The sequence below is a fragment of the Myodes glareolus genome, chromosome 13 (genome assembly GCF_982192425.1).
Source record: "Myodes glareolus chromosome 13, mMyoGla1.1, whole genome shotgun sequence".
Taxonomy (NCBI): Eukaryota; Metazoa; Chordata; class Mammalia; order Rodentia; family Cricetidae; genus Myodes; species Myodes glareolus.
The window spans coordinates 49,748,178-49,892,356 of NC_142038.1; the positions used below are offsets into that span (position 1 = coordinate 49,748,178).

The 144,179-nt window shown below is 39.5% G+C and overlaps 9 protein-coding genes across 9 annotated transcripts; all 9 read right to left on the reverse strand.

Annotated features, from left to right (window-relative positions):
- Positions 1 to 2,470: 2,470 nt before the first annotated feature.
- LOC148120009 (protocadherin beta-4-like) lies at positions 2,471 to 7,278 on the reverse strand. Its single transcript, XM_087896119.1, has one exon. The coding sequence runs from the start codon at positions 5,416 to 5,418 to the stop codon at positions 3,034 to 3,036; it is 2,385 nt and encodes a 794-aa protein (XP_087752245.1). The 5' UTR covers positions 5,419 to 7,278; the 3' UTR covers positions 2,471 to 3,033.
- A 3,501-nt stretch (positions 7,279 to 10,779) lies between these two features.
- On the reverse strand, positions 10,780 to 14,710 carry LOC146891779 (protocadherin beta-6-like). Its single transcript, XM_087896120.1, has one exon. It carries the CDS (start codon positions 14,107 to 14,109, stop codon positions 11,767 to 11,769), a length of 2,343 nt encoding a protein of 780 aa, XP_087752246.1. The 5' UTR covers positions 14,110 to 14,710; the 3' UTR covers positions 10,780 to 11,766.
- Positions 14,711 to 18,999: 4,289 nt separating this feature from the next.
- On the reverse strand, positions 19,000 to 25,627 carry LOC148120010 (protocadherin beta-4-like). The gene has a single exon (XM_087896118.1). The coding sequence runs from the start codon at positions 25,366 to 25,368 to the stop codon at positions 22,984 to 22,986; it is 2,385 nt and encodes a 794-aa protein (XP_087752244.1). The 5' UTR covers positions 25,369 to 25,627; the 3' UTR covers positions 19,000 to 22,983.
- A 5,796-nt stretch (positions 25,628 to 31,423) lies between these two features.
- On the reverse strand, positions 31,424 to 34,971 carry LOC146891780 (protocadherin beta-8). Its single transcript, XM_087896121.1, has one exon. It carries the CDS (start codon positions 34,800 to 34,802, stop codon positions 32,463 to 32,465), a length of 2,340 nt encoding a protein of 779 aa, XP_087752247.1. The 5' UTR covers positions 34,803 to 34,971; the 3' UTR covers positions 31,424 to 32,462.
- Positions 34,972 to 38,759: 3,788 nt separating this feature from the next.
- Positions 38,760 to 44,314, reverse strand: LOC146891781 (protocadherin beta-4-like). The gene has a single exon (XM_087896123.1). It carries the CDS (start codon positions 43,919 to 43,921, stop codon positions 41,528 to 41,530), a length of 2,394 nt encoding a protein of 797 aa, XP_087752249.1. The 5' UTR covers positions 43,922 to 44,314; the 3' UTR covers positions 38,760 to 41,527.
- Positions 44,315 to 50,429: 6,115 nt separating this feature from the next.
- On the reverse strand, positions 50,430 to 54,529 carry LOC146891782 (protocadherin beta-6-like). Its single transcript, XM_085699964.2, has one exon. The coding sequence runs from the start codon at positions 54,182 to 54,184 to the stop codon at positions 51,830 to 51,832; it is 2,355 nt and encodes a 784-aa protein (XP_085556090.2). The 5' UTR covers positions 54,185 to 54,529; the 3' UTR covers positions 50,430 to 51,829.
- A 5,097-nt stretch (positions 54,530 to 59,626) lies between these two features.
- On the reverse strand, positions 59,627 to 65,304 carry LOC125390507 (protocadherin beta-3-like). Its single transcript, XM_087896125.1, has one exon. The coding sequence runs from the start codon at positions 62,627 to 62,629 to the stop codon at positions 60,236 to 60,238; it is 2,394 nt and encodes a 797-aa protein (XP_087752251.1). The 5' UTR covers positions 62,630 to 65,304; the 3' UTR covers positions 59,627 to 60,235.
- Positions 65,305 to 65,455: 151 nt separating this feature from the next.
- On the reverse strand, positions 65,456 to 68,711 carry LOC148120011 (protocadherin beta-2-like). The gene has a single exon (XM_087896124.1). The coding sequence runs from the start codon at positions 68,552 to 68,554 to the stop codon at positions 66,128 to 66,130; it is 2,427 nt and encodes an 808-aa protein (XP_087752250.1). The 5' UTR covers positions 68,555 to 68,711; the 3' UTR covers positions 65,456 to 66,127.
- Positions 68,712 to 113,697: 44,986 nt separating this feature from the next.
- On the reverse strand, positions 113,698 to 116,170 carry Pcdhb1 (protocadherin beta 1). Its single transcript, XM_048419555.2, has one exon. It carries the CDS (start codon positions 116,152 to 116,154, stop codon positions 113,698 to 113,700), a length of 2,457 nt encoding a protein of 818 aa, XP_048275512.2. The 5' UTR covers positions 116,155 to 116,170.
- Positions 116,171 to 144,179: the final 28,009 nt, after the last annotated feature.

Sequence of the window (144,179 nt, forward strand, 5' to 3'; positions counted from 1 at the left end):
TTCCTCTAACATATTCCTTCAGTATTTATGTAGACTTTTATAATTTTCTTTGTCTGAAAACCTTTTGGAAGGTTCTGTTTGCTGGTAATAGAATTCTAGCATCCTAGTAATTTTCCTTGGAGATGTTGAAAATATGATTTGTTGGAATCACATTCAGAAGTCTTCACTCCATTTAACTGATGTTTCTTTAAAATTATGCATCTTTTTGTATAGTTGCTAAAAGATTTTTTGGCTTTCTCTTTGACTTTGATGCTGCACAACTTTCCTATGACCCCCTAAGGTGTGCTTCAACTTTCATTTGTCTAGACTGGATTTTGTAAAACATCTCGAATGGTTGTTTATCAATTTTCAAACTGGGAGCCTTCACACGCACATGGCAAGGTCTGTGTGTTTAAGTCAGAGGATAACTTTCACAAGGCAGTTCTCTCCTTCCTCCTTGTGGGTTCCAGAAACCAAACTCAGATCGTCAGACTTGGTGACAACAAGCACCTTTCCCCCACTGTACTAACTCTATGTCACTGCTCATTGATTTAACTTGATTAAAGTTGACTTGTTTTAATATTATCCTTTCAGTCTAAGATCTTCACCTTCTAAGTCATATGTGCTATGTCTTTCCTCTTGGTGAATTCTCATCAGCCCATAGTGGGGGCTTGCATTGAATCTTTCTCCCTAAGACTGGATGGCTATGTGAAAACTTAACCTAGGATTAAGGTGTTACTACTTTCCCCCTGGAGAAATTCTTCTGAGATTTGCTTGGTAGAGCCTTGGCTCATCAATTTACTCTAATCCAAACAGTCACTGTGCTAGATTAAGGTTGTTCTCAGGCCTGATAAGCAACAAACACTACCTGATTTCCAGGTGAGAAATTGTATTCTCCACATTTTCTTAATGAGGCAGGCCCCAAACTTGCATTATTACATAGCAAGAAAAACATCATTCTGCCATCTTTAACTCTCAGAGATCCTCCTGCCTCTGCATCTAGGTTTTAACTATGCATTTCTTCCCCAACTAAGTGTCCCAGGAGATGGAACTGGCCTTCAGCTGGAATCTTTATTCTACCGACATGTACTGATTTACTCTATCTCTGTGACAACCAAACTATTGTTTCCCAGACTCAGCCAATGTCTTTGGGAGCAAAACAGACTATAGGACTCACCGTCTCATCCCAAGGGATTTATTCTCAGAAACCTAAGTCCACTCTGTTTGTATCATACAATGCATTTTCTGTGGCTGAATGGTAATAGTTTGTGACCTTTAATCTGGTTTTGTGATTGTTTGATCTTACCGCATCACACATGTAGCCTCCAAGTGACAGGGAACAGAGAAGACAAATAGAAGCACTTCCATGTTCAGTCTGTTTAGAGACATCATTTGTACCCCATGTTGTGAAAAGGGGTCTGTTCTCGGGTATTATGAATAGCTCAGTCCAGATGCATGGTCAACTGTTCACTCTGAGTTACTGTGCCATCCCTGTCTAGATGCCCCTGGAGGAATATAATTCCAGCAAATCAAAATAGACTCAGCAGAAGAAGCATGTGACCCTGCTATCCTCAAGATAAAAAAAAAAAGTTCATGTGGCAATAGTAAGAAAAACAAAGACATTACAACCCTAAAAAATGTGACTGACCACCTGCCCAGAGGGATAAGACTAAATTCAGAATCTCTGGCTGCCTCACCCTGACCTTCCGCTCCTGTACAATCTGCTGCATAGCAGAGAGACATAGGCAGTTGTTAGGGCGTTGACTTGCTGCCTTCTCAGATTGCCAGCTCTCCTGAAAAGCACAATTCCAATCCTGGCTTCTGTGGAGTAAGGCAGCACAGGTTCCAGTACTCCGGCTACATTTTGAGACCAGGTCTCACAACATAGCACTGGCTGGCCTGGAACTCACTTTTAAAGACTAGACTGGCCTTCAACTTAAAAATATCTTGCCAAGTTCTATCTCCTGAGTGGTGGAATTAATATAGATAGGCAGAATCACACAATGTGCTTACTATTGAACATAACATAAATAATCGTAATTCAGTAAATACACTGCTGTTCAATCAAGAGCAAAACAATACTTACTTTCTAGGAACTCAACTTGATTTGATTGAAAAGTTAAGTTAAAAACAGCTAAAATCATATTGCATATCAAAGAAAGGTAAATCCCAAAATTCTACTCTTGATCTAAAATCTATAACTACCAAATGACATAAAGCAAGAAATAGACAAGACTGTCAGAGTCCAGAAGAAATTTCTTCTATTGGAAGGTAGGGCAAGCTGCATGAAAAGCCAAGACCATCGTGCCACAGCCAAACCATCATGTCACAGCTTCTCCCAAAGGGTGGGTAGGAAAGCAGAAATTTGGTCCCTCATCACTCTGAACACTTTGGAGGAGGTCAGAAAATAGGTCAGATTTGGATATTGCTTTTTAAAAGCGTTATGCTTAGCAATGGATTAGCAATCTTATTTCAAAAATGGAATAACAAATCACAACACATTTCCTCTTTAATTTTCACTAAATTGCAATTAATGTAAAATTTTAATCTTGGGATATTTGAAACACTTGCAGGCACATAAATCAAACAAGCACTAACGTTTATGTTGCTCACAAGTGTCACAACTGAACGTACTAAAGTTCTAATGAAGGGCATCTTGACATGAATTTGTCAGACAAAAGTAGGCTAAGGCCAAATAAAAACTAAACATTCGAACCCTAAAGAGATAAAGTTACATGGGGAAAAGTGACACAATTATACAGATGTCCAAATTTTCTTATTAGTATTAAAGCGGAAAGTAATTCGATTTTATGCTACTAGAGTTATTTATAGTTATGAGAATATCAGTCACCAAAGGCATATAAAAATGAGGAAAATACATACTACACATATGTTATAAAGACAGTCTAACTATGTACAATAATACCTACAGGAAAAGTTGGAGCAGTTGGGCGTATGCACACATGCAGTAGTTTGAAAAAAGGTACACTTTACACTTATCTATATGAAAGTCTGCATGTTAATTCTGAAGATACAGGGGACCACTTTGAATACTTAACTGAAAAGAAAGCTATCCCTGCAGTGGGGACTTTCCTTAATTTCTCTCCCAGGATCCTGAAGCAACAAATTAGGGATCATGGGTTTGAGGAACTTGAACTCACCAGTCCCAGAGTCTCCCCTCAGACACACTTCATACTGATAGCTCTGGGACAGGGTCCCATCACCACTGACATCCACCAGGTGACCAGGAAAGTGTCCTTCAGACAACGAGCAGCCACCCACGGAGGCCGACCTGGCCCTCCTGCACAGCCTCACCCCCACGAACAGCAGCACAGACAAGAGGAAGAGCGAAGACACAGATGCCAAGGCAATGACCAGGTACAGCGTGAGTGCATCTTCTTCCTGTGTGGGGTCTTGCGCCACCTCTGGCAGAGGCAGGTAGGGCTGAGAGAAGCCATCCACCAGCAGCACATGCAGAGTGACACTGGCAGAGCGCTGAGGATCGCCATTGTCCTTGACCAGCAGCAGCAGCCTGTGCTTGGGCGCATCGCGCTCGCTCAGCAGCCTGGAGGTGCGCACCTCACCATTGTGAGCCCAAACGTTGAACAGACCAGGCTCTGTAGCCTTGAGCAGCTGAAACGACAGCCAGGCGTTCTGGCCAGAGTCGCGATCCACTGCCACCACCTTGGTGACCAAGTAGCCAGGTTCTGCCGCCCTGGGTAACAGTTCTGTGAAGGGCGCAGAGATGTTCTGCAATGGGTAGAGCACGAAGGGCGCATTGTCGTTGGCGTCCAGTACCTGCACGCGCACCAGCACCTGACTGCTGAGCGCAGGCGAGCCTTGGTCTGTGGCGCCCACCTGGAACTCGAAGGCCTCCAAAGCCTCGTAGTCCAGTGCCCTGAGTGCAAACAGCTGCCCATTGTTGGCATTGATGGAGATGAGCGAGGAGAGAGGAAGCTGCGAGTCTTGGGTTGGCAGCAGCGAGTAGGTGATGTGGGCATTGGAGCCTGAGTCTGAGTCTGTGGCGCTGATGGTGCCTATGTGCAGGGCGGGGCTGTTGTTCTCTTGAACAAACAGGGTGTAGGAGCTTTGTGTGAAGGCGGGGGCGTTGTCGTTGACGTCAGAGACCTCCACTGTTATGGTGTGCTGGGTTGTGAGCCTGGGTGTGCCCATGTCGGTGACTGTGATGGTGATGTTGTACTCAGCTCTGCTCTCTCTGTCCAGAGGACTCTCTGTCACCAGCGTGTAGAAATTCTTGAAAGTGGATTTGAGGATGAACGGCAGGTTTTCTGGAATAGAACAAACCACCTTTCCATTCTCTCCGGAATCCCTGTCTCCAACTCTGAAGATGCTGATTACGGTCTCAGGAGCATTTTCTGGGACTGAGCTGGTCAGTGAAGATATGGTCAGCTCTGGTGCGTTGTCGTTCACATCCACCACCTCTATCAGCACAGCGCCCTTCCCAGAAAGGCCTCCTCCGTCTGTGGCCTCGATTTCTACATGATAAGATTTAATTTTTTCAAAATCCAATCGCTTTTTCAGTCGTATTTCTCCCGTGATTTCGTTTATTGAGAAAGTCTGTTGAATTTCATCTGATGCTTGGAACAAGCCATAGGTAACTCTCCCAAAGTTGCCAGCATCTGCATCCTGTGCTAGGACAGTCAGGACCAAGGAGTCTGGGGGGCTGCTCTCCAGGACCTGCACCTCATAGGGGGTCTTCACAAATTCAGGGGCATTGTCATTGATGTCCAGGACCAGGATTCGAACCATGGCTGTTCCTGACCTAGGTGGAGAGCCCCCATCCAGAGCGGTGAGGGTCAAGCTCAGCTCTGCCTGCGCCTCTCTGTCCAGGGCTCTGTCCTGCACCAATTCTGGGTATTTCTTGCCTTCGCTATTATTTCGAGTGAGGACATGAAAATGAGAGTTGGGGTTGACTGTGTATTGTTGCAGCCCATTGCTGCCCACATCTAAATCTTGGGCTAATTTTAACGAAAACCGTGAGCCTGGCTGGCTGTTTTCTCTTATTTTCAAAAGCATTTCCCTATCTGGGAATTCTGGTGAGTGGTCATTTATGTCCTGAATAAATAATGCTCCTTGAAAATACTGCATTGGCTTTTCAAGAGACACCTGGAAATGCAGCACACAGGGGTTCACGGAGGCACACAGCTCTTCCCGGTCTAGTTTCTCCCTCAGAAGCAGATCTCCAGTCTCGGGATCCAGCAGCAATCGCTGCTTGTAATCATCAGACACCACCCGTGCAGACCGGGCTGTCAGGTCCCCAGATCTCAGACCCAGGTCCTTGGCCAGATGGGCTACAAAGGAGCCGCTTTCTGTTTCCTCCATGATAGAGTATTGAATTGTTGGCTCACTCCAAACCTGAACCAAAGCCAGTATAAAAATAAAAGCCATGACTTGCCTGTTTGGGTGAATTCTCTCCATCTTCTCCGTGTTGGGAAAGCGATTGTTTACATCCAATCCTTTAGCAGTCTCCCAGTGCTTTAAAACGCTGGCTTTTTGATTCTTTTTAGAAGGGATCTTCACAGCGTTGTTCTTAATGTTACATTAATCCGGTATATCCTTGTCCAAACCCCTTCATAGCTCCGCAGTCCTTTCAAAGCTCTTGCCTGCGTCTTTTGTTCTGTTTTTCCACAAGCGATTCCTGGTAGTTTAGTGATTTTTAATCACAATCTTAGCCTGCAGCGCCACCCTGTGTCTTCTTGAGGAAACTGAAACCGTTCTAGTTGTAAGTCACAACACTTGTTTTACTCTCCAAATCAATGCCACGTTGAAAGTGTATATGTTTTCTTTTCTTTGCCAACATTGTTTTTTTCCTTAAACTGCACAATTTGTAAGGTTGTCCTCCACTGTTCGTGAGAGGACTAATGAACACAAACCAGAAGACAGCTAGTCCTCGAACTCATATGTTTAAGTTTTGAATGATCAGGTAAGCAAAACACAAGTTCGTATTTCTAAAGTACTTTCTTACAGTTATAAAAAAGAAGAGTTACATGGTTAATAACAGCAGTCTGTGTGATTAGTATAAATTATTATAGAGGGAATTCACTTTTGAAGTGCTCCAATGCACAGATACAGGCGCATAGATCTAACTCATCAGTTGACCACATGAGAGTAATAACGCTGAGCGCACACCAGAATTTGACATTGACTAACCTTCCAGTTCTAAAATATTTGAAGTAGTTTGGTGCTATAAGTTTTAATGTACTCTAAAACTAAAAAAAAATATTTTCTGTGTTCAAATAGAAAATAGTATTTATGCATTTAATAAAATCATCCAAAGGTTTGATTTTTAATTTATAATATTTTCTTAAATTTGTTCGTTCTTCAATATTTTTTGACTGTACTGGACTCCTTGCATTTTCTCGTGAAAAATTTAGAGACACTTAGCAACTTCTGAGAAAAAAAGAAACTGGCATTTGGATAAGAATTCCATGAAGTCATACACTTTGAGGGTAATCTTTACAACATGGCGTCTTCAATCCACGTACCCCTTCCTCCTTACAGGTGCTTTACTGCAGTGTGGTCTGCCGTTCTGTGTGAAGCTCATCTACACCCTGGTCTGCTTCCTCTCTAAGCATCTTGTTCCTTTTGAGTCCAAGGAACTTTTCTTCATTCCTGGTTTGTCTGATGCTAATATGCAGAAATGGTTTATTAGAAGGCAATAATCTTGCGCTCTGCACACTTGCTGAATTTGTTTATCAGTGTTTGTATTTTTTGTAGATTATTAGGATGTGAGGTTACTCCATCTATAGCTATATAGATGTTTTCTTTTCCAATTATTAATAATCTAAATTGTTTTGTGAGTTGAGAAAATTGTGTCCTTTTGCCCACAAGGCCTATTTCAATGTCATTGTTGTGTCAGGCCAGTATGTTCCTGGGTCAATCCTTTGCAACTGCGGGGTATAATCCCATTTGGTGTTGGTGTTGGTTTGCCAGAATTTTGTTGAGGATTTTCAAATCAATGCTGGAAAGATGCGTTAGTACATAACTCTCTCTCCTGTTGTTACATTTGCCTGGTTTTGTCACAGTTTACTCCCATAAATGAGGTTTTTAGTAGTTGCTGATCTGATCTTCATTTTTTCCAACAGTAATATTTGATATATGGTTTTATGAGAAGGGACCCATATTTGAAGTATCAAGTTAATGACATGTTTTTACGAGAACATAAATATAGCAACCGCTCATTCAGAACAGGAATTTTGGGTGGTAGCTTACTGCTGCAGAGCATTATCAAATTTGCACATTTATTGCCTCGATTGCTGCTGTGAGTTTTCCATGTGTGTGTGTGTGTGTGTGTGTGTGTGTGTGTGTGTGTTGTTATTGTTGTTGTTGTTTTATTTTCTTTTGTTTTGCATTGCTTTGCTTAGTTTCGTTCTGAGACAGGATTTCTCTGTGTAGTCCTGGTTTCCTGGAACTCATTACATAGACTAGGAAAGCATCTAACTCACAAATATCCACATGCATCTGCGTCCTCAGTATTGAGATTAAAGGTCATTCCACATGGCTCTTCATGCGACTTTCACTCATCGATTAAGTTAAAAAAATATTTTCACAGGATCTCATTCTAGCACCTTAAAGGACACAATAACATCTAGGAGGAGGGTGACATTTTCTGAAGCCATTGCTTCTTAGAGAAAATGCAGAATTATAAGCCCCGAGGCAGATTGGGTCTAGCTCACACACAACTATAAGAATGAAACAGAACTTCTACCCATGTGTGACAAAGTTGAGCCAACCCCCTTATTTAAAACTTGGATCCCCTGAAATCTGAGTGCAAATGACTCTGAGACTCTAGTCTCTATTCTAAAGACCATTAGTGTGGTCAGTGTGAAGCCAGGACAGCGTGAAGGAGCTTCCAAAAGAAGGCAAGAAGCTGATAAAACATCATCACCAAGGATGACTAAGGCTATGGAAAGATGACTAGACAGGTTGAGTGTCTGTTCTCTCCCCTTGGACATAGAGATCCATAACCACATACAAAGACTGCAGATGAAAGAAATTTGATTTGTCCAAATCAAAAGCAGGAAATGACCATTGGGAGGTAAGTACCGGTTGATATAAAAATATGCCAAGTGGAATTGTTGTAAAGGGAGATGAGAGCTATGGAAACTGCCATGTATTACATGACTCTTGAGTTCTGGAATAGCAAATGTCAGAACATGATGAATAAATGAAATAATCTAAAATAAAATGAGACTTATCACTTTTCTAATAAAACTGGGGAAAGTCAAGTGTGTAAGGAAAAGGGATTTACATATAATAACTGAGAAGCTGGTGACACCACACATATAATCAACAGTGTTGAGTGACGGAAGAGCAGTAGAAAAATGTTTTCATTGTTAAGTATATCATTAACCAAACTATTATTGTTTGGCGTTAAAATTGGACAGTGTGTTTTCAAGAAAGTGTCTAATTCCTGATTTTTTTGTCTTTAAATAAAAAGTGACAGATAGTATTTACCCACGAAATTATGTTTTGAAAATGAGTAACTGAATCTCAATCTTGAAATTTTCATTTAATTTTGATGCTGTCAATAGTAACCAGAGGGCAATAGAAGCACGGATTAGAGGTCCAAGAATCTGAAAAGAGTTTTCTGAGAGTTAATTGGATAGACAGAAAAATCTTGTATTGAATCTCCCCCATCGCTAAAATTAAAGACATCAATAAGCTCAATTTGAAATTAAATTAGAGATTGATGCATTATTTTACAGTTCTCTGAGTTTTTAGAGAAACCGGCTCCATAGAGATTGGTGTTATTCTGACAAAATTAAATTGTTGTCCCCTTTACTGAATATGAATTGTTCTTTTGGTGTTGTTGTTTTTTGAGACAGGGTTTCTCTGTGTAACAGTCCTAGCTGTCCTGGAACTAGTTCTTGTGGACCAGGCCTGCCTTGAACTCACAGAGATTCTCCTGCCTCTGCCTCCCAAGTGCTGGGATTAAAGGCATCTGCCACCACTGCCCAGTGAATTGTTCTTTTGATTTGATGTGTAGATAAGTTTAAGATAAATCTTTAGGTCCTCAGAAAATTCATTGATTTCCTAATTGTTGCAAGTTTATTATCCAGTGACAGCAAGTTGAGTGCCAGTTTTGAATGAGACGTTGTGTGATGTTCTACAAGCTCAACTATAAGTGAACCCAAAAGAGCTCTTTGTCTACTGAAGTTATTTAGCAGTAAGAGAACTCAATTTTTGTTTAATTTTGTTTGCTCTTCAAACACTGAAGTATCAGTAATACCAACTTGTACATAAATGATAGTAACCTTAATACTAGAGAATTGATAGACAAAGTAATCTCTTTCGCTGATATCATATTTGCAGTTTGAAAAATGCCCCCAAAGTGCAACAGCAGTTAGCAGAGTTGGAAGCCAGCCTAGGCTACACAGAGAAAGGAGTAAGAACCTATCTCAAAATATAAGTGATAGCTGTAGTTCTGGAAAGCAATTCAAATAAACGGCTAAATGATTTTTAAGTGCCCAGAAATAAAAATAACTTTGAATCAAGACTGATTGTTTTATATCTTCAAATTCAGCCCAAGTTATCTTATCAGCTTGGATTTTTTTCTGTGTATAAATATAGTCCATCCACAGATTAAATTATTAATAGGATCTGGGGCTGAGGTGCAGATCAGTGATTGAAGGCACACCTTGTACACCATGGACCCCAGGCATTGAACATACACAAACACAGGCACACTCAGATAGACAGACACACACTCACACACATGTGCATCCCTACTGATAGTATCTTATTCTTTGTCTCCAGGTTGTAGATAGATTATCAACATATAGTCCTTCCACATTAGTGTGATATTATACACTCTATATAATAATAATACCTCTCAAAAATAATTGTCATATAAATTGCATAATTTTCAAGAAATTGAAGATATGTATGAAAGAATAAAAATTCGACAAAAATTTTCATACAAAATATTTAGGCATAACAGAAAGATGTTTTCCCAGTTATTCAGAATTCATACTACAATGCTTGTTGGCATAAATTTTTTATGCTAAAGAGCTTCCTTCTTGAAAAGTGATTCCCCAACTCTTGCAATCATTGAAGTGTGGTTATAATTATACATGACACTTATTAGTAACTAAGAATATGTCAATATTTTCCCCTTCACACTCTTAAATCCCCCTTTTTGCTTTCATGTACTTCTTGTCTTTTAGAGAGTGACCATTTAGCTTAAATGATCTAGAGCTCCAGGTCTCCCAAAATTATATTTTCATTCTTGATTTCTGAATAAAGTAACTCCATTGTGCATGTATGTGTCCATTCTTGACTCTCCAGAGTTACCAAAACAATTTTCAAGTTTTTATAAGTTCTATTATTTTTCTTGTAGACAAAATACTTGAATGTTAGATAGACATATCCAGATGGCAATACAGTAAAAGTAAGTTTTAAATAAATTTAACCAAGAAAATGGTTGGTTATGTGAAACTTTATAAATTTTTTTCACTCAAAATAGCCATATTCTGGGTTTTGGTTGCTTTCACGTGTTTTTTTTAGTTTTAGAAAAAAATAAACTTCCCAGTGGTATGTTTTTTTCCTATTATAAATTCCTATATTTGTACACTTTTCAGTTAAAATGTTGTAGGAAGGATACTGGTGTGGATTGGTAGATTTCATTCCCAATAATCCTATGTCATGACAGATAAAAATAGAAAGGAAGAACCCATGGATAGGACGCAATGGAAATAGTTCCCCTGGGTCACCCTGTTTATGGCAAGTAAGTATTAATGATAAAAAGACTAAAAACACTTAAAAGCCATTCATCTCTGTGGTTTGTGGAAAGTTTAATGGGCCCTCATGTTTATACAGCATTTATAAATCAGATTATAATCCAAACACATGGCTCACTAAATGTCTTCTCATACAAGGTGAAAAGCACACTCAGCCACTGGCAATGGCTTAGGTCAAGCAATGTTATTTCTGGTACATTTTAGAAGTCATTTTGGCTTGTATTTAAGCAAATAAAGTCTTAAAATAGTAATTATGATTGTCAGTAAAGATGACAAATTGAACAATATACTCCTTTCATTTATGTACAAAACATGGAAAACTATGACATATGACATTATCTCATGCTCACCTTTCATTAGCTGTGGGGAATTGTGGGTGAGGGAAACACATACATGCACGATGGAGTTACTTTATTCAGGCATCAAGAACAAAAAATGTCATTTTGGGGGACATGGAGCTACAGATCTTTTAAGCTAAGTAGTCACCTTCTAAAAGACAAGAAGTACGTGAAAGCAAAATGGAGCACTTAAGATTGTCATAGGGAGGAAAACGGAGGATTAAAGAATGTGATAAGTGAATGGTATCAATGTGTGGTGTGTGCACCTCTGAAAATGTCACAATGGGTGCTGAACATTGGAAACTTACCAAGCTGGATGGAAGTGAAAATCAAAATGAATGATATACAGCAAGTTATATACATAGCCTCAACAAGACACCATTTAAAGTGGGTGTTGCAGAAATCCATGCTGGTTATAATGAAGAGGAAGAAATGGGTTCCTAAGAAAACTATTGAAATAACCAGAGAAACACAACAGAGTTATATGTCCCTCCTCCCAAATTAGTGAAGAAAAAAATGCATTAAGGCTCACAAAAGAAAAAACTATTCCGTTTAAAAAAGGAATAAAATCAACATAGAAACACATTGTCTCAAAGATTATTGAATGCAAAGGAAAATATCAACGGCCAAGCAACAAATTCTGATTCGGTTATAGAACCCTAGGTCTCCCGGATACTGAACGTGAGCTAGGAGTTCTGAAACAGACCATTGGGAATAAAGGGGTTGAGGAATTTGAAATCTGTGGTCCCAGAGTCTCCAGCCAGACATACCTCATATTGATAATCCTGGGACAGGGTCCCCATGCCGCTGACATCAACCAGGTGTCCAGGAAAGTGTCCTTCAGACACAGAGCAGCCACTCAGCGAGGATTGTCTGGCCCTCCTGCACAGCCTCACGCCCACAAACAGCAGCACAGACAAGAGAAAGAGCGAAGACACAGACGCCAAGGCAATGACCAAATAGAGTGTGAGCAAGTCGTTATTATCCTGCGCGGGGTCGCGCACCACCTCAGGCAGAGGCAGGTAGGGCTGAGAGAAGCCATCAACCACCAACACTTGCAAAGTGACACTGGCAGACTGCGGAGGATCGCCATTGTCCTTGACCAGCAGGAGCAGCCTGTGCTTGGGCACATCGCGCTCACTCAGCAGCCTGGAGGTGCGCACCTCACCATTGTGAGCCCACACGCTGAACAGTCCGGGCTCCGTGGCCTTCAGCAGCTGGAACGACAGCCAGGCATTCTGGCCAGAGTCGCGATCCACCGCCACTACTTTGGTGACCAGGTAGCCTGCCTCTGCTGCTCTGGGCAGCAGCTCTGTGTAGGGCGAAGAGGCGTTCTGCAGCGGGTAGAGCACGAAGGGGGCATTGTCGTTGGCGTCCAGCACGTGGACGCGCACCAGCGCCTGGCTGCTGAGCGCAGGCGAGCCTTGGTCTGTGGCGCCAACGTGGAAATCGAAGGTCTGCAGGGTCTCATAGTCCAGCGCCCTGAGCGCGAAGAGCTGTCCAGTGTTGGCATTGATGGAAATGAGCGAGGAGAGGGGCAGCTGCGGGTCGTGGGTTGGCAGCAGCGAGTAGGTGATGTGGGCATTGGAGCCTGAGTCTGAATCTGTGGCGCTGATGGTGCCTATGTGCAGGGCGGGGCTGTTGTTTTCTTGAACAAACAGCGTGTAGGAGCTTTGTGTGAAGGCGGGGGCATTGTCATTGACATCGGAGACCTCCACTGTTATAGTGTGCTGGGTCGTGAGCCTGGGTGTGCCCAGGTCGGTGACTGTGATGGTGATGTTGTACTCAGCTCTGCTCTCTCTGTCCAGTGGTCCCTCTGTCACTAAAGTGTAATAGTTCTTGAAAGTGGGTTTTAAGAGAAATGGGAGATCATTCGGAATAGAACACACCATCCTTCCATTGTCCCCAGAATCTGGGTCAGAAACAAGGAAAACAGCAAGTACAACTTCAGGAGCATTTTCTGGGATGAAACTAGTGAGCGACGATATGGTGAGTTTAGGGGCGTTGTCATTCACATCCATCACCTGTACAGCTACACTGCATTTTCCTGAAAGACCTCCACTGTCTGCTGCTACAATTTCCATGTTATAATACTGAGTTTCCTCAAAATCCAATACCCTTTTGAGACGAATTTCTCCTGTGACTTGGTCTATTACAAATGGTTGAGAAACTTCACCACCTTGAAACAGAGAGTAGGCTACATTCCCATGTATCCCAGCATCTAAATCCCTGGCAGAGACCGTCAATACTAAGGCATCAAGGGGGCTGTTCTCAGGCACCTGCACCTCATAGAGCGACTGTACAAACTGGGGAGCGTTATCATTAATGTCCAAGACCTCAATGCGAACTGTGGTAGTCCCAGACCTGGGCGGAGACCCGCCATCCACAGCAGTGAGAGTTAAACTGAGTTCAGGCTGCTCCTCCCTGTCCAGAGCTCTGTCCAGCACCAGCTCTGGGTATTTCCTGCCATCAGCTCGACTGTGAGTAATGACATGGAAGTGGAGGTTGGTGCTGACTGTGTAGTTCTGAACAGCATTGCTGCCTATGTCAGGGTCCTGAGCTGCCTTCAGAAGAAACACAGACCCTGGCTGGGCACTTTCTTGAATTTTTAGGAGCATTTCCCTGTGAGGGAACTCTGGAGAATGGTCGTTTATGTCTGTGAGCTGCAGGTCAGTTTGGAAGAACTGCACAGGGTTTTCCAGTATGAGCTGGAAGTGCAGCACACAGGGTTCTGTCGCCCCGCACAGCTCCTCGCGGTCTGGTTTTTCCTTCAGAAACAAATTCCCGGTCTCTGCATCCAGCTGCAAGAGCTCTTTGTACCCACTGTGATGGATCTTCACCCCTCTAGTGGCCAGTTCCCCCACCTTGAGCCCCAGATCTTTTGCCAGATTAGCCACCAAGTATCCAGTCTCTGTTTCTTCTGGCATGGAATATCTTATTGTCTTACAGTCAGCCTCCCACAAAAGCAGCAATATAGTAAGAAAAACAACTTGCCTTTTCTCTGGTGTTTTTGCTAGAGCTTTCTCCATTGTTCAGATGTAGTCCAGATGGAGCTCCTGCTTCTTAATCTTGTCTCAATCCACACAGTTAACGTTTGGTGAAATAGCCTCCAATTAAATCTTACTGAATTGCTTCCAGGAGTCTTTCCCCCAAGACCTTAAGTAAATGTCCCCTTCTTTTCTGGAACACTCCCCATTCTGATTCCGGGGAATGGCGTCCTAGGCATTCTCGGAGCCCTTGTTATACAAATTGTTAGTCTGCAGCGCCACCGTGCGTGCTATTCTAGTATTGCAAATAGTGTGGTTCACTTGTTCTCAGTTTCAGCACTGCTATGTTTAAACACCCTTTCAGATACAGAATTATCCTCCATTGCATGCTCTAATCTTAGCAACGAGAAATTTTAACACATGTATTGTGTTAATTTTCAGTGAACATAACTTTTTAAACGAACAAAATGGCATATTGATCAAAAGGTGTTTTTAATACAGAGGTTCAATATAATGGATATCTACAAAATTTTTGAGTATTCCCAAATTGCTCTTCATTGAAATGTTACACACACATAAAAACTGGCACTAATCTTAAGTCTACAGAACAGCAAAGAGTCACGAAGTTAATATAGATGAATAAATCTAGAGGAATAAATAGCTTCTATCTAAACAAATATTGTCCCCGCTGCTATTCATTAGTTTCTACTCTCGTCCTCGGCACCACCCTGACTTGGATATTTTGCCTTTCTTAGAACTTCTATAAAGCAGTGCCAGTAGAGTACCTCTCTGTCGTGGGATTGCTCTCCGCTGTCATTCTCCGTGGTTAGCGGATATGTGGTATGCTCTTCTCATTGTTTATGGCGTTCCTCCAGGTTTGAGCTATTAGTTGCATATACTCCAGTTAAGGATCATTGTGGGTTTCAGGTTTGAGTTTTATTTGTCGTTTGTTTTGGTTTCAGACAAGATCTCTCTCCATAGCCCCTATATGATCTATAATCATATAGATTAGGCCGAACTTGAACTCACAGAACTGCCTGCCTTTACCTTCCAAGTTCTGTGATTAAACGCATGTGCCACCACTTTGAATTTTGAATGTTACTCCAATGAACAATCTTTCATACATTCTAGGTATAAAATATGCATATCATATGTATCAGAGCTGTTTATTGTGCATCAAAGTGTGGAAATACATTTGTCCTTGGCAAACACTGTGAAGTAGTTTTCAGAATTAGTTGTGCTGAGCTGCCCCTGGTGACTCGCCCCTGTAGTCCTATCTCTGGGAAGACACACATGGGATATCTCTCAAGTTCAAAGCCAGTGTGGGATATATAGTGTGTCACTTTCTCAACAGTCTTTCTTTAAAAGCTAGGAATAAAGATGCAGCTCAATAATAGAATGCTTGCTTAGCGCACTCAGTGAATTGGGTTCCATTCCCAGCAATGTGAAAAAGTAATTCCAGCAACACATGAAAATTCCAGTTGCTCCATAATCTTATCAACACTTGATGCTGTCTTTCCAGTTTTAACCACTCTAGTAGGGATGTCATAGTGTACATTTAACTAGTATTTCACTGGAGGTTAATGAAGTGATGCAAACTTTCACATGTTTATTGACCATTCAGGTGCATTCTCATGACAAGGTCTTTTATACATTTTTCTATCTGAGGCATTGGTCTGATGGCTTCTTGGTCTGCAGGAGAATCTTTATTCTTAGTGTAATACCATTTTTGCATATGTATATTGTAAATAATTTTTCAATTCTATGCTTTCTTTTTTAACCTTCTTATGGTGTCTTTGAGAAACAAAAGTTAGTTATCTTTAACTTAGTCTGATCTGCCCAACATTTTCCATTTCTGAGTAACACTTTTCTCCTATTTAAATCCTTTCATCCTCAAGGTCATAGCAAATCTTGTGTATTTTGGATGATTGTTTCATTTTTCACATTTAAAAGTATTGCTTCTGAGTTGTCCCAATGTCCTAAGTTAGGTGGTCTTGAATCAGCTCAAAGATTCCATTTGCCTCGAATATCAAACAGTAATGCTGTGTTCTCTTATTTCTCATAGCTCTATAATAGGTTTATTATCTTCAGGGTAAGTTTTCCTCTGAAAAGATGAGTTTTAAGGAATTTTAAATTCACAGAAAAAATAATTCAAGACACAGAGAATCTGCACAGCTGGGTACACCCTTCCTCCCTGTCATTCCCTCCAGAGTGGTCCATTTCTTATAACTGATCGAGCTTCAGTATTAGCACATATTTTTTTCCTGAGTCCTTCACTTTAATCGGGATTCCCTCTATGTACTCTACACTATATAGATTTGGATTAGTTCAACATGCATCCATTTTAGAGTACCACAAAGTAGTTCCCCTGACCCCAAATCTTCAAAATCTGTTTGTTTAATCTTCCTCTCCCTTTTCTGAATCTCTGGAAATCATTTATCTTTTTTTTGAGACAGAGTTTCTTTGCATAGCCATGGCTGTCCCGGAACTCACTCTGTAGATCAGGCTGTCCTCAAACTCCGAGATCTACCTGCCTTTGCCTCCTGAGGGCTGGGATTAAGGCTTTGTGAAACCACTGCCCAGCTCACTTATCTTTTTCAATGTCTGCAAGCTTTTGCCTTTTTAAAATGTTATGTATTAAAAGTTTTCCAGTTTTGCTTCTGTGATGAATATGTGTTTTAAGTTTACTTAATGCCTTTTCATGGATTGAGAGCTCATTGCATTTTGGTATTGAATAATAATTTGTGACTGAATCAGACTTTCTCAGTTTCACTTACTGAAGGATCTTGGTCACTGAAAGGTTTTGGCAAGTGATTTTAAAGGTTGCAATAAATACCACACCCCAGTTTTCATGTAGTCTTAAACTTAAGGCTAATTTCATAAATACAAAAAAATGATTAAAAATGTGCTTGGCAATCCTAGAGAACCTAGACAACAAAGAAGACCCTAAAAGAGATATGCATGGATCTAATTTACATGGGAAGTAGAAATAGGCAAGATCTTAGTAAATTGGGAACAGGGGGATCATGGGAGAGGTTGAAGGGGAGAAGAGAGGAAGGGAGGAAAACAGGAAAAAATAACATTACTCAAAAAAAACAATTTAAAAATTAAAATAAAAATGTTCGTGGTTTTGCAAGAAGCTGCAAAACCAACTTCTAAAATAGCTGTACTATTTTCATTCCCACAGTCCATGCATAAGGGTCCTTTGTGCTTCAAGTCATCTTCAGCTGGTAGTGGGTGTCAGTATCTTGGAGTCTGGCTGTTCTGCATTATGGTTGTGCAGTGATATCCCTTTGTTACTTGAACTTACTTGCATTTGCCTAATGTCATTGATATGGAGTCTCTTCCCATGTGCTTATTTGGCAACTCTGAGTCTTGTTTAGTAAGTATTGGGATCTTTGGCACATTTTTACATGATATTGTTTTCCCAATGTTGAGTCTCGAATGTTTTTATATGTTCTGGATAGCTCTCTTTAATGAAACACATCCACTGACAGCATTTTTCCTGGTCTGTGAATTCTTTTCGTTTGTTTGTTTGTTTGTTTTGTTTCATTTTAAAATTTTCTTTGTAGAATCTTTTGAAGAGCAGAAATTTTAATTTGAATTAAATCTGTATCAGCAGTTCTTTCTTCCATGTATTACACTATTGTTAGAGTATACTCAGTGTTATTTTGGATTAAGATTGCTTTATTATTTTCTCTTTGTATATAAATACAAAATATATATTCACCCCATCAAATTCACAAAGAAGAATGTTGAAGGTTTTGCCTAAGATTTTATGTTAGAGAAGTTGTTAGTTTGTTCCTGGCTGCCTAGACCACAAAATAATCACTCAGAAACTATAAAATTTGCAATACTGCTTGGCCAATAGCTTACACATATTGCTAGCTAATTCTTATATACCAAACTAACCCATTTCCATTAATCTGTGCATCACCATGGGGTCATACCCTACCGGCAAAGATTCAGTAGGCTCCAGCAGAGGCATCTATCTCCTCCAGAAACTACATGGCTTCTCATAAATCCCGCCTACTCTGTCTCTGCATTTCTGTTTGGATTTTCCGCCTGGTTTTACTCTGTTAAGCCATTGACCAAAAGCAACTTCTTTATTAACCAATGGCAATAAAACGTAATCACAGCATACAGAGGGGAATCCCACAACAATTTTACAATTTCTATTGATTGCTTTAAAGGTAAACAAAATTTTATCCACAGTCTTTCCAATAGACTGTTATGCATTCCTCAATTGACTTAGATCTTTATATTTTTCTCAGGAATGCTTGATCTTTCTGCTTTACAACTCCCGATTAGATTTGTTTCTAAAGACTTATATATTTGGAAGTCACTTTAAATGCTTTTAGTTTTTTCACTTTTTCTTCATTTAAACAGAACTCACGCATGCTGTCGACTTTGCATCTACTGCCCTTCCTGACTCCACTGATGACTTCTGATTGCAGTGTCTCCATAGCTTCTGTGTGTATAATTGCGTCATTTAAAAATATAATTTTATTCCTTCTGGTGTGGCTTTTATGTCTTCTTTGCCTTATTCCTCTGGATGAGACTGGTTGTGTAACCTTGGTACTAGACAGGGTGGGCATCCTCGTCTTCTTGTTGATTGTCCTCAGAAAATATCCAATTATTTGCCTCCAGTGATATTTAATACATTTGTATTTGTTTAATTTTTTGAACTAGGTTCCTGCTGTGCAGCCTGCACTGTCCTGAACTCCCCACATAGGCCAGGTTGACCTCAAACTCACAGACATCCACCTGCTTCTGCCTACTGAGATTAAAGGCATGTGCCACCACATCTGACTACTGTATACTTTTGAGCATACTTAAAATTCCTTTCCACGTTCGTTTGTTAACATTGTATCCACTTGATTGTGATGGATTTTGTTCAGAAAGTATTTCTGTACCCATTCAGATTAATCATTCTGTTTTTCTCCTTTATTTGTTGCAGTGGTACATTACAGTGATCAAATTTCAAATAAAAAAACTTGCATTAGAAATAGTAATTCATTATTTTTTTCCTCTTACATATATCTGGTTTTGATTGCATTTAAAAAAAGAAAAATGGTTTGTTTTGCCATTTCTTTCTTGCAGCTTCCTTTTGAACCCTTGATGTCTAACCCATTCAGAGATGCTGGTACCCAGCTGAGTTGTGCTATGTTGACTACTTTTACAAGTTTATATGTTTGTGCTAGTTCTCATATGCATGCTTGTAATAATTCAGTACATGTAATAGATTTATATAATACCTTTATCTAAGATATGATTGATCAGATTTTATATTTTCTTCAGTTTTGAATTTCAAATAGCATTCTACATTAATTATCAAGTACAACAATATTTTCCTTATAACTTTTGACATCCAAAGATTAATTAAAACAAAAATAAATGCATTGTATATGAAAAAGCATAACTGATCAAAGAGACCATGGCCCACTAGTTCAAATGATTTCATCACCTGAATACATTCAAATTTTATTTTTTTAACCAAACATCTTGCACACAATAACCATGCACACAATTCTTATATACTGTGTTTCTTGACTCTAAACTTTCAGCACAAGTGAGACAAAAATAGAGGAGTGAGAAAATAAGAGATAACAAGAGGGATAACAAAGATGGCAGGGAGGAAAAGGAAGGTGCAGCAGCCATGGTTTGAGAAAAAGGTCATTGGAAAGAAGTGCTTTCTCGTGTGTCTGATCTTGTTGCACTAAGACTTCTTAGCAAAGTAGAGGAGAGAGCAGCCACGGTTAATGATAGTAATTCCACATAGTAAATCTATAATAACCAGAAAGTAGATACAATACATGATGGTGTAATTTATCTGATAGAAGTTGTACATGTAGATTATGTAGGTGTGCATGTATATATGACTTCTCCATCACGAAGATGTGGTCATCTCAATGCTTTATAGCTAAAGGAACCAAGGGAGAATTGAGAGATGAAGACTCAATCCCAAGGTAAATATAAAGATCACATGCAGTCTTTAGTTGTTACAAATAATGAAGCTAGAAATAAATTATCATTGGAAAAAATTTATAAACATAACTTTTAAATAATTCTACATATTTACTGGCTGACAGTCTCGGAGTGAGCTGGGATGACATAGAGACAATGGGCTGGCATAGCAGGGAGAAATAAAGATGTAAAGTCAAGGGACATGGAGAATAGAATGAGAATCTCAAAAAATAAAGTTTACAAAAAGAAATAATAAAGAGAAGGAAGAAAAACACAAACTTCAAATAGAAAAACTGTTTTTTTTTCTAAAAACAGACTTAAAATATCCTTAAGGAAGGCCTACTAAAACAGCAAAAATATAGAAATGTGTATACTAGTTGTATGAGCAGAAAGGTATTTCAAAGAAAATCTTTTAAAAAAACTCCCCCAAACCTAAATCATCATATAAAATATGCCCATGAATGAATGATCAGAAGAAAAAGGAGTGAGACTATTAGATGAATAGTTTAGAAAACCAATTTTTTGAGACAGAGTCTCACTACAGAGCCCTAACTGGCCTGGTACTCACTCTGTAGAACACACTGGCCTCTAACTCAGTGATCCACCTGCCTCTGCTTCCTTACTATTGAGACTGAAGGAGTGTGCCACCATTTTTAAAGCTTTTCCTGCTTTCTCATGTTTTTCTGTACACCTATTCCTCTGCCTCTGTGTTATCTTAAGACACCACTGTTCTTGCTTTATAGAGCCAACACCTGGTCAATATTCACTTGTAACCTTTCCTGCTACTTTTTACCTCTTGACACAAGTCTGCAATTCTTTGGGATTGTTTCCTTCTGCCTACTTAATTCATTAAAAGTGTTTCTCTCAGTGCCCATGTGAGGCAATGATTTCTCTTGATCTTTGCTGAGAAGTTTCAACTCTGAAGGCTGTGTGTGTTAGAGTTATACTCGGGAATATTTTTGCCCAGGAATTTAAAGGCTGTCTTTGATTTCATGACTAATGCTCACAAGACAGTTCTTGGCTTTACAGATGCTCCTTTAAGAGAAATACATGTCTTCATAAGGTTGCTTTAGTATATTTCCCCTCCTGGACCTTGCATTGAGCACCTCTCCTGTGAGATGCTCAAGTAGGCTTTGCTTCTTACAGACCCTGATGAGGTTGCGCTTGATACCCTGGGTAGTCAAAGACTCACCAGTGGTAGAAACTCTCAGTCTTTGTCTCTTCAGACATTGGTTAGCCCTTTCCCACACCTCAAATCTCCTCTCTTACCCCCTCCTCCCGACAAAACCCTTCTTCCTAACAGATCTCCTCCCCACTTTCAGGTCTTCTGGGTGGGGCTTACTGACTTTCAAGGTTATTTATTTCCTTTTAGTTGAATGACAACTAAAAATCTACATTTCAATAAGAACTTAAACTGCTGTAATTTGCCTTTTTCATTGCTGTGTAGCTTTGGTGGCAAAGGAATTTGGGTAAAACTACAACTGCTTCACTTCACATAGACTGAGAGTTAAAATTTAGAAATAGATGGTGAGATATAAAGAAAGTTTCTATTTTCTGCCAAAAGTTCAAAGAGTTTTGACATAGTCTTCCTTATCTACAGACATGCAAAGTGAGTTAGAAGCCCAGAAATCATTTCACCAGGCTTATTGGGCACAACGAAAGCTGTGACTGCAAATCAATAAGCATGCTACTGCTCCACTTTACTAACAAGCAAAATACTATTCATTATTATTCATCAGTTTAACTCGAGGTAACTGAAGGGTATGCTAAACAATAAAACAAAATGACTTAACATCAAAAATAATATTTGCTGATTGATAAACTCTACCCAAGGCACCAGATAACACAAAGAAATAAAGCTGAAAACTTCTAATAAACAGAATGAAGCAGAATAGTCAAATTTCAAAAGAAATTTTCTCATTTGAAAGGCGAGAGAAGTGTTCAGAAAAGACACACAAATTAAACCATGGACTTATTTGGATGAGGAAAAACAAGATGAATGTGGTGCCCTCAACAATCCTACATTTTCCTTTTTCAGAAAGATAGAATTCTGAGATTAATTATCAAAATTATCAAAAGATAAATTTATTAATATATAAAAGCAACGATTTAACAGTTTTATTTTTTAATGGGATGAGAAAATACATTTTCTCTTTAATTTTTGTCAAATAAGAATTCAGACTTTAAGGGTATCATTTCCAGAACACTTGCAACCGAATAAAGAGGACCACTAGCAAGCATGGTGCTCATACACTTGACATTTTTACGACTTGGTTATTTAGGGCATGTAGCCTGATAGTGAACACGACATGATGTGGCTTTCCATTCAGGCAGAAAGATCCAGACAATATAAGTAATTTTAAGCAATCTACCTTTGTAAAGACAAAAATACATGGAAAGGGCAGGTGCCACAAAAAAAAATCCAAGTTTTTTTGAGAGCAGTAAAATGTCTCAGAAGATCATTAAGAGTATCACTCAAAGAAAATTTTATACCATTTGGGTTCTTTAGAGCTATGGGAGTATTAATCGCCAAGAGATATTCATATGCAGAGAAAAAATATGCTTGGTACAACTAAAAGCCTAGTACTTTCACACCAACAAAAAAGAAACTATCAGAGCAATTAAGGATATATGTACTTTAGACTAGTAGAGAACTTCGTAGAAACAAGATCATTTCTTAAAAGAAAACAATGGTACAAAACTTAGGAATTTACATCACTTAGATCGGTGGTTCTCAACCTTCCTATGACCCTTTAATACATTTCTTCATGATGTGGGAACCTGGGAGCATAAAATTATTTTGTTGCTACTTCATAACTGCAATATGTCTCTGTTATGGCTCATAATGTAAATATCTGATATGCAGAATATCTGATGTGTAACCCCTGTGAAAGGGTCGTTCGATCCCTCAAAGAGGTCCCCCAAATACACAGGTTGAGAACCAATGACTTAGTGAAAAACAAAACTCTCCCTGCCATGGAGATTTTCCTTAAGTTCTCTCCCAGAATCCTGAACCAACAGCTCAGGGATCATGGGATTGAGAAATTTGAACTCACCAGTCCCAGAATCCCCAGATAGACACACCTCGTACTGGTAGCTCTGGGACAAGGTTCCTGTTCCGCTGACATCCACCAGGTGTCCAGGAAAGTGTCCCCCAGGAGCAGAGCAGCTACCCAGAGAGGCTGCCCTGGCCCTCCTGCACAGCCTTACCCCCACAAACAGCAGTACAGACAAGAGAAAGAGCGAAGACACAGACGCCAAGGCTATGACTAGGTATAGCGTGAGCAAGTCGTCATCGTCCTGCGCGGGGTCGCGTGCCACCTCCGGTAGAGGCAAATAGGGCTGAGAGAAGCCATCCACTAGCAGCACCTGCAGACTGACACTGGCAGAGCGCTGAGGATCGCCATTGTCCTTGACCAGCAGTAGCAGCCTGTGCTTGGGCGTATCGCGCTCACTCAGCAGCCTGGAGGTGCGCACCTCGCCATTGTGAGCCCACACGCTGAACAGTCCGGGCTCCGTGGCCTTCAGCAGCTGGAACGACAGCCAGGCGTTCTGGCCAGAGTCGCGATCCACTGCCACCACCTTGGTGACCAGGTAGCCTGGCTCTGCCGCCCTGGGCAGCAGCTCTGTGAAGGGTGCAGAGGCGTTCTGCAGCGGGTAGAGCACGAAGGGGGCATTGTCGTTGTCGTCCAGCACGTGGACGCGCACCAGCGCCTGGCTGCTGAGCGCGGGCGAGCCTTGGTCTGTGGCGCCCACCTGGAACTCGAAGGTTTGCAGGGTCTCATAGTCCAGCGCCCTGAGCGCGAACAGCTGACCATTTTCGGCATTTATGGAAACCAGCGATGTGATGGGCAGCGAGTCGTGGATGGGCAGCAGCGAGTAGGTGATGTGGGCATTGGAGCCTGAGTCTGAGTCTGTGGCGCTGATGGTGCCTATGTGCAGGGCGGGGCTGTTGTTCTCTTGAACAAACAGGGTGTAGGAGCTTTGTGTGAAGGCGGGGGCGTTGTCGTTGACGTCAGAGACCTCCACTGTTATGGTGTGCTGGGTTGTGAGCCTGGGTGTGCCCATGTCGGTGACTGTGATGGTGATGTTGTACTCAGCTCTGCTCTCTCTGTCCAGAGGACTCTCTGTCACCAGCGTGTAGAAATTCTTGAAAGTGGATTTGAGGATGAACGGCAGGTTTTCTGGAATAGAACAAACCACCTTTCCATTCTCTCCGGAATCCCTGTCTCCAACTCTGAAAATGCTGATTATGGTCTCAGGAGCATTTTCTGAGACTGAGCTTGTCAGTGAAGATATGGTCAGCTCTGGGGCATTGTCGTTCACATCCACCACTTCTATCAACACAGCGCCCTTCCCAGAAAGGCCTCCTCCATCCGTGGCCTCGATTTTCACATGGTAAGATTTAATTTTTTCAAAATCCAATCGCTTTTTCAGTCGTATTTCTCCCGTGATTTTGTTTATTGAGAAAGTCTGTTGAACTTCATCTGATGCTTGGAACAAGCCATAGGAAACTCTCCCAAAGTTGCCAGCATCTGCATCCTGTGCTAGGACAGTCAGGACCAGGGAGTCTGGGGGGCTGCTCTCCAGGACCTGCACCTCATAGGGGGTCTTCACAAATTCAGGGGCATTGTCATTTATGTCCAGGACCAGGATTCGAACCATGGCTGTTCCTGACCTAGGTGGAGAGCCCCCATCCAGAGCCGTGAGGGTCAAGCTCAGCTCTGCCTGCTCCTCTCTGTCCAGGGCTCTGTCCTGCACCAATTCTGGGTATTTCTTGCCTTCGCTATTATTTCGAGTGAGGACATGAAAATGAGAGTTGGGGTTGACTGTGTATTGTTGCAGTCCATTGCTGCCCACATCCAAGTCCTGGGCTAAATTCAGTGGTAACAGAGAGCCTGGCTGACTGTTTTCTGGTATTTTCAAAAGCATTTCCCTATCTGGGAATTCTGGTGAGTGGTCATTTATGTCCTGGATCAGTAATTCTCCTTGAAAAAATTGCACAGGCTTTTCAAGAGATACCTGGAAATGCAGCACACAGGGATCCACAGAGGCACACAGCTCTTCCCGGTCTAGTTTCTCCCTCAGAAGCAGATCTCCAGTCTCGGGATCCAGCAGCAATCGCTGCTTGTAATCATCAGACACCACCCGTGCAGACCGGGCTGTCAGGTCCCCAGATCTCAGACCCAGGTCCTTGGCCAGATGGGCTACAAAGGAGCCGCTTTCTGTTTCCTCCATGATAGAGTATTGGATTGTTGGCTCACTCCAAACCTGAACCAAAGCCAGTATAAAAATAAAAGCCATGACTTGCCTGTTTGGGTGAATTCTCTCCATCTTCTCCGTGTTGGGAAAGCGATTGTTTGCATCCAATCCTTTAGCAGTCTCCCAGTGCTTTAAAACGCTGGCTTTTTGATTCTTTTTAGGAGGGATCTTCACAGCGTTGTTCTTAATGTTACATTAATCCGGTATATCCTTGTCCAAACCCCTTCATAGCTCCGCAGTCCTGGCAAAGCTCTTTCCTGCGTCTTTTGTTCTGTTTTCTCACAAGCAATTCCTGGTATTTTAGTGATTTTTAATCACAATCTTAGCCTGCAGCGCCACCCCGTGGCATTTTTGTGAAACTCTTACAACTCTATTTTCAAATTAACTACTATTTAAGGTTTCCAAATTAAAGTCGTTTTAAAGTGTATGCAGATTTTTCTTTACCAGTGCTGTTACTGTTTGAAGCTGCATAATTGGTACAAGTATCCGATATTTTTCATGAGTGGGATCATGGAAACAAAACTCGAAGACAGCTGGTCTTATCACACGTTGACGATTTGAATAATCAGGTAAGCAAAAGAAGAACTCATTTTTGTCAAATATCAAAGTATTGAGGTTAATGCTAAGAGTTTGTGTAATTCACTTTAAATTATTATGGAAGAAATTATCTTTTGGAATACTCCACTGCACAGATACAGTTGAATCGTTCGAATTCATCAGCTAACCATTTGAGTGAAATAGTTACAAACCAATTGGTGTATGTTGGTGAAAGCAAACTAAAATTTTATATTGACTAACCTTCCAACTCTAAAATATTCAAATTAAATTATATCAAAAAGAAACGTTTTTTATACACTCTAAGGCAATATCTAACAAATTAATGTATCCCTATTTAAATAGAAAATGTATGTACACATTTAGTGTATAAATCATTCAAATATTTTATTTCAAACTTAAAATACCACATTAAAACCAGAAAGTTTGATTTCTTCAAATTTCTCCTTTTTTTCCAATAGTGTTTTGGCTATTCAGGAGTTCTTGCATTTTTACATGAAAAGTTTAGGGACATTTTGGTAACTTCTAGGATAATGGCAAACTGGTATTTTGGTAAGAATTCCTTTAAGCCGTAAACTAGTTTGAGGATAATCTTTACAATATAGGGTCTTCAGTTCATGTACACTTCTTACATAGATCTTCAAGAATTTTCTTTATGTTGTCTAGGGTTCTGAATGAAGTCCATTGACATACCTGCCTGCTTCTTTTCTAAGCATCTTGTTCCTTTTGATTCCAAGGGACTTTTTCTTCATTTTCATCTTGTTCAGTGGTAGCATGCAGAGATAGCTACTTTTAGGATAATGATCTTTTAGCCTACAAACTTTCAGAACTTGTTCATTAATGTCCATATGCTTGCAGATTGCTTAAGATTCCTTAAAAGTCACACCAAAGATAGTTCTGTATTTTCTCTTTCTAATTCAAAGATTTTCTGCATTTATTAAAATGATTGTGTGGCTTTGGCATTCATTTGGTCCGTAAGTGATCTTTCAGTATTGATTTTTATATGTTGAACCATTTTTCCCACATAAATTCTTGTTATCTATGATGTACAATCTCATCTGTTATTAGTGCTGGTTTGCCAACATTTTGTTTTCTTTTTCTCTTTTTACTTTTATGTTTGTTTGTTTTGGAGACAAAGTTTCTCTGTGTATCTTTGGAGACTGCATGTTGCTCACTCTGTACACCAGACTGGCCTCAAACTCACAGAGATCCGCCTGCCTCTGCCTCACAAATGCTGGGATAAAAGGCATGTGCTGCCGCTACCCGGCTCTGCCAGTATTTTCTTGAGAATTTTCACATCGACATCGACAAAGCAAATGGATATATAGCTTTCTTTACTTTCATTATATTTACCTGGTTTGTCACAATTTACAGTCACAGAATGAGTTAAGGAATTGCTGCTCTGATCTTTGTTATTAGAGCAATAATGTTAGATATATGAGTTTGTCAGGAGGGAATTGTTGGGGTACCAAGTTAATTTCACTTTATCACTAGAGGCTAAATATGGCAACTGCCACATGTTCATTCAGAACAGGACTTTTGGATTGTTTCTTAATGTTTCTGCTCATCATCAAATTTCTACATCAAATTTCCCGACATCAATGCTGTAAGCATTTCCGTGTGTGTAGTTTTGTTTTTGTTGTTTTGAGACAGGGACTCTCTATGCAGTCTTGGTTGTTCTGGAACTCATTGTGTAAATCAGGCTGGCCTCAAACTCACAAAGGTCCCCCTGATTCTGTCTACAAAGTGCTGGGGATTAAAGGCATGCGCTTTCATGCCAGGCTCTCCACTTGGTCTTCACTCATCAATTACTGTATGAAAGTATTCTCATAGAGTCTCAGGTCTAGTGTCTTAACAGACACCATAACAGCAATGAAGAAGGAGATATTCTCTAAGATATTGGCTTAATAAGTTGAACGGAGAACTGTAAGCCCCAAGGCTGTTTGGGCCTAGCTCACACACAACTTTAGGAGAGGGACAGAACTTCAACCCTGTGTGATAAAGGTGAGTCAACCCTTAAGACTTAGATGTCCTGAAACCTGTGTGCAAACTATCATGAGACCTCCTCTCCCTCCCCCTCTCATTTTTGAGATAGGGTTTCTCTGTGTCACAGTACAATTGTCCCAGAACTCACTTTATAGACCAGGATGACCTTGAACTCATAGAGATCCACCTACCTTTGTGTTCTGACTACAGGAATTAAAGGCCTGTGCTGCCCTGCCCAGCCTCGAATCTCTCTTTTAAAGACCATTAAAGGCAGGACAGCGTGAAGGAACTTTCAAAAGAAGGCAAGAAGCTGATAAAACTTCATCAATGAGGATGACTAAGGCCATGGAAAGGCAACTAGACAGGTTCAGTGTCTGTTCTCTCCCCTAGGACTTAAAGATCCATAACCACATGGAAAGACTGCAGATGAAAGAGATTTGATTTGTCCAAATCGTAAGTACTAGTTGCTGTGAAAATATGCCAAGTGGAATTTTTGAAAAAGAAAAAAAAAGCAATGTAGTGTATTACATGACTCTTGAGCTCTGGAATAGCAAATGTCAGAATTTGATGAATAAATGAAGTAATCTAAAATAAAATGAGATTTATCACTTCTCTGCTTCTTGGAAAATTAAGTGTGAAAGGAAAAGGGATTCACATTTAATGACCGAGAAGCTGGCTGACACCAAACTTGTCATCAACAATATTCTGTGACGGAAGAGCAGTAGAAAGATGGTTTCACTCTGAATAATACTATTAACCAAACTATTGTTAAACAGGGGGTGTTCAAGAAAGTAATTAAATTTCTGAATTGATATCTTTAGAGAAAAATGAAGGATAGTATATACTGTATAGAATTATGTTTTAAAAATAAATGACTCAATCTCTATCTTGAAATTTTTATTTAGTTTTGATGTTGTCAAAAGTAACCAGAGATCAAAAGAAACACCAATTAGAGACCAAAGAATTTAAACAGAGATTTTTGGGAGTTAGTTGGATGAACAAAAGAAATCTTGTGTTTTTCTCATCCCTAAAAGTAAAAAACACCAATGGGCTCAATTTGGAATCAAATTAGAGATTAATCTTCTATTTTGCTCTTCTCTGAGTTTCCAGATTTAAATTAAAAACTGGTTCAATGGGGATTGGTGTTACTCTGACAATGAAATTGTTATTTCCTTTTCTGAATATGGGTTGTTCTTTTGAAATTCAGTGTGTGTTCAAGTTTGATATAAAAGTCCTCAGAAAATTCAATGATTTCCTAAAAGTTTCAAATTAGTTCTTCAAAGAGCACATCGAGCCTCTGTATTGAAAGAGACACTGTGTTCTGTACTACAAGATCAACTCTAATAAAACCAAAAGAGCTTTTTAACTTTTTTAGTATCCACTGAAGTTATTTAACAGCAAGAGGACTCAATTTTTGCTTAATTTTGTTTCCTCTTCAAACATTAAAATATCAGTAATACCAACTTTACATAACTAATAGTAACCTTTAAGAATTGACAAAGTCATCTCTTTCACTGATATCAGACTTGCAGTTTGAAAATGCCCCAAAGTGCAACAATAGTTTGTACTATACATGTAGTGTCTCCCCTGTCTTAGTTAGGATTTTTATTGCTGTGAAGACACATAATGACTGTGAAAAATCTTAAAAAGAGAACATTTAGTTGAAGTGGTGGCTTACATTATCATCATGGCAGGGAACACAGCAGTATGTAGGCAGATGTGGTGCTGGCTACGTCTTGATAAGAAGGCAACAGGAAGTGGACTGAGTGTTATATTGAGTGAAGCTTGAGCAAAAGAGTCCTCAAAGCTCACACTCACAGTAACACACTTTCTTTAACAAGGCCGTATCTCCCAATAGTGCCACTTCCTATGAGATTATGGGGACCAATTATATTCACATCATGTGAGTCCTCCACTTAGTAAAATATCCATATAAAGAGGCCTTGGGAACCAGGAATGGAGGTACACCTGTAATTTAGACCTCAGGAGCAGAGTCGGAAGCCAGCCTAGGCTACACAGAGAGAGCTGGATAGGAACCTATCTCAAAATTAACTAATAGAGGTAGTTTTGAAAAGTAATTTAAATAGATAGGTAGAAAGGTTTCTAACTGCCCAAAAATAGAAATAAATATGAACCAAGACTGATGGTTTTTTATCTTCAAAATCAGTCCAGGTTATTTTACTGGCTTGGAAATTTTCTGCCCATTTTGTCAACAATGTATAAATATAGGCTGACCATAAGTTAAATTGCTAGTAGAATCTGGGACTGGGGGTGCACCTTCGTAATAAAAGATATATCTTGTATACCATGGGCCCTAGGCTTTGGAAACACACACACATGCATCCCTACAGATAGTAACTCATCCTGTGTCTTCAAGTTGTAAATGGGCCATCAGCATATAACCCTTCCACTTTAGTGTGATATCATATGCTATAGTGCCTCTCAAAAATAATTGTCTTACATGAATTACAGAAGTTCTGAGAAATTACAGATATGTATGAAAAGATAAAATATCGAAAATTTTCATATGAATATTTAGGCTGAACAGAAAGATACTTTGATTATTAATAACTCATATTTTCAATGCTCATTAACATAAAAAAATTATGCTGCAGAAATTCCTGCTTGGAAAGTGGTTGACCCACTTCTGCAAGCACTTAAATTTGATTTTAACAACACAACTACAGGTCCTGATGATTGAAATTATGTCAATATTAATTCTTGTCTTTCCATAATTTCCAAAACTATTTTCAGTTATTTTTGGGTTTTCAAGACAAGGTTTCTCTGTGTAACAGCCTTGACTGTCATGAAACTCACTTTGTAGACCAGGCCTCATACTCATAGGGATTCATCTGCCTCTGCCTCTGCCTCTGCCTCTGCCTCTGCCTCTGCCTCTGCCTCTGCCTCTGCCTCTCTGCCTCTCTGCCTCTCTGCCTCTCTGCCTCTCTGCCTCTCTGCCTCTGCCTCTGCCTCTGCCTCTGCCTCTGCCTCTGCCTCTGCCTCTGCCTCTGCCTCTGCCTCTGCCTCTGCCTCTGCCTCTGCCTCTGCCTCTGCCTCTGCCTATGCCTCTGCCTCTGCCTCCTTGGATTAAAAGTAAGCACCACCGTTGCCTAACTCATTTTTCATTTTTGATAAGTTCAACTATTTTTCTTGTAGAACATTCAAACACTAGATAGATATATCTGGATGATAAAATATGGAAAATGATTTTTAAATAGATTTAACCAAAGAAATAATGACTTATGTGAAACATTTTTTAGAGAAATTCACTCAAAATATGCATATATTGTGGTTTTCATTGATTCCATGTGTTATTTTTAGTTGTATAAAATTCCAGTTTCCCTAATGATACTGTTTTTCCACATTATAAATTTCTATATTTGTACACTCTTCAGTTAAAATGTTGTAGGAAGGATACTGGTGTGGATTGGTAGGTTTCATTCCCCATAATCCTACATCATGACAGACGGAAATAGAAAGGAAGAACCCATTGATAAGACGCAATGGAAATAGTTCCCCCGAGTCACCTTAATTATGGCAAGTAAGTATTAATGATAAAAAGATTAAAACTTAAAAGCCACTCATCTGCATAGTTTGCAGAAAGTTTAATGGGCCCTCATGTTTTACAGCATTTATAAATCAGCTTATCATCCAAGCACATGGCTCACTAAATGTCTTCTCATACAAGGTGAAAGCACACTCAGCCACTGGCAATGGCTTAGGTCAAGCAACGTTATTTCTGGTACATTTTAGAAGCCATTTTGGCTTGTATTTAAGCAAATAAAGACTTGAAGTAGTAACTGTGATTGTCAGTAAAGATGACAAATTGAACAATATACTCCTTTCTTTTATGTACGAACATGGAGAGCTATGACAGATGACTGTATCTCATGTTCACCCTTTATTAGCTGTACACAACGCTGTGTTACCATTATAACAGGTGTGTGGGTGGGGGAAGCACATACATGCACGGCGGAGTTACTTTATTCAGGCATCAAAAATGAAAATGTCATTTTAAGAGACATGGAGCTGCAGATAATTTAAGCTAAATAATCACACTCTAAAAGTCATTTAGTACATGAAAGCAAAATAAGGGGTTTACGACTGTGATGGGGAGAAAAACAGAGGATTAAAGAATGTGATAAGGGAATGGTATCAAGGTGTGGTGTGTGCACCTCTGAAAATGTCACAATGGGTACTGAACACTGAAAACTTACCAAGCTGAAAATCAAAATTAATTCTATACAGCAAGCTATAGGCATAGCCTCAACAAGACACTACTTGAAGTGGGTGTTGCAGAAATCCATGCTGGTTATAATGGAGAGGAAGAAATGAGTTCCTGAGAACAGCATTTTAAATAACCAGAGAAACACAACAGAGTTATAGGTCCCCCTCCTAAATTACTGAAGAAAAAAGATGCATTAAGGTTACACTGACAAAATAGGAAGCACAGTTCTCGCCCCCCCAATACACTAAAAACAAAAACAAAAACAAAAAACAGAGAATAAAATCGATGTAGAAATATATTGCCTCAAGGAAAGATTATGGAAAGCAAAAGGAAAATATAAAGCAACTACTTCTGCTGTGGTTATTGAAACCTACGTCTCCCGGTAACTGAAATTTAGCTAGGGGTCCTGAAACAGATCACTGGGGATAATAGGATTAAAGAACTTAAAATCTGTGGTGCCAGAGTCTCCAGTCAGACACACCTCATACTGGTAGCCCTGGGACAGGGTTCCTGCGCCACTGACATCCACCAGGTGACCAGGAAAGTGACCCTCAGTCACAGAGCAGCCACCCAACGAGGTCGCCCTGGCCCTCCTGCACAGCCTCACCCCCACGAACAGCAGAACAGACAAGAGGAAGAGTGAAGACACAGACGCCAAGGCGATGACCAGGTACAGAGTGAGCGCATCCTCATCCTGGGCAGGGTCGAGCACCACCTCGGGCAGAGGCAGGTAGGGCTGAGAGAAGCCATCCACCAGCAGCACGTGCAGAGTGACACTGGCAGAGCGCTGAGGATCGCCATTGTCCTTGACCAGCAGGAGCAGCCTGTGCTTGGGCGCATCGCGCTCACTCAGTAGCCTGGAGGTGCGCACCTCGCCATTGTGAGCCCACACGCTGAACAGTCCTGGCTCCGTGGCCTTCAGCAGCTGGAACGACAGCCAGGCATTCTGGCCAGAGTCGCGATCCACCGCCACCACTTTGGTGACCAGGTAGCCTGGCTCTGCCGCCCTGGGCAGCAGTTCTGTGTAGGGCGCAGAGGCATTCTGCAGTGGGTAGAGCACGAAGGGCGCATTGTCGTTGGCGTCCAGCACCTGTACGTGCACCAGCGCCTGGGTACTGAGCGCGGGCGAACCTTGGTCTGTGGCTCCCACTCGGAACTCGAAGCTCTGCAGAGCCTCGTAGTCCAGCGCCCTGAGCGTAAACAGTTGCCCATTGTGAGCGTTGATGGAGATGAGCAAGGAGAGGTCCAGCTGTGAGTCGTGGGTGGGCAGCAGAGAGTAGGTGATGTGGGCATTGGAACCTGAGTCTGAGTCTGTGGCGCTGATGGTGCCTATGTGCAGGGCGGGGCTGTTGTTCTCATGGACAAATAGGGTGTAGGAGGTTCGTGTGAAGGTGGGGGCATTGTCATTGACGTCGGAGACCTGCACTGTTATGGTGTGCTGGGTTGTGAGCCTGGGTGTGCCCAGGTCAGTGACTGTGATGGTGATGTTGTACTCGGCTTTGCGCTCTCTGTCCAGTGGCCCCTCTGTCACTAAAGTATAATAGTTCTCAAATGTGGACTTCAAAAGAAATGGAAGATCATTCTGAATAGAACACACCATCCTTCCATTGTCCCCAGAATCTGGGTCAGAAACACTGAAAACAGCAACTACAGCTTCAGGAGCATTTTCTGGGATTGAACTAGAGAGCGAAGATGTGGTGAGTTTAGGGGCGTTGTCATTCACATCCAGCACCTGTATAGCTACACTACATTTTCCTGAAAGACCTCCACTATCTGTGGCTATAATTTCCATGTTATAATACGTAGTTGCCTCAAAATCCAATGCCTCTTTAAGGCGAATTTCTCCCGTGATTTGGTCTATTACAAATGGTTGAGAAACTTCACCACCTTGAAACAGAGAGTAGGCTACATTCCCATGTATCCCAGCATCCAAATCCCTGGCAGAGACCGTGACAATTAAGGCATCAAGGGGGCTGTTCTCAGGGACCTGAACCTCATAGAGCGACTGTACAAACTGGGGAGCGTTATCATTGATGTCTAAGACCTCAATGCGAACTGTGGTGGTCCCAGATCTGGGCGGAGACCCACCATCCACAGCAGTGAGGGTTAAACTGAGTTCAGGCTGCTCCTCCCTGTCCAGGGCTCTGTCCAGCACCAGCTCTGGGTATTTCCTGCCATCAGCTCGACTGTGAGTAACGACATGGAAGTGGAGGTTGGGGCTGACTGTGTAGTTCTGAATAGCATTGCTGCCTATGTCAGGATCCTGAGCCGCCTTCAGAGGAAACACAGTCCCTGGCTGGGCACTTTCTTGAATTTTTAGGAGCATTTCCCTGTGAGTGAACTCTGGAGAATGGTCGTTTATGTCTGTGAGCTGCAGGTCAGTTTGGAAGAACTGTACAGGGTTTTCCAGTATGAGCTGGAAGTGCAGCACACAGGGTTCTGTCGCCCCACACAGCTCCTCACGATCTGGTTTTTCCTTCATGAGTAAATTCCCTGTCTCTGCATCCAGCTGCAAAAGCTCTTTGTTTCCTCTATGATGGATTCGCGCCCCTCTAGTGGCCAGTTCACCCACCTTAAGCCCCAGATCTTTTTCCAGGTTAGCCACCAAGTAGCCAGTCTCCGTTTCTTCTGGCATGGAGTATCTAATTGCCTCAGAGCCAGCGTCCCATAAAAGCAGCAATATAGTAAGAAAAACGACTTGCCTTTTCTCTGGCGGTTTTGCTAGAGCTGTCTCCATCGTTCAGATGCAGTTCCTAAGACGCTGCTACTTCTAAATCTTGGCGGTTTCAATCCACACAGTAATGTTTGGTGAAATAACCTCGACTTAAATCTTACCAAATTGCTTACAGGATTCTATTATCCTATATCTTATGTAAATGCCCCCTTCTTTCAGGGAACAGTCTGCATTCTGATTACTGGGAAGGACTTCCTGCTCATCCTTAGAGCGCCTCCTTATACAAATTGTTAGTATGCAGCGCCACCGTGCGTACTTTTCTAGTGTTGCAATTGTGTACACTCGTTTTGTTCTTGGTCTAACCCTGTTGTGTTTAAACACCCTTTAAGACGCAGAACTATCCTTACATTGAATGCTCAAATCTTAGCAACCTTAAGTTCCAACACATTTGATGAGTCAATTTTCAATGCATGTAACTTTTTAAATGAACAAAATGGCAATAGATATTTATGTAAGACGCTTTGAATACATAAATTCAATGTAATGGATACCTACAAAATATTGGAATATTCCCCAATTACGTTCCACGGAAATATACATAAAAAGGGCACCAGTCTTGAGCAGATATCACAACAAAGGGTCACCAAGATAATACGGTCTAATAAGCAGAATCTAAATAAGTAGCTCGCACCTAAAGAGAAAAAAAGCTCCCCCTGCCGTTTTATTACCTTAGGATATTTTGCTTTTCTTAGGACTTTTAAAGTAGTGCCGGTAGAGTATTCCTCTGTTGTAAGATTGCTCTTCACTTACATCTTCTTTGGCATGTTCATCCATGGTATACTGCTGTCATTGTTTGTACCATTCCTCCATATGTCTGCATCGTTTGCACGCACACACACCACAGAAGAAACATTGCCGATTTCCAGGTTTCCGTTTTTATTTGTTTGGTTTTTTGTTTAGTTTTGTTTGTTTTGGTTTGTTTTGGCTTGCTTTTTGAAGGCAGGGTTTCTCTGTATCACAGCTCTGGCTGTCCTGACTCACTTTTCAGTCCATGTTGACCTCAAACTCAGGGAGATCTGCCTGCCTCTGCTTTCCGAGTCCTGAGAGTATAGGCGTGCACCGCAGCAAGCCCAGATTTGCATCTTGGATATTACTCCTGTGAGCAATCCTTCACATGTCCTATGCATAAAATATGCATAAGTTGTATGTATCAGAATGATTTGCTGTACATCCAAGTGTGAAAATACATTTAACCTTGACAAATGCTGTGAAATGATTTTCAAAAGTACTTGTGCTGAGCTGGTGGCTCACCCCTTTAGTCCCATCTCTGAGAAGACACAAAGGTATCACAAATTCAAGGCGAGAGTAGGATACATAGTGAGTCACTGTCTCAAAGACATTTCTTTAAATGCTCGAAATAGCTCAATAGTAGAATGCTTGCCTAGTGCACTCAGTGGATTGGGTTCCATTCCCAGCAATGTGAAAAAGTAATTTCAGCAACGCATGGGAATTCCAGTTGCTCCATAATCTTGTCAACATTTGATGCTGTCTTTCCAGTTTTAACCACTCTAGTAGGGATGTCATAGTGTACATTTAATTAGCATTTCCCTGGAGATTAATGAAATGATGCAAACTTTCACATGTTTATTGACCATTCAGATGCATTCTCATGATGAGGTCTTTTATACATTTTCCATCTGAGGCATTGGTCTGATAGCTTTTTGGTCTGCAGAAGAATCTATATTCTTAGTATAATCCTGTTTTGTATATGTTTATTGCAAATGATTTTTTCTATGCCTTCTTTGAGAAACAAAAATTACTAATTTTAACTTAACCTTATCTGTCAATATTTTCATATCTATTCTACTGTTTAAATCTTTCCATCTCCAAGGTCATAAGAATTCTTATGTAATTTGGATGATTACTTTTTATTTTCATATTTAAAGCTATAATCACATAAACTCTTTCAAGTGCATAAGATTAGGGTCCATATTTTCCTAAATACTTTGCGTTCTGTACTGAAAAGATGACCCATTCCCATTGTTTCTGAGTTGTCACAATCTCCCTAAGTCAGGTGATCATGAAGCAGCTCAAAGATTCCATTTGCCTCTGATATCAAAGAGTAATGCTGCGCTCTCTTACTTCTTATAACTCCACAATAGGTCTTATTATCTTAAGGGTAAGTTTTCTTCTGAAATAAATGACTTTTAATGAATGTTAAATCAACAGAAAAAAACATTAAAAGGCACAGAGAGAACCTCCACAACTGGGCACAACCTTCCTCATAGTTCAATCTAGAGTGGTACATTTCTTATAACTGATTGAGCTTCAATATTAACATATATTTTCCCTGAGTCCATCACTTTAACTAGGAATCCCTCTATATTCTCCTCTCTCTCTCTCTCTCTCTCTCTCTCTCTCTCTCTCTCTCTCTCTCTTCCTCTCCCTCCCTCTCTCTCTCTATATATATATGGATTAATTTATCATGACATGTATCCATTTTTGAGTAACACGAAGCCATTTCTCTGACACCAAATCTTCAAAATCTATTTATTTATCAACATCTCCATTTTCTGAATCTCTGGAAATCATTGGTCTTTTATACTGTCTGTATCCTTTGAACTTTTCGACATTTCATATAGTTAGAGGGTTTTTTTTAGCTTACTTCAGTGATAAAGATGTGTTTAAGTTTTCTCAATGCCTCGTGATGACTTGACAGCTCATTTCACTTGATACTGAATAACATTCCATTTTGTGATCACGTCAGGCTATCTCAGTTTCACTCACTGAAGGATCTTGGTCACTGTTAGAGTTTGACAAGTGATATAAAAGGTTCCAATAAATGACCCTGTTTCATTTTTTGTGTGAACATAGTTTCAACTAAAATAAATACTAAGAAATATGATTTGCATTATACAGATTAATTCATGATGTCATCATTTGATTTCTTCTTACACATCTCTGAATTTGATTGCCTTTTTGTTAAAAAAAATTTAGCATGCCCCTGTATATATATATATAGAAGAGGTTGTTGTGTAAGTTCTTTCTCACAGTGTCCTTTTGAAATTTGGATATCATAATCTATTCAGAGTTGCTAGTACCCAGTTGATTTGTGACATGCTGACTACTTTAACAAGTTTAAACATTTGTGTTAGTCCTCTTTTATTCATTTGTAATAATTCAACATTTGAAGCGGAGTTTTATAATATCTTATCTAATAGATGTGACAGATCAGATTTTATGTTTTCTTCAGTTTTTGAATTCAAAATGTTTTATAAATTGTCAAATGCAACAACTTTGTTCCTTATAAATTTGATGGCTTGATTTATTAAAGATTAACAAAAACAAAAACATACACTGTGTATGACAGATATGACAATGTAATCTAGGAAATCCATGATCCACTAGTTCACATGATTTCATCGACTGAGTACATTCAAATTTTAAGTTTTACCAAATATCCTGCACACATTCAACATACTTACATTCTTATGTAATGTGCTTCTTGACTCTAAATCTTTAGTGCAAGTGAAATAGAAAGAGAGGAATGAGGAAACATGAAAAGAAAAGAGGGAGGGCAAAAATGGCAGGTAGGAAAAGAAAGAATGTCACAGCAGCCATTGTATGAGAAAACATTCATTGGAAAAAGGTGACTTTCTCGTGAGTCTGTTCTTATTGTCCTAAGACTTCTCAGCAAAGTAGAGAAGAGAGCAGCCAAGAGTAGCAATAGTAATTCCACACATTAAACCTATGATGACCAGAAAGTAGAAGCAATATATGATGGTGTAATTTATCTGATAGAAGTTGTACATGTAGAGTATGTAGGTGTACATGTATATATGACTTCTCCATCATGAAGATGTGGTCATCTCAATGCTTTATAGCTAAAGGAACCAAGGGAGAATTGAGAGATGGAGATTCAATCCCAAGGTAAGTATAAAAATCATGTGAGGTCTTTAATTGTTAAAAATAATGAAACTAGAAACAGATTATCTTTAAAACAAAATTTATAAAATTAACTCTTAGACACTTGTACATCTTTGTTGAGTGACAGGCTTGGCATGAGCTGAGCTGACACTGAAATAACCTGCTAGCACAGCAAGGAGAAATAAAAATATGAGGTCAAGGGACATAGAGAATGAGAATCTCAAAAAATAAAGTTTCCAGAAAGAAATTATAAAGATATGGGAGAAAATGAAAAATTAAAATAGAGAAATGTTTATTTTTTTCTAAAAGTAGACTTAATTTCCAAATAAAATACCCTTAAGGCCTACTGAAACAGTAAAAATAAAGACATATGTAACATAGTTGTGTGAACAGAAGGATATTTCAAAGAAAGAGAAAAATCTTAAAAGGCTCCCCAAAACCTAAATTACTATACAAAATATGCTCATGAATTAATGATAAGAAAAATGAGTAAGACTATTATATAATTGGTTTAGAAAACTAATTTTTTTGAGTCAGGTCCCACTATATAGTCCTAGCTGGCTTGGTACTCAGTGTGAATAACAGGCTAGCCTCCAACTCAGTGATTCACCTGCTCTGCTTCCTTAGTGTTGAGATTGAAGGAGGGTGCGACCAAGACCAGCTCTCTTTTCATTTTTAAAGCTTTTTCTGCATTCTCTCATTTTTCTGTACACCTATTCCTCTGCCTCTGTGTTAAGACACCACTGTTATTGCTTTATAGAGTCAACACCTGGTCAATATTCACTTGTAACCTTTCCTGTTACTCTTTACCTCTTGACACAAGTCTGCAATTCTTTGGGATTGTTTCCTTCTGCCTACTTAATTCACTAAAAGTGTTTCTCTCAGTGCCCATGTGAGGCAATGATTTCTCTCGGTCTTTCCTGAGAAGTTTCAACTCTGAAGGCTGTGTGTGCTAGAGTTATACTCGGGAATACTTTTCCCCATGAATTTAAAGGCTGTCTTTGATTTCATGACTAATGCTCACAAGTCAGTTCTTGGCTTTACAGATGCGCCTTTAAGAGAAATACATCGTCGTCATATGGTTTCTTTATCATTTTCCCCATCCTGGACCTTGTGCTGAACACCTTTCCCACACCTCAAATCTCCTCTCTTACCCCCTCCTCCCAACAAAGCCCTTCTTCCCAACAGATCTCCTCCCCACTTTCAGGTCTTCGGTGTGTGTGGCTCACTGACTTTCATGGTTATTTATTGCTTTTAAAAAAACTGAATGATGACTAAAATCCACATTTCACCAAGAACCTAAACTACCATAATTTGCCTTTTTCATTGCTGTGTAGCTTTCATGAGGAGATGAATGTGGGTAAAAATCTGTCCGTCTTCTCCTCAAATAGACTGACAGATTGGAAATAAATAGAGGAATATAAAGAAAGCTTTTCAATTGCTCATTTTCTGCCAAAACTTTAAGAAGTTTCGATATAGTCTTACTTATCTACATACATGTAATGAGTTAGAAACCAAGCAATCAGTTCTACGGGCTTATTGAGCACAAAGAAATCTGTAATTACAAATCAAAGAGTATGCTACTGCTCCACTTTATTAACAAGCAAAATACTATTCATAATTATTCATCAGTTTAACTCGAGGTAACTGAAGGGTATGCTAAGCAATAAAACAAAATGTTTTAAAACCAAAAGTAATCTTTGCTGCTTGATAAACTCTACCCAAATCCACCAAGTAACAAAAAGCGAAAAATTTCAAATCTGTTAATAAACAGAATCAAACAGATACCCAAACTTCAAAAAAATCATTTTAAAGGTGTCAAGAAGCTTACACACACACACACACACACACACACACACACACACACACACACATTACCCCATGCTGGGATTTCTTTGTATGAAGAAAGAAAAAGATAAATGTGAGGCCCTCAATAGCCCTGCATTTTCCTTTTAAGAAAGAAAGGACAAAATTCTGATTCTGAGATTAATGATTAAAAGAGATTATGGCAAAGCAGTGACGCAACAATCTTATTTAATAAGTGAAATGAGAAATTAATTTATATTTTCTCTTTAATTTTTATCACGTAAGAATTCAAAACTTTAACATTAGTATTTCCAGGACATCTGCAACCAAATAAACAAGACCACTAGCGTGCATGATGCTCACAAGCAGAGAATATCACAACCCCTGTGTACATTCACATACAGTTGAAATTTTATACCTTGACTATTCAGGGCACTTTGTCTGAAAGCAAACACGATATAATGTTACTTTCTATTCATGCAGAAGGATCCAGGCAACTTAAGTAATCTTTAACAATGAGCCTTTGAAAACATCAAATCACATGGAAAGCACAGGTGCCACAAATTTATGCACAAATCCAAGTTTTCTTGAGGGCACTAAAATGCCTCAGAAGATCATTAAGAGTATAATTCAGAGAACTGGAGAGATGGATGGTTCAGAGGTTAAGAGCACTGGCTGCTCTTTCGGAGGTTCAGAGTTCAATTCCCAGCACCCACAGGGTGGCTCACAACCACCTTCCATAATGAGATCTGGCGCCCTCTTCTGGCATGCAGGCAGAAAACTGTATTCATTTTAAAAGAATAAGCCTTTTAAAAAGAACTATCATTCAAAGAAAATTTACACTATTTGGGTTATTTAGGTTTATAATAACCCTAGTAATCAAGAGATATGCATATGTAGATAAAAAGATGAAATATGATTAGTACAACTAAAAGCCTAGTAGCTTCATACAATAAGAACAGCGCAATTAAGAATATATGTAGGTTAGATTAGTAGAAAACCTCTTAGAAACAAGATCATTTCTTAAAATGACAACGTCTAGGAATTGACAACACTTAGCTGAATACAAAGCTATCCCTGCAGTGGGGACTTTCCTTAACTTCTCTCCCAGCATCCTGAAGCAACAGGTTGGAGACCATGGGTTTGAGGAATTTGAACTCACCAGTTCCAGAGTCCCCGGTCAGACACACCTCATACTGGTAGCTCTGGGACAGGGTTCCAGAGCCACTGATGTCCACCAGGTGCCCAGGAAAGTGGCCCTCAGGAGCAGAGCAGCCACCAAGAGAGGCCGCCCTGGCCCTCCTACACAGCCTCACTCCCACGAACAGCAGAACAGACAAGAGGAAGAGAGAAGACACAGACGCCAAGGCAATGACCAAATAGAGTGTGAGTAAGTCCTCATTGTCCTGCGCAGGGTCGCGCGCCATCTCTGGCAGAGGCAGGTAGGGCTGAGAGAAGCCATCCACCAGCAACACATGCAGAGTGACACTGGCAGACCGCGGAGGATCGCCATTGTCCTTGACCAGCAGCAGCAGCCTGTGCTTGGGCGCATCGCGCTCATTCAGCAGCCTGGAGGTTCGCACCTCGCCATTGTGAGCCCACACGCTGAACAACCCTGGCTCCGTGGCCTTCAGCAGCTGGAATGACAGCCAGGCGTTCTGGCCAGAGTCGCGATCCACTGCCACCACCTTGGTGACCAGGTAGCCTGGCTCTGCCGCCCTGGGCAGCAGCTCTGTGTAGGGTGCAGAGGCGTTCTGCAGCGGGTAGAGCACGAAGGGCGCATTGTCGTTGGCGTCCAGCACCAGCACGCGCACCAGCGCCTGGCTGCTGAGCGCGGGTGAACCTTGGTCTATGGCGCCCACGAGGAACTCGAAGGTCTTCAGGGTCTCATAATCCAGCGCCCTGAGGGCGAACAGCTGCCCATTGTCGGCATTGATGGAGATGAGCGAGGAGAGAGCCAGCTGCGGGTCGTGGATGGGCAGCAGTGAGTAGGTGATGTGGGCATTGGAGCCTGAGTCTGAGTCTGTGGCGCTGATGGTGCCTATGTGCAGGGCGGGACTGTTGTTCTCTTGGACAAGCAGGGTGTAGGAGCTTTGTGTGAAGGCGGGGGCATTGTCGTTGACGTCAAAAACCTCCACTGTTATGGTGTGCTGGGTTGTGAGCCTGGGTGTGCCCAGGTCGCTGACTGTAATGGTGATGTTGTACTCAGATCTGTTCTCTCTGTCCAGTGGCTCCTCTGTCACCAGGGTGTAGAAATTCTTATTAGAGGGTTTTAAAATGAATGGCAGAGTATCTGGAATAGAACAAATGATTTTCCCGTTCTCTCCAGAGTCTCTGTCTCGTATTCGGAAGATAGCAACCACAGTTACGGGAGCATTTTCTGGGACTGAGCCGGTCAGTGAAGATATGGTCAGCTCTGGGGCATTGTCGTTCACATCCACCACCTCTATCAGCACAACGCCCTTCCCAGAAAGGCCTCCTCCATCCGTGGCCTCGATTTTCACATGGTAAGATTTAATTTTTTCAAAATCCAATCGCTTTTTCAGTCGTATTTCTCCCGTGATTTCGTTTATTGAGAAAGTCTGTTGAACTTCATCTGATGCTTGGAACAAGCCATAGGAAACTCTCCCAAAGTTGCCAGCATCTGCATCCTGTGCTAGGACAGTCAGGACCGGGAAGTCTGGGGGGCTGCTCTCCAGGACCTGCACCTCATAGGGGGTCTTCACAAATTCAGGGGCATTGTCATTGATGTCCAGGACCAGGATTCGAACCATGGCTGTTCCTGACCTAGGTGGAGAGCCCCCATCCAGAGCCGTGAGGGTCAAGTTCAGCTCTGCCTGCTCCTCTCTGTCCAGGGCTCTGTCCTGCACCAATTCTGGGTATTTCTTGCCTTCGCTATTATTTCGGGTGAGGACATGAAAATGAGAGTTGGGGTTGACTGTGTATTGTTGCAGCCCATTGCTGCCCACATCCAAGTCCTGGGCTAAATTCAGTGGTAACAGAGAGCCTGGCTGGCTGTTTTCTGGTATTTTCAAAAGCATTTCCCTATCTGGGAATTCTGGTGAGTGGTCATTTATGTCCTGGATCAGTAATTCTCCTTGAAAAAATTGCACTGGCTTTTCTAGGAACACTTGGAAATGCAGCACACAGGGGTCCACAGAGGCACATAGCTCTTCCCGGTCTAGTTTCTCCCTCAGAAGTAGATCTCCAGTCTCGGGATCCAGAATCAACTGCTGTTTGTCATAGTCAGACACCACCCGTGCAGACCGGGCTGTCAGGTCCCCAGATCTCAGACCCAGGTCCTTGGCCAGATGGGCTACGAAGGAGCCGCTTTCTGTTTCTTCCAGGACAGAGTACCGAGGGGGCGTCATTAGAACCTGATCCCACAGCAGCATAAAAAGGAAAGGAATCACTTGCCTGTTTTGGTGATTTCTCCCCAGCTTCTCCATGATGAAAACGCGAGTGCTTGCATCCGATTGTTCAGCTCACTCTGAATGACTTGAAAGCTGACTTCTGATTTCTCCGTTAGAGGATTCTTTACCCAGTTGCTCTTAATCTTTGTTAATTTAGAATACCGCGGCTCAAACCCATTCAGAACCCGGTATTCCTTGAGATGCTTCCTGTCCGTGTTTTTGATTCTGTCTTGCAACACAAAGGGCCAGGAAGCTTTTAAAGCGGTTATTCATAACCTTAGCCTGCAGCGCCACCCTGCGTCCATATTGAGAAAATGACAGCGTTTTCAAGTCGGAAATCTTTTGAAAATTTCCAAATGTCCACGTAGAAATGTTCATACTTTTATGTTTATAAGTATTTTTCTCATTTTAGGTTACATAAATAATAAAGATTTTTCAATTTGGGGTATGGTCCAGAAGAATTTTTTTACATAAAACAGGAAGTTAACTCAGTTTTCTCAATGGCCAAGCGGTGGAATTTGACAGTTTTTCGTATTTTGCATATCTTACCAAGTAAACTAAATTCTTGATTTTGAATCCACTTCATGATAGTTACATCAGTTTGTTTTTCATAAATAAGCACTTTTTAGAGATGTGAAAATTTCAAATAACCTATACCACATCATCCTAAAGAAAAGATTTTTTTCCCTAAGGATGGCTTCTATTTCTCTACACTGGTGTGCCAATAGCAGAACCGTTCAATAAAGAAGGTTGATATTTACTGTGTGAAATAAAATAGATCTAGAGAGAGATTAGGTAAACCATGATTTGGCCACAGAATGTTAGGCCTGGAGAGGGGATTAAAGAATTTTAACAAATAAGGTAATTGAGGCTTGAAATGATAATAGAGTTGATATATATTATATATAATCTATAATAGAATGATATAGGTTATATATAATCTATAATCAAGATCTAAGCAGGACAAAATCAAGAGAGTGAAACTCATACAATTTTTCCAAGGTTCTTAGCTTCCTGTGTGTAAGGAATTAATTCTTAAATGAGGCTTTATTTTGGTTTCTGATTTGATATGATATAATCTATCATGAGTGAAGTTTATTTTATGATGAGCTTCATGTAACCTTTTAAATCATGGGCATCATAAACCCCAGGAGAAAGCAAGTAATAATTTGTGCATGAAACAATAAGATTCCCATCTCCTCACAATCTTATGGGCAGAGACTGAAAGGTGTGCCAGGGATTGCCCATGAAAACTAGAGAATGTGTCTGAAAATATTTCCAGCGTGAGTGTAGCTATGATTACCCTGAAAGATAACTGGAGGATCATGGGGGAACATTTAACTAGGCCATTGGTTACAGGTTGTCTACCAGATGGTGCATCATTTGTCTTTCTTGTGCAGGATTTCTTGTGCATGTTCACCTGATTTTATTTAGTTATTGCATTGATTTATGGTTTATGTTAAATAAGACGTTGCTGAAATATGTCAGTTCTCTCATACTCTGGAATTGGAAAATGTGGGTTATTGTAAGTATTGATTAAGTGTCAGTTGAATAAATAAATGCACTCACATAGTTACATTTCTATCTGCATAAGTACTGACATAAAATAAAGTAAAAATATAAAATAAATACTGAAGAGACTAAAAACAAAGAATGTATCTTTTTAAAAAATGAATGAAAAACAGGTCTCCTGAGGAGAACAAATAGAAAAGTCCCTAGCATAGTAGGCAGGTTCTAGTTAGACACAAGATAACGGGTTCAGAACAAAATTTGACTACATTTTATTTTCCCATTTCCACATGTTGACAAAATTTTGAGATTACCTATTTCAATTCCTTTTATAATTGAAATAAGATTTCAGTAGTACTAACATTATAAGTCACCAAATGGAAAAAATTATCAACATTTTACATATTAATTCATTTCCTCTCTCATCAACTCTGTAAATTTAGTCCTTGAATTGTCCATGTTTTATAGATGAAGAAAATGAGATTTAGCAGAAATAATTTCCTCAATATCACATGCCATGTAATGTCCTCCGGGGTTTGCTATACATCTTTAGCTAAGTCAGTTCTGATGTGTTATGTTTCTTTCCTACTTATGGATTTTTTTAACTCCATTTTTGGATAATGATCTTTGTCCTACAAACTTACTAAATTTTTAAAATTTAATAGTCTTTTGTAAATTCCATGGCATTTTGCTTATATTTGTATATCATATGCAGATGATAAGCGGTATCATATGCAAGTATGTTTCTATTTTTCAGCTCTCAACCTGAATGATTTTATTCCTGTACTTTTCTAATTGCAATGGCTAGAACTTCTAGTACAATGCTAAATAGAAGCAGTGAGGTCAAATGTTCTTTATTTGTACTTTTTCACTGTTAAATATGATGTTAACCGTGTGGCTTTATAGCTTTTTTTTAAATCAGGTGGAAGACTTTTCATTTTACTCCTTCTGTTTTATATGTTTTATCATCATGGAAGTGTTGTGTCTTCTAAAATGTTTTTCTCCATTTATTGAAATAGTTGTGTGATTTTATCCATTATTTTGCTTACACAGTGTATTGCATTGATTTGAGTATTGAACAGATGTTTTATTCCTAGGATAATCTTTCTTGGCCATAGCATATAATCTCAATGTATGTTAATGGAGTTAATATCCTAGTATTTAGTTGAGAAATTTTGAAGACATACTCTTAAAGAAAATTAGTATTTAGTTTTCTTGTATTTGTCTGATTTCATCGTGGGGCAATTACCACCTCCATGAGTTCATACGTAGTTTCTGCTCCTCTATTTTCTAAACAAATTCTTAGTATTGATGTTATTCTTTAATATTTGGTAGAATTTGTATGTGGAGTAAAATGGTTCTAGGACTTTATGGGAATTTTTGATTACTAACAATAATTCATTGTGGGTCTAGTCTGACTTTCTATTTCTTCTTTAGTCAATTTTATCAATGTATGTTTCCAGAAATTTTTTAAGTTAATCTTAGTTTTATAACTGGTTTACCTGAAACTGATCATAGGATTATAAGAGAACTCTATTTTAGTCTCTTCTGTGTGAAATAGGTTAAATTTCCCCTTTATTCCATATTTTGGTAATTTGAATCTTCTTTTTCTCTGTGTTAATCAGAATAAAAGTCTGACAGTTTTCTTGATTGTTATAATAGTCTAACCTTTGTTTTGATTGGTTTGCACTTATGCTGTTTTCCGTTTTGTGATTCATTGGTTCCATCTACTCGAACTTTCTTTGTTCGTTGGTGCTGAGAATGATCTTATTATTCAATTTTTTCTTTTCTTCACTTTTTCAAGACAAGACCATTACAACCCATCTAGCTTTATACTCACCAAGAACACAGGTCTTGTCTTAAAGTAGAAGTCTGAGATTTTTGATTTGAGATCTTTTTAATATGGGCTATTTTTCACCAAACTTTTCTCTTAGTATAACTTTAATTGAATATCTACATGTTGCTATGTTGTATTTTCATGTTTTGGTCATTTCAGAAAATTTTATTATGTTCCTTGTAATTTCTTTTCTATCTCATTGAGTGCTAAGAAATATGTTGATTTCCATATGTTTGTGAATTTCCTGAATTTCCAAGTTAATTTCTTTATAGTTGTAGATCAAGCTTTGCTTGTGTTTAATATTTAAAATTTGTGAACTCATATTTTGTGATGGTCTATCATGAAGAATGTGCTATTAGAAATTGAAAAACTGTATCTCCTGCTGTTTTTGAGTAGAATGCTCTGTTAGGCGTAGTTTTTGCTTAGTTAAAAATTATATTGATTTGGAGGGCATATGGCATGGCTCATGTGTGGTGGTCAGAGGAAAACTTTTGAGAGTCTGTTCTTTCCTACCATGTAGGTCCTAAGGATTGAACTCAGGTCATTAGATTAATTGAAAGGTATTACCCACCAAACCATCTCCCTGGACCTGTAGTTGGTTTTTAGGTCTTGGTGGTATATTAGGCATTTTTTCCATTGTTGTAATGAATACTCAATGACAAAAGAGTTTTGTTTTGACTTGGCATTTGAGAGAATACAATCCATCAGGATGGAGAGGACATGACAGTGGGCACATGAAGTGGCTAGTCACAACACATCTAAAGTCAGGGAGCAGAGAAAAAAGTCTCCTGGGGCTCAACTCATTTTCTCTTTTTTGTATTATCTGAGTCTCCACCCCATGGAATGTGCCAACATGTTTAGGGTGTGTCTCTGGACACGCCTGCATAGACACACCCAAAGGTGTACCTCATTAATGATGCAGGTGTTCTCTTTAACCCTGGTCAAACTAATTCATCAAAATTAAATTGATGTAGGAGGGTCTTCTGTCTATTTGTTACTTTCATTGGTTAATTAATAAAGAAACTGCTTGGCCTGATAGGTCAGAACATAGGTGGGTGGAGTAGACAGAACAGAATGCTGGTAAGAAGGCAATGAAGCAGATGCCAGGATTTCCCTTCCCGAGATGGACGCTGGCTAGACTCATGCCAGTAAGCCACGACCTCAGGGTGACATACAGATTATTAGAAATGGGTTAGTCAAGATGTGAGAGTTAGCCAATAAGAGGCTAGAACTAATGGGCCAGGCAGTGTTTAAATGAATACAGTTTCTGTGTAATTATTTCAGGTAAAGCTAGCCATGAGCTGGGATCCTGGTGGGAACGTAGTCCGCTGCTCCTTTTGCAACATTAAATATTATTTGTGTCAAATTTTGTTTCATTTGTTGAGACAGGTGATCTCAGCTGTTAGCTTGATAAGATCTAGAATTACCTGGGAAGTGTGCCTTGGGCATGTCCTTAGGGAACTATCTTGAATCATTTGAGGTAGGAAGACCTGCCCACTGTAGGCAGCACTAGTCCTTTGGCTAGGATCCTGGACTGTAAAAATGGAAAAGTGGAGTGAACACAAACATTCATTGTTCTCTGCTTCCTAGATGTAAATGCCATGTGACCAGCTACTTCAAGCTCCAGGACCTCCTGCTGGGACTGACTATACCCTTGAACTGTGCAACAGAATAAATACTTTATCCCTAAGTTGCTTTGGCCATAATGTTTTATCACAGTCACAACAAAGTAACTAAGACATTTATTTTGAGGTACTATATTTCGGTACATATATGTTTAAATTGTTGTGTTTTCCCAATAGATTTTCTCTTTTATCATCTATGATGGCCTCTTTAATGGTGTTTTAATGATCTTTAAAATTAATTTGTGGTTGACTTTGCTATTCCCCAAACTCTCTTTTGATTACTGTCTATATGGTACACCTTTTTTCATTCACCAACTTTCAACAATATGTCTTTGAGTAATTAGAAATCCATGTTCATGCATATATAAATTTTAAAAGTAGAATTTGAGTTATTATGTAACACAAATGAGAAGGAAGGGCTATAATAACGTATACTGTATAAGATTCATAAAGATTGATGGTTAATCTTGATAACTATAGAAAATAACCACCCAGTGGAAAGTTCTTTTGTGGTACTGGAGATAGAACCTAAGGCCTTGAGCTGCTAAAACTGTGCTCTACAGCAGTCACGCTCAGTCTATGGGGGTCTGAATGAGAATGCTCCCATAGGCTCACATATTGAATACTTGGTCCCCACTTTGTGGGACTGTTTGAGAAGGATTAGGTGTGGCCTTGCTGGAGCTGGTATGTCACTGGGTATGCTTAGGGGTTTAAAAAGCCCATTGCTTTCCAAGTTAGCCCCTTGCTCCTGGATCAAGGCATAAGCTCCCAGGTAGCTCTCCAGCACCATTCCTGCCTTCTGCCACACTTCCTGCCATGATGCTCATGCACTCTCATCCTCTGAAACTGCAAGTCCCCAGGGAATCCTGTTCTTCTTCATAGAATCATTCTGGATAGAACTCTTTCTTCTTGCCTTGGTCATCATGTCTTACTGCAGCAGTAAAAACCTAAGACTTTTTTCCTTCAAAAGATCCATATTACTTGAAGGTTTGGTTCCTTCTAAATTTAATTCTAAATTAAAGTTGACCTTTGTCAATGATATTGTTCTCTGATTCCCATTTTCATACATCTTTGAATTACAATGGTGGAGGCAGAACATGGATCAAAAGTTATTACCTGAGCAAGATTCTGAGCAATTCTAAATCATATCAGGTTACAATTCAAAAGAACCTTGACAGTAAGTTAAAAAAATATTTTTAGGAGCTGGGGAGATGGCTCAGAGGTTAAGAGCACTGGCTGCTCTTCCAAAGGTCCTGAGTTCAATTCTCAGCAACCATATGGTGGCTCACAACCATCTGTAAATTGATCTGGCTCCCTCTTCTGGCCTGCAGACCGAACATTGTATAATAATAAATAAATAATTTTTTTAAAAAAAATATTTTTATCCTAAGTCACAATATACATGAAAATGACTATCAGTAACCAATATGGCTGAATGAAACTCTATCCTTACTGTAGTACCTCTAAAAGTTAACCCATGGTTTTTACTAAAACAATTCAGAATTTACAACCTAAAGTGACATCTAAGTATATACCTCATCTAATAATATGAAAAGGAAAGAATGTTCAATAGTTTATTGAATGACTTATTTTTAGTTTATTCCTGTACACTGTGATTATACTTTTAACAGTCATGCAGAGTGAAAGCATAAAACGAATCCAGTGGATTTATCTATGGTTTTGCCTTTTGATCAATATAAAAATTAAAGCTTGAATAATAATTACTTCTGGGTATGGTCATGCATGTCTTCAATTCCCTTACTCAGGAGAGAGAGATAGCAGGTGCTCCATGAGATTGAGGTCAACTAGGTCTACATAGTGAGTTCCCTGACAATCAGGGCTATGTAGAGAGACCCTGTCCCAAAAAGCAGTGATTACTAGTGCCAATAAAGAAGTGTATTAAACCTCTTGCTCCTAAAATGATTGCAAATGATTATATTTCTTTTTTTAAAGATTTATTTTTTTATTATGTATACAGCATTCTGCCAGCATGTATGCCTCTGCACACCAGAAGAGGGCACCAGATTTCATCATAGATGGTTGTGAGCCACCATATGGTTGCTGGGAATTGAACTCAGGATCTCTGGAAGAGCAGCCAGTGCTCTTAACCTCTGAGCCATCTCTCCAGCCCCTACTATATTTCTTAAAGAAAACATATTTCATTTGTACTTAACACTGTATTTAACTATAAAGAAAACACTTTAAAATTACTGTAACATATAAAACATATAGTGTTTATGCAAAATGTTTTGTTTTGTCTTTTGAGAGACAGAATCTCACATAACCCAGATGGAGCTTATGCTTGCCATGTGATGTTGGCACTCAAAGTCAGGGCATTGTGCATGCTAAACAAATGCTCTACCAACTGATCTACACCTCCAACCCACACGTTGTGATTTTACTCATCCATAAAAAAGAATGAAGCTACATCACTTGCAGGAAAATAGGTGGAACAATAGCCACACACACAAGGACAAGAGTAGAACATTTTCATTCCTCAGTGGTATTCAGGGGTTATATGAAATTAAGGGGGAGGGCTGAGGATTAGGGATGAGATTGAATGAACAAGGTACATTGTCTGCATGTGTGCAAACATCACAATAAGCCCAGCACATTGCATAATTAGAATCACTAACTAAAAATCAAGATGGAAATTATTTAGATACATTGTGAAAATGTTATGGATTCTGCATTATTTTCCAAAGTAACTATAATAAATGAGATTTAAAACTATTTCAGTCATTACTAACAGAGTGAAGATTTTACTTCCCTCTAAGTCAGAAAAAAAATACACTAAGATTGCATTGGTAAGACAGGAGACAGCTTAAGAATTAACTGATGATGGAAAAGGAAAACCACATAGAAATAAACTATAATTTCAGGGAAATATTACCTTTTACCAGAAAAATAATGACATCGCAACAGCAATTATTTTATCCTTCTCTTAATGACACCTAGGTCATTTCTGTAATTTTAACTATTCAACATATAAGTGTCTGGAATCAGACTATTGGGAATAACAGGCTTGAAGAAATTGAAATCTGTCGTCCCAGAGTCTCCAGTCAGACACACCTCATACTGGTAGCCCTGGGACAGGGTCCCTGCACCGCTAACGTCCACAAGGTGTCCAGAAAAGTGGCCTTCAGGCACAGAGCAGCCACCCAGAGAAGCGGCCCTGGCCCTCCTGCACAGCCTTACCCCAACAAAGAGCAGCACAGACAAGAGAAAGAGCGAAGACACAGACGCCAAGGCAATGACCAAATAGAGTGTGAGCACGTCATCGTCATTCACAGCGTCGCGCACCACTTCGGGTAGAGGCAAGTAGGGCTGGGAGAAGCCATCAACCACCAGCACATGCAGAGTGACACTGGCAGAGCGCGGAGGATCGCCATTGTCCTTGACCAGCAGCAGCAGCCTGTGCTTGGGCACATCGCGCTCACTCAGCAGCCTGGAGGTGCGCACCTCGCCATTGTGAGCCCACACGCTGAACAGTCCGGGCTCCGTGGCCTTCAGCAGCTGGAACGACAACCAGGCATTCTGGCCAGAGTCACGGTCCACGGCCACCACCTTGGTGACCAGGTATCCTGGCTCCGCCGCCCTAGGCAGCAGCTCTGTGTAGGGCGCAGAGGCGTTCTGCAGCGGGTAGAGCACGAAGGGCGCATTGTCGTTGGCGTCCAGCACCTGCACGCGCACCAGCGCCTGGCTACTGAGCGCAGGCGAACCTTGGTCTGTGGCGCCCACCTGGAACTCAAAGGTCTTCAGGGTCTCATAGTCCAGCGCCCTGAGCGCGAACAGCTGTCCATTGTCCGCATTGATGGAGATGAGCGAGGAGAGGTCCAGCTCTGGGTCGTGGGTGGGCAGCAGCGAGTAGGTGATGTGGGCATTGGAGCCTGAGTCTGAGTCTGTGGCGCTGATGGTGCCTATGTGCAGGGCGGGGCTGTTGTTCTCTTGGACAAGCAGGGTGTAGGAGCTTTGTGTGAAGGTGGGGGCATTGTCATTGACATCAGACACCTGCACTGTTATGGTGTGCTGGGTTGTGAGCCTGGGTGTGCCCAGGTCGGTGACTGTGATGGTGATGTTGTACTCAGCTCTGCTCTCTCTGTCCAGTGGCCCCTCTGTCACTAAAGTGTAATAGTTTTCGAATGTGGACTTCAAAAGAAATGGAAATTCGTTCGGAATAGAACACACCATCCTTCCATTGTCCCCAGAATCTAAATCAAAAATACTGAACACAGCAACCACAGTCTCCGGCAAGTTTTCTGGGATAGGGTTTGTGAGTGTGGAGATGGTCAACTCTGGCGCATTGTCATTTACATCCAAGACCTGCACAGCTACAGTGCACTTGCTGGAAAGGCCTCCTCCATCAGTGGCTGCAATTTCTATGTTATACTGGTTAGTTACCTCGAAATCCAACTCTCTACTCAGACGAATTTCTCCTGTGACTGCGTCTATTACAAATGGTTGAGAAACTTCACCACCTTGAAACAGAGAGTAGGCTACATTCCCATGTATTCCAGCATCTAAATCTCTGGCAGAGACCATGACAACTAAGGCACCAAGAGGGCTGTTCTCAGGGACTTGAACCTCATAGAGCGACTGTACAAACTGGGGAGCGTTATCATTGATGTCCAAGACCTCAACGCGAACTGTGGTGGTCCCAGACCTGGGCGGAGACCCACCATCCACAGCAATGAGGGTTAAAGTGAGCTCAGGCTGCTCCTCCCTGTCCAGGGCTCTGTCCAGCACCAGCTCTGGGTATTTCCTGCCATCAGCGCGACTGTGAGTAACGACATGGAAGTGGAGGTTGGGGCTGACTGTGTAGTTCTGAACAGCATTGCTGCCTATGTCAGGGTCCTGAGCCGCCTTCAGAGGAAACACAGTCCCTGACTGGATGTTCTCTGGGATCTTTAGGAGCATTTCCCTGTGCGGGAACTCTGGAGAATGGTCATTTATGTCTGTGAGCTGCAGGTCAGTTTGGAAGAACTGCACAGGGTTCTTCAGTATGAGCTGGAAGTGCAGCACACAGGGTTCTGTCGCCCCACACAGCTCCTCACGATCTGGTTTTTCCTTCATGAGTAAATTCCCTGTCTCTGCATCCAGCTGCAAGAGCTCTTTGTTTCCTCTATGATGGATTCGCGCCCCTCTAGTGGCCAGGTCCCTCACCTTCAGACCCAGATCTTTAGCTAGGTTAGCCAGCAAATAGCCACTCTCCGTTTCTTCTGGCATGGAGTATCTAATTGCCTCAGAGCCAGCCTCCCCCAAAAGCAACAATATAGTAAGAAAAACGACTTGCCTTTGCCGTGGCGTTTTTGCTCGCGCTGTCTCCATTGTTCACACTGGATCCAGAAGGGGCAGAGCTTTTTAATTTGTTTGAATCCACTCTCGCGTTTTGAGGGAATAATAGAACTAAATTTTACTCAGACTTGCTATTGGAGCTATGCCTTCTCTGAAGATTTCGCTCCCAGATACAGCCTGAATGCCACCTTCTTTTAGGAAGCAATCTTAGTTCTGATGCCCAGTAATGGCTTCCAGGGCATCTGCAGAGCCCTTTATTCACACACTTAGCCTGCAGCGCCACCAAGCGTTCATATTCACAATTGCATGTGCCTTTTTCGTTGTCTTCCATTCCTTCCTTGCTTGTTAAAAATCTACTTATTTCGCTTTTTATTTTGATTTAAGAGCTTCAAAGTGTAGAGACCTGCCTGATCCCGGTGGAAAAAAAATACTAACAGTAATCTTTTGGGAGATCCACTTCCGAAAAATATACAAGTGTTTCTAAGTTATTGAGAGCGTTACCTTAAATTCAACTAACTCTTGATATTTCAAAAATTATAATACTAATTTTGTGACTTTAAATCATAAACATGCTCTGTACTAAAACATGAATGTATCTAACAAACAAATACATTCAACTTGCTCAACTGTCAGTAACTGATGGATGCTGTTGGCCTGGCATGAACGCTTAAAACAAGTTTGTGAATTAAGACAAAAGCATGAATGCTTTTCTCTGCTTGTTACAGTAAAGAGGGTGGAAGGAAGCTGTTTTTGAAGTTGGGTTTCCAGTGTAAACAACATGAAAAATGACTTTAAAGAACTCTGAAGTAGCAGAGTTCGTGGTAAGTTCTGTGTGCATTGTACAAAGCTGGTGGTCGGACCATCATGGGCTTATCTCTCTCTGTTGATCATTTTTGGTTCCCAGCCCCATTCTTCTTTCAGAAGACTTATTTGCTAGTTTGTTCTTGTTTGTTTGAGACAGGCTTTTTCTCTGTAGCCCCAGCTGTCCGGGAAGTCACTATGTAGACCAGGCCATTCTCAAACTCAGAAAGATCCTCCAGTCTTTGATGCCGAGTGCTGGTAGTAAAGACATGAATCCTGCACCCAGCCAGAAGATCTCTTACGGTGCCAGAACTAGAACTAGTCATGAGCCTGATTGCTGAGAGAATAACAGTACAACTAGGAGAACCATCTGGGCTCTAGGACCCTGACTTCTGTAGGATGGGAGAGTACAACTTTAACTGAGGGCAGTGGTTTGTTGCCAGGATCGCATCTGGGAAGTCCACGTCCCCATCTTCTTGTCCCATGTGCACTGGTACACGTACAATAGCAGCTTCTCCGAGGGCTGGTCTATTTCAATACTTTGACTTTAGACATTCTGCCAGTTTTCTTGTATTATTTTTGGCCTGATCTGACCCACCAGAAACTGGAATTCATTCTGATGCCTTTTACAACATGTACTGTGAATTTTACATATTTCTGTTTCTGCTTGTTCCTTTGTAAAGTCATGACACTAACATTGTGTCTCCTTGATTTAAGGCACACTCTGGCCTTCTCTGTGTTCTTAATTTCTTGCATGTTTTCAGCTGCTGATTTGGGGTGCAAAGCATCATATTGGGCATTGTACATGTGTGCAAATTCTTGGTGCTTTTGAACAAGCTGCTGTTCATTTCTTTGAAAAGATAATCCTTACCGGTTTAGCTTTTTCTTTAACTCACAGTCAGAGAGCAGGTTTTGCACAGTGTGGGTCAGCAGCTTCCTTTTATGTGCAGAACTTCTAAGATTCTTTTCTTGACTTGATAAGCTGTTGTCTAAATGCTTATGAATGAGACTTTCAGAAATGTTGACCCGCACAAACGGGACCAGCCACTGTCGTGTCCAGATCCAGAGTAGATAGAAGGGAGACACAGGACAGTTAGCATCTAAGGAACCAGGAGTCATCTTTCCTACAAAACGAGTTTCTTTAGTCTCTGCAGTGATGCTTGGCCTTGTTTAAGAGTTGAATGCCTTGTCACTTTATTTTCCCAGCAACTCTGATGAAGACTTCTGGTAAAAGAACTCGTCCACTACCCTGCTCCCTTGTTTGATAGGAAGGATGTGTGAGGACTTCAGCAGCTCTGATTTGCATTATTGTTTTTATGAATTTCGAAAAAACTATTATTCTTACCTTGTATAACCAAAGCCAAACGATGTGTGTCCATATTTATCTTTCCTGTTACTGTTCGCTTCTCAACAGAATTCTGTAGTCTCTTAGGCTTGTTTCTTTCTGTCTAATGAATTACACAAAAAGTATTTTTTTTTTGGCAATGATTGGAATGTGATGAATTCTCTGTCAGAAAACGTTGTTTTTGAAAGGTATGATGGTAATACAATTCTACTTTTTAAATAACTTGCAAGACTTCGGAGATACTGTCTTTAGTTTTATGATTTACTTTTTAAAATCAGCTGTCCCTCTAGTAGAGTCTCTTTTAAAATAATTTTATCATATTCGTGTGGGTGCTTTAAGAATTTATTTTTTCCTGTTCAATTTGGTATTGATTACTTTCTTGTGCTACACCTGGCTGTTCTTTGTCTTTTAATTTTGACTGAGTTTCACTAAGTGGAAGACTTTTACCAGTTTAGTAATTGTTGCCTTTATTTCTTTCTTAGTCTCTCACCCCTCCTAGGATTACAGTTGGATGCACAGAAAAGAACTTCATTATATCCCAAATGTTACTAATACTCTTTTCTATATTTAAATTATATTTTCTTTGTGTTTACTTTTTGATACAGGGTTTCTCTGTGTATCTTTAAGTATCCTGGTATTTGCTCTGTAGACCAGGCTGGCATCAAACACGCAGAGATCTGCCTGCCTCTGCCTCCCTGAGTGCTGGGATTGTGTTTCTATTTGGATGTTTCAACTGGAGTCATCTTGCATCCACTTTTTCTGCATTTCTTTATAACTATGGCATTAAACAATTTAGTTCTATGTCATGCTTTTTCTCAGTTTTAAAATTTACAGTTTAAGATTTTCATTTGATAGTAAAATTTCCTATTATCTGTTTCATACACTGTTTCTTACTTTAACACATTAGCTATATGTTAAAAATACTGTGCATTCATTTCTAATATCTGGATTTTTTAGACCATATATTTTATTGCTGTTTTTGTTTATAGAATTTAGTTATGTTGGGGCTGGAGAGATGGCTCAGAGGTGAAGAGCATTGCCTGCTCTTCCAAAGGTCCTCAGTTCAATTCCCAGCAACCACATAGTGGCTCACAACCATCTGTAATGAGGACACACAGACAGAATATTGTATACATAATAAATAAATAAATATCTTTTAAAAAGAATTTAGTTATGTTTATGTGTGCCTTGAAATTCCTATGGGACTTTAGGTAACTAGGTAAAAGCCATCTTGTATCGTGGTTCTATTACCTTCCTCTAGGAGGAGGTCACCTTTTGCTATCAGTTTGATAGAGTGCTATCTATCCACTCTAATGCAAACAGGCACTGTCCTTGTTTGAGGTTCTTTGCAGGCCTAATAAGCACCCAACTCTACAACATTTACAGTTGAGAATTTCTTACAGTCTTCATATCCCCTTCTTATGGAAGGCTAAAAGCTGTTTAGCAAATAAAACTTCACTTGTTTTTGACTGATTTTCTACTTGGGTTCTTTTACTCTGGGTTTAAGTGTCATGAATGGGGAAACTAAATCAAAGCTTGTATCTTCCAGGCTGTAAAAGTTTGTTGATTTGCTTTGTCCCTATCAAGAGCTTGTTGCCTGTTTTCAGACTTAGAAAATTTCTCTGGAGCAAAACAGACTGGTCAACTTAGCTGTCCAAAGACCTTTCTTCTCAGAAATCTTAGCCCATCCAATTCTTGCAATATCTCTGTCTTTCTGTTATTTTAAATGGATAATTTCTGACTTTTAATCTGTAAGTATAATTGCTTTATGTTGTCAGATAATCTAACATAGAAGGTTAATTCTACAGATATAAACACAATTTTAGCCTGACACTAATAATGTAATATATTATATTTATAATGTTATTATATTAATTAACTATAATATATAATTTTGATTGTGCAAAGAACAAATCTTAAAGTGATATAAGCTTTGATGCCTTCAGTAAAATTTCTGCTCTAGAACAACACATGTTAAACTCATTCCATATCTAAAACAGCAGCAATAAATAGCAAGGGATGCACACGTAACAGAAGCCCCCGAGAAAAGGACATGTTAACATATGTACCATTAGCAAGACACCTGGCCTCTGTTCTCCACTTTTGTTCAGTAACAGCAAAATGACCTTGTTCCTTACATTGTGTGTAAGCTGTTTGGGTCATGTTTACTACTACATGGCAGCAAGTGAAATTCAAATTTCTGATTCATTTTATACATTGGTGGTGATCCACAGTTGGTCCAGAATGTTCCACACTTTTTGAATACACAGAGGGATTGGAGAGGCATGTTCCTTGGTGTTTATTTGCCCATCTTCATCTACATGATTATGCAAAATGGACGTGGGTAGCTAAGTTAAAGTGGGCTTGAATTGTCATGATGTTCAAGCATGACTATGGAAGTTTTGTTTAGACTTGTTAATGGTCATCCCAAATCCATTTGATTTCTGTAGCTGATACCAATGGCAAAGTCATTAATGCTGTCTACTATACTTATGCCATATATTTGTGTTTGATTCTGTTCTGAGTTTTATCTCTTTCATAATTCACTTTTAAAGTTTGATAAAGACTAAAAACTTAACTTCCTTTTCTGATACATTCTTAGAGGTAAAAGTAATTCCCAGAATTGTACAGGTCCTAAAACTCCAGAAGTATAATATACTGGCTTTTAAGAATAAATCCAGGAGTATAATATACTGGATTTTAAAATAAATGTTAAGTTATAAGGAAAGTTTTTAAACAACTCATTTTTTTCTGAGAAGGTTCAATGACATTTCCTATTGAGTACAGCATAAATTTACTTACAAATGGCACCATAACTTCACTAGGCTTACTGAACATTACAGCAAACCATTACCATTCAGACAAATGCAATATTTTTCCAGTGTATTATATATATTTTATACAAATAAAACTTTCCTTACTCTAAAATCAAAGCTAATCTATAATAACTGAAGGCTACATTAGGCAACGAAAGTAAAGTTAAACACACAAAAAAATTTAAAACTTACCATTCCTATCAAACATTATAAAATCAAATATCTGTAGTCAGCATTAAACTTGAGAGTCAAAATTCAGAGGAAAGGTCCTCTTTTTAAAGGTAGGGAAAACTAGAGACCCCAAGAAAATACAATCTGTTCATTATACTGGGACTTCTATCTATGGTGGTAAGGGAAGGAAGGGGACAGAGAATGTCAATGCCTTCAAGAACCCTCAGTTACCTTAGAGGAAGTTGGTTCATAATTTAGATTCTGAGATTAAATTTTTAGGGGATTGCATCAAACCAGTGATTAGCAGACTGGCTTCATAAAGAAAGAGTAGCAAGCATATGATATTTTCTCCTTAATTTTTATTGTATAGTAATTATTTGAGACGTTTAATTCTAGTGCTCAGGGCATGCTTGTGAATAAGCACACATAACAATCTCTAGGATACACGGTGCTCACAACAGGACACGGCACAACTTCCATGCACTGATGTTGTAATGAAATGTGTGTTTACATATTATTCAGGAGAAAGAGTTGTTCTAAATTTTACAGCTATGCAGATTGCTTAACCCCAAAAGGTCAAGACCTCATAAAGAATTACAATGTAGCCTAAAAGAACATAAAGTTATATGGTGAAAATAGGGGCCACAAACACACACAACTTTAATTTTTCTTCAGTGAATTGAAAAGTTCCAGAAAGTCATAAAGACTTTAGTTTCATTAGCTGTTATGACAATAAGCACCGAGATATTATGGAAAAAACGAATACAAAACGCACAGCTACAAAATCCCAAGTAGAACTAGTATTAATAAAAGAGTAACAAGTTTAGAGCTATTTTTTTGGGATACCATAGGTTGAATTACTGGTTTAAAGCTATTGAATAATATAACTTCTTAAAAGAACAGTTACAACAAGTTTAACGCAACTGAGCGATGATGAACTATTTACAACACTTAGCTGACTACAAAGCTACTTCTGCAGTGGGGATTTTCCTTAACTTCTCTCTCACAATCTTCCATAAACAGGTTTGGTATCACCGGATTCAGGAATTTGAACTCACCAGTCCCAGAGTCTCCGGTCAGATGCACCTCATACTGGTAGCTCTGGGACAGGGTTCCCGCGCCGCTGAGATCCACCAAGTGAGAAGGAAAGTGTCCTTCAGGCACAGAGCAGCCACCCAGAGAGGCTGCCCTGGCTCTCCTGCAGAGCCTCAACCCCACAAACAGAAGCACAGACAAGAGGAAGAGCAAAGACACAGACGCCAAGGCAATGACCAAATAGAGTGTGAGCACGTCATCGTCACGCGCAGCGTCGCGCACCACTTCGGGTAGAGGCAGGTAGGGCTGAGAGAAGCCATCAACCACCAACACTTGCAGAGTGACACTTGCTGAGCGCTGAGGATCGCCATTGTCCTTGACCAGCAGCAGCAGCCTGTGCTTGGGCGCATCGCGCTCACTCAGCAGCCTGGAGGTGCGCACTTCGCCATTGTGAGCCCACAGGCTGAACAACCCTGGCTCCGTGGCCTTCAGCAGCTGGAATGACAGCCAGGAGTTCTGGCCAGAATCGCGATCCACTGCCACCACCTTGGTGACCAGGTAGCCAGGCTCCGCCGCCCTGGGCAGCAGCTCTGTGCAGGGCGCAGAGGCGTTCTGCAGCGGGTAGAGCACGAAGGGGGCATTGTCGTTGGCGTCCAGCACCAGCACGCGCACCAGCGCCTGGCTACTGAGGGCAGGCGAGCCTTGGTCTGTGGCGCCCACGAGGAACTCGAAGGTCTGCAGGGTCTCATAGTCCAGCGCCCTGAGCGCGAACAGCTGCCCATTGTCGGCATTGATGGAGATGAGCGAGGAGAGGGCCAGCTGCGGGTCGAGGGTTGGCAGCATTGAGTAGGTGATGTGGGCATTGGAGCCTGAGTCTGAGTCTGTGGCACTGATGGTGCCTATGTGCAGGGCGGGACTGTTGTTCTCTTGGACAAACAGGGTGTAGGAGCTTTGTGTGAAGGCAGGGGCGTTGTCGTTGACGTCAGAGACCTGCACTGTTATGGTGTGCTGGGTTGTGAGCCTGGGTGTGCCCAGGTCGCTGACTGTGATGGTGATGTTGTATTCGGCTCTGCTCTCTCTGTCCAGTGCTCCTTCAGACACTATAGTGTAGAAGTTCTCTACAGATGGTTTCAGGATGAAGGGGAGATCGTTCTGGATGGAACAGGTTACTTTTCCATTATCTCCAGAGTCTAAATCAGCCACACTGAAAACAGCCACCACAGTCTCTGCTGAATTCTCAGGGATAGGACTGGTAACTGATGACAAAATCAGTTCTGGTGGGTTATCGTTCACATCAACTACCTGGACTATGACTGTACATTTTCCCGAAAGGCCTCCACCGTCCTTGGCTTCTATGTCAACTTCGTAAGTATTAATTGTTTCGTAATCCAAACGTTTAACTAGCTTTATCTCACCAGTAATGGGATTTAGTTGAAAAGTTTTGAGAATTTCTTCAGAAGCATGGAAAAACACATACGATATTTCACCAAAATTCCCCGTATCTAAGTCAGAAGCTGAGACCGAGATAATGACAGAGCCAACAGGGCTCTTCTCTAGAATTTGAACCTCATAGAGTGACTGTGTAAATTCTGGTGCGTTATCGTTTATGTCTAAGACCAGGATGTGGACCTGGGCAGTGCCAGACCGAGGTGGGGATCCTCCATCCAGGGCTGTGAGAGTTAAACTGAGCTCTGCCTGCTCCTCCCGATCCAGAACTCTGTCCAGCACAAGTTCTGGATACTTCCTTCCATCCCTCCGAAGACGGGTGCGAACGTGGAAATGGGACCTGGGAGAGACCGTGTAGTTCTGGAGTCCGTTTCTTCCCACGTCCGGGTCCACAGCATTTCCCAAAGGAATTACTGTCCCGGGTGGGGAACTTTCCAGGACTTTGAGCTGCATTGCATTTTCAAAAAACTCTGGGGCGTTGTCATTTACATCTATGACCTCGAGCTCATTCGTAATAAACTGCAAAGGATTGTGCAGCAGTATCTGAAAGTGCAGCACACAAGGCTCTGCGGAACCGCACAGCTCCTCCCGGTCCAATTTCTCAACCAAGAGCAAATCTCCGGTCTGATGGTTGAGCTGAAAATACTGTATGTTCCCTTTGAAAACAGCCTGAGCTCTCCTTTCATCCAGTTCTTCTACCCTGAGCCCCAGATCCTTCGCTAAATTGGCTATTAAGAAGCCTTTCTCGTTTTCCTCAGCCACAGAATAGCGCCTAGACCCGGACCCAGCCAGAGACCCACCTAGAAAAACAAAGAGAAGCAAGACTTGCCTTTGCTTAAGAAAGCTCTCCTCCCTGGCGTCCATTGTATTTCTTCAGTGTTTTTCCAAGGGCTCGTCACCAAAAGGAGCTTTCTGTTTCTCTGTGAAAAGCAAAGCCTTTTGGAGATAGCCTAACAGTTAATGTTTTCCAGAGATTTATATTTTACTGCTTAAAAGTCTGTCCAGGTCCACAAGCCCTTGTTTTATCGCACCGGATCGATCGGTTTGTCTGTGAGTATGGAGTGTACAAGGTCTTAATTCTCCTTTTTAGTCAACAGCGCCACCATGCGTTCATTTTCAGTTTTAAATTTTTAGAAAAGGTGCCGGTTTTGTTACTGGTTTATTTTAGATTTTTCAACCCCTTATCAAAATCCCCTAATCAAACCTATTTGATCCTACTGAGGGAGTTTCTTGTGACCCACAAGTTAAACAAAAACTAGGCAAGTATAATACACTAACTGGAATTAGCTATCTCTAATAAGAGTCCTCATTTACATGATTTACAAGTGTGCACATGCTTGCGTACCTACCTACAAATTTTTAAAGATTTTGTTTTAAGTGATTAAAATGCTTATCTCCCCTTTCTGTGTTTTTTTTTCAGTTTTTGGTAAGTGTGTGGGTTTCAATAATAATAGAAGAAACACTATGAAAAGTCAAGGTGATAAAATATGATAACTTACATCAGATGGCTGAAAATGTATAATTGCTTCCATATTTTCATGCTCCTGTAGTACTTAAAAATATTTACTCTTCTTTCACAGTAATTTAATAACTATTAGCTTAGCATTTATTAACTCATTACCTTGGGTGATTATTTAATTTCTAGAAGTTATACATATAATGGTAGCAAGGTACGATCTATGAATTTTGTAGTTTCACATCTAACAGAGAGCACAGATCTTAAACATGTTCAAACAATGTGAAGCATGTGACACAGGAAACACACTGACTGCACAGAACATGATGGAGAGTAATTATGAAAATTCTCCCCAAAGTCTTGGCATTTAATATGGACTGTTAAGGATGAAAAGTGTAACAGGTGATGCAGAAGAAAAGAGCCTCCAAGAGTAAAGTATTGAGAATTTAGATTAAGGACAGTGTGCCGGAGCTTAGTGTCTCAAGAGCTACAGAAATGAAGGAAGTGAAACCAAGGAGAAATTTAAGTACTTGTATTTTATCTCTGAGCAAAAGAGGAGCTATTGTAAGGTTGTAGGCAGACAAAAAAACGAAGCAATGATGATAATGTATAATCAATGTGCTCTCTGTACAAGTAGCAGGAGTGTTACACACTTGCTCATTATTGAGTTTATTCCTAATATTAGTGACACTGAACCTAATAGCAACTGTATGTCTAATGTTATGTTACTGTGCTTGATAATAACTGCAAGATAGCTTGTTGACAATAACTGAAACAGTTGCGGCCCTGGGAGGTCACTTAACCAAGATCCCACATGGATAAGGTCGCTAGCTAGAGACTTCTGATACCAAGACCGTCCTTTCTGTCCCTGATAATCTCAAATGAAATATTAACATTTCACACACTTCATAGCATGTCTAATTCAAATACACATAAACTCGTGTAAAAATTAGTAGAAGGTTGAGAAACAATAAGAATTAAATAGCGATAGCAGGTGTGTCACAAATTCAACTTCAAGAAGTGAGGAAAGTCGGGTGAGTGACTTGAGAAACGTAGGAGCATATTTAAATTATAAATGAAATACCAGAAATTCTGTATTCACTGAGGCAGTGGATAGGAGAGGAGACTTGAATTAAACATTAAGAGAGAAGCAAAGATACATTGAAAAAAAGAGTGATAACTGCACAGCACCCAAATGACGGCAGCAAAGTCAGCTTATTATTTGTATGTCAGAGGATGTAGTTCCAGCAAAGTAACTACAGCAAAATCAGGTCCTTATATTGTATGTCAGAGGATGTAGTTCCAGCAAAGTAACTACAGCAAAATCAGGTCCTTATATTGTGTGTCAGAGGATTTAGTTCCAGCAAAGTAACTACAGCAAAGTCAGATCTTTATACTGTATGTCAGAGGATTTAGTTCCAGCAAAAAAGTTTTGTTCATTAGATATCTTACCATATTTTTTAAATTATCAGTATGTCACAATTAAAGCAATTCTTTCAATCAATTAGTTAAAAATATTAAGAACCTAAAGCATCTTAGTGACTGTGCTAATCGGAAAATAGATGGAAGTTATCCATAAACACAACTCAAAATTAAATTTTTTAAAAAATTACTTTTGTGTGTGTGCTTAAGTTAGAGGAGTTTGTTTTTCTACTTCCATCATGTGGCTCAGGGGAATAAACTCAGGTTGTCAGGGCTATTGGCCATTTCATTGGCCCATCACAAGCTTTGTTTTAAAAAAAAAGCTTGAAAGGTCTATGGTACTAAAGAGAGAAAAATAACCAAAAAGAACAAGTCCATCCAGAAAATAAATAAAAATTATAATAAATTCACATTACGTTTCAATGAGTTATGCTCAATTAAATATTTAATGCCCCAGAAAATTTTTAAAAATGGAGTGTCAAGCTACATACACATTTTCTAAGTTGGTAAAAGATGAAAGCATACTCTCTTGTATATAGTTCAATTATCATAAAGTCCTCGAGTTTAAATAACTAGAAATATTAATGCAATGCCTATTTTCCCAACACTCTGGATGCGGGATGACCTGTCACAAGATCAAGACCACAATGAAATCTTGTCTCTAAAGAATCTTTAAAAAGTATTGAGTTCAGAATAAGAGTTTTGAAAGACTATTTGAATTGAAATAAAACACGAAAAATTATCATGTCTTTGAAAACTACTAGGCATGTATTTTGTAACTATGCTTTAGAATCACTATGATTTTGGTTGACTTTGTTTTGTATTTGTAATTTGAACACTTTGTGAGACCCAACAATTAGGATTTCCACAATCTTAAAGAATCATAAGTTTTCTATGCTGATACTTTCAAATATGTGCGTAAATCAACATGGAAAGAGTGCTATATTGCTCACACTCATGTAAAGAGTTTAAAGTCAGAGCACAATATAAAAGTTACATTAACGAGAGACTAAATGAACACAAATGATCTGGACTGCAAAATATTACAACCTGGGTAATGAGTGAAAATATTTTTAGACAGTACTTAAGAATAATTCAGAACTGGAGACGATAAATGTGGGCAATGATGCTCTAACTCAAAATTTAAAGATTTCTGCAGGGTTCAGGGTCATGTGCCTTTAGTCCATCACTCAAGAGGCTGAGGCAGGTGGATCTCTGTGAATTAGAGACCAGCCCAGCCTACATAGTGAGTTCCAGGACAGTCACAGCTTAAAAAAAAAAAAACAACTCTGAACACAAATTTTACTTGCACATTATAAGCCAAATAAAATTTCAAGACTAATCACAATTGAAATACAAGCAAAATTTAAACTCCTTATTCCACAAACCATACGTATTTAGAAATAGCAGTAACATGCAAAGAATCAGAGAGGGGGAAGATATTCCTTCAACTGGTAAAGCAGTAAGATCAGGCCTTTAACGTTTTAGCTAAGACTCGATTCTGTATTTTCCTCATTAATATTTAGCTGATTTCTGTAATTGGTGTTTGCGTCATTCTCTCTCTCAGAACTTTGAAGAAGAAAGTTGGGAAAAATAGGCTTCAGAAACTTGAAATCTGTGGTCCCAGAGTCCCCAGTCAAGCACACCTCATACTGGTATCTCTGGGACAGGGTCCCTGTACTGCTGACATCCACCAGGTGACCAGGAAAGTGTCCCTCAGGAACAGAGAAGCCACCCAGAGAGGTCGCCTTGGCCCTCCTGCACAACCTCACCCCCACGAACATAAGCACTGACAAAAGAAAGAGTGAAGACACAGATGCCAAGGCGATGACCAGGTACAATGTGAGTGAGTCCTCATCCTGCGTGGAGTCGCGCGCCACCTCAGGCAGAGGCAGGTAGGGCTGAGAGAAGCCATCCACCAGCAGCACATGCAGAGTGACACTCGCAGACCTTGGAGGATCGCCATTGTCCTTGACCAGCAGCAGCAGCCTGTGCTTGGGCGCATCGCGCTCACTCAGCAACCTGGAGGTGCGCACCTCGCCATTGTGAGCCCATACGCTGAACAACCCTGGCTCTGTAGCCTTGAGCAGTTGGAATGACAGCCAGGCGTTCTGGCCAGAGTCGCGATCCACTGCCACCACCTTGGTGACCAGATAACCGGGCTCTGCCGCCCTGGGCAGCAACTCGGTGCAGAGCGCAGAGACGTTCTGCAGCGGGTAGAGCACGAAGGGCGCATTGTCGTTGGCGTCCAGCACCAGCACGCGCACCAGCGCCTGGCTGCTGAGCGCGGGCGAGCCTTGGTCTGTTGCACCCACGAAGAACTCGAAGGTCTGCAGGGCCTCGTAATCCAGCGCCCTGAGCGCGAACAGCTGCCCGTTGTCGGCATTGATGGAGATCAACGATGAGAGGGCCAGCTGCGGGTCGTGGGTGGGCAGCAGCGAGTAGGTGATGTGGGCATTGGAGCCTGAGTCTGAGTCTGTGGCGCTGATGGTGCCTATGTGCAGGGCGGGGCTGTTGTTCTCTTGGACAAACAGGGTGTAGGAGCTTTGTGTGAAGGCTGGGGCGTTGTCGTTGACGTCAGAGACCTGTACTGTTATGGTGTGCTGGGCTGTGAGCCTGGGTGTGCCCAGATCAGTGATGGTGATGGTGATGTTGTACTGCGATTTGGTCTCCCGGTCCAGGGCTGTATTTGTCATAAGAGTGTAAAAGTTCTCAACTGAGGGTTTTAGAATAAAAGGAAGATCCTCTGGGATGGAGCACACCATTTTTCCATTGTCTCCAGAGTCAGGATCTGCTACACTGAACACAGCAATTACGGTTTCCGGCGAGTTTTCTGGGATGTGATTGGTAACTGTGGACATAGTCAGTTCTGGTGGGTTGTCATTCAAATCCATCACTTGGACAATCACCACACTGCTTCCAGAAAGGCCCCCACCATCTGTAGCCTGAACATACACTGTGTATGTCTGGATGGATTCGAAATCCAGAGCCTTTGCTAAAAGGATTTCTCCGGTTGTTGCATTCATACGAAATGTTTTCCGAATGTCTTCAGAAGCTTGGGAAAGAGCATAAGCTATTTGTCCGTTGTCCCCAGTGTCTAAATCCCTAGCAAAGACAGTGGCAACCTGGAATCCAACGGGACTGTTCTCTGGGACCTGAACCTCATAGCGAAACTTTGAAAATGTGGGGGCGTTGTCATTGATGTCCAAGACTTCAACAAGGACCAGGGCAGTGCCAGACCTGGGTGGACTCCCGCCATCTATCGCTGTGAGGATTAATCTGATTTCAGATTGTTCCTCCCGATCCAGCACTTTGTCCAGAACCAGCTGTGGCAATACCGTGCCATCAGGACTGTGTTGTAATTTAAGATGAAAATAGAAATTGGGGCTGATTGTGTAAGTTTGGAGACTGTTGCTTCCTACATCTAAGTCTTGAGCCCGTTCTATTAGGAAAGTGGTTCCAGAAGCAGTCATTTCTGAAATTTTCAGAATTATTTCTTTGTCCAGAAAAATGGGAGAATGATCATTTATGTCCCTAATCTGTAGCTCGGCCTGAAAAATCTGCAAAGGATTTCCCAGTAATACCTGGAAAGGAACCACACAGGGTTCGGCGGGGCCACACAGCTCCTCCCGGTCCAGTTTCTCCCTTAAGAACAAATCCCCCGTCTGCCTATTGAACTCTAAGTTCAATTTTTTCCCTTTGGAAATGACTCGTGGTCCCCGCGCAGCCAGTTTCTCTACCTCTAGTCCCAGGTCCTTTAACAAATTGGCCACCAAAAAGCCATTCTCGGCTTCCTCCTCCACTGAGTAGCGCCTAAGGGTGGACCCAGCCTGAGCTATGCCCAGCAAAACAAAGAACAGCAAGACTTGCCTTTTTTTCAGGACTCGCTCCATTTCCTCTCCAGCCTCCATCTCCTTCTGCAGCTTTCCAGCAAACTCGCTCCAGTCGTGGTTCACGTTGTCACCGACTCGCTCTGCAAATATGTAGCAAACAATGGGACAAGCCCACAATCCCTAGGCCTAAGACTTTCCGGAACCGCTGCCTTAGAAGGCTTCTCCTCCCTCCTCTTCCCATTAGCGTCTGACTACAGAATGGCAGGACCGGATTCCTTCAACTTCTGAGGCTGCAGCGCCACCCTGCGTTCTCTTAAAGCATTTATTTTCTCCAACGCATTAAGGCAATTTCATGTTGATGGCTCTCGAAATAGCCTCTTTTCAATATGTCCCACAACATACTAACATCTTCTCTGTGTTTCAAAGGCTTTCATTGTTCCTATAACTGTGTGTAAGGCGTGCGAAAAATTCAGTGGTTTTTTTTTTTTTTTTTTTGCAGATTCAAGTTCATCCTCAGCTACATACCAAGTTCTAGCCTTCCAACCTAAGATATAAGAAACTTTATCTCAAAACAAGAACAAGCAGGGCGAGAATGAGCATTTATAGTAGACAAGGAGCTAAGATACTTAGATTTTGATTATTTAATCAGATAGTACTCTAATTAAATCAATTTCAGGACCGAAAAGGTGACTGGGTGCCATAGAGAGAAGTTTTTAACTAGGAAATTCAGTTTTTGTTCACAACTTGGGCATGTTCACATTTGGATTGTGGTTACTACTCTCACATTAAATTAAACTGAAAGACTCAATAAAAGACCAAGAAAAACACAGACTTTAATGGGAATAACTTAGCGGGCACAGAACTGTCCTCACTTGCACTTCCTCTTCACATTGTTTCAGACCCACATTTCCCTGAACTGTGATATGACCAAGGCTCACAAAAATCTCCATGGTCAGTTCATTTCTTCTTGTCTGTGTTTTTATTTCCCTCTCTAACAGGTAAAACCATTTTGATATAACTGCAATTTAATCATTTCATCTTTCAGAGTTAATAAGCTCATAATATCAAATGCGGAGTAAATATTCAAAACTGCTTATCTTTTTAAAGTCTTTCAGAGCTGGTTTATTCAATCAGAAGCCAAAGTATGTAAGTTGACACTTACCACTAAGTTTTAAAAGTTATCTTTATTCAAATGTTCAGTAAAAGGAAGTGAATTATCACGCCACAAAAATGGCATATTGCTTACTCTACTGCCGTCCAGCGTGGACTGGAAAGGGGTTAATGAGCCTCCACCCCTGAGGAAGCAGTTGGTAGCTTCCTGGGGTGGTAAAGTCGGTTGTATTTAGCTGTGGCTCCAGACCATGCTCTGGTGGATGGCTCACACACAGGTGTGCATGTACAGCTCAAATTGGAGTGGATAGGTTACTGAATAGGAAAAAAATCAGCATACAAATCTGGGGAATGAGGAGTGGGAGTGGGTCTGGGAGGAGCTCAGAAGTAAGGGTGAATTGATAAACATACACTGCATGAAATTCTCAAAGAACTAATGAAAATGTTTTTGAAAAGAAAGACAATATTGTTTCAACTATATAACATTCTGACACAAGCAAAATTATAAAGACATTAAAAAGGATGGTTATCAGGGTAAGCAGAGGATGAGGACAATGAGCTACAACAGACAATTTTTAGAACAATGAAATTTTCCTTTATTATACAATAATGGTAGATATGTGTAACATTGTGCATTTGTAAAGAAAATAGACTCATACAACAAAAGTCAATTCTAGTGTGAACTTTGCATGTTAGTGAACAGTAATTTGTATAACAGTGTTACCAAATGTGTCATGTTGAGACAAGATATAATAATGGGGGTGGGGTGGAAGAAAGAGGGTAGATAGGAACTCTGGGTACTATCTCATTTTCTGTAAGACCTAACGTTGCTCAAAAAAAACAAAGTTTATTACAATAATTTAAAATCTTTGCTTTAGGCATATAAGTATATACGACAGGAAACTAGAAGTTTGTGGTGAATAAAGGAGCAGAAGGAAAATAATAAGAATTATTGGAAAAGATTTGAATGAGGATATGGGAGAATATGCTCAAAATGCATTATATGCATGAATTAAAATTGTCCTTTGAAAATCCACTACCATGTACAGTGACTACACGACAACTGCAACATTATAGAAAACAAGAAAACTACTTATATAGAGAAAATATTCAAATTTGTAAAGAAGTTAAAAGGGATATGCAGTAAGTACAACCTTATCATCTACCCAAACAAATTAGCTTAGCTGTTTTTACGTGAAAGTTGCATAGCCATGGCCGTGATTAGTTTTCTGTCAATGTGGCACAAACCGGAGTCAGGCTATTTCCTTTTCCTACTGTTCTGGCATGTGGAAGAGTAGACATAAAATTAGGACTCGATGTGTACTTATGAACAGTGCTCTGCATATGTCTAAATCTGTATGAATTTTAGTCCTTACAAGAATGTTCCGTTGGATTTTTTTTACAGTGCTCTTGGATCCAGAAATGTACAGGTGGGTAATTATTTGTTTGTGCATTTCACCTCAGCTTAGAAAAGTGCAATATATTTTCCCTTAGCAACTGAAAAAGCTGCACCAATGTCTCACCAGATCTGTCTCTGGATCTGGTTTTTATATAGCATGAAACCTTGAGTCTGGGGATCTTTATAAATATTGATTGCCTGTCATCTTTAGGCCCTAAACAGCTGCTAAAAATTATCAAGGAAGATACCAAAGTCTTAGCTCTCCTGAAACAAAATTCAACACCTCAGTACCACCTCAGTACCCTGGGTGGTATAAACTTAGCAAAACAGAATACCACGCTGCACCTTACACTGAGATTTAAGCATCCCATTATTACTTCTGACACCTTCCAGCAAACACATCTCTGCACAAATTCTGGTCACACTAATCCTTCTATTATCTAAGCCTCCAGAATCTTAGACTTTCAGTGAAACGTTCACTTATAGAGTGACATAATACATAACTTAAATTTTACCGTCTTCTTTAACTAGTCCTTGCCTAAGATTTTTCTTCCAGTGTATTGAAGATGCTGGGGTGATAGTTGGTGAAGAATTATTTTTTTCTGTTCAATAAATAATGAAACAAGTTAGAAAATGCAAATTTGATATTCAAACATTTTATCTATGTAGCAATAATCATTGTGTTTATCACTCAAATAATGAAAGAGACATGAATTTGTATGCTTTTCTTTTCAGAAGTGGGGTGGGTCTAGGGATAATGTCCAGGATGGCTATGAATACTATCTATGTTTTTCTTGGCTTCTGGAGTGCTGTGACTATAGGCATGTCCCACCATGTCTAGCTTTAAAATTACGTTTTCCTTATAATTTTTATAGGCATTTGAGTTTGTGTTGTCAAAACCATCAAATGACTTTATTTTTAATAAAAGTCAAAATTATATAGTATCAATCAAGTAATATACACTTGAACTGAGAAAATGTGCATGTTAAAGGGATATTTAGTAGAGACCCAAGATAATTGCTTATAAAATGCATAATTCAAGGCACAGATACCATCTTCACCAATCGGAGGAAGAGGTGAGGGACTGGTCTCCCAGTTGGACTGCCCTGGCAATCTTGGCCATAGGCCTGAAGCACATCCCGTGCTCCTCCCCAGCCCCCCATCAGCACAAGCAGTCAGTCAGCAGGTGGGAGACCTGCAGACAGGTTGCTTCAGCACTGCAGTCACCCATTGGACTCTGTAACCTACAAGACTCACTTGGTTTCCCATACCCACCGAACACATCATCCTCTCCCTAGCATCCCCTAGAGGCAAAAGCACCATCTGCACCAAATGGAAGAAGAGCCTTCCTTGTAAACAGCCCTCTCCAGCAATAGCAGCAGTACAAGCACTAGCCATACCAGTTGGGAGAACAGGCACAGGCAAAACCTACACCAGTTGGAATAACAGACACTATAGGCACAGACACAACCCACATCAGCTGGAAGAACAGACCCTATAGGCAGAAGTAAAGCCCACACCAGCCAGAAGAACTGGATGATATGCTGGATCTAAAGACGTCACAAGAATCAACACCTATAGCTATAATTACCCTAAACTCAGATGGATAGACAGCAGTGTAATAACACATTCAACAACATAAAGAACAATATGGCATCAGCAGAACCTGGTGGTTCCACAACAGCAAGACTCGAACATACCCACACAGATGAAGCAGAAAAAAACGACTGTAAAATAACTCTATGAAGATGATAAAGACCCTTAAGGAAGAAATGAAAATTCCCTTAAAGAAATCGAGGAAAAGATAAACAAAAATTGGAAGAAATCAATAAATTCCTTAAAGAAAGCCAAGAAGAAACAAACAGGTAAAGAAAACAGTTTAGGACTTGAAAATTGAAATAGAGAAAATAAAGAAAACACAAACAGAGGGAAATGTCAAAATGGAAACTCTGGGTACATGAATAGGAACTACAGATGCAAGCAAAACCAACAAAATGGAAGAAATAAAAGAAAGAATCTCAGGCATTGAAGATATGATAGAGGAAATAGATTTATAAGTCAAAGAAAACATTAAATCCAACAAACTGTTAACACAAACATCTAGGAAATCTGGGATACCATGTAAAGGCCTAACCTAAGAATAATATTGATAGAAGACAAACTCCAGCTCAAATGCACAGAAAATATATTCATCAAAATTATAGAAGAAAACTTTCCAAATCTAAAGAAGGATATCCACATGAAGGTAGAAGAAGCTTATAGAACACCAAATAGACTGGACCGGGAAAAAAAGAGTACCCTTGCCAAATTATAATCAAAACACAAAACATACAGAATAAACAAAGAATATTAAGAGCTGCAAAGGAATAAAGTCAAGTAACATGTAAAGTCAGAACTATAAAAGTAAGACCTGATATCTCAGTGGAGACTATGAAAGCCAGAAGTTCCTAGACAGATGTTCTGCAGACACTAAGAGACCATGAATACCAGGCTAGACTACTATATTCAGCAAAACTTTCAATCACTACAGACAGAGAAAACAAGATATTCATGACAAAACCAGATTTAAACAATACCTATCCAGAAACCAAGGCCTACATAAAGTACTAGAAGGAAAACTCCAACCCAAGTAAGTTAGCTACACCCACAAAAATGACAATAGATAATCTTACACCAGCAAATTCCAAAGAAGGGAAACACACACACACACACACACACACACACACACACACACTACAAACAACAACAATAAAACCAAAATAACAAGTATTAACAATTACTGGTCATTAATATCGCTTAATATCAATGGACTTGAATCATCAGTAAAAAGACACAGGCTAACAGAATGGATACAAAAACAGGAGCTGACCTGCTGCTGCATATGAGAAACACACCTTAACCTCAAAGACAGACATTACCTCAGAATAAAGGGTTGGGAAAAGATTTTTCAATCAAATAAACCTAAGAAACAAAGTGGTGTAGCTATCCTAATATCTAACAAAATAGGCTTCAACTAAAATTAATCAAACGACAAGGAGAAGGACATTTCATATTCATCACAGGAAAAATACATCTAGATGAAGTCTCAATTCTGAACATTTATGCCCAATACAAGGGCATCCCCATTTGTAAAAGAAACATTACTAAAGCTTAAATCACACATCAAACCCAATACATAATAGTAGGAGACTTCAACACCCCACTCTCACCAATTATCAGGTCTCCCAGACAAAAACTTAAAAGTGAAATAAGAAAACTAACAGATGGTATGACTCAAAAGGCTTAACAGAGATGTATGCAACGTTCTACCAAAACACAAAATAATATACCTTCTTCTCAGCACTTCATGAAGCCTTCCCTAAAACTGACCACATACTTGGTCACAAAGCAAATCTCAATAGAAACAAAAAAATGGAATAAACCCCTGATCTTAGCAGATCACCATGCTTAAAATTAGAAATCAACAATACAAGTTACAGAAAGCGTACAAAATCAGGGAAACTGAATAACGCTCAACTGAATCACCACTGGGTCAAGAAAGAAATTAAAGACTTCCCAGAATTCAGTGAAAATAAATACACAACATATCCAAACCTATGGGACACTATGAAAGCAGTGCTAAGAGGAAAGGTCATACCACTAAGTGCCTACATAAAGCATTTGAAGGAATTTAACACTAGCGACTTAACAGCACACCTAAAAGCTCTAGAACAAAAAGAGGCAAACTTACCCAGGAGGAGTAGATGACAGAAATAGTTAAACTGAGGGCTGAAATCAATAAAATAGAAACAAAGAGATTAATACAAAGAATCAATGAAGCAAAGAGTTGGTTCTTTGAGAAAATCAACAAGATAGAAAAATCCTTATCCAAACTAATCAAAGGGCAGAAAGAGAATATCCAAATTAACAAAATCAGAAATGAAAAGGAGGACATAACAGGCTCTAAGGAAATCTAGAGAATCATTAGGTCCTACTTCAAAAACCTGTACTACACAAAACTGCAAAATCTAAAAGAAATGGACAATTTTCTGAATAGATACCACAAAGCAAAATTAAATCAAGACCAGATAAACAATTTAAATAGACCTACAACCCCTAAGGAAATAGAAGCAGTCATTAAAAGTCTCCCAACCAAAAAATTTTCAGGGCCAGATGGTTTCAGCACAGACTTCTACAAGAATTTCAAAGAATAACTAATATCAATACTCCTCAAATTGTTCCACACAATAGAAGCAAAAGGAACATTGCTAAACTTTTTATATGAGGCAACAGTTACCCTGATGCCCAAACCACACAACGACTCACCAAAGAAAGAGAATTACAGACCAATCTCCCTCATGAACATTGTTGCAAAAATACTCAATAAAATGTTGACAAACTGAATCCAAGAACACATCAAAAAACCATTCACCATGATCAAGTAGGCTTCATCCCAGAGATGCAGGGATGGCTCAACATATGAAAATCCATTAATATAATCCATCATATAAACAAATTGAAAGAAAAAGTCACATAATCAACTCATTAAATGTTGAAAAAGCCTTTAACAATATCCAACACCCCTTCATGATAAAGGTCTTGGAGAGACCAGGGATACAAGAAACATTCCTAAACAATAAAATATACAGCAAGCCAACAGCCAACTTCAAGTTAGGTATAGAGAAATTCAAATCAATTCCACTAAAATCCAGAACAAGACAAGACTGCCCTCTCTCTCTCTCTCTCCATATCTATTCAATATACTACTTAAAATTCTAGGTAGAGCAATAAGACAACAAAAGGAGATCAAGGGCCCTATGAATCTCTGACAATATGAAATTTATCTTGACTGTTACAATAATGTTGTGTATAATCTGTCAAATATAAAGATTTCCTACTTTTTGCTGAAACTAGAATGATTTGGGGGAATGTTATGATTCAAATTTCTTAACCCATTAATAGTAGAATCTTTCAAAAGCTAATATTGACTATCTATACTGTACTATCACTTAAAAAATCATCTACCTCATCAGTTAGAGAGAGGAGAAGAAAGATTTTCATCTCCAACATCTAAAAGGAAGGTATTTAAATTTTTGAAGAACAGAAATAAAGTACTTTGAATATTTCCACACCCCACTCCTGCACGTGCATCCAATTCAGCATTGAGTTCTGTGTATTCTTTCTCTAAATTGTTATGATAAATTACTCCAGTTATATTTATATCTCTAGTCACAACACCCTCACCAAGGGGATCTTTGTCAAAAATTGTTTGTGCATATATTTGTGTGTAAGAGAGTGAACAAGTGTTTGTGTGTGCACGCGTGCGCACATGTGCGTGTGTGTGTGTGTAAAGGTGCCCTCTGAGGCCAAAAGAAGACATCAGATTCCCTAGAGGTAGAGTTAAAATCGGTTGTAAGCTGTCTAATATAGATGCTGGAAACCTAAGTCTGCAAAAGCAGGAAGAGCTCATAACCACTAAGTTATCTCTCCTTCTCCCACCCAGAATATTTTCGTTTGTTCGCACATCAGTAGGAATCACCATCTAAAAAATCAAAGCAATATAGTGTCACTCAAGCTGCTGAAATCACTGCACTAGCTCCTTTGCTTTTTCTATTTTTGTTTGAGATGGGATCTCACCATGTTGTTCAAAATTGCCTCAAACACAAAGATTGTCTTGCTTTGCCTATGGAACGTGGGAATGCAGGAATGTATCACACTTCATATGCCATTGCCCATCTACTTCTCCAGATTCAGTATTTAGGCATTTATCCATAATAAATGACTTCTAGCCACACTATCCTTTCTTTAGTCTCCAGGGCTTTCTAATTTCCTTCTTGTTCGGGTGTTTTGTTAGTTTTGATTTGTTTTATTTGTTTTTTACATGACTGGTTCATTCATGTTGTCAGCTCTTTCTCTCCCTTGAATTTCAGTTTGACTAGTGACTTTTAATGTGTCAGCTGTTCTGTGTTACATGAGTTGGTTGAAGAAAGAGACCACTCCAAGATGAATTTTAGGCTTGTGTTGCAACAGGAAAATCCAGTCTCTAGAGGACTGGACTTTGAGTTGCCATTTAAAGGCATATTTATTGATTGTTACATAAAGTTGGTTTTTTTGGGTAAACAAGTTCCTCATACCAAAGTTCTTGATCTAATTGATATGTCTTCTGAGGGAAAGCATCATATCCCTTCTCCTTCAGTCCTTATTGTAGACTGTTCTCATTACCAAATAATCCAAGAGCTTCAGGAGTACCAGAAGCACCGTGTGACCAAAGTCATGCAAAGGTTGTAAAGCTCCCTCAAAAAGATAATTCCTTAAATCACAGAAAGCAAGCTTTGTTTTCCTATGATGATTTCTTCAAGGTCAAAGTACTTCTAGAAAACAACCATTCTACTGCTTACCCAAGACACAGTGACTCTATTAGATCCCTACAACCATAGGAGGCCCTCTTAAAATGATATATTATGTAGACACTGTCTTAGTTTCTATTGCTGTGAAGAGACACCATGACCACAGCAAGTCTTACAAAGGAAAAAATTTCATTGGGGTGGCTCACATACAGTTCAGTGGTTAAATTGATTATCATCATGGTAGGACATGGTTTTGTGCAGGCAGATATGGTGCTGGAGAAGTAGCTGTCCTACATCTTGCCAGCAACAGGAGGTAGTCTGTCTGATTGTGTGGTATCTTGAGCATATATGAGACCTCAAAGTCGGCCTCCACAATGACACACTTCCTCTAACAAGACCACACCTACTCCACAAGGACACATCTCCTAATAGTTCCACTCCCTTAGGGGGCCATTTTCTTTCAAACCACCACAAACACACATGTAGATATGATTGATATATTGCCTTTTCCAGGACAATGTAAATAAGTGTTATGATATTCTCCTAATTCTTATCCCCATAATTCAGTCTCAGAAAGTTTTAGAAGAAAAGATAATATTTTATTTACAGAAATCTGGGTCGCAGAGGTCATATTGCTATCTCCCTCCATACACTGTATTTCCAACTTTTTAGTCTGCAAATTTTTCCGTAATCTGTAGCCCTTGCCTTTTGGTCTCCCTATAGAATTGTTAGCATTTGCCAACATTCATTTATTTAACAAACTTACTGAGAGTTTACTTCACAGAGAAACCAAATAGTATACTATTCTTGAGTAGCTTGAATGGAGAAGAAAAAAATTAATCAAACACTTCCTCAAATTGAGGAAGTATCATAGTAACTTATCTAAATACTACAAGTAAATAATTCAATAGCTCTTTGACTATAAAATGGATTTTGCAAACTGGGGAAATAATTTAGTGACTGTGATCTGCAGGACCCTGTTTGGGTTCCCAGAACCCACATGGCAGTTCCCAAGTGTCAGTAAGTATAGTTCCATGAGATCCAACACTTTCTTTGGCCTCTGCAAGGTTCACCTAAACCCATGTACTGTACATAAACTCATACAGGAAAACACATACACATAAATAAAATAAATCTTTTAAAAATGGGTTTTAATTTAGTCATAGTGGTCTAGTAAAGACTTCTCTGAATAAATTATGAATACAACAGAAAAGAAAAAACAAAGAACAATTCCTGAAGTTGCTATCATGCACTGTATAAGTTTCTTTTTAATATAGAATTCTTTATATAATATATACATCATTCTCTCTCCCCTCGCTCTTGCTCTCAAGAGCTTCACTTATTCTCAAGCTTACTCATTTTCTCTCTCCCTTCCCCTCTCCTCTCCTTCTTTGGTTTTTCATGAGAATCGTATTTGCTCATAACTCTCCTAGACAAGGAAATGGTACTTAGGACTCTACAGCCATAATATAAATTTTAGATAGTTTATTTTATTATGTATATATAATTACTTATATAATTTTATTATATTTTTGTTTTAGTATTTTATTATGTACACAATTATTTATTTATATTGTTATGTGTATAATTATAAATAATTGATATCATTTATTTCTTTTGGTCTAACAGTGTCTAGAGCTATAGAACCAGAAAATGGAAATAACTCCCTGCAGTATTATTATTATTATTATTTTTACTTTGGAGACTGTCTCACTTTGTAATTAACAGCAACACTGGCCTTGCACGGTTCGAATGTGCCTCTAAAGCTAAATTCCTTCCTCCAAAATCATGTGACTTGAAGCGAGACGTCACTTCCTTAAACAAGAACGCCCGAATCCTCCGCGGTCTTCTCACTTCCGCTTTCTCCGGGTAGGACAGATTTTACTGACGGCCCCGGAAGTGTTCACCGCAGCTACTTCCTGTCCTCACGGCGATTATATCCATTTGGCGAATCGCTCCTATTTTTACAAGGCATAGGAATTAAGCAATCGGTTTACATTTAAATTAAGATGCTCTTTTGATTGAACTGAAATTGTTTTGAGCAATTGCGGCTACAGAAGCTGTTTTGAAATGCACCGCGGCTTTTACTTTCCGACTTTCGCAAGAGGTCGGAGTTTTTAAATCAGCAAACCGGAACCTTAAGGGAATGGTACCGGGAAGAGGAGTTTGTGAAGACTGAGGTTTACCGACTTTAGAATGGAACTTTGCTTTGCGATTTCTGGCAAGTTCTCGGGATGGGATTGCTAATAGCTCTTTTCATGAAGTGCAGTCTCGCTTTGATTTTTTTTGTTTGTTTGTTTTGTTTTGTTTTTAATTTAAAAAGCATTGAGCCGGGCATTGGTGGCTCACGCTTTTAATCCCAGTCTTGGGAAGAAGAGTCTCAGTGAGTTTGAGGTCGGCCTGGTCTACAAATCCAGTTCCAGGACAGCCAGGACTGTTACACACAGAGAAACCCCATCTCGAATAACTAGATAGATAGATAGATAGATAGATAGATAGATAGATAGATAGATAGATAGATAGATAGATAGATAGATAGATAGGATAGATAAAAATAAATAAATAAATTGAACAAAAATAAATTAAAAATAAACATGCACAGAAATTATCCAGTTCAAGACTATAGTACTCAAAGAACTAGAGTATTCACTCAAACCGAAAGCTGTGGAGTACATTGGATCACATACTTTCTCTGTGAAATCTATTTTTATTCACTTAAGCTAAACCCAAAAAATCCACGAGAGAGATAGAACTGGAAAAAACACTTTTGTTTCCACTTTCATAACTCGAGAAACCTGTTTGTTTTTTTTTTTAAAGACAGTTGGGTGGTAGACTAGCATGCTTAAAGTCTGTGATTCAATCCCCCAAATCTTAAATTTGATATTATTTAAAATCATATTTTAATGTTTTTTTTGATCAATTGTCTCAGGCTATTTTTGAATTCATTTTATAGACCAAAATGACCTTGAATTTGTGATACTCCGACCTCCGCTTCCAAATTGTTGGGGTTATAAGTGTGTTATAACACTGTGTTACTGTGTGGGTGAACTCCCAGCTAATCCCATATAGATACCAGGAAAATACTACCAACTGACCTACATTCCCAGCCCTACAAAACTGCATTTTAAAATTGATCCCATCTTGCTTATTAAGTGTAAATTGAAGCAGTTTGTGGATGAGAATGAAATACTGGGACTACGAGCAGTCCAGGTCACTAGTTTTATACCTCACTTTGCAAAGATAGGCTTGCTAGCATATCCGTGGTTTGATTTTGCTGGTTGTATATAAAAGTATAACACTGCCCCCAACCTCGCAGGCCTTACTTGCTTTTGAACTTGCCTCCCACATGCTAGGCAAGTGACCTACTGCTGAACTACAATTCCCCAGCCCTGAAGTGGAAGTACTAAGTGTGTTTCCTATAATACTGAGCCCCCAAAGTAAGAACATCAGATGTTAGGAACCACTGCTTTCACCTTTGCACACACAAAGTTCACAGGAAAAAGAACAACTATGCACAGGCTGGCCAAGCAAAACATTAAGGAAGCATTTAACTAGAGGCTGCTTCTGGTTTTTTAACAGAAACCTTCAAAAAAATCTATATACTTGCTGGACTACTGGTACAGAAAATGATTTTATTGACTTTAGCCATCCATTAAAGTATTTTGCACAATTTACACTTCTTTCCCCTTACCTCAGCTTTTCTTTCTATTCAGGATCCTGTCTTTTGCATTATCTTCTCGATAATATGAGGATTTTTTTTTCTGTTTCCAGCATAAAATAGGATCAGGTAAAGTACACAAATAGTACAAAATAGGATCACAGAAAAGTACTTGACTGGCAACTCATCATGAATGTAACCACATCAGCTAATATATTAAATTAACAACACAACAGTTTACTCCCAGACTATGAGATTTCACTATCATAATTCAGAAAGCAGTATAGTTTTTATATAGGAAAATGTGCATTTACTGCTATGGGTGGCTTTTAATTAACAGCACAAATATACACTGAACATACCTCGTCTAAAACTCTGAAGCCTAAAATACTCTGGAAAAAAAAATAGTGCCACAGAGTTTTGGATTAGGGGTGTCCAATTTGTGGTGTCTGTGCAGGTACTCCCAAATCTGAAAATCTATATTCAAAGGCTTCTCCTTTTTTGCTTGGTTTTGCTTTTGTTTATTGAGACAGAGTCTTAGACCTGCAGCACCATGCTTGGCTAATTCTAAATCAGAAATGTGTCTGGTCCCAAGCCTTTCAGATAAAAGATATTCAATCAGTAGCTACAGTTGAACTATACAAATGAACACAAGTGAACATTCCAGCTTACTTAGTAAGTGCTAAGTACCAAATACTACCGTCTAAATAATACTCCTTTAACATTTATTTTAAAAGTAAATTCATTCCTATATTGATAGACACCTGAGTTGGTCCAATGATTTGACTATTGTGAATAGTTCTTCATTAAACATATTTATTCATGTTCACATATTTCTGTGATATATTGTCTTTGGGGGTAAATACCCAGGAGTGATATACCTGGGTCATATGAAAGATCTATTTTTAGTTTTTAAAAAATACTCTCTATAGTGACTTGCCTAGTGACTGGACTATTTGCATTCCAACCTGCAGCACATAATTCCTTTTTGTCTATATCCTTGCCAACATCTGTTATCATTCATTTTCTTGATGTTTTTGCTTTATGGATGCTGTTAGAAAGAATCTCAGTGTCATTTCTATTTGCATTTCTCTGCTATCTAGTGCACTAGCTGGTTTTTTGTCAACTTGACATAAACTAGAGTTATCTGAAAGGAAGAAACCTCAATTGAGAATATGCTTCTGTAAGATCCAGGTGTAGGGCACTTTCTTAATTAATGATGGATAGAGAGGGACCATCCTATTGGACAGGGCCATCCTTGACTTGTAGTCCAGGGTAATATAATAAAATAGACTGAACAAGTCATGACAAACAAGCCAATAAGAATCACCCTTCCATGGCCTCTGCATCAACTCCTGCCAACAGTTTCCTGCACTGTTTGAGTTCCTGTTCTGACTTCCTTGGATGATGAACAGTGATTATGGAAGTGTATGCCGAATAAATCCTTTCCTCTCCATGTTTCTTTGGTCATGGTGTTTCATCACAATAATAGTAACCCTTACTATGACATCTAGTGATGTTGAACATTTTTAATATGTTAATTGACCATTTTTACATCATCTTTGTATTTATTATTGTTGTAGGGAGTGACATATTCCACAATGTATGTGTGAAGGTCAGAGGAGAACCTTGTGGACCTGGTTATCTCCTTCCACCTTTACATGTTTTCTGGAGATGAAACTGAATGTCAAGCTTTGACCCACTAAGTCATCTTTCTGGCCCCCAATGTACTTCATTCTGGAGAACAATCCACTCATTTAATTAATTTATTATTGGTTGGTTTGTTTGGTTCCAGAAGCTTTAATTTGCATTTTTCCTGTAGCTAAAGGTATTTGATACTTCTCATGTATTTGCTGGGCATTTATGTTTCTTATGATAACAGTTTATTTCTGTTATTAGCCTACATATTAACAAGATAGTTTGAGTTTGACATGTTTAATTTTTTTCAGTTCTTTATATACCTTTAATATTAAACCTCTGTTTGGTGTGTGGTTGGTGAAGACTTTTTTCCCATTCTGTGGGCTGTTTCTTCATTCTGGTAATTATTTCCTTTACTGTGCAGAAGCTTCTTAGTTTCATATTGTGTGACTTATCAATTCTTGAATTATTTCCTATGTTGTTGAACTCTTGTTCAGAAAATTATTACCTATACCTACTGAAAGGAAAAGTATCAGTTCAGGCCCTCAAGACCAAGTTCTCAACACAAAGGAGATTTTATTTGCCCTAGAGGACAATAAGTATAAGAGGATGAGAATAAGAGACAAACACGGGAGATAGAGGATGAGGGAGAAAGGGAAGGAAACAAGAGAAAGGGATATGCCTCTGGATACAGAGGACACAGATGTGACACAGAAAAAAATGACTGTTTATAAAGGTACAACAGATGATAAAGCTATCTCTCCCTGTGTTAGGATGGGATATTTAATTTTAACCGGGCATGTTAATTAGTTGAGTTGAAGGGGATTTTGATGGCTGAACATTAGTACTCAGCCTCAGGAGGACGAAATGGCCAAATAAGGGAATAGACCTTGGTGACTAGATTTAGGAATGAAATATAATGGTTTTAGCAAGGCAGAGGGAATGGAAAAGAACGTCAAGGCTAATAGAACCTTGCTCACTATGCTCAAGTTGGCCAGAGTCCCTACACCTATATCTTGAAATGTTTTGCTCAAGTAGTTTCAAAGTCTTTGGGTCTTACACTTTGATATGTTTTGAATTGATTTTTTTTAGTGTGGAAGTCTCTTTATAGTCATGCACTAATAATGTTCCAACCACTAAGTAAATATTAATAATGAACCTACTTCTTGCCTACCTGAGTCAGCAGCTATCAAAGATACACAAATAATGGGTAAAATATTTATACTAAGAATTTTTGCAGCCTTAGATGAGAAACAAAGGCTAAAGTCCTTATCAATGTAATACGAAAGAAAATATAGTGAATACAATTTGGGCTATTTGACTTACCGAATGAGAACAGAACCTCTCCTCTATTCGAAAAAACACACAAACACGTAACAATGACCTCTAAAATTCTTACTTAATTTTATCTCATGCTTTCATTTGATCTTTACAGATGTTCTCCAAGTTAAGAAGGTACAATCTTGAGATGTTTTCTTCAATTTACATCAGTTTTCTCATAGTTTTCTTTTAGAATTATTTACTGTTGGCTCTTGATATCATTGTTCACTTCGAAGACAAAATCAAAATTGAACTGATTTTTATTCTATGGGAGAGACATTGGGTCAGTTTTCATTCTCCATATGGAAATCCAGTTTTCCTATGCATGAAAAAGTCTGTCTCTTCTCCTGTGTGTGTTTCTGATAGCTTTGTCAAAAACTGGGTCTTCTGTAACTGTAGGCTTATCATTGGCTCGTCTGTTTTATTCCATATGTGTACATGTCTTTTTCTGCCAGTACTATCCTATTTTTGTTACTATGTCTTTATATTTAAGATTATTGCTCTTTCTACTTTAGTTATTTGGAGCTTCATATGCTTCAAAATGAATTTTAGGCTTTTCTTTTCTCATTTTGTGAAGAATGTTCTTATAATTTAAGTGGGTATTAGGTTGAATCTGTAGGTTACTTTTGGTAATATTACTATTTTCATGCTATTAATTTTCCAACTCATGATAATAGGAGCCTTTCCATTCACTGGGGGTCCTAAATTTCTTTCAATGGTGTCATAAATTTTTTTTACTGTAGAGGTCTTTTGCTTCCTTGGTTACATTTATTCCTAGGTGTTTTTTAAATTTACCTTTAATTTTTGAAATAATATCTCATGTAGCCTAGGGTAGAGTCCTGGAATTACAGGTATACACCGCAATATCTAGATTTTTATGAGATGCTGTGTTTTGAACCCAGGAATTAGTACATTCTAGACAAACACTATACCAACTGGATTACATTTGCTGCCCAGCCTTTTAGTTTAGTTTTTATGTAACTTATTTTATGTGTATGAGTGCTGTGATCACATGTATGTCTATGTACCATGTGTATGCCTGGTGTCTGAGGAGGTCAGAAGCAAATGCTGGATGCCCTGGAAGTGGAGTTATATATAGTATGAGACACCATGGGTGTTGGAAATCAAACCGAGGCCTTCTGCAAGAAAAAGTGTTCTTATCTGCTTAACCATCTCTCCAGCTCCAGCCTTTTAGTTTTAGTTGTTTTTGTTTTTGTTTTTTATTCTGCCACCACCTGATTTCTTTCTCAGTGAGTTTGGTTTTGGCATATATAAAAATCACTATTTTGTACATTGGTTTTTCTATTTGTTACTTTGCTAAAAGCATTTGTCAGGCCTGAATTTTTGAATGAAGTCTTTAGGGTATTATTTATTTTGATTTTCTGAGAGACTGAGTCTTTCTACTTAGCTCTGACTGTCCTAGAAGGCATTAAGTCACCTAGAATGGCCGTGAACCCACAGAATCTACCTGCTTTTGCTTTCCACACACTGGGATTTAAAGTGTGCACAACCACACTTGACCTGTCTTTAGATCTTTAAAGTATGGGACCATGTCATCTGCATGTTGGGACAATTTGACTTCTTTCCTATTTACTTCTGTTTCCTATTTTCTTCTGTTACTCTAGATAAGACTTCAAACACTGCACCAAATAAATGCAAGGAGTGGGGTAATAATTTGAATGTAATTGGCCACCATAAATTCACAGGGAGTTGCACTATTAGGAGGTGTGCACTTGTTGGAATAGGTATGACTTTGTTAGAGGAAGTATGTCACTGTGGTGTGGGTTTTGAGGTCTCAAGGGTGCCATAGTACACTTCCTGTTGCTTTCTGATCTAGATGTAGCCAGTACCATGTCTGCCTGCAGGCTGCCATGCTCCCTGTCATGATGACAAAGGACTAAATCCCTGAACTGTAAGTCACCACCTCAATTAAATGTTTTCCTTTATAATTTCTGTGATCATGGTGTCTCTTCACAGCAATAGAAACCCTAACTAAGATAGAAGTTGGTACCAGAAGTAGAGTATTGCTGTAATAAGCCTGACCGTGTGTTGTTCAGAGGAATTTGAACTTTGGTATTTGGGGTTTGGAAAGCAGTGCAATGATTTATGCACTGATTAATAGGCTATTCTAGTAGGATCATGGAAGACAATGGTGCTGATAATGATTTGAACTGTCAGCTGCTAGCTCAAGAGGTTTCAGAGAAGAAGAATTTTAGTATGTTGCCTAGAGATCATTCTTGTGATATTTTGGTGAAGAAAGCGGATGCCTTTTGCCCTTGCCCGAAAAGTTTGCCTGAGGTTGAATGAAGAGTTTAGGATGAATTGCATTGGCAGAGGAAATTTCAAAATAGCCTAGAATAGGCTGTGTCTTGGATTTATTAATGATAACTCTAGTGAAGATTTATAATGAAAAGGAGAAAGAATTTGAGGAGAAAGGGAATAGAGCTAAGTGGAATGGAGTTAAGTACTGTGTTTAAGGAGATAAACAGATTAAGAAATGCAATAAATGGAGTGGTAGCCTTAGGGCAAGTTCCCAACCAGTAAGTTTCCAATTTGTGAAAAGGAATTTTTAAAAAGTTTAGAGATGGGAGTGGTGGTGCATGCCTCCTAGAGGCAAAGGCTGCTGGATCTCAGAGTTTGAGTTGGTCTACTGAACGAGTTCAAGGATGGCCAAGTTTAGGCAGTAAAGGCAACATTCAAAAACAGAAAGCTGGTGAAAATGTAATTGAACAAGGGGGAAGCATGTTCCAGTCCCAGAAAGCAGCAAAACTTGGTATCCTTGGCCACATGGTTCTAGTTTTAAAGTTAAGGATAGAAGAAATGAGTTAGGGAATTTGCCTCTGCACCTAAGGAAATCCACTGAAGCCAGACATGTGCAGGGGTGTCCCTGAATGTAGGCCTAGAGAGGTCATTTTGTGAAGTTGTAAAATTAAAGCCTGGATTGCCTTGGAGACCCCAAGATGTTAGAAATACCAGAGTTGTAGGATACCTGACAAAGAGAGCTGCTGACATGGAGTGAAACTAGAACAAAAAAAGCAAGAAAAAGAAGTGTGTTTCAGTCAACAAGCTAAACAGAGTTGGAGATCTGAAGAGTGGTTCAACATCAGACATGGAGATGCAGAGTTTGGAGTTTGCCCAACTTGTTTCAGTTTTGCTTTGGTTCAGTATTTTCTTCCTATGCTCCTTTCCCTATGTTTTAAAACTGCAATGTATATTCTGTGCCATTATTGAAAAGTTTTTGCAACTTTAGGGGTAGACTTACAGATCACTGTCCTCTGCTCGAACAGGAAACAGCAACCGAATACCGCAGCCTGAAGAAAGCCCAGATGTGTGTGTTTTACATTGGCATATATAGTATAAGAGGCCACGCCCAAGTGGGCAGGTAACTTAAAGGCTACTGACTGTAGGAATTCTTACAGCACTTCCCCCTCCCTTTGTTTAAATAAAAGAGTTCTAAGCCTAATACAAAATTATAGACAGTAAGAACAAATATCAGGTATAAAATTAGAATTACAACCAGCATAAACAATATCAAGCAAGAAACATTTAATAAATGTTTCAATAATTAATCTATCCTGAGAAGTTTGTCTTGTATTATAAATAATTTGGCCAAGTCATGAGAGGAAAGTAACTGCAACTATCTAGTCTTCGACCCCATTGAAGACCCAAGAAGGGAAATATTACTTGAGTAAGCAGGAAGTACAATCAAGCAACTTCCAAAATGTGCAACAAATGACAGAGACAACTGGCTACCTGAGCAATCACCCAAAGTCTCATTTGCAGCATTAGAGCAACCAACTTTGGCTAAGGCCTAGAGTAACTGACAGACCATTTTCAGAGGCAGTAAATTTTTCAAAACTGTCTTACCCTGTCTTGGCAAGATTTGACAGGTTTTTTATTTGATTTTGTTAGTTCAAGTTTCTGGTTTTGGCCAATACCAAGTTGTTTTTATTATTATAGATCAATAGTAGAGCTTGAAGTCAGGGATAGTGATGTCTCCAGAAGCTCCTTTATTTTGCAGGATTATTTTAGCTATCCTAGATTTTTTTCTTTTTCCATTTGAAGTTGAATATTGTTCTTTCAATGTCTGTGAAGAATTATCTTGGCATTTTGATGGGGATTGCTTTGAATCTGTAACCTTCTTTTGGTAAGATTGCCATTTTTACTATGTTCATCTTACTTATCCAAGAGCTTGAGAGATCTTTTCATTTGCTGATATCTTCTTCAATTTCTTTCTTCAAAGACTTAAAGTTCTTAACATACAGGTCTTTTACTAGTTTGGTTAGAGTTACCACCAAGATATTTTGCATTATTTGTGGCTGTGGTAAAGTGTGATACTTCTCTGATTTCTTTCTCAGCCCATTTATCTTTTGTATATAGGGGCGCTACTAAATATTTTTAGTTAATCTTGTATTCTACCACATTATTGAAAGTATTTATCAACTGAAGGAGTTCCCTGGTAGAATTTTTGGGGTCACTTATTATACTATCATTTTATCTGCAAATAGTGAAAGTTTGACTTCTTTCTAATTTGTATCACTTTGATCTCCTTTTGTTGTCTTATTGTTTTAGCTAGACCTTCTAATACTATATTGAATAGATAAGGAAACCTTGTCTTGATCCTGATTTTAGTGAAATTATTTTGACTTTCTCTCCTGTTAATTTGATGTTGGCTGTCAGCTTGCTGTATATTGCCTTTATTATGTTTAGGCATATTCCTTGATCTATCCAAGACCTTTGTCATGAAGGGGTGTTGGGTTTTGTTGAAGATTTTTTTTCAGCATCTAATGAGATGATCATATGGGTTTTTCTTTTGATTTGTTTATATGGTGGATTACATATACAGATTTTCATATGTTGAACCACCCTGCATTTCTGGGATGAAGCCTACTTGATCATGAATTATTATTTTTGATGTGTTCTTATTTGGTTTACCAGTATTTTATTGAGTATTTTTGTATAAATATTTATAAAGAAGATTGGTCTGTAATTCTCTTTCCTTGTTACATCTTTGTGTGGTTTAGGTTTCAGGATAACTATAGTCTCATAAAAGGAGTTGGCAATGTTTCTTCTGTTTCTATTATGAAAAAATTTCAGGAATGTTGCTATTAGCTCTTCTTCTCTTTGAATTTCTGGCAGAATTCTGTGCTGAATCTGACCCTGGGCTTTTTTTTGTGGGGGGGAGACTTTTAATGTCTGCTTCTATTTCTGTAGAGACTATAGGTCTATTTAAATTATTTTTCTGGCCTTGATTTAATTTTGATTTGTGGTACCTTTCAGAAAATTGTCCATTTCTTTCAGATTTTGCAATTTTGTATAGTACAGGCTTTTGAAGTATGGCCTCATGATTCTCTGGATTTCCAGTGTCTATTGTTATTTCCACTTTTCACTTCTGGTTTTGTTAATTTGGATATTCTCACTCTGCCTTTGTTTAGTTTGGATAAGAGTTTGTCTATCTTATTATCTTGTAGAACCAACTCTGTTTCACTGATTCTTTGTATTATTGTTTTTGTTCCTATTTTATTGATTTCATCCCTCAGTTTGATTTCCTGGAACTCCTCCTGGGTGAGTTTGCCTCTTTTTTTCTGGAGCTTTCAGGTATACTGTTAAGTCACTAGTGTGAGATTTCTCCAAATGTTTTATGTAGGCACTTAGTGCAATGAACTTTCCTCTTAGCACTGCTTTCATGGTGTCCCATAAGTTTGGGTATGTTGTGTATTCATTTTCATTTAATTCTGGGAACTCTTTTATTCTGTCTTTATTTCTTCCTTGACCCAGTGGTGACTGATTTGAGCGTTATTCCATTTCCCTTAGTTTGTAGGCTTTCTGTAATTTGTGGTGTTGTTGTATTCTAACTTTAAGCCATGGTGGTCTGATAGGATACAGGAATTTATTCCAATTTTTGTTTATCTATTGAAATTTGCTTTGTGACCAAGTATGTGGCCAGTTTTAGAGAAAGTTTCATGAGGTTATGAGAAGAATGTATAATCTTTTGTGTTTTGGTTGAATGTTCTATAGATGTATGCTAAGCCCATTTGAGTAGTGACAGCTGTTAATTTCCTTCTCTGTTAATTTTCCATCTGTCAGATGTTTCCATTGGTGAGAGTGGGGTGTTGAAGTCTCCCACTATTACTGTGTGGGGTTTGATGTGTGGTTTAAGCTTTAGTAGTGTTTCTTTTACATATGAGGGTGCCCTTGTATTAGTGGCATAAATATTCAGAATTGAGACTTCATCTGGATGAATTTTTCCTGAAATGCCCTTCTCCATCTTTTTTGATTGATTCTAGTTTGAAGTCTGTTTTGTTACATATTAGGATAGTTACTCCAGCTTGTTTTTTATATTCATTTGATTGGAAAGTCTTTTCCCAACCCTTTACTCTGAGGTAATGTCTTTGAGGTTGAGGTGTATTTCTTGTATTCAGCAGGATGGCTCCTGTTTTCATATCCATTCTGTTAGCCTGTGTCTTTTTATTGGTGAATTGAGTCCATTGATATTAAGGGATATTAATGACCAGTGATTGTTAGTTCTTGTTATTATTTGGTTTTCCTGTTGTTGTTCTGGTAGTGTGTGTGTGTGTGTGTGTGTGTGTGTGTGTGTGTGTGTGTGTTTCCCTTTCTTGGGATTTTCTGGCATGGAATTATCTATTGCCTGTGTTTTTGTGTGTGCAGCTAACTTCCAAAGGTTGTAATTTTCCTTCTAGTACTGTTTGTAGGGTTGAATGTGTGGATATGTATTATTTAAATCTGCAATATCTTGTTTTCTCCATCTAAGGCGATTAAAGTTTTCCTGCGTGGTCTCTTAGTGTCTGCAAAATGTATGTGCAGGACTTTCTGACTTTCAGAGTCTACATTGAGAAGTTGGATGTTATTCTGATGAGTCTGCATTTTTGTGTTGCTTGACCTTTTTCCTTTGCAGCTCTTAATAATCTTCCTTTATTCTGTATGCTTAGTGTTTTTGGTTATTATGTGGCAAGGTGATTTTTTATCTGATCTATTTGGTGTTCTGTAAGCTTGTATATCTTTGTAGGCATATCCTTATTTATATTGGGGAAGTTTTGTTCTATGATTTTTTTAAAAAAATGTATTTTCTGTGCCTTCGAGCTGGAATTCTCCTTCTTTTAACACTATTATTCATAGGCTTGGTCTTTTCATGGTGTCCCAGATTTCTTGGACATTTTGTGTTATGACTTTGTTGACTTTGATGTTTTATTTGAGTGATGAATATATTTCCTCTATTGTATGTTCAATGCCTGAGATTCTCTGTTTCATCTCTTGCATTCTGATGTTTATGCTTGCATCTGTAGTTTCTGTTCATTTACCCAGATTTTCCATTTCCAGAATTCCCTTGGTTTGTGTTTTCCTTATTGCCTCTATTTCAATTTTCAAGCCTTGAACTTTTTTCTTCACCTGTTTTTTTCCTTGGCTTTCTTTAAGGGATATATTGATTGCTTCCAATTTTTGTCTTTTTCTTGATTTCTTTAAAGAAATATTTCATTTCCTGTTTAAGAGACTATCATCTTCATAAATTTATTTTTAAGGTCGTTTTCTCTTCTTCATCTGCTTTGGGATGCTCAGGTCTTGCTGTTGTAGAGCCTTTAGGTTCTGGTGATGCCATATTGCTCTTTATGTTGTTGAATGTATCCTTCTACTGCCACCATCTCTTCTGCCAACAGGGGGAGCTAGTGCCTGTGCCTCAGGAGCCACTCGTCCTCCAATTGATAAAGGCAGTGTCTATGATGCTCTAGGGGATGGTTGGGTTTGTGGGGTGGAGTGGGAGTTGTAGATTGCAGGGTCTAATGGGAGACATGGGTGATGGATTGGCCTACCCATGGGAGTCTTACATGCTGACTGGCTAGTGGGGCTGTGATGAGTGGGTAAGGGACACAGGATTTTCCCTGGGCCTAGGGCCTAGAGAACGGACTGTTCGACCAGGAGACCCATCACTCTCACCTCTTCCTCCAACCATTGGTAGGTGGTATCTGTGTCTCCTGGAGCTGTTGATGCCATGGGGGATGTGTGGGCTTGGGCATCAGACTGAGGCTTGTAGATTGCAGGGTCCTTTGGGAGGTAGTGGCTGTAGATAGCCCTACCCACAAGAGTCTTACCTGCTGACTGTCTACTGGGACTGCAATTGGTCAGAGAGAGGCACGGAATGTGCCCTGGGGCTAGGGCCTAAAGATGGGAGACCAGTCTCTGAACTCCTTCTCCAATTGGTGCAGGTGGTGTCTGTGTGTCTGGGAGCCTAGACTTTTTCATCAAAGACCTTCTTTCAAATTCCCTAGTACCTTATACATCTGTTTCCACTATTTATTCAAAAATAATTCTCAAGAGAGAGTTCTTTAAACATACAGGTGTAAATGGGATATCTCCATCAAATCCTTCTCCTCAGAGTTCAGCAAACCCCATGGAAGAGAAAGCAGAAGGAGTGTAAGAGCCATAGGAGATGGAAGATACCAGAAGAACAAGGTCCTCTGAATTAGTTGGGCAAAGTTCATATGAACTCACAGAGACTGAAGTAGCAAGCACAGGCTTACACAGGTCTGCACCAGGCCCTCTATGTATATGTTATAGCTTTCAGCTTAGTTTTTATAGGACTCCTGAGTATGTGAATGAGTAGGTCTCTGATTTTTGTGCCTGCCCAAGAGGGTTTCTCTTCCTTCTGTTGGGTTGCCTTCTCTAGTCTTGGTGTGATGGGTTTGTATTATCTTATTTTATTTTCTCATATTTTCTTGTTAACACTTAGAAGTCTGTTCTTTTCTATTGAGAGACAAAAGGGGGAATAATGAACACAATTGGATGGGTATGGAAAGAGGACAGATCTGTGAGGGATAGGGAGGGAAGAATATTATTAAAATGTGTTCTATAAATTATTGAAGAAAAGAATAAAACTACAATATAACAGAAAAAATCTCACTTTTTGTATTTTTCTTCTCCTGGGATATGAATTTTTGATACAGTATCATTCTTTTATTCTCTAAATATATTATGTTTTATTATATATCTGTAGACATAAGTCACAAAACAATCCCACACCAGTTTGGAATTATGATTAATAAAAGGGTTATTTATTTAAGGGGGAAACTTACAGATCACTGTCCTAGACAACAGCCCTCTGCACAACCAGAAACAGAGTCTAGTAGCTGGAAGCGAAGCTGGAAGAAAGAGAGAAAGAGCAGGGCTACCACTGCTTTTTAAAGCAAAAGAGACCACACTCAAGTAGGCTGGTATCTTAAAGGCTATTGGCTGAAGGAGCAGAAGGAGCTCCCACAGCACTTTCCCCTTTTTGTTTAAGTAAGAGACTTCCAAACCCGTTACAAAACAATATACACTAGGAACAGATATCAAGTATAAGATTAGAATTACAATCAGCATAAACAATATTAAGCAAGGAACATGTTAAAATATGTTAAATGTTTTAATAAACATTCTTTCCTAAGAAATCTAAGTCTTGTATTGGAAATGGCTTGACTAGATCATAAGAGGACAGTAACTACAACTATCTAATCTTCAACCTCATTGAAGGCCTGAGAAGGGAGATAATATTACTTGAGCAAGCAGTAAGTACAAACAAGTAGCAACCAAAGCAAACAATATATGACAGAGACAATTAGCTACTTCAGCAATCACCCAAAGTCTCATTTTGCAATGTTGAAGCAACCAACTTTTTGTCTGTAGCCTAGCGTAATTGACAGACCATTTTCAGAGGCAGGAACTTTTTCAAGACTGACTTATCCTGTCTCAGCAAGATTTGACAGTCCTGCTTATCCATTTCCAGATATCATGTAACTTGTCAGTGGTTGAGGCATTGTCAGTTCCTTGCCCAAAGGCCAGTTTTGCCAAGAAGAAAACAAGCTCCAAGTAGAGTGTCTTTGGTATTCAACATTTTCTCGGGAATAGATTGGTGCTGTCAGAAGCAGTCATGTCTCATTTCAACAGAACCCTAAGTTATTTAAATGTCATGTTCCACAGATCATTGAAGTGGTTGAAGATTACCTATCTAGACAGAATACAATCTCTATGTATCTAAAGGACTGAATTGATCTGACTGTATGTACAGCAAGCATGAACAACTATTGACCTATATAATTAATACCTGTATAACTTAAAGACTAAAACTTCATGTCAGAATATTAAATAACCTATAAACAAATGTGCAACAAATGAGGACAATGACCTCAAAATGTAAACAATATATAAGTATCTTGATCAGAGGTAGGAGTAATATATAACGCAATGTGAAAATAAATCCTAGAAGTTGTATCAATATACAAAATGCCCTAAACAGAGATAATAACATACATATATACAATCTGACAAAATAATTTTGTATAGGTGTACAAATAATGTAAACAAAAGTAACAAATATAATTTGAACTTGTATCAATATACAAGAACTATACCAATATCAATTATCCATGAATAATAGCTCAAAAGTATTCACTCTATTACCCACTATTACTATCCCCTCCTTTTTTAACAAACATAGTTTTCATCCCAACCCTCTATCTAATACAAGTAATAATCAACAACCCCTAAACAATGTTCCCAACCCTATGGACAAACTTTTTGGGGGATGGGGCATCATCTTCTAGAATTGCTTCCCACTATAATGGGGGTGATGTTCTCTTAATGGGATCCTGGAAAATTAAAGTGATGGTTAAGTTTCAAAATTACTGTCTAGTATAGTTGCAAACAATTTCCGAGCAGTCGATAGATAGGGTTTTTTTCAAAGTTCTTATTTGGAGTTCTGGACAGAATGTCATGAGAAGGTGTACTGTTTCAGCAGCTGGTACCCCCTCAAAAGAAGCAGTATTATAGTAGCTCTGTCTGCATCACAATGTCATCTCAACTAGGTAGAGTTGTTGCTATGGGGCCCATCTTCTTCCTGGAAACTTCAAAAAAAATTACTGCAGGAAAAGGATCTGTAGGAAAATCTATTGTTTATCATAAAAAACTTAAGCATCATTTATTCATATATATATATATACATTCAATGAAGAATATGATATAGACAAAAAAGGCATGGAGAAAGTAAAAATTTTTTCTAAAGTCTTTCTTCTATCCCATACCAGATGGCTCCCAATATGAGACAGAAACTCTGAATGTTCCTTTTAACAACACGCCTGGATTTAGATAAGTACAGAGCCATTGTCCAACTCCAAAACCACCGAAATATATATATGTGTGTATATATATGTATATATACATATATATTCATGCGTACATGTATGTGTGTGTGTGTGTGTGTGTGTGTGTGTGTGTGTGTGTGTAAATGTAAGTGTAACCCATACCTGGATTCATAAACCATAGCTAGATGTTCCTTAATGGATAGTTATTTTTTCTTCTGTCAACATTCAAACATCCAGGGTCTCTTGAGTTTTTGATGATGTGTATTTTCCTGCAAAGATAAGATCAGAACCCTGCCCCAACCCTATATGGCTTTCCTTACCACCTGTATGGTTGTTACCATTGTGGATAAACTGTCAATTCTCTGTTTCAATAGGTTTCTCCTTTTCAAAGCGAATCTTTATTAATTTTGATGGTATCCATATTTTTTCTCTTTCTGTGGAAACGAGCAAAACCCCTTCCCCAACATAGTATATCTCCTGGTTTCCATTATAAGGTCAACACGTCCTTGAAATATACTGGTAGATTCAATTCGGAAGTTTTTTCCATTATCCAATGCCTCTCTGCTGCTGTTGTTCTGTTCTCATTAGTGTTAAGAAAATTCAAGGTTAATAAAGCATTATGCAATATATTTCTGGGGGTATTTTCTATCCCTTTCTGCTTGTTCAGTATATCCTTTATAGTACAATTTGCCCTTTCTATAATGCATGACCTGTAGGATTATTTGGTATACCTGTAATGTGCATTACATTATAATAAGCAAAAAAATATTTCATTTTTTTAGATACATATGCCGGACCATTGTCTGTCTTTATTTGTGCAGGTATACCCATGATGGCCATATAAATGTGTGATTACTGAATCAGCCCTGTCTGAGCTCAAGGAAGTTGCCCATTGAAAATCTGAATATGTGTCTATGGTGTGGTGTACATATTTTAATTTACCAAATTCCATAAAGTGGAACACATCCATCTGGCAGATTTCATTCCTTTGAGTACCCTTTGGGTTACTTCCTGCAGGAAACGATGTTTGATTATAGAAAGAGCAAGAGGGACATCTTTTTATAATCTCCTTAGCTTGTTGCCATGCTTTCTTTAAACCTTTGCTATTGATGTGATTTTTTATGAAATTCTGAGGCCTACAACACCCTTCCAATCAATAATTGATCAATTTCTGCATTACCTTGTGCTAGAGGACCTGGCAGACCCATATGAGATCAGATTGTGTTATGTACATAGGACAAAGCCAGTTTCTAATTATGTCTTACACCTGGATAAACAATGAAGTCAATTCTGTATCATCTGGTATAAATTCAGTGGTATCAATATGCAAGATAACTCTTTCTACATATTGTGAATCAGTAACTATGTAAAGAGGTTCTTTAAAATCCCTTAGCACCATAAGAATGGCATATAATTCTGCCTTCTGGACAGAATTATAAGGGCTTTGTTCCACCTTACTCAATTCTCTTGATTTGTAACCTGCCTTCTCTGATTTATTTGCATCGGTATAAAATGTTCGGGCTCCAGTTTTTGGAGCATCACATACAATTCAAGGAAGACTCCAAGAAATTCTCTTTATAAGGTTAAGTCTATCACTTTTGGGATAGTTACTATTAATTTCTCAAAAAAAAAAGCACAATCTCTTTGCCATGGTTCATTGTCTTCCCATAACTTTTTTATTTCATCAGTAGTGAAAGGCACTATAATTTCTGCTGGATCTATACCTGCTAGTTGATGAAATCTCAGTTTACCTTTTATAATTAATTCAGAGACTTTTTCCACATAAGTTTTAAATTTTTACCTGGTTTATGTGGTATAAAGATCCATTCTAAAATAATATCTTCCCTCTGCATTAAAATTTCCTTAGGAGAAATTCTGGAAGGCAATATGACTAGAATACAACTAAGATTTGGATTTACCCTATCCACATGTGCCTCCTGAAATTTTTCCTCAACCATTGTCAGTTCCTTTTCTGCCTCAGCTGTTAATTCTCTGGGACTACTCAAATCTTTATCACCATCTAAGGTTTTGCTTAAATGAATTATTAGATCAGGTGTTATCTCAACATCTGGTCATAGACTGGAAATGTCTCCTAACAATCTTTGAAAGTCATTAAGAGTCCATAACTGGTCTCTCCTAATTTGTACCTTTTGTGTTCTAATTTTCTGTAAACCTATTCTATAACCTAGATAATTAACAGAATCTCCTCTTTGAATCTTTTCAGGAACAATTTATAATCCCCATTTAGGCAAGACTTTCTTTACTTCTTCAAACATCCCTTCCACAGTATCTATATTTGAATCAGATAACAAAATGTCATCCATGTAATGGTAGATTATTGACTTAGGAAATTGCTTATGAATTATTTCCAATGGCTGACTTACAAAATATTGGCACAATGTGGAACTACTATTGAGCATCCCCTGTGGGAGGATAGTCCATTGATATCTCCTAGTAGGCTGAGAATTATTATAAGTAGGCCCTGTGAAGGCAAATTTTTCCTCTATCCTTTTCTTGTAAAGGTATAGTGAAAAACAATCCTTTAAATCAATAACTATGAGAGGCCATCCCTTTGGTAACAGAGAAGGCAGAGGAATTCCAGATTGTAGAGGGTCCGTAGGTTGAATAACCTTGTTGATAGTGAAAGACCTCCCGGTGTGGGGAGACTCTCACTCAAGTCTCGGGATAACATGACCCGCCCCAGTAACTCACGAGAGACCACCCTTGCTGAAATCACACGAAGTTTTTTGACAGGAGCCAGTGCACTGGGGATGAAACTCATAACCTATGCAGGGGTGGAGTTTGACCCTGAGTAACTGGGAGAAAGGGTTTTTAAGGGAAAAAACCATAGCCAGTAATCCGAAAGTGGTAGGGAGGGCATCACAGAAAATTCCAAAATATCAATGATAATCACAAGGGGGATACTTTCTGTTTCTCAAGATTATTCTCAAGATTACAGTCTAACTTTATCTTCAGCTAAATCCTGAAATAGAGTCTCTGAACCGGCTAATCCTAGATTTCTGATTCTTCTCTCCCTGCTTAGATTTTTGGCTCTATTTTTTCCTGCTATGGGGGTCTGGATTTATCCAGGTCTTTCATCTCCCCACTTCTTCTAGTACCTAGTTCTAATCATAGAACTAGATTTCAGTATCTTCTTGACCTTGTAAAGCACGATATTGGTGGCATAACATCAGAATCTGAACAGCACTTATTCTTTCTCTAATGAAGGTAATTAGTTTAAATTCATTAAAGTACTGAATTAGGGCCTGTATTAGGGCAGCTACCCTGAGACCCAGGATTACTGCTAATGTCAGAGAAATAGGTTCTCGTCAAAAATGAGTTGGGTGCTTGTCATACTCATCTTCAAACATGTTAGCTGGATGATAAAAGACCCTAGGTACCAGTTGTACAAGCACACAGTAATCGTTAGTGTCATTAAAATCCAATGTTGACACGGAAGGTGTCAGACCTGTACTACAAGCCCACCATTTATCTAAATTGGGAACCAAGTACCTGCTGTCAGGAGTCTTAGGGCTCTTAAGAGTCTCATTACATAACCTCAGTAAGAGTCAGCCTGTGATTAGTCCCCCAAACACAAACCTCTTGACTGGTAGTGTTGTCAAAAGCCCCAGATACTGCAATTTGGGTAGTTCAGGAGCTCACTTCATGTGGGAGGTGTGGATTCAGACAGAGATGCATACTTCTTTCAGTTGTTCCCAGATCTGGCGTCTCACTACTTCAAGGGCCTTTAGGCAGGAAAATAAAGGTATAGAAAGAATAGCATCAGGATTATACACTCCACCCAACTCAGTGAGCGGTGGCGGTTCTCCACATAGGATCTCATAAGGGGTGCGTTTAAATCACCCTGGGGTGTTCCGAACCCAGAACAGGGCAAAGGGAAGGAGGGCTGTCCAGTCATTCCCGCAGGTCTCTAGTGCCAATTTTGTAAAGGTCTCTTTTAGAATTCTATTCATCCTTTCTACCTGACCTGACTCTGGTGTCGGTAAACACAATGTAATTTTCAATTGATCCCCAGTCAGGGTGGTCAGTCCCTGACTTACCTGAGCAACAAAGGCAGGTCCATTATCAGACCCGATTACCTTGGGTATCCCAAACCTTGGGAAGATTGCTTATATGATCTTCTTAGCCACCACATTGGCTGTCTCGGTCCTGATAGGAAAAGATTCTACCCAGCCTGAAAAAGTATCTATAAAAACTAATAAGTACTTGTTACCATATCTGGCTGACTTAATTTCTGTAAAATCTATTCCCTAGTAGGCCCCAGGCCAGTCACCTCTGAGCCTCTTCCCAGGAGCATATATGGAGTGTCCTGCATTAGTTATAGCACAGGCCTTGCAGCTTTTGACTACTTCTTCTGCCAAGTCAGAGAGTCTTATGACATAATAGTCGGAGGACCTAACCACATCTTTTAGTTTCTTGGCCCCCAAGTGGATCAGGTAATGTAAGTTGTAACATACTTGTACCCTTCTTTTTGTGGGAGGACTAGTTTTCCTCCTTCTGTATCTATTGCCCCATATGGGGTTTTCTTTACCAGTCCTAATTTGCCCATAATTTGATAGTCCTCAGGGGTGTATTTAAAGTTGGTTTCACTGATATCATAATAATCTTTAGGCTCTTTGACTGACAGGATCATTGCTCCCTGGGCCTCCTGTTTAGCAGTTAGGTCTGCTATCTGATTTCCTTTAGCCACAGCATCTCGAGCTTTTTGACATCCTGGACAATATATGATGACTACCTTCTTTGGCAAATGTATGGCCTTGAAGAGGCTCAAAATTTCTTCTTTATTTTTTATATGGGCAGCGGCAAAAGCATCAGTGTAGATGTTGATAGACTTCCCCTCTGCCATCGGTAGAGCTTGTATCAAAGCCATGAGTTCGGCTTTCTGGGCCGACGTCCTTCAAGAAGGCTATGCCCAGATTACTTGCTTCCCATCTACCACTACTGCCCCCCTTCCGCTTACCTTCAACCATGAAACTGCTGCCATCCATATACCAGCTCGGACTCCCAGGCCAAGGCTGATCTTTTAGATCATTTTGGGTACCAGCTTCTTCTGCCAAAATGTCAGTGCAGTGATGGGTAGGTGAGGTGTCATCAGTCTTGGGCAGTAGGGTAACAGGATTGAGGATAGCAGGGGGAGCAAAGGTCACTAATCTGGTCAACAAAAAACTTTGATACCCTCTGGCCAGATTCAAGTAAACCTGATCTGGGCCTTCAACTTTGTTAATAAGTCTCTTTCTAATAAAGGCATGGGACACTCAGGGATAACCAGGAAGGAATGAGTCACTTGTCCTCTTCCCAAATCTACAGTTCTTAAGGTGGTCCATGGATATTGTTTCTGTCCAGTTGCTCCAATAGTCTATAGTCTTTGTATTCTTTAGCTTCCCCAATGGTTGTTTCAGCACAGAGTACTCAGCCCTTGTGTCCATTAGAAAATCCATAGGGGTCCCCTCCATAGTCAGGGTTACCCTAGGTATGAGGGAGGGGGTCCAAGCCCCATCCCCTCTAATCATCTTCTTCCAGGGCCAGTACCTTAGAGGTCTTTCCTTTCTTCTTTGGGCATTCTCTTGCCCAGTGTCCTTTTTCTTTGCAATAATCACATTGATCTTTGCCCAAGGGGTTCCTCTGTTCGTCTTCACTCATCTTTGGTCTTCTGTTGCCCAGGTTCTATCTGTCTAGGTCCTGTCTTCCCTTTCTCTCCTACCACTGCGGCCAAAATTCTATCAAATTTCTCTCTTGTCTATGATCCCTCCAGTCCTTTCTTTCTTCTGCCTCCTGCCTCTCTCTCTCTCTCTCTCTCTCTCTCTCTCTCTCTCTCTCTCTCTTCTCTTCTCTTCTCTTCTCTTCCTCAGTCTCTTGCTTATGAAATACTTTCTCTGCCTCCTTAACCAAATCCTGCAAGGTATAATCCTACAACCCTTCTAACCACTGTAACTTTTCTTAATATCTGATGCTGACTGGCCTATTAAGGCCATAGCTATCTCTGACCCTCAGAGATTGGGTCAAAGGAAGTATAGCGCCTGTAAGCCTCCTTTAAACACTCAAGAAACACAGATGGTGGCTCAACCAGCCCCTGAAGAACCTCTCTTACCTTGGCCAAATTAGTGGGGCGTCTTGCGGTCCCTCGGAGACCTGTCATGAGAGCTCTGCAGCGATAGACTGTCAGCCGTTCCCTACCTGCTTTAAGCTTGACCTTGAAAACATACACAGGGAACTAGATAAGGCCCATTTCTGTTTACACATTTTTTTTTACCAGAATCTCTCTTGCTTTTTAGACAACATACCAAAAATTTCTCTTGCTTTTTAGACAACATACCAAAAATCTCTCTTGACTTTTAGACAACATAAAAACTCTTACCAAAGTCTTTTTTGGTGGTTTTTCTCAGTGGAGATGTAGGGCTACATTTTGAATAAAAACAGCATATAAAATCCTACACCAGTGTGAGATATTTGAGACCAACAATAGGTTTTTTTAACATTAACCAACAATAATTTGTAACCAGCCCCTATAAATGATGACAGATACTTATAACCCATAGGATCTGAAAGAGTTCTTCACCCACCTGCAGAGCCAAGCCTTGGTTAGCTTTGACAAGAGGTTTGAGGTGTGCAGCTCCCAGGGCAGGCAGAGGGAACTTGTCCATCAGCACGGTGGGGGAGGGCAGGGTGGTTTGCAGCACTGGGGAAAAAAGATTGTTAACCTCTTTAGGCCATAGCGATTACCCTCAGATTTTTTTTGTTTAGTGTTTGAAATCCTATTGGGGTATATCTGCCTTCTACAACTGTGTCTGGCAGCCTCAGTACCTTGTAACAGCAAAGCTGAATAGCCCAGTCATCCATATAAGCAAGCTGCCCCACAGCCACATGCTTGGGGCTGAGGCTGAATTTTTTTTATAAAATATACCCCTATGCTATGGCCCTATCTCTAAAGTCTTGTAAGTGGTCACAATATCAAAGTCAAAGAAGTCATGATTTGAGTACATCAGCGTCAGTGTAAGTCAGGACAAAAGCCCAACACACATTACACAGACATACAGGACAAAGGCGTCAAACAAACCAAAGACACAGCTTCAAGCTGCTTCGCGGGTGTAACCCGCCCCGCTTTTGAAATGAGATCGCTATCCTTGCATGTCTCTGCAGATATCTGACCACACCACTCACGTGTCATACCACAGAACTGAGAAACACCACCCGCATATCTCACCAGAGAACTGAACACACTACCTGTGTGTAATACAAAACAGAGACTGAAGATACACAGACAAAGGCTAACAAAACTTAGACAAAACCACTTTTCCAGAGTCAATGTCACAGTCTGTCCCAATTGTCAAAGTCACAAGTAAGACAAAACAAAAGACTAAAGACACACAAGACACACAAACAAATGTCTGTCTCCACTGAGACAGACAAAATCATTCCAGAAATACAGACAGCTAGCTGAGAGGACACAGTTCATCTAATCCAGGAGAACTTCCCTATCCTCACCAGCACCCAGACGGGAATCTCCCAGGCATCTCTGGGTCCCTTCTCATCTCCTGGAACATCTCCCGGGGTGGTAGTCAGTGATCTCCTAGCACATCTGCTGATCACTCCCTCTGTCTTCTCCCAAGACACGAGTGACTGCAAAACCAAAAATACAGAACCTGAACCTGAATTCAACCGTCACACAAAGACACAGACACACAGACAATGTCTAACCTCCAGGTGGGTCTTTGAAGACAAGGGTGGTCGCCAATCCTGAGACAAGCCCCCAAATGAAAGACCCCCAGTGTAGGGAGACTCTCACTCAAGTCTTGGGATAACACGACCCCCCTCCCAGTAACTCATGAGAGACTGTCCTTGCTGCAATCACACAAGGTTTATTGACAGGAGCCAGTGCACTGGGGCCAAGACTCATAACCCACGCAGGGAAGGAGTTTGACCCCAAATAACTGGCAGAGGTGTTTTTTTAAGGGAAGAAACCACAGCCCAGTAATCCAAAGCAGGGAGGGAGGGTATCATAGAAAATTTCAAAAATACCAGTGATGATCACAAGGGAGCAACTCCCTGTTTCTCAAGATTATTCTCAAGATTACAATCTAACTTTATCTTCAGCTAGTTCCTGAAACAGAGTCACTGAACAAGCTAATCCTAGATTTCTGATTCTTCTCTCCCTGCTTAGATTTTTGGCTCTATTTTTTCCTGCTATGGGGGTCTGGATTTATCCAGGTCTTTCAATAGCGCTTAGATCTGTCACCATTCTCCATTTTCCAGATTTCTGTTTAACAAAAAATATAGGAGAATTCCAAGGGCTAGCAGTTTCTTCTGTATGTTGAACATCTAGTTGCAACTTTTCCTCAGCTATAGGCCACTGCTTAACTCATATTTGTTTCTCAGTTAACCATTTTAAAAGTAGGGCTGTTGGTACCTCTGAAGGTTTATTAATTGCTTTGTGTTCTTGTACAGCCTGATTGGCTGGTGGCCGTTGTCTATCATATCTTCTAATATTTTCCTCAGAAACATAAGTTTGTGGTGCTGCAGGAATGTTAATCTGGGTATTCCATTGCTGCAATAGGTCATGACCCCACAAATTCACTGCATTATTGGCTATATATGGCTTTAGTCTTTCTATTTGCCCTTCACGCCCTATGCATTTAACCCATCTCATGCTTTGTTTTACGTGAGATAGGGTTCTTCACGGGAACTGAACATCTACCTCTTGAAGAGGCCAATTCGGATGCCAAGATTCTAGATGATGCTTACATCCGTACCCATGTCTAATAAGCCTTAAATAAAAATGCCATTTGTACAAACTCTTAGCTTTGGTCTTTGATTGTTAATAGAAGTCTGTCAAAATATATGTTTCCTCTGTCCTACTGGATTTTTTTACTCATCCTCCACATTTAACCCATCATTCAGACCAATATTGCTTTTTACAAGCAAGCGTTAGATTTTTTTAATTTTCTTGGTGAGACTCATTCTTCAATGTAACTGGAAATTACTGGGCCACTTTTGGCTTGGGGGGCTGTGAGAGGCCCCTTAAGGAGTTTCCTGATGGTTATCAGGTTGCTTTTCTGTCTGTTGTTTACCTGTATTCATTGGTCCAATATCGGCCTTTACACCTTCTACATATACCTGAAGTTCAAGGTCTCCTGTTTTTGCCATTTCCAGAGGACACATTATTCCCAGAAATCCCTTGCCTACAATCCCTTCTCAGATGTACTATTTTACCACAATTGAAACATTTGACAATTTGATGTCTCCTCATTTCTTTGGAAATTGCTTCTCCTACCCAAAATTCATCATTATAGCCAAATGTTTCAACATTCATTGTATGTAGAATCCATTCATCTATAGGTGTTGATCTAAACCTTAAAGGTCTAATTATCTTTTTGCATTCTAAGTTTGCATTTTCAAAAGCCAGAGATTCAAGAATTATTCATCTAGCTTCTGGGTCTGTTACTCCTATTGTAGAGCCTTAATATTTGTGAAAAATCAGGAAAGGGTTCTCTCTGTCCCTGCCTAACCCTGGTATGATTTCAATCTTTTCCTTGGTTCTTGAATCCTATCCCAAGTATTCAAGGCTGTTTTGTGTCATAGGGACAATACTTCTTCGTCATGAAGAACTTGGACCTGTGGGTCAGCATGTGGTCCTCTGCCAAGAATTTGATCTTGGGAAACCTCAAAACCTTTAGCTTTTCCCTGTTGTTCCATATGTTTGAATTCTTCTCTGAAATAAATTCCAAACTTCAGCAAAGGTCCATCATCCAGGACTGCTGAAACTAATTGAAAAATGGCATGGGGTTTTCCCTGACATCAGAAGCTCAGGTATTTATCATCTCCTTAACAAATGCAGAATGCAAGCCATAAGTTGCAACAGCTTAATTTCTTTTAGATCATTCATTCCTATTGGTGCCCATCTACCTTCTTTGGCTCCCTTTGAGCCTTTATAAATTGATGCTTTGTCAGAGTAAATTACAGGGTGGAACTCTAAAACCCTGGGCAATCCAGTTCTGACAGCCACTGGTGATGTTGCATCCTGTCTTTTAACCTTCTTTCCCTGTTCATCAGCTCCAATAATTTCCTCAATCATTTCAAATATTTTTATTATTGTTTTTTGTAAAGCCTGAATTTGGCCTCTATATATTTCCAGTGATTTCATGGAGGCATCAAGTCTCTGGTCCTCATTCTGCACCTGTGCTTACAAGGTTTTAATGTTCTCTTTTAAAGATAGCATCTCCTCCTTGGACTTTTCTTGAATATTGTGTAGATTGTCATCCTGGAGGTACATTCTGTCTGTTACTTTGTCAAAACTTTTTGATAACTTTTGAATGCCAATTCAACAGTATGAATTCCTTCAGATAGCTTCCTAGAACCCTTAGATATGGAGTCAGTTCTGTCTATCATAGTATTCACTTGTTCAGATAACCTCTGATTTTCGATTATTTTAATCCTGCCAACTAGCTGTTCATTATTTCTCCATAAAGATTGTATCATTCCTAGGAGTGCCATATTCTTCCTTAATGATAGAATATGGAGAAGAAAATTGAAACCCAGTAATCAGTAAATTGAGGTATCTCCATAGTCATATAGCCTCACATGATATAATCCATTGTATTAGTAAACAAAGTAGTAAAAGTTGCATTGGAAATGAAAACTGCTATATTACCTGTTATCCGGCAGGTGGCGATGTTGCTGAGTCATGCCTAGAATCAATGTGAAGGTGACAGAAACAGTCCTGTTTCAGTGTCCGCTTTGGTATTTGTTAAAGACTGGGAAATATGAGTTGCTCAACAAAGTAAATGTAATTAAATCAATTCTATACGCGGAGCCAGAAACCCAGAATTCAGGGGCAGAAGGCAGCAACCCAGAAGCTGGATATGCTGCCACACGACAGAGTCGCCCCAAGGTGTTGCAGCCTTTGGCAACTGCTTATGCTCTGACTCATGCTGCATAGGCACTGTGCTGTGACGGGGATTTAAAAGCCACTCAGGAAAGAGCAAACCAGGTGGGCAGAGACTGTCCAGGCCAGTGGAGCCTGGGAGGTGTGGAGTTTAAATCCACATGGGTGCCAGGTAGATGTAAGTCACAAAACAATCCCACACCAGTTTGGAATTATGATTAATAAAAGGGTTATTTATTTAAGGGGAAAACTTACAGATCATTGTCCTAGACAACAACCCTCTGCACGACCAGGAACAGAGTCTAGTAGCCAGAATTGGATCCAGAAGCAAGAAAGAGAGAGCAGGGCTATTGGCTGAAGGAGCAGAAGGAGCTCCCACAGCATATATCTTTGTTTTTACTCCTAGCTTCTAAAAGATTTACGAAAACAATCTTTTAATTAAATATATCTTTAACTTTTTCTATTATCTATCTCATTAACATTTACATTCAACAATAATAGTTTTAGGACTAATATTTCACTTAAAGCCATAAGTAATTCTTATTTTATGTAATTAGTTTTTAAATTTATTATTTTTTATTCAACCAATAGTTATGATAGTTTGTATGACAATTATAGTAGTTTGTTTTTAGGTTATGTTTTCCAATGTTAATATGTCAGTAGTATCAGCTCTTCTATGTGATAAATACATATAGGGAAGGACATGTCTTTGTGGCTTAGGCATGATTAATAAGAGGAGAAAGGATATGCTTTAATATGGAAAGATATAAACAAGTACAAGAGAACCCCAGTTAATCATTATGTCTCATAACTCCTTCATCAAGAAATTCTTCAGGACTGGAGAAATGATACAGTAGGCAAGAGCACTTGATATACAAGCACAAGGACCTGAGTTTGGATCTAAGCACCAAGGTAAAAAGCTGGTTATGGCTATGTATCATAACCCCTGTGCTGTGGGGATAGAGACAATAGGATCACTAAACCTTGCTTGCCTAGCTCTAGGTTCAGTGAAAGACACCATCTCAAGGAATAAGGCAGAAAGTCATAGAGTACACCCAATGTCCTCCTTCACACACACACACACACACACACACACACACACACACACACACACACACCTCTTCTGATTGGGATCTTAATTCCAATATACATTTTCCAAAGAAGACAAACCTTATAAATGAATGGTTACTGTAAATTGTAACTCACCAAGTATAGAGTTTAAGAGAAGAAAGAGGGAGAGTCCAGTCTACTCAATCTACAATTATTTAATGCAGATTGACCTACAGTGTAAACTGTTGCCACTTGTTTCCAGGACATAGGCATTCATTGTCCAAAAGCAAAAGTAGGTAGCTTATTTTTAATTTGTCATGTAATAGATGTGATGGATCCTTCTCCTTTCTAGGTAACACCTACCTCCAAGGCTTAGGAGACCAGCCTGAGATAGCCTTCAGCTTCACTTGGATTGTCTTAGGGGTTTGCATTATTTTATAAATGCTGTAATGTTTGATATATGGTTCTTTCGAGCTAATCTTGAAGTAGAGACTTTGTAATGCATATGAACTTGCTATATTGACAAGAACCAGATTTGATATTAGCTTTCCTTTGTTGTTTCTTAAGTTACTTATTTCTGAAACTTCCATTTGCCCTATATAACAAAGTGGCCATTTTGTGGTCCTAAGTTTTGAGCTGGCTTTTTATATACAATAGATAACTGTGGTATCTCCTTGGCTTTTCCTCCACAAATTTTACCTTGTTCTATGCTATTGAGCTCCTCAGTTATTACCAGCTGACTGATTTGTTTTTCTTTTTATTTTTTGTTTGTTAGTTTGGTTGTTTGGTTGGGTTTTTTGAGACAGGGTTTCTTTGTGTTTATCTCTGGCTGTCCTGGAACTTACTCTGCAGACCAGGCTGGCCTCAAACTCACAGAGATCCTCATGCCTCTGCCTTTTAAGTGTGCCACCATGTCCAGTCTAACTGGTTTGTTTTTCAATGGATCCCAGCCTAATTGTATGCCATCTGCTAAAGTTTTATTACAATGAACATGTTTCATATCTAAAAGTTGTATTGGTTGTATTTTTACTCATTTATTTTCATTTTGTTCTGAATTTGTTTTAAAATACTATTTATACATCTCTGCAAGTGTCTTAAACTATCTTATTTTGAATGATACTTTTGAAAACTACTGTCTTCTTTTCCTTCCTCTCCTCACTTTGTCTATATCCTAGGCTACCTATGACCAAAAAATTAGGTCTTGTAGTAATAATTTCAGGCTTCTACCTAATAGGAAATAGTATGAGTAGTTTCATTGAACTTGTTGGGCTCAGAGTACAGTACAGTCTGGAGGTCATGACTGTATTTTCTAGTCTCTAAATGCAAAATGCTAACAAATAACTTCAGGAATTCTTTAGCAGTAGTTTTTCAACTTCATAATGGTAGGTGCACTCTAGATTAAGCTGTGACTGTAATTTTTATTCTCTGTCATTCACAGAGAACATTTGGTTTTAGATAACAACCATATTAGTAGCAGTCAATGCCAGATTCCCACCCTAAAGCTCAGGAATCCAAGCTCAGGTTTCCATCACTGTCCACCATCTTAAGTCTCTGAACATCTTTAGTATTTATGTTTTCTAACATCTAACAGAAGCATGAAACACAGAAGTATATTTATCCCATCATCTTGACGAGGGAGTGCTTTTTATGTCACTTCTTAACATTATTTCAATGTAACTAATATCCACATAGTGTTTTTGGAAAGCAATACACAAATTAGGAGATTAAGTAGAACTTTGAAGAGTGTGTAAATTGTCATGTTTTAAAGATATTGAACTCTATAGAAAATATTTATATGGAAAGTTATATTTGGGTTGGTTCTGTGTCTAGGAACAAAACAAATTTAATTCTTACAGAAAAGAACAAAAAGCACACAGACATGAGGAATTCTCATTTATTTATTTATTTATTTATTTTTAGGAGCATTACATAAAACCAGATAGACCAATTCCATTTCTTATATATATTTCTGTGTGTATATATTTCATTTCAGCATATAAATCTATTTTAAATTACAGCTCTATTATATCTTATAAATATATAAACACATATGCATAATAAATTTTGAATTTTATGTTTAATATCTAATTGTATACCTATAGTTAAAACTTTAAATAATTTCAATGTATTTTCCTTTAGAGTTAAACTGTTCCTCACAGATAAGCCTTTACAAGATAAAAGAAACTTATGCTTGATTAAGACAATCTAATATATAGGGTTAAAATACTAATTTTAGTCAAAATGTGTTCTATGTGGATAATTCCATTATTAAATAATAACCTAAGCTCATTTGCTAAACAAAATAGATAATGATGTCATTGAGTTATAACTTATGAAAATAAGTATCTAAAACAAAATAAGTATGTAGAAGTAACAAATTGTTTTTATCAAAAACTAAAAGAATTAAGGAAATAGAAAGTAATGGCCATTGGAATACCATGATATTATCTCTGTAAATATTCTCCATGAGATACCAAAGTTAGATGATGCTGAAACATGATGTGTATATATTTCAATGTATCTGCCTCCAAATATTATTTACAAATGGAAAATAATAGCTTTAAACAGAGAAGCTGGGCTAACACAATAAAGATATGCATCACCTGACACCACTGAACTTTGAACACTCCATAGAGGCAACTGTAGTTAATTTTTTGTTTCGTATCTTTACAATAAAAATACTATAGCCAGTGTTATGACATCTACATTGTTCACTCGCTGATACTCTGATGCACAGGAGAGTGTAAAGAATCATTTCTGTGGTACTCTTCCCCATTGGTTCATAACCTTAATCTAATCATGAAAGATAAAAGCAATCTCAAATGCAGAGGCATCTTCTTAATAACCGAAACCCTTCAAAAACTGTTAAAGCTGTGAAAGACTGGGCAGGGCTAGGGATGAAGGACACATAACAACTAAACGCAGCATGGGATCCTGTGTTAGATATTTCTCTGTTACTTAAAGTTTCCATTATAAAATGTATATTGGCAGATGCCAAATTAAAGAGGTAACAGAGGCAGTTTGCCCAAGTCAGCTAAATAGTTCTAATTTCTAAGGTTTGTATCATGGTCTTTTTGCACATGACACTCTTCAAAGTTTTTGAATTGTAGCTACAAATACATGTGAGTGTTTCTAATATTATTTATTTGAGGTTTTGGAAAGAGAAATTGTCCTATTTATTTACATTCTTTACCTTACTTTCTGATGGAGATTTAGTCTTAATCTCAACTGATGTATAAAGTTCTGTCCACAAACAGATAGCTCAAAGCCTATGTGAGTCAATAAAGAAATGTTCTTACTTTTTAGTTTGCAAGTTACAGTTGGCATTCTCATGGGAAAATGAAGCCAAATTTAAAAGATAGAGGGGCTGGAGAGATGGCTCAGTGGTTAAGAGTACTTACTGGCTGCTCTTCCAGAGGTCCTGAGTTCAATTCCCAGCAACCACATAGTGGCTCACAACCATCTGTAATGAGATCTGGTGTCCTCTTCTGGCATGCGGGCATACATGGAGGCAGAATGTTGTATGCATAATAAATAAATAAATCTTAAAAAAAATTTAAAAGAGAGTAAATCTCCACTTAATTCAGCAAGTCTTAAACCAGCAGTCAGTGACAATGTTTTCACTGACCTAAAGCAAAAATAAATAAATCAGTATCTACAAACCTCTGTTTACTGCTGCACTATTTATAATAACCAAGTTAGGGCATAACCTAAGTACATATCTATGAATAGATAAAGAAAAATTGGCATAAATCTACAATGAGACTTTATTCAGCCATCAGGAAGAACAAAATCAGGTTATTTATGTAGGAAAGTGGATGGAACTGGAGATCCTCATATTAAATAGGAAAGCTAGTCTCACAAAGGTGACTTATTACATGTTTCCTCTTATATGTGGAATTTGGGTGAAAAGGCATAAAAATAAATAGGAATGCTGTAACATGAGGGCTGGCTTATTGGGGTTTCTGTCCCGCCCAGTACCCCACAGCAAGCCCAAAGAAAATCACACACAAGGACTCCATAAGGTTATAAACTGATTGGCCCATTAGGTCAGGCTCCTTATTAGTCCTTGTAACTTGCATTAATCCATTATCATTATCTATGTTAGCACATGGCTCCGTACCTTTCTCAGCTGGGCAAGTTACATGCTGCCTCTTCGGTGATCTGCGCAGGAGTGACAGAGGGACCTTCCTCCTCCGTAGCCTTATTCTAGTCTCATTGCCCTGCCTCTACTTCCTGTCTGGTTGACCCGCCTACACTGCCTGCCTGGCCAATCAGTGTTTTATTAAAATATGATTGACAGAATACAGACAATACTCCCACATCAGAATGCAGAAGGGAAAAGAAAGAAAGGAGAGAGAAAAAGTGTAACAGAGAGCGGTGAAGATGATCCAAGTGCGTTATGTGCATGTAGCAAGATATCAACGTCCTATTACTGTGTATAATTAATAGACATTAATTTTTAAATCATCTGAGGTGGACCAGTCACTCAATTCCAAAGACAATCCCAGTCTTCTTATAGTCCAAATTAACAATTCTTTACTTTGTGAAGGCATGAAAAGCAATATCAAAAGAAAATTATTTACAAATTTTTCATTAAACCATATTTTAACTTGAAAAGTAGTTTATCTCATAAGATTATTTCACCATTTTATATTAAAATATCATTTTCCTTATGAAATAATCAGGATATAAAGTGATATTTTATTTCATTTAACGAGGAAAAAGTTGGCAAATCTAGGTCTCCTCTCCATTGTGTCTGTTCATGTGTGTATGTAAGTGTGAACATTGTGAAATATACTGAATGATCTTCTGATTTCTGCAAGATACTTGCTTCAATGAGCAGTCTTATAACTCAACTCATGGACAATATTTAGAATTAGTAAAATATTAAGGTACTACATAGTTTATAACAGCTCTACCTCAAGAATTTAAAAAGTACCATTAAGGTTTAATATATTCCTGGCCACCAAATAGCATTCTTAAATATGGTATATTTAAGAAACATTTTGAGAAATACTCTTCTACTCTAAGAATTTCAGATACAAATGTTGTGCCTCAGCCAGGCATGGTGGTGCACACCTTTAATCCCAACAAGGCTGAGGCAGGTCTGAGTTCAAGTCCAGCCTGCTCTGCAGAATGAATTCCAAAACAACCAGGACTACATAGAGAAACCCTATCTCAAAAAGCAAAGAAACAAACAAAAATAAACATTGTGCCTCTTGTATAAAGGGAACTAGGATATGTTTCACTGACTCTGAATTGACACACATTTGTTAAAAGGGAAGGTTAAAAATGAAGCTGTGGCCTCATTAAAGCAAACTGATTTTCAAGGCATAGTTAGTAGAACCATTAGGGTACGCAAACTACAACAATGTTTCAGAGCCAGTTTATCTTTGGCTTTAGAATGAGAGCACCTAAAAAAACTTGTGAAGGTTAAAAACAGTATTTTAAAAGTAGTATAACTTGTCTCTCTGTTCCAACTCATTTTATGCGTGATTTATTAGAAATAGCAACATTTACCATGCTTTGTTGATAGCTTAGAATGCTCAGAGAGAGAAGAGGCCTGCCACCTTGTCAGGCACTACCTTACTACCTGCTTCTCTTAAGGCCATTTAACTGGTATTAATGGACTTCTTTCTTTTGGTTCCTTTTTTATAGTTGCTCTATACAAAATAGTTTAAAAATATAAAATACAAAACTCAAAATAGTTTAAAAATGTAAAACTTCTACATCGTTTAACATAAAATGATTTAAAGTAAATACTCTATAGTCAATTAACTATAGTAAAAAGTATTCTATTTATATCCTAGCCCACTCTTCATTACCTATTTTCAAATAACTTCTCTCTGATAAGGCAAGGATATCTGTATTGAAAGAAACTTGAGACCTGCCTAAGACCCAAATAATCCTTAAGAAACTATAATTAATAATCCTGGGTAATAGTTCTTGACTGAACTCTAGCTTTATATTGCCCTTACATTTACAAATAAATGAAATTCTTTTCTTTTTTAATCTTCGTCTTTTCTGTCATTGTCAGTAAGGATCATCACTTTTCCTAGATATTTTCAGGATTACAAACGATGCATGCAAGTTGATTCAGAGATGATCTCCATTTGTCAGGTAAAAATATAGAAATTTCTGAATGAACTATGTCTCTGCAAAAAAATTTTTTGGAGACAAGGCCTCACTGTATAGTACTGACTGGTCTTGAACTCACAGCAATCCACCTGACCCTACCTCTGGAAGTAGAGGAATGCACCACCACTCTTGGGCAAACCCAATTCTTAATCAACTGAGATCCTAGTCCTCTTCCTTATACATAAATAACTTTCTACTGAAAGATGATTTAAAAGCAAAATAATTAACTCTTGCTATGGAACTAAGTATTTTTCAGGCCAGGGCCAGTGAACTTCCATGGGAAACAGGAAAAATGGCTCGTTCATTTTTTGCCTAGCACATGAGAGAAGGAAAAGCAGAATTTACACAAAGCAACATTTCTTTAACAGAATTCCAAATGTTTATAGGGATCCAGATACATGCTTTATATTAAGCTAAGCTGAACTTCCTATTTTCACCAAACTAGGCACTTGTGTTTCCCCAGAGTTGTAGTCTCCTCCCATCCTTGTTTAGTGAGGGTGGTAGCTCTTTGACGATGGACTATAACACCATGTACCTGAATTAGTCAGCATTACATATAGTCATCGTCTATTCGGGCATGGCCCTCTGAACCCCGAGGTCGATTTCTATTAGAATTTGGAGGTAAACTGGGGTCATCCTCTGTTTTCACCTCTCCAGTGGCATGGGGGAAAGGGAAATTGGGCATAAATCGCTTAAGAAAACGGAACTCGCTATTTCCAGTTCCAGTGGCTGAACACATATCATAAGGACAAGGCTGGGGTAAGGAACCGTTGCCTCTTCCTTGTACCAAATTGTTAGGGAAATTGCAGTCATCATAGAAGTGCTCTTGAATTGTGAGTTTGTCTCTGTGTTTAATCTTCTGGTAGAGGTGTATAACGAAGATCACAGTGACAGAGACGAGAAACAGAAAAGAAAGCACAGCCAGAGAAATGACCAAATATTTTGTGGTTGGGTTTACCTTTCTAGAATTCTTGGATGGATCCTGGAACTGCAAGTAAGGCTCTGAAAAGCCGTCTACCAGCAGGATGTTGAGTGAGGCCGTAGTGGAGAGAGCTGGTTGGCCATGATCCTGAACGAGAATGATCAGTTTCTGAATCATAGGATCTCTCTCCGATATCTGCCTCAGTGTCCGTATTTCCCCGTTTTGTCTCTGAACAGAAAATAACCCAAGGTCAGTGGCTTTAAGGAGATGGTATGAAAGCCAAGAGTTCTGCCCGGAGTCACCATCAACAGCCACCACTTTGGTCACCAGGTAACCGGCCTCTGCAGACCTGGGCACCAGGTCATTGCAGGGCAAGCTGCCATTCTGTAGTGGGTACAAGATCATTGGACGATTGTCGTTGTCATCCAGGACAACCACTCTGACAGTAGCTTGGCTACTCAGGGACAGAAAACCCCCATCAGTTGCCTTTACCACAAACTGAAAATCTTGAATGGCCTCATAGTCCATGGTTCTTAGTGCATAGAGCTTTCCATTGTCTGAATTTATAGAGATGTAGGCAAAGACTGAGAGGTCTCCACTCTTTGGAGGCAGGAGAGAATATGTCACTTGGGCATTTTCGCCCACATCTAGATCATCAGCGTGGACTTTGCCAATAAAAACTGCAGGACTGTTGTTTTCACGGACAGTCAAGATGTAGGAATCCTCCTGAAAGATTGGAGGATTATCATTTATGTCAGATATTAGCACTTCAATCACAGTCTCTGTGGACAGGTTGGGTGGTCCAGTATCCATGGCAACGAGTGTGATGTTATAACTGGAGACATCCTCCCTATCCAAGCTTCTGTCAGTGACCAGCGAATAAGAATTCCGGAATGTGTGCTTGACTACAAAGGGCAAGTCTTCTCTGAGGAAGCAGGTGATTTTCCCTCCAACTCGCACATCCCGGTCCCGGATAGTGAAGAGGGCCACTACAGTCTGGAGTGGAGAGTCCTCAGGAAGAGGGCTGGACACTGAGGAGACTGTCACTTCCGGAGGATTGTCATTTACATCCACCACTTCCACCAAGACTTTGCTGTGGGCAGAAAGGCCCCCTCCATCTGTCGCTTGAATGTCAATGTCATATGTTTCCATAGTTTCAAAATCTAGGGGCCCGCGGAGTCGAACTTCTCCGGTTTGTGAGTCGACAAGAAACGTCTGGAGAACTGCTTCTGGATTTTCAGCTAAAGAGTAAGTGATCTGCTTGTTGGTGCCCTCGTCCAGGTCCGTGGCAGTCACCACCACTACTAAAGAGCCGTTGTCGCTGTTCTCTGGCACCTGAGCACGATACACCAAGCGAGAGAACTGGGGCACGTGGTCATTGACGTCCAGAACAAGCACTCGAATGTTGGCGGTGCCAGACTTGGGAGGGGACCCACCATCCACCGCTGTAATGGTCAAGTTGACTTCAGGCTGCTCCTCTCTATCCAGGGGATTATCCAGCACAAGCTCCGCATATTTGGGCCCATGGCTTCGGAAGCGCGTGTGCAAGTGGAAATAGGGGTTTGCACTCAGGGTGTAGTTTTGGAGACCATTGAGTCCCACATCCAGATCCTGGGCGCTCTGCAGTGGGAAGCGTGAGCCCAAAGGGGTGCTCTCGGGAATCTTTAAAAGAGGCTCCTTGTTTAGAAAAACTGGGGCATTGTCATTGATATCAAATACTCTGACTTCCACACGGAAGGACTGCAGCGGCTCTACCAGAACAATTTCAAAGTGCAGCACACACGGGTCAGCTTTGCCACAGAGTGCCTCTCGATCCAGTTTCTCCTTGACGAACAAATCTCCGGTCTTGCGGTGGAGCCGGAAGTGCAACTTGTTGCCCTCGGCAACCAGCCGCGCCCCACGCTCTGCCAGCTTTCCCACCTCTAACCCCAGGTCCTTAGCCACATTAGCCACAAAGGAGCCGCTCTCCATCTCCTCCGCCACCGAATAGCGGATAGTGGCCGCGCCTCCCACAGACACACACCAGAGAAGGAGAAGAGATCCCACCTGCCTGTTCTGCAAAGGTTTTCTGCGCGCAGCTGCCATCGTTTCTCCTCACAAGTGCACTCCCCAAGGCTGCCGCCAGCTCTGGGATACCTGGCTTTCACTTTTGCCAACAGGTTGCACAAACACCAGCTCTCCTAGTACTAGCCTCTAACCGCAGCGCCACCAAAGGCTGGCTTGACAGCCAGGTAAGCTGTTTTGCACTTGAAAGAAAATCTGCTATGAGTAACTTAATTCCCCAGGCCATTAAGCGTATTAATAGGTATGTGCTCATTCCGGAGAGCTGAACAGAGGTTGGAAGTTTGTTGCTACAGCAACCGTAAACTCCCTGTTAATTCCCTTTCAGGAAAAAAGTCCTTGGGAATTGAGAAACCGAGGTTATGCGCTCACGCTGAGATCACCATCTCTCGTCTGGGGCCACTGTAGCAATGAACAAACAGCATGAATTAAAGCTACATTTTCATAGTGCTCCCAGAGACCAAGGAAAAGGCGAACAGAACCTGCACTGTCTTCTGAAGCCTAATGGAGAAGCGTGGGGGGTGATGAGGCAGAAAGGCGAGGGCGGTGGATATAGAAGGATGGCAGGAGAGGACACAGAAAAGTGAGCAGGCAGATATTCTTCAGGAACCTGAGGTTGAGTAGGAACACATTTCTTGTTTTTCACAAACGCATTGCTTCGCCCAGAGGAAGCTACTGACGACTTGTCTCTTAGGATTATTTGTCAGGCAGCAATATTGACCAGGCATGGTTTCTCCGAACTAGCGCTGTGATTTACATGCATTATTCAATGTAATCTTGCAGCAACCCTATTAAGAAAGGCAATATCTCTGTCTTAAAAGATGAAGAAACTGACAGGAGAGATTTTGTAAACAGAAATATTTATAACTGTAGTTCTGACTGACCCAAAATCTATGCACTTAGTCAATCTAATGCTCTGTTTGCTGGGTAATGTAGTGGATAAATAAAGCGAAGATCAATTTAGAACTTTAGATTCCAAAATAGGGAGATGAGATCTGATCCATCTTTCCCTGACTTTCTTTAAACAGACGAATAAACTAAGGTCCTGGGCTCTGGGGTGGTAGTTCAGTGGTACAGCCTTGTCTAGCATGCACAAGGCCTGGGGTTCAATCCCCAATGATGCAAACAAGCAATCAAAAAGACCAAAGGTCCCAAGTGATGGAACATATCGTTAAAACTGCCTCCTACTGCTGATCAGAAGTATTCTATTTTCCATTTATACTTAGCATTTTAAACCCTAGATGCTATACAATAGATTGCTGTCATTTAAGAAAAGCCTAAACCTTATTTCTCAGTGGGGGCAAAGTGAATGAAGAAGAAAGTATACAAAATATTTAGATGAGCATGGTGGAGCATGACTGTAATTCTAGCTTTCAGGAGGCAGAGGATGGGGGACGCTTGTTTGTCCCGGCCGCCCAGAACCAAAATAACCATATAGAAACTATATTAATGAAATCACTGTTTGGCCCATTAGCTCTAGCTTCTTATTGGCTAACTCCTACATTTTAATTTAATGTAGGAGTTAAATTTCTACAAATCTGTGTAACACCATGAGGTTGTGGCCTACCAGCAAAGTTTCAGCATATCTATCTCTGGGGGCAACTCCATGGTGTTCCCTGATTCCTCCCTTCTTTCTCCCAGCGTTCAGTCCAGCTTTCCCTACCTACCTAAGTTCTGCCTTGCTATAGGTCCAAAGTAGTTTCTTTATTCATTAATGGTAATCACAGCACACAGAGGGGACTCCCACATCAAGGCAAGAAGATTAGAACTACACATCCAGCACTGGCTGCTATACATACTGATTTCAAGGCCACATGAAAGCCTGTCTCAAAAAATAAAAATACACAAAATGTTAATATTCTGTCATTATTAACAAACCCTTTGAGCTCTGTCTTAACACATGGTGCAAATGTGTATTCCTAAATTTTTTATTTCTCCTCTCCTTAAAGCTCTATATAAACTATGTGCCAGATGATCCTTTGACACCAGCTTCTTGAATATCTGAATATACCATTGATGGTGTTCTTCCATTTCTATTACCAGAAATCCTGCTGTTGCTAAGTTAAGTTGCACTGATTGACTTATTGCAACAGTGAAAACTGCATATCCTTGGAAACATGGGGAGCATTCGTAAGAAACTATTTTAAAGGGCATGTGGTTTGTGGTTTTGTGTTGAGTGATTTAGGGGGGATTTGAGGTAGGACTTTGATTTCAATTGGCTACTGTCATAAGTGAAGTTAACTATATGGTGAGTAAATTAATGATCTTATGTAGAATATAAGAAATGAGAAAGGAAAACAATGCCATTGGCCAGGGCCCCAATTACTAATATTTGCAGTCTAAAGAGGCATTTGGTCATTTGATGAATAGGTTGATTAGTTCTCTTTTTTGTCTGTGTACAGACTGATTATAGTGTGCTCTTTCCCCTGGTCCACTCCCATCACTGAATAGCATTGTCTAAGTATTCTATGAAATTGTTTATGTTCAATAAGAAAATACTATGACTTATTTATATTAACCCAGCTCCTAGATATCAAGGATTGCTTTTATCTTTTTCAGGATAACTGTACCCAAATTCAATTGCTCATTTTATTATTATAAATTAATTAAAAGTTATTGCATGAATATGCATATCACTTTGTGTGTATTTACACATATCTGGTGGACAAAGTGTCTACCTAAAAGTGACACCAATGTTGTAATGCATGTTCTTTTTCAGCTTTACATTGTAATGACAAGCTGCTAAGAAGTTGTATCAATTTATACTGAAGTTCTACAGTCAAACTATATCCAATGTCTAGTGTCTTTGTCTGTTTCTAATAGTGCAATATCATAGGGTAGTTTATTTTTTATTTTTTTATTTTATTTTTTTAATTTTTTGGTAGTTTATTTTTTAAGCAGCTTTACTTTGGCCCATGGTTCCAGTACAAGATTAAAGAACCATTCTAGTGATCACCTTCTTGCTACCCTCAGGAATTGTGTAATGAGAAAGGCAGGGTGTATAAAAGAGACCTGTTTAAAATAGACCCTCTTTTGAGATAGTCTATTAATTACAAAAAGAACTTCCTAAAAGTTTCTGCTTACTCCCATCTTATAAAACCTCATAATAGGAATCAAATATCAGCTTTAGTTTTAGAGTGACCAAACTGCACTCAAACTCTAGCACTTTGTATTACTAGCCTTCTAAAAATGTGTCACACTGGCTAAATGTGCGTGTTCTTAACTCACTGCGTAAGTTTTCTTTCTCTGGTTACTAACCTCATTTTTTCAGTACTGGAACTTTGCATATGCCAAAACAGCATGGGGCCACATTATTAGCCCCTGACTGTTAACTGTTTAATATATTTTCAGACATCTGGGTGCTTTGGGGAGAGGAGTTTTTGTTCAGTTTTCTTGTCCTTTTCCTGTTGGTTTGTAGTAGCTTTACATATTGTGAATTTGAATCCTAGATAATCAAAAGAGACATCTTTATGCCTAGTTGATATATGTCTTCAGAGAAAACACTCAGCCAATTTGTATTAGAAAATTAAAAGCATGTTATTTAGCATTCTCGAAGAAGACATTTCATCACATTTTTCTAAATATTGTTGACTATAAATATTCAGATTAAAGATCAACAAATCAGGCAGAATAAATACAGTATAACTATTGTCTGTTTTTCTGTCTATTTGTTTGATAAAGCATTCTGACCAAAAGCAACTTGGGAAAGAAAGGCTTCATTTGGCTTATGCTTCCACGTGACAGCCCAACACTTGGGGAAGTTAGGACAGGACCTCAGGGCAGGAACCTGAAGGCAGGAGCTGACGCACAGACCATAGAGGAGTATTACTTACATGACTTTCTCAGCTTGCTTCTTCATACAAACTAAGCACACCTGCCCAGGTGTGGCACTGTCCACAGTGGACTGGGCCCTCTCACATAAATCAATAATCAAGAAAATGCTTCCACAGATTTGCCTACGGGCCAATCTGATGAAGGTATTCTCTCTTCCAAGATGACCCAGCTTGGATCAAAGGGACAAAAACTAACTAGCATAGCCATATAAAACCAATCACTGTATTGTTTAGAAGCAGCTAGGTCTGTGACAAATGCAATAAATACCAAAGGCAGTATTTAGCAGACTTCAGGGTAATGGTCACTTCTGAGGAGCTTAGCTTCAAATGTACCACCGAATAATTTTTGGTATGACCTAAAGAGTAAATAAGCATTTGTTACTATTTAAATTACACATACTCAACATTTTTACATGTATGATAGATATCACAATAAACATGAAAGTAATGAAATTTATTCATTCTACTTCTGTTACTTATAATAACACAATCCATTTCTTTTTTACTGTGACCTCCTGAATCTACCTCCTGAGTGCTGTGGTTGCAGGTATGGACCACTATGCTTAGCTAGCATGGACTGTGTTTTTGCAGCTACTGTTTTGAAACCCAGTCTGGTCTCAAACTCAAGGTAATCTTTCTATCTCGTACTCTTGACTACTGGGATTACAGTCATGAGCCATGATACTGTTTTCATTTCTTTCTCCTTTCCAGATATTTTACTGTGTGTATTCATTGCACAAAGCACTGGGTCTCATGATAGCATTGTTAAAAGTGGATCATACTCTTTGACCATATTCACTTCTCCTTGTTCTTCCCTGGCCCCCACACCATTTTGGCTAGTCCTCTTCCTCTCAAACACTACCCTCTCTATTATCACATGTATTTGTATTTAGTGTAGGTTCCATGTGAAAAATAATGTAGTCTTTGTCCTTCTAGGCCTAACTTATTTCAGTTGACATAATGATCTCCAGTTCCATTCACTTTCTTGAAAATAACATAATTCCATTATTCTTTATGAATGAATGAAACTCTATTACATTTATATCTCACATAAACTTTATCCATTGCTCTGTTGATTGACATCTGTGCTGACTTTATAACGTAAATATTGTTAGTAGTGTTGCAATAAGCAAGGGTGAGCAATTGTCATTGCAGTGTGCTGACTTAGATTTCTTTATGCATATTCGCAGGAGTGGTACAGTTGGATCATATAGAATTTTGAGGAAGAAATTCCACACCGATGCCCACAGTTGAAACAGGTCCCCAGACCCTTAGCTCAACTAATGCCATGTTAGAGCCAACATTCTGACCTTAAAACCCAGCATGTAAGCCCCTGAACTTGCCAAAATGGGAACAAAGACCTAATCTATTGTAGACCTGGTCAAATTTCAAGATTCAGGAAAGTCCCTAAATGTACTAACCTTACTTTTTTGTTTCACAAGTTCTGATTATGGATAACTGTTCTTGTTAACTGAAGTATAGCAATCAGGATGTGGTTTGTGTGCTTAAAAATACAAAGCTTGGTGAGGCTTGGGGTTGCATAATTTTGGCAAGCTCCCCCTACAGCTGCTGGCAAACAATACAGACTTTCTATTTGGCTTTAAGAGCATCCATGTTATTAACTATAAAATAAAGGATAACTATGCTACAATCCACAGACCCAGAGAGACTAGGCAACAAGGAGTGCTCATGGGGAGAACACTAGGATCTCCCTAGGAAGGGGAAATATAAAAGATTTCATGAGTGGACTGAGGGTGGATGGGATGGGAACATGAGCAATCAGGTTGGGACTGGGGATATAGGGATAGAATACTGAAAGAGAATGCTGGAAATAGGGAGTGGGCATTTCTGGGTCAGGTAAAAACCTGGCACAAGGGACTCTCACAGGAATCTATAAGGATGACCCTAGCTGAGATTCTTAGCAATTGCAGATAGGTAACCTTAACTGGCCATCTCCTGTGACCAGATTGATGTCATCAGAGAGGTTTCACCCAGAAACCTATGGAAACAGATGCAGAGAACTGCAGCCAAATATTAGATAAGCTCAGGAAATCCTGCAGAAGAGAGGAAGAAATGATTGTAAGAGCCAGAGGGATCAGAGACACCACAGGAAAACTCACAGAATCACCTAACCAGCACTCCTAGGGGATCCTAGAGACTGAACCAACAACCAGGGAGTCAGCATGGGACTGACCTAGGCATTCTGCATATACAGTTGTGTAGCTTGGTTTTCTTGTGGTATTCTTAACAACAGGTACCAGGGATGTCTCTGACTCTTTCACTGATTTTTGGGACCCTATTTCTCATACTGGGTTGCCTTGGAACCATGGAGAAGTTAGTATTAACTGCACCTTGATATACCATGTTTTGTTGATACTCAAAAAAGACCTGTCCTTTACTAAACAGAGAAGGAGTGGATGGGGGTGGGAACAGAGGGAAGTTGGGAGAAAGGACTGGGAGGAGAGGAAGGAGAAGAAATAGCAGCCAGGATGTAAAATAAGTAAAGTCCATGTGTGATCTCCGGTGGCTTTACCTCCCTACACATTGACTACACTGGTTTGTATTCCTACCAACAATATATAAGCATTCTCTTTGTGTTGGGGACAAGCTTCTACAAAAATACCACTTATCAGGGTAGAGGCATGTGGATGAGAAGAGTTAGTAAAAGGCATGAAGATGCAAGTAAAAAATAATATAACAGAAAACATAGGATGGTATCAGACGGGAGTTCCAGTGAATACTGAAATCCACCTCCATTTAATTTTCCATATACTTTTATACCCTAATATAATAGGGGAAAGAAGACAAAAATCTGCTTTAACTTGATACAAAGGACAGCTAGAACAGTTACTTGCTTCAATACTTTGAGACATCAAGTCACTAGCATTCTGTTGTTTAGGCAGTGAACCCACCCTAGTCCAAGTATTCTGAAGGCAGCCACTCCCAAGGTCAAACCTCCTATTTCAAAAAGAAGGAGCAGAAGTATGCTTGACTATCCTGATCATTAGTCAGGGTGGAGTGGATCCAACTGTATGGGCCATCTTAATGTCAAAAGAACCAAGTAACCACACGCTAGGTCAAGATGTGTAGCCCTGGTTGTTGTCAACAATTTTGAGCAACCTCAAATTTGTTGACCTTCAGACAAGGTGAAAATAGGCCCACATTTTTGGGCCTCCACACCTTTCCCCATGGCTTTATCAACATTTCTTGTTTGTTGTTTTAATGGCAACCATTGTGATAAAGGCAAAAGAGAATCTCAAAGTTTTGCTCTGAATTTTCCCTGTGGCTTAGTACATATTTTCTTATGTATCTCTCAGTCATTGGCACCTTGTCTTTTGGCAGCATCTATTCTTTGTATTACCCACTCATTGACTAGATTATATATATATATATATATATGAGTTTAGAAGAGGCAAGTTGGAGTTTAATTATTTTTTTAGTCCTCTGTATATTCCATTTATCAATACCATGTCAGGTGTTGTGATGTAGCTAATCTTTGTTTTCAACTTGACTACATCTGGAATCTACTAAAACCCAACAGTTGGGCACACCTGTGAAGGATTTTTCTTAACTGGATCATTTGAGGTGGGAAGACCCACCCTAAATCTAGGCCCTAACTTCTGGAAACAGCCCACATAAAAGGACATGGAAGAAAGAAGCTTTTGCTGTTTGGCCCCACTCTTGTTGGCCAATTCACCTATCCTGCTGCTGATGCATTTCTTTCATGACATTAGAACCTACATTAGGATTCCAACATAGACTAAAGACTAGATGAGACATACAGCCTTGTAGACTGAACAAATACTGGGTTGCTGGCTTTTCAGTCATTATTGGACTACCTTGTCCACAGTCTGTAGGTCACTCTAAATAAATCCCCTTTTTAATATAAATAGATTTGATCTATTAGTTCTATTCCTTTAGAGAACCCTAATAGAGATGTGCAGTTGGAAAAATTTCTTTCATTCTATAGGCTGACTCTTCATTCACTGTGAAGAACTATTAACATAATATCTTTCAATCTCCTTTGTCAGTTCCTGGGAGGCATTTCCACTGCTGTTGAAAATGTCTGTATTTTCACATCTTGTATATGTCTTTTTCTAGCAGTTTTATTGTTTTAGTTCTTACATTTAGGTCTTTGATCTGTACAGGGGGAGAAATAGGAAACTTGTTACCTAGTTTCCCCAGCATCCTTTAAAAAGGCCATCTTTTCTTCAAGTGATTGAAGTTGTGTGTTTATTTCTGGGTTCTCTATTTCATTCCATTAATCTTCTGTGATCCCTTAGTATGGCTGGAAGTCAAATATCTGGAATGTTACCTCCAGCATTGTTCTTTCTGTCTAGGATCACTTTGGTTATTCGGGGTCTTTCGTTCTTCCGTATGAAATTTGTGATTAACTTCTTTCTATTTCTGTGATTAATAGGTTTGGAATTTTGCTAAGTACTTTAGTGTCTGGCTGCTTTTCTTCTCTGATATTTCAGTTATCACTGCTTGATATCTGACTCTGGGTCTTTACTGTTAAGACCAATTAGATTCATGCTACATCTGGTATCCAATTTTGGGGCATGAATTCCTGAAAAAGCCACTTGCCTGTAGCTTTGTAGACACTGGCACAAACTGGAGTCGCATGCAGGGGCTCCTGCCAAAGTCATTGCTTCACTGGCTAAGTTCTTCTCTCTTTTTTCCCTAAGCCTCTGAGTGTGTTTGAGATTTTTCTGTTACAGCCTCTCTGCAGCAAACTCCACATGTGTTTGGCTTCCAAACACCTCAGGAGTTAGCCACTTTCACACGTTCCCCCATGCAGACAGCTGGCTCTTTGACTTCTTTTCTCCTGGTGGGTTGCAGACTTTCCCTGGGCCCCTTCTCAGGCTGCTGACAAGCTAAGTAGCTTCTGGAAAAAGCCATTCATGCTTCTACTGTTCTACACAGCAGCAGTCAGCCTCACGTCTTTATCATCTTCAGCAGACTTGGTGAGACAATTGGGAATATTAAAGGGGGAAATTAGTTTTTAAAAGAGAGTTTTTCCCACATTAAAAAATGGGAAACCCTATTGTGATGGAGAGATGTAGGTCTCTGTATGATTACACAATATATGCTTTTAAAATGGAACAATTAAATGAAGGAATAATCAACTTAACTGGGGTTGACATAAAGTTAATTATCATTTTGATCATTTATACTGTTGGTTTGATTATTCTTGGTTTATCTCTAAAAAAGTTGGTTGATATGAGCACCAAGATACAGGCCTTATAAAACTTAAAACAGATCATAGAGATATTCAGATCCAAACAGAGGAATTTAAAGTAGAACCAATTTCAGCATTGCATTATAAGATTAGAGAGGAACAGCCTAAAACTTTCAAACAAAAAACTTTAATTTATCTAGTAACCTTATGACAATTTCAAAATGATAGATATCCCCAAGGTTGAATGAACTCCTGTGGAAATGTTAGATTTAAGGAAATTTTAGGAAACAATAGTCTCATTTTGCTTGTATTTTCCTTTTGTGAAGCTGATGTTAAACTCGTGGTCAACTTGTAAAAGAATTATTCCTCAAGACTGTAGAGACTTGGTTACAGCAGTCTTGGGGCCTGGTCCTCAATTACAATGAAGGACCCGGTGGAAAGATGAGGCTAAGACCATTGAACAGCAAAGTAGGACTAGAGGTATGAAAATCTTCCAAGACCAACCTCTTGTACATTATGCTAATGTACAAATGCAATCTCTGTATGATTACCACACCCTGGCTTTATGCCCTGCAGCAGCTTTGAATGCATGGGACAGAATTGAAGAAGTAGAAAGGAAAGTTGAGTCATTCACTAAAGTTATACAGGGCCCAAAAGAAACCTTCACTGATTTCTTACAAAGATTGATTTCAGCAGTCTTATGGACTACTCTATCCAGGACTTGAGACAAGTCTTGAGCTTTCTCATTATGCAGAGACTAGACAACAAATAATACTGCTACCTCTCCCAGCACTTGACAATTGACCCAAATATTTTTCTTTTCAGGATTCCCTGAAGATGCTGTCACCCCCACATAGCAGGAAGTAAGTTTAGAAACAAGATACCCACATTACCAAGAGATGGGATGGATGGTTTTGGTCATTCAATGGGTTATGGATATTTTTCATCATTTAGGATGGTTGGTTATAAGTTGTTATTGGTAATGATCAAGAAAAAAGTTGGATAAAGGAGATAAGATTCAGTATTCTTATTTTTAAATGAAAAAAGGGGAATATAGATATGATAGGATAAGGGTAGATCATTGAATTTACTTTTAAACCAAAAAAAGCAACTAATAATAGCCTTAAATATTTTACATTAATATTGATTTTTATATATTAATACAAATTTAAGATTATTTTTGTTAGAACATACTGTTCAAATGTTTCTAATCTTATCCAAGGTGTTGTACCTATACAGCTCATTTAACAATGTAATGCAAATTTCTAGTCCTTGAAAGTTATATTACCAACTATTTAGTATAATAAGGAAATGCAGGCTAGTAATTAGTCACCTATTACAATTAAACTTGTAGTCATATTAGGTATATTTTCAGGGTCAAACAGAGAAATATTTTAGATAAACAGGTCATCTTTAACCACTTCAGAAATCTACAGAATATAGAATTTAAGATGTTTTAATAACATAGGTTATTTTTTATAACAATGAGACATGTCTTCTGTTGGCAGCACCAATCTACTACAGAGAAGATGATAGGCATCAAAGAAACTCCACATGGGGTTTTCTTTCTGTGTTATAAAAGTTAGCCACTGGGTAATAAACTTCCCTTGCCTCAACTGCTGACAGTATACTGTCCTAATTGGACAGGCAAGATACAAAAAAAATTACTGCCAAACTTTGCCAAGACAAGGTTGGACAGCCCTTCAAAATATTCCGCTTCACAGAAAAGTCTGTCAGATATGCTAGGCCTATAGGCTAAAGATGGATGCCTCTCATATAGTTATCCTCCTGGATACTGGGAGTAGACAAGATTGCCAGGCAATCTTGGGTGCACAGGGGGTGGGGGGTGGAAGGAAGGGGAGATGGTTAGAGAGAAGGGAGTAGGGGAAGATTAGGGATAGCTTGGGGGAATGGGATGGGGGGAGGGAGGAAGGATGGATATGGGAGCAGGGAAGTATATATCTCAACGAAGGGAGCCATTTAGGGTTTGCAAGAGACTTGATTCTAGAGGGGTTTCCAGGTCCAAGGAGAGGTCCCCAGATTGTTCCCTGGACAGCAGAGGAGAGGGTGCCTGAACTGGCCTTGGCCCATAACCATACTGATGAATATTTTGCATATCACCATAGAACCTTCATATGGCGATGGATGGAGATAGAGACAGAGACCCCACATTGGAACACTGGACTTAACTCCCTAGGTCCAAATGAGAAGCAGAAGGAGGGAGACCGTGAGCAAGGAAGTCAGGATCAGAGGGAACCTTCATCCGAAGATGGATGGAGACAGGGACAGAGACCCACATTGGAGCACTGGACTGAGCCCCCAAGGTCCAAATGAGGAGAAGAAGGAGGGAGAACATGAACAAGGAAGTCAGGACTGTGAGGGGTGCGTTCACCCACTGATACAAGGGGACTGATCTAATGAGAACTCACCAAGGCCAGCTGGACTGGGACTGAAGGAGCATGTGATCAAACCGGATTCTCTGAATGTGGCTGATATGGGGGCTGTCTGAGAAGCCATTGATAATGGCACTGGGACTTGTTTCGTCTGCATGTACTGGCTTTTTGGGATCCTAGTCTGTTTGGATTCTCACCTTCCTAGACCTGGAGGGAGGGGGGAGGAACTTGAACTTCCCACAGGGCAGGAAACCCTGACTGCTCTTAGGACTGGAGAGGGAGGAGGAAAGGGAGTAGGGGGAGTGGGAGGGTATTGGGAGGAGGGGCGGAAGTGGAAATTTTTATAGATTAATAAAAAAAAGAAAAGATCAATGGTGTTAGGAGAAGAGGGAAGGGTGAAGGGAGATGGGAAGGGGAGAGAGAAAGGAGATAGAGGCAAAAAGGAAAATGGGGAGGTGAAGAGCAAGATGGAAAAGACTGGGGAGGGGGAGAGAGGGAAAAGAGGAATGGGGGAGTGGAAGAGAGGAGGGGTGTGAGACAGAAGGTGGGAAACTGAGACAGAAAAAGTAGAACAGTGGATAAAGAGAGGGAGAAGAGACAGGGGGAGGAAGGGTGAGGTGAAAGGGAGGAAAGAAGATGGTATTTACCTAAGATCTAACCTCTCTTTAAGACTTGTGAAATCCTGAGTGTATGCTTCCTTTTCTGTGATCTGCTTCTGAAATCACCATCTGTGTGAGATAAATGGCAACCATAGGTGAATTCCCCCTAATATCACCATTAAAGTAAAAGATGCAATAAAAAAGATGGATGCCCCAATCTTACAGAGGTGCCTTAGGTGACTATCCAGGCAACCAGCTGTTTCTGTCATCTTTCACAGTTTTTGGAAGTCAATTTTTTATACTTCCTGCTTACTTGGGTAATATTATCTCCTTCTTGGGTCTCTGATAAAGTTGAAGACTTTATAGTTATTGTTATAGTTTTCCCTGTTACCAAATTCAGGAAATAAATTAACTAAAGAAATGTGAAGTGTATAAGGTTGAGAGACATAAAAATATAGCTTTGGTAATACAAGTTATAATAGAAAGTAAATTGGTACAGCCTTTTGGACTCACCAAAATAGGATAGATAATGGAGTATTTCTCTGAATTTGTCAAATATTTATTGCCTAGACATTGTTGATGTATTTATTGTATGCATATGTTGTATATAATAATGTACTTATTGTATATTATTTTTCTTGTATTAGTTATAATGTGTTTTATTTTAGACAAAAAGGAGAAGTGTGATATTTCATTTGTGTTCTGAAAAATAAAGCTTTCCTGAAATCAGAGTGCAGAGTTAGCCACTAGTTAACCATAGAAGCCAGGCCGTGGTGGCACACACCTTTGATCCCAGTACAAGCGAGGCACACACCTATAATCCCAGCGCTAGGGAGTGATATGGCTGGGTGAAGAGAGGAATATAAGGCAGGAAGAGACAGAAGCCTGGCCCTTTTCAATCTGAGGATTTTAGGATTTTGTAGAGGTAAGAACTTTAGTGGCTGGCTTTTCTGCTTCTCTGATCTTTCATCTTTTGCCACTAATATCTGACTATGGGTTTTTATTATTAATCTTAATAATTAAAACCCATATTAGATTTGTGGTACACCTCCCCCTACCTTTCCAAAACTTTTCTCTCTCTCTCTCTCTCTCTCTCTCTCTCTCTCTCTCTCCCACCCTCCCTCCTGCCCTTCCTCCTTTCTTCCCTCTCTCCTCCCCTCTGTGTGTACAGCACAAAAAAATCAAAACAAAAGGCCAAAGACAAATAAGACAAAATATCTATAGTAAAACCATGGAATTCGTTTTGTGTTAGCCAACTACTCCTAGGCATGGGGCCTGCCCTGAAGTGTATGTAGCTGGTGCACCTAATGAGATATGAGACTACCATGGAGAATACTCATTTTCTCTCTGCCACCAGAGATCAATTGTAATTACAGCTTTTTGTTTTGGAAAGGTACCCCATGTTTAGTTTCCTCTCTCAGGGCTGGAACCCCATCTTGGCTTGAACCTGTACAGGTTCTGTGCATGCTTTCTTCAATCTCTGTGAGTTCATATGTTCATCAGTTCTGTTGTGTCTGGAAGACATTATTTCCTTGGAGTCATCCATTACCTCTGGATTTTAAATTTCTGCCTCTTCTTCCGCATGGATCCCTGAGCATTGAAGGGAGGGTTTGATGAAAGTATTTCATTTAGGACCAGGTGTTCCAAAGTCTCTCACTCTCTAAAAAATGTTCATTCGTGTCTGTGATAATTCTTATCTACTAAAATAGTAAGTTTCTCTGATGATAGCTGAATGAGGCACTCATCTATGTGCATAGAAATATGTCATTAGGAGCCATCGAATTACTATGTTCCTTTAACAAAACAATAATAATAGGTTTTCCCCTGAGGGTCATGACCTATCTAGTCTCAGGTTGTTGTCTACTTTAGCAATGTCATATATGGGTCCTATTTCATGGTGTTGAAACTTAAACCTAATCAAAATGTAGCTGGTTACTCCCATAATATTTGTGTCACTATTGCACCAGTTTACCTTGCACACAGGACCTGTTGTGGCTACAGGCTTTGCAGCTTGGTAATAGTGATGATTGTCTTTCCCCTCTGGCAGTTGTAGAGAACCTTTCACCACTGTGAATGCTAGTCAGTAGGAGTAATGCTTCTAGTTAGGCACCAATTCAACTTCTCCATGTTCAATGGCACAAGTAAGCATTGTCTTCAGCAATAGAGTCTTACCATCAGACTGAGAGCAACCAATAGCCTTGGCTTTAAACTGAGATGTTTGAGGTATCCAATGAGACCCCTTTGGACAGTGACTCAATAAGATGTAGCCCGTTCCTTGTACTTGGTAAAATTAAGATGTCTACTTGGGGATTTATCTCCCCTATAATTTGGTGACTACATATAGATTTCTTTTAAACATGTATGTATTTTAGGACACCTCTACAGTAGTGGGTTTTCGCATGGTTTTTCAAATGATCTCTAGTGTTGTGTCCCTCCCTTTAGCCTTCCTTTACATCCCTATTCTAGATTTCCCTTTGTCTCTCCATAACACTACATTCTGTTTTCTTTTCCTTGGGACATCAATTCTTCCCCACTGGTCCCATACTAGGTACCTAACCTCTGTGATTGTTCAGATTGTAAGGCACATATTGAAAGTTTAAAAGCTAACATTCTCATATAAGAAAAAACATACAACATTGGTCTTTTTAAGTCTGGGTTACCCCAGTCAGCATGTTTTTCCATCTCCATCCATTTACCTACAAATACAATTTTTCTTAACAGCTGAATAATATTTTATTATGCAAACATGCCACATTTTCACTATCCATTCATTGGTTAATGGACATCTAAGAGGTTTCCAATGTCTGGCTATTATGAATAACTCAGCAATAAACATGAATGAGCAAGTATCTCTATAGTAGGAACATAGAGTCCCTTGGGTTGTACAGCTGTGTCTTGAGGTAGATCTATTCTCAGTTTCCTGAGGAACTGCCACAAAGATTTTCATAATGGCAGTATGAGTATGCACTCCTACCCGAAAAGAATAAAATTTTCCCCTTTTCCTACATCCTTACCAGCATGAGTGTTCTCTAGAGGAACAGAACTTATAGAAAAAATACACACACACACTATATATATATATATATATATATATATATATATATATATATATAGTCTTAGAGTTTCTGTTGCTGTACACTTCCACATCATAGCTCATCACTGAAGGAACTCTGGACAGGAATTGAAGCAGGACAAGATCCTGAAGGCAGGAGCTGGTACAGATGCCATAGTAGGGTGCTGTTTAGTGGCTTGCTTAGTCTGCTTCCTTATAGAAACTAGGGCTACCAACCAGGGATGACACCACATCAGTGAACTAGGTTTTCCTATGTCAATCACTAACTAAGAAAATACCCTACAGGCTTACTACAGCCTGATTTTATGGAGGAACCTTCTTAATTGTGGGTTCCCTCCTCTCAGGTGATTTTAGCTTTTGTCAAGTTGATATAACACTACCCAGCACATATATCACGAGCTACCTGTGGTCATGGGCGATACAATCCCATATTCATAAATATTAGGACCTTGTAGGAAGCCAAAGGCCATTTTTTGAAAGTTGATAAGACCTGAGGAGTAAGGTTATATACATCAATGTTTCAGACTCAGGTAACAATTTTTCTATCTGTGTTGTCTTCTTTTACGTCAACTTGACACAAGTTAGAGTTACTGGATAGGAAAGAGTCTCAACTGAGAAAATGCCTCCATAGGAATGGACTATAGGCAAGCCTGTAGGGCATTTTCTTAATTAGTGATTGATTAGGGGGACAGCTCATTGTGGGTATGGTCACCCACGGGCAGATGATCCTAGGTTCTCTAAGAAGCAGGGTGAGCAAGATACGGAAAGCCAGGCAGTAAGCAGCACCCTTCCATGGCTTCTGCATCAACCCCTGCCTCCAGGTTCCTGCCCTGTCTGAGTTCCTGTCCTGACTTCCTTGTATGATGAACAGGGATGTGAAAGTGTAAGTCAAATAAATCCTTTCCTGCCCATGTTGCTTTGCTCATGGTGTTTTATAACATCAATAGTAACCCTAACCAAGACTATCCAAAAGATATCTGCACGTAGGATCATCTGGCCCATCAGTCCAACCCATCCCAAATCTTGACTCCCCCAGAACATGAGCCCACTAAGGTAGTAAACCCTGAAACTCCAGTTTCCCCAGGAACTCTCTTAGCAACTTTGAGGATAAAAGCCAAGGAGGTAACAGATGCCATCACCTCAATGTTCAGAATGCTAGAAAGGGTATATTCATTTCTTACATTCTTAGTCAGATGTAGGTCAGGGCTGCTGAACCCCAAACCCCATATTGGGATTAAAACTAATCAAATAACAAGCTCAATTTTCAACTCTAATTGCTGCAAATGGGACCAACCTAAGCCCACCCTGGGTGATCTCCAAGGGAAGGGTGACTACTTAATGTCACCAAGATACCTAGAAAAATCCCCCTATGCAGATTCTTATAGCCATACACAGCAGGTTAACCTCAGAAATGGAAGTTGAATGTATTCCTGGGCCCTAGAGACTACCTGACTTGCTTTCACTAATTATTTAACCTAGTGTACATCTTCTAAATTGTGTGTACTAGAGGAGATCCCACTCCTTTGCATCCTTGTGTATGCTATACCACAGATATTCATCTATTTTTTTAAAAAAAAAGAACAGGCCAACCTAAATCTAGATTCTGGGCTTCCCTGTGTCCTATAGGTTTCCTCACTCTCATTTCCCTGTTGATAGGGGCAAGCACCGTGGACTCCATTGAAGTTAAAATTTCAGCCCTAGTTACGGGGGATGAAAAATCTTAAGGAACTCAGTGCTCAGATAGACATAGACCTGAGCCATCTAAAAAATTGGTTTCCTGTTTAAAAGTGCAATTAGACTCTGTATCCAGGGTAGCTGTTCAAAATTAAAGGGTATTTGACATCCTCTCCATGAAACAAGAAAGTCTTTTAATGACAGCTGGAGAAACTTGTTACTTCTATGCCAACTAATAAGGGATGATTAGAGAACGTTCTACCATGGTCAGAGATGACCTCTAAAAAAAGAAAAATGTGACATCAAGGTTCCAACAATTGGCCAGACAGGGGTGGCATAAGTCTTTCATCTCAGTGCTCAGAAGGCAGAGGCAGGCAGATCTCTGAGTTTGAGACCAGCCTGGTCTACAGAGTATGTTCCAGGACAGCCAGAGATACACAGAGAAACACTGTCTTGATAAAAACAAACGTAATATTCTAAAAATTGATGTCAATCTTTGTTCTCCTTGTACCCCTAGTTAATTACTCTATTTAACCATGGCTGGGTCAATAATCCTTTTATTTCTTGTCCTCACTATTAAGACCCTGCTTGCTCATCTGCCTACTTAGCTATGAAAAACAGGAAGTAAAATTTGTTAACTACTAGCTAAAGAGATGATATAACTCACTGCCCCCCAGAAGCCATGATTTAACTTATATCCAAGGAACTAATGGGGAATGCAACAGGCCCCAGGACCTTAGTAGAACTGAGCACAACTGATGCCAATAAAAACCCATTTAGGCCTTGGAACCCAGCAATCAGGCGCACCTGTCAAAACAGGAACAAAAGTTAAGTCAATAGTCCTGGCATGCAGCTGGGAAAGTCCCTAAATGTACTAACCTTGCTCTTTGGCTTCTGTAGCTCCACTTCTTGCTAGCTGTTCTTGTTAACTGAAGTGTGTGTTAACATCATGTAGTTTTGTGTTTAAAAAGCCAAGAACAGTAAGATTTGGGGCTACACACTTTCAGCAAGTTACTCCTGCAATCACCCACCAGCTATAAAGAGTTCTGATTGACTTTAAGAGTCCATGTGTTCTCTTAAGTTACCTTTAGTGTCTGTACTATCGGTATCTTGTTCAGAAAGACTTTTCCTGTGCCAATGAGTTCAAGTCTGTTCCCCGCTTTCTTTTCTATCAGATTGAGGTTCTATGGTCTTATGTTGGTGGTCTTTCTCATCCATTGGAAGTTATTTTGTGTATGCTGATAAATATGGATTTATTTTCATTCTTTTACATGCAGCCATCAAGTTTGACAAGCATAATTTATTAAACATGCTGCTTTTTATTACTGTAACTCTGTAGTACAATGCAAGATTGGGAATGATGATACCTCCAACAATCTTTTATTATTCAGATTGTTTAACTATCCTGAGTATTTGTTGTTGTTTCCATTTAAAGTTGAAGATATTTATTTCAATTCCTGTGAAGAATTCTGTTGGAATTTTGATGAGGGTTGCACTGAATCTGTAGATTGATTTTGCTATAATGGTCATTTTCACAATATGCTATAATGGTCATTTTCACAATATTAATCCTACCTGTTCATGAACCTGGAATATCTTTTCCATATTCTGATTATCTTTTTGGTTTCTTTCTTCAATGTCTTAACATTTTTATTATACAAGTATTTTACTTTCCTGGTCAGAGTTATCCCAAGGTGGTTTTTTTTCAGGCTATTGTGACAAGTACTGCTTCCCTGATTTCTTTCTCAGTCCATTTGTCATTTGTATACAGGAAGGCTACTGAGTTTTTGTGTGTTAATTTTATATACTGCTGCTCAGCTGAAAGTGTCTGACAGGTATAAAAGCTTCCTAATGAAGTTTTAGAGTCTCTTATATATAAAATTATATCATCTGAAAATTAATATACTTTGACTTCTTCCTTTCCTTGCTATAAATTATCTTTATTATGTTGAGGCATTTTCCTTGTATCCCTAGTTTCTCCAGGAATTTTCTCATGAGGGGATGTTGAAATTTGTCAAAGGCATTTTCTTCATCAAATGATATTATCATGAGTATTTTTGGTTTTTTCTTTCTGTTTGATTGCTAAAATATTTTCTCTACCTTTGCCCTCACTTTCTTCTCCTTGCTCTATAACTACTATTCTTAGTTCTAGTGTTTCCATTGCATTCCAGATTTCCTGGGTGTTTTATGCTTAGATTATTTTATATCTAACATTTCTTTATCTGAGCTATCCATTTATTGTCTTCACTCTACCTTGTTTTGAAGAACTTAAATTCTTTCGAGGAAGTGGTGGTTCACACCTTTAATCTCAGCAGAAGTAGGCAAGTCTCTGTGAGTTCGAGGCCAGCTTGGTCTATTGAGTGAATTCGAGGACATCCAGGGCAACAGAGAGTCTTTTTAAAAAATGGAAAAAATTTCCATGTCTTTAAATTTTTGGTGGGGTCTAAAACTACTGATGTTTTTGTTTGATAGCTTAAGCTTTTTTATTTCTAGCTTTATTCCAGTTTGGTTTTCTTTAGTGATTCTATTTCTTTGTTAAATTCTACTTTCATATTTTAAAATGTTTTCATTATGTAATTCAAATGTTTGTGTTTTCACAGTTTTCGTAAAGGGAGTTATTTACCTCCTCTTTTAGGTCCTTGAAATTTTGTTCTGAAGTCCTTCTCTTGTGCTTCAACTAAATTTTTTTTCTGGACTTACTCCATGCAATAGGACTGCCAACTTCTGGAGGAAGCATGATGTCTTTACTGCTCATGTTTGGTTTTGTTCTAGGCATCTGGGGTTATGATGTTTGTGAAGAGCAGAACAAACTCCATTTTGAGAAAGAACCCCATTTTAGATAGGACCTAACTGGGGGGGGCGGGGTGAATGCATCCCAGCAAAGTCATAAACATTCCCAAGAACTGTGCCTGCCTTGGTCAAAGTGAGAGCATCCAAACAACATCTGTTTGCTTCAAACATCCTTGTAAGTATCTGATTAACCACTGTTTTAAATCTTTGTCTGCTAACAGTCACTGTTTTGAAATTCCCCTGTGCCCCAACCAATGAATTCAAAAGTTGTATACTTTTACCCAATCCTGAATTGCCAAGGCTTGTGCCACCATGCCTACAGTTTTTCCCATTAAAATCCCCTTACCTTGAAACCTCGGGGACATTCTCCCCCACCGGCTGGGGTGGTGTGTTGGATTGCAGTCTGAGTTAGTTAATTTGTAATCAACAAATTTCAGTGTGTTTGCATGGGATACCAGCTTGGTGGTGGTCTTGTTTTGGGGTCCTGTGATGCAAGCATAGCATTTGAAATATTTCTTGGTGTAGGTATATAGTCTTGTCTTTATTGAGTGTCCTGGTCTGCTTGCTATTGTCCACTCTGGATTATAACCAAGTTTCCATGGCAGTGGAGTTTCTGTGGGTTGGTTGGTGACAACAAGAAATGGAGATAAAGGTGGGAGGAAAGCCTGAGAGGGCAGCAGGAAAAAGCTAGGAAAACATGCTTCTGCACCATGAGGTGGAGTGTCCAGGAAATGGAGGAGAGTGGGTGGAAGGACTTTTGCAGGCAGGCTGGAACGAGACTAATAGTAGCTTTGAAGAGACTGGAAAGAGCTGGGGGACCACAGATTATCAGATTTTTTTAAATTCATTTTTGTTTCTGTAGTAAAAAGACATTTTGAGTATTATAATTATTCAAGGATATGTGGTATTCTGTCAATCTTAGAATTCATTGTAACACATAGATCAGAAAGTTATTCAGATTAAGTTCTCTTTGATAGTTACACATCTTAATTAAAACACAGTAGTAGTAACAAGAGCCACAGACATCAACATAGACCCTGGCTGTATGAGGGCTATAGATTAGCAAAAGCCACAAGGATGCCATGGGTGTGGTCATTTGTAATTCAGCTGCATAAAATACTGCAGCTCCCAATGCCACAAAAAGGAATAAAAATATGATTTATAGGTAGGAAAATTGAGGAGTGAAGTGTTCTTATTTTTTTTATTGGGGCAAGGACACTTTTTTGTGTGTGTGTGATCCATCTGGAGTTGTTTTATGCATGATGAGATATAAGGACCTAATTTATTTTTCTACATGTTACTGTCCAATTTGACCAACTGTAAGTAAGCCCTTCAAGTCACACAAATGGCCAGGTCCCTCCCTGGAGGACCTCTAACTGCCAGATTCCACCCATAGAACACTCTAACTGCCCTAACTGCTGGACCCTGCCCCAACCCTACAGCATAAAAAACCCAATCTCTGAATGTAAATCCCACCAATATCCACCCAGGAAAGTTTCACCTTGAAAGCTCCACCCTCTTCCCAAGAAACTCTATATAGGCCCTGTATCCTGTTCAGTTTGCTGCTGTTTCTTGCCCGAGCAGAGGCAATCGCTCTCCTGGTTTTTTTTTTTCTTCCCAATAAATCTCTTGTGTGAAGTTTGTTGTATGGTATGACTTTGTAGTATTCGTTGGTTCCCAGGCTCCCTTTCTGTCTGAGCTGTAATGCTTACACAAGCACTGTTTGTTGGTTACAATGTCTTTAATCCAGTGTTTTGGTTTGGTTTTTGCTTCTTAGTAAAAAAAAAAATCAGGTGGCTTTGGATGTGTGGATTTGTATCTAGGTCCATTTTATTCCATGGATTGTTGTATAAGGGAGAGAGCCGCTTTTCGTTCAGCCCGACTCCCGACCACTGGCTTTACCCAAAATAATTACATTGAAAACGTATTCATTTAAACACTGCCTGGCCCATTATATCTAGCCTCTTCTTGGCTAACTCTTACTTCTTAATTAACCCTTTTTTAATAATCTGTATATCACCATGTGACTGTGGCTTACCGGGATGAGTCTACCCTATGTCCATCTCGGGCTGGAGCTTCATGGCATCTGCCTGACTCAGCTTTCTTTCTCCCAGCATTCAGTTCTGTATACCCCACCTACCTATGTTCTGACCTATCAGGCCAAGCAGTTTCTTTATTAATTAACCAATGAAAGTAACACATAGAAAGAAGACATTCCTACATCATTTCCCCTTTTTCTGTTAAACAAAAAGGCTTTAACTTTAACATAGTAAAATTACATATAACAAAACAGTTATCAAGCAAGAATTACAGTTACAATATTTATATCTATTTTATCTTTTATCATAACTAAGGAAAACTATAACTATCTATCCATTCTTCAACTCCATCTAAGACTCCAGAAGGATATAATATTACCTAATTAAACAAGAAATAAGCAACTTCCAAACTCTAGAAATGACAGAGACATCTTGCTGCCTGGATAGTCACCCAAAGTTCTTCTGTACCACTGGGGCATCCATCTTCAGCCTACAGGCCCATAATTTCCAGCAGACATTTCCATGAAGCAGAAAATTTCAAAGGCAGTTCAGTCACTTTCTGCTGTGTCCTGTAGAATGTCTCGCAGACTCTTTCATGAATCAGGAACCCCGAAATATTATCTCACCTTTAGGCAAGTTCAGCAGTCCTCTCTCTGTGGGTTATTCATGTACAATTTATGCAACAGTCCAGGAAAGAGCAGTTTCTTGCCCAAATGGCTAACCAACTCCATAAGAAGCCTCTTTGATGCCCATCTTCCTCTTGAAGTAGATTGGTGCTGCCAGGAGCAGATGTGTCTCATTGTCATGAAAAACCCTAAGTTATTAAAATATTAAATGCCATATTCTGAGGTCTTTGAAAGATATGAAGAATGCCTATATAGCTAAAATGTATCTCTATATATTCAGAAAATCCAACTAACATGACTACAAGCTTGACTATAATTGACAATTATCCATTAGCAACCTATATTTCCTAATTATACATTACAATTTTAAATGAACTACATAATCACAGTACCTTAATCAAGATCAGAAATGCATATATATAACAAAATTGACCTTAAAATCCATACCAATGCAAATTATTCATATCTATATCATATCCCCCTTTAAATGTAAAGAACATTTATTTATTTATTAAAAATTTCCACCTCCTCCCATACTCCCATTTCCCTCCCACTCTCCCCACTCCCCCTTCCCCTCGCTTTTCAGTCCCAAAAGAAGTCAGGGTGCCCTGCCCTGTGGAAAGTCCAAGCCCCCCCCTCCATCCAGGTCTATGAAGGTGTGCATCCAAACAGACTAGGCTCCCAAAAAGCCACCATATGCAGCAGAATCAAAATCCAGTGTCACTATCATTGGCTTCTCAGTCTGCCCTCATTGTCAGTCACATTCAGAGAGTCCGATTTGATCACATGCTCGGTCAGTCCCATTCCTGCTGGTCTTGGTGAGCTCCCATTAGATCAGCCCCACCATCTCCGTGGGTGGGTGCACCCCTTGTAGTCCTGATTTCCTTGCTCATGTTCTCCCTCCTTCTGCTCCTCATTTGGACCTTGGGAGCTCAATCCAGTGCTCCAACGTGGGTCTCCATCTCCATCTCCATCCATCGCCAGACGAAGGCTCCTCAGTGACATGCAAGATATTCATCAGTGTGTCCATAGGACAAGGCCAGTTCAGGCACCCTCTCCTCTGCTGCCCAAGGAACAATCTGGGGACCTCTCCTTGGTCCTGGGAACCCCTCTAGAGCCAAGGCTCTTACAAACCCTAAAATGGCTCCCTTAATTAAGATATTTACTTCCCTGCTCCCATATCCACCCTTTCTCCATCCCAACCATTCCATTCCCCCAAGCCATCCCCAATTCTCCCCTCCTCCCTTCTCTCTACCCATATTCCCTTACATCCACCACCCACCCCTGTGCACCCAACTTTTGCCTGGCAATCTTGTCTACTTCCAATATCCAGGAGGATAACTATATGATTTTCTTTGGGTTCACCTTCTTATTTAGCTTCTCTTGGATCACGAATTATAGGCTCAATGTCCTTTAATTATGGCTAGAATCCACTTATGAGTGAGTACATACCATATTCCTCTTTTTGAGTCTGGGTTACCTCACTCAGTAAAGCGTTTTCTATTTCCATCCATTTGCATGCAAAATTCAAGATGTCATTGTTTTTTACCGCTGAGTAAAACTCTAATGTATATATGTTCCACACCTTCTTTAACCATTCTTCTATTGAGGGGCACCTAGGTTGTTTCCAGGTTCTGGCTATTACAAATAGTGCTGCTATGAACATAGTTGAACAAATGCTTTTGTAGTATGATAGGGCATCTCTTGGGTATATTCCCAGGAGTGGAATTGCTGGGTCCTGAGGGAGGTTGACTCCCAGTTTCCTGAGAAACCACCACACTAATTTCCACAGTGGCTGCACAAGTTTGCATTCCCACCAACAATGGATGAGTGGTCCCCTCACTCCACATCCTCTCCAGCATAGGCTATCATCGGTGTTTTTGATTTTAGCTATTCTGACAGGTGTAAGATGGTATCTCAAAGTTGTTTTGATTTGCATTTCCCTGATCGCTAAGGAGGTTGAGCATGACCTTAAGTGTCTTTTGGTCATTTGAACTTCTTCTATTGAGAATTCTCTGTTCAGTTCAGTACCCCATTTTTTAATTGGGTTAATTAGAGTTTTAGTGTCTAGTTTCTTGAGTTCTTTGTATATTTTGGAGATCAGACCTTTGTCTGATGAGGGGTTGGTGAAGATCTTCTCCCAATCAGTAGGTTGCCTTTTTGTCTTAATGACAGTGTCCTTTGCTTTACAGAAGCTTCTTAGTTTCAGGACGTCCCATTTACTCATTGTTGCTCTTATTGTCTGTGCTACTGGGGTTCTACCTAGAAAGTGGTCTCCTGTGCCCATGTCTTGTAGACTACTTTCCACTTTCTCTTCAATCAGGTTCAATGTGGTCAGATTAATATTGAGGTCTTTAATCCATTTGGACTTGAATTTTGTGCACAGTGATAAATATGGATCTATTTTCATTCTTCTACAGGTCGACATTCAGTTATGCCAGCATCATTTGTTAAAGATGCTTTCTTTCTTCCATTGTTGAAAATCAAGTGTTCATAAGTTTGTGGATTAATACCTGGGTCTTCAATTCAATTCCATTGGTCAACATCTCTGTTTTTGTGCCAATACCAAGCAGTTTTCATTACTGTAGCTCTGTAATAGAGTTTGAAGTCAGGGATGGTAATGCCTCCAAAAGTACTTTTATTGTATTGGATTGTTTTGGCTATCCTAGGTTTTTTGTTTTTCCATATAAAGTTGATTATTGTTCTCTCAAAGTCTGTGAAGAATTTTGTTGGGATTTTGATGGGGATTGCATTGAATCTATAGATTGCTTTTGGTAGAATTGCCATTTTTACTATGTTGATCCTCCCAATCCAAGAGCATGGGAGATTCTTCCATTTTCTGGTATCCTCTTCAATTTCTTTCTTCAAAACCTTAAAGTTCTTGTCAAATAGATCTTTCACTTCCTTGGTTAGAGTTACCCCAAGATACTTTATGCTATTTGTGGCTATCATGAAAGGTGATGTTTCTCTGATTTCCCTCTCTGTATCTTTGTTCTTTGTGTATAGGAGGGCAACTGATTTTTTGGAGTTGATCTTGTATCCTGCCACAGTACTAAAGGTGTTTATCAGCTGTAGGAGTTCTTTGGTAGAGTTTTTGGGTTCACTTATGTACACTATCATATCATCTGCAAATAACGAAAGTTTGACTTCTTCCTTTCCAATTCGAATCCCCTTAATCTCCTTATGTTGTCTTATTGCTATTGCTAGAACTTCAAGCACTATATTGAAGAGGTATGGAGAGAGTGGACAGCTTTGTCTTGTTCCTGATTTTAGTGGGATGGCTTTGAGTTTCTCTCCATTTAATTTAATGCTCTCCTGCTTGCCTAAACCTGATCCTGCCATCTGTCCAGGTGCAGGTGGGGAGCGCTGAGCCATTGACATAGTCTCAGAGTACTTTCTTCCCAATCCCGAGCAGACACACAAGCATCCAGTCCCAGAAATGCTCCATAGCCAGAGTTTGCACTGGTGGCACAGCCCAGGTAGCTGCATTTTAAAATGGAGCAGCTGTTTTCCTGCTACTGCTGCTGAGTCATGGAAATTTCTCTGCGGCACACCCTAGCAAACAGCAAAAAGCTGTGTTAAACTCTCTCTCTCTCTCTCCTTTTTAAGCCCTCTCAGGTTTTTAAGTGGATTTAGTCCATCACGTTGGAGCACCAATTGTTGTATAGGGGAGGGGGCTGCTTTTGGTTCAGCCTGGCTCCCAGCCACCGGCTTTACCCAAAATAACTACAGATATATATATAATCTGTATATCACCACGTGACTGTGGCTTACCGGGATGAATCTACCCTATGTCCATCTCGGGCTGGAGCTTCATGGCATCTGCCTGACTCAGCTTTCTTTCTCCCAGCATTCAGTTCTGTCTATCCCACCTACCTATGTTCTGACCTATCAGGTCAAGCAGTTTCTTTATGAATTAACCAATGAAAGAAACGCATAGAAAGAAGACCCTCCTACATCAGTTGTTTTCTACATGATGAGATATAAGGACCTAATTTATTTTTCTACATGTTGCTATCCAATTTGACCAACTGTAAGCCCTTCAAGTCACACAAACGGCCAGGTCCCTCCCTGGAGGACCTCTAACTGCCAGATTCTACCCATAGAACACTCTAACTGCCCTAACTGCTGGACCCTGCCCCAATCCTATGGCATAAAAAGTCCAATCTCTGAATGTAAATCCCACCAATATCCACCCAGGAAAGTTTCACCTTAAAAGTCCCACCCTCTTCCCAAGAAACTCTATATAGGCCCTGTATCCTGTTCGGTTTGCTGCTGTTTCTTGCCCGAGCAGAGGCAATCACTCTCCTGGCTTTTTTTTTCTTCCCAATAAATCTCTTGTGTGAGGTTTGTTGTATGGTATGACTTTGTGGTATTCGTTGGTTCCCAGGCTCCCTTTCCGTCTGAGCTGTAATGCTTACACAAGCACTGTTTGTTGATTACAATGTCTTTAATCCAGTGTTTTGTTTTAGTTTTTGCTTCTTAGTAAAAAAAAAATCAGGTGGCTTTGGGTGTGTGGATTTGTACCTAGGTTCATTTCATTCCATAGATTAATGTCTATTTTTATGTTATTACTATGGTGTTTTCTTAAATGTTTCTTTTACTTTCATACTGTAGTATGACAAAACAGGAAAAATGATACCTAGTTAGTAGTTCAGTATTGTTTTGAATATCCTAGAGGTTTTGTGTTTCTAAATGAAATTGAAAGTTTTTTATTTTGTTTGGTTTGTTTTGAGACAGTTTTTCTGTCCTGCATGTCCTGGAACTCACTCTGTAGGCCAACTTGGCCTCTAACTTAGAGATCTACCTGCCTCTGCCTCCCAAATGCTGGGATTAAAAGTATGCACCACCACTGCCTGACTGAATGAACTTTTTAAATTTCTGTGAAGAATTGAGATGAAATTTTGGTTGGCATTGCATTAATTCTGTAAGTTATCTTTGGTGGGGTAACTATTTTCATATTAACACTGCCAATCCATGAGCATCGAAAGCCTTTTCATCTTCTGGTATCTTCTTCAATATCTTAAAGATTTTAGTATATGTCTTTTCCTTCTTTGGTTATATTTATTTCAACCTAGTTTTTAAAGATATTGAGAATGGGATTGTTCTCCTGGCTTTTTTTCTCAAATGTTTGTCATTTGTAGATAGGAAGACTACTGATTTTTTGTGTTAATTTTGTATTCCAACACTTTGATGACTGAATTTAATCACCTATGAGCTTTTTAGTGGTGTCTTTAGTATTTTTGTGTATAAAAGTATATATATACATCATCCAAAAATAAGGCTAATTTTGTTTTATTTTTCATTACCTATATATAGTCTCTTTATTTCTTTTGCTTGTTTTATTACTCTAGCAAAGACTTCAGTCACCATATTGAATATGAATGGAGAGATTGGGCATCCTTGTCTTGTTTCTGATTTCAGTATAGATTCTTGCTTTGAGATTTTTTCCATTTTGTGTGATGTTGGCTATAGGATTGTTGTGTATTGCTTTTGTTGTTCTAAGATATGTTCCCTGAATCTCTAGATTCTCTTGAACTTTAATCATAAAGGGATGTTGGATTTTGTCAAAAAGATTTTTCTGCTTTGAGCAATGGGATGTACAATGTTTGTACAACTCTCCCAGATCCACACATGTTCTTTCTATCCCTCATTAGAATAAAAACATGTTCAGGAGGAGAAGGAGGAGATAAAAAATTTAAAACAGAATAGGACAAAACAAAGAATAAAAGAACCAAAGAAAAAGCTCAAAAGCTATATAGGTACAAAGACATAGATATTTACACTCACAGAAATACAATAAAACTGAAACTATATACATATATGCAAAGGCACTGACA

Excerpts from the sequence above, each read along its gene's own strand:
- LOC148120009 (XM_087896119.1), bottom strand. The coding sequence starts at position 5,418 with ATGGAGAGAATTCACCCAAACAGGCAAGTCATGGCTTTTATTTTTATA.
- LOC146891779 (XM_087896120.1), bottom strand. The coding sequence starts at position 14,109 with ATGGAGAAAGCTCTAGCAAAAACACCAGAGAAAAGGCAAGTTGTTTTT.
- LOC148120010 (XM_087896118.1), bottom strand. The coding sequence starts at position 25,368 with ATGGAGAGAATTCACCCAAACAGGCAAGTCATGGCTTTTATTTTTATA.
- LOC146891780 (XM_087896121.1), bottom strand. The coding sequence starts at position 34,802 with ATGGAGACAGCTCTAGCAAAACCGCCAGAGAAAAGGCAAGTCGTTTTT.
- LOC146891781 (XM_087896123.1), bottom strand. The coding sequence starts at position 43,921 with ATGGAGAAGCTGGGGAGAAATCACCAAAACAGGCAAGTGATTCCTTTC.
- LOC146891782 (XM_085699964.2), bottom strand. The coding sequence starts at position 54,184 with ATGGAGACAGCGCGAGCAAAAACGCCACGGCAAAGGCAAGTCGTTTTT.
- LOC125390507 (XM_087896125.1), bottom strand. The coding sequence starts at position 62,629 with ATGGACGCCAGGGAGGAGAGCTTTCTTAAGCAAAGGCAAGTCTTGCTT.
- LOC148120011 (XM_087896124.1), bottom strand. The coding sequence starts at position 68,554 with ATGGAGGCTGGAGAGGAAATGGAGCGAGTCCTGAAAAAAAGGCAAGTC.
- Pcdhb1 (XM_048419555.2), bottom strand. The coding sequence starts at position 116,154 with ATGGCAGCTGCGCGCAGAAAACCTTTGCAGAACAGGCAGGTGGGATCT.